The sequence below is a fragment of the Pocillopora damicornis genome, chromosome 2 (genome assembly GCF_964200805.1).
Source record: "Pocillopora damicornis chromosome 2, jaPocDami1.2, whole genome shotgun sequence".
In the NCBI taxonomy this organism is placed as follows: domain Eukaryota; kingdom Metazoa; phylum Cnidaria; class Anthozoa; order Scleractinia; family Pocilloporidae; genus Pocillopora; species Pocillopora damicornis.
In genome coordinates, this window is record NC_142671.1 from 27,040,614 (window position 1) to 27,183,370 (window position 142,757).

At 38.1% G+C, this 142,757-nt stretch overlaps 11 protein-coding genes, 4 long non-coding RNA genes and 1 other non-coding gene across 27 annotated transcripts; 11 read left to right on the forward strand and 5 right to left on the reverse strand.

Moving 5' to 3' along the window:
- Positions 1-471: 471 nt before the first annotated feature.
- LOC113673341 (polyadenylate-binding protein-interacting protein 2) lies at positions 472-6,962 on the forward strand. Its single transcript, XM_027189739.2, has 2 exons — positions 472-802; positions 6,700-6,962. Exons 1-2 carry the CDS (start codon positions 473-475, stop codon positions 6,766-6,768), a joined length of 399 nt encoding a protein of 132 aa, XP_027045540.2. The 5' UTR covers position 472; the 3' UTR covers positions 6,769-6,962.
- Positions 6,963-8,784: 1,822 nt separating this feature from the next.
- On the forward strand, positions 8,785-25,355 carry LOC113673336 (uncharacterized). Of its 9 annotated transcripts, XM_089198125.1 has the most exons (8): positions 9,010-9,170; positions 9,460-9,588; positions 12,507-12,551; positions 14,095-14,827; positions 15,759-15,940; positions 20,883-22,063; positions 22,891-23,252; positions 24,200-25,355. In XM_089198125.1, exons 6-8 carry the CDS (start codon positions 20,961-20,963, stop codon positions 24,712-24,714), a joined length of 1,980 nt encoding a protein of 659 aa, XP_089054251.1. In that variant the 5' UTR covers positions 9,010-9,170; positions 9,460-9,588; positions 12,507-12,551; positions 14,095-14,827; positions 15,759-15,940; positions 20,883-20,960; the 3' UTR covers positions 24,715-25,355. The 9 variants fall into 9 exon arrangements, with proteins under 9 accessions (XP_027045530.2, XP_027045531.2, XP_089054251.1 ...); XM_027189730.2 differs by lacking the exon at positions 14,095-14,827 and having other exon boundaries at positions 8,988-9,170; XM_089198128.1 differs by lacking the exon at positions 9,460-9,588 and having other exon boundaries at positions 14,095-14,197.
- A 2,919-nt stretch (positions 25,356-28,274) lies between these two features.
- LOC113673347 (G protein-coupled receptor 26) lies at positions 28,275-31,713 on the reverse strand. Its single transcript, XM_027189744.2, has 2 exons — positions 31,496-31,713; positions 28,275-30,911 (listed from the first exon to the last, which is right to left on the reverse strand). The coding sequence occupies exon 2, from the start codon at positions 30,500-30,502 to the stop codon at positions 29,435-29,437; it is 1,068 nt and encodes a 355-aa protein (XP_027045545.1). The 5' UTR covers positions 30,503-30,911; positions 31,496-31,713; the 3' UTR covers positions 28,275-29,434.
- A 2,121-nt stretch (positions 31,714-33,834) lies between these two features.
- Positions 33,835-36,881, reverse strand: LOC113673338 (uncharacterized). Of its 2 annotated transcripts, XM_027189736.2 has the most exons (3): positions 36,458-36,881; positions 34,616-34,792; positions 33,835-34,332 (listed from the first exon to the last, which is right to left on the reverse strand). In XM_027189736.2, exons 1-2 carry the CDS (start codon positions 36,879-36,881, stop codon positions 34,638-34,640), a joined length of 579 nt encoding a protein of 192 aa, XP_027045537.2. In that variant the 3' UTR covers positions 33,835-34,332; positions 34,616-34,637. The 2 variants fall into 2 exon arrangements, with proteins under 2 accessions (XP_027045537.2, XP_027045536.2); XM_027189735.2 differs by having other exon boundaries at positions 33,835-34,792.
- Positions 36,776-44,766, forward strand: LOC113673337 (ribose-5-phosphate isomerase). Its single transcript, XM_027189734.2, has 11 exons — positions 36,776-37,178; positions 37,942-38,002; positions 38,690-38,745; positions 39,415-39,474; positions 40,487-40,551; positions 40,979-41,047; positions 41,890-41,917; positions 42,135-42,245; positions 42,832-42,885; positions 43,536-43,581; positions 43,959-44,766. Exons 1-11 carry the CDS (start codon positions 37,050-37,052, stop codon positions 44,039-44,041), a joined length of 762 nt encoding a protein of 253 aa, XP_027045535.2. The 5' UTR covers positions 36,776-37,049; the 3' UTR covers positions 44,042-44,766.
- A 2,513-nt stretch (positions 44,767-47,279) lies between these two features.
- Positions 47,280-54,921, forward strand: LOC113673340 (trace amine-associated receptor 365). Its single transcript, XM_027189738.2, has 4 exons — positions 47,280-47,517; positions 51,856-52,110; positions 53,015-53,310; positions 54,050-54,921. Exons 1-4 carry the CDS (start codon positions 47,412-47,414, stop codon positions 54,410-54,412), a joined length of 1,020 nt encoding a protein of 339 aa, XP_027045539.2. The 5' UTR covers positions 47,280-47,411; the 3' UTR covers positions 54,413-54,921.
- A 3,119-nt stretch (positions 54,922-58,040) lies between these two features.
- On the forward strand, positions 58,041-58,978 carry LOC113673339 (beta-2 adrenergic receptor). The gene has a single exon (XM_027189737.2). It carries the CDS (start codon positions 58,041-58,043, stop codon positions 58,911-58,913), a length of 873 nt encoding a protein of 290 aa, XP_027045538.2. The 3' UTR covers positions 58,914-58,978.
- Positions 58,978-62,538, forward strand: LOC149050557 (uncharacterized). Its single transcript, XM_089198135.1, has one exon. The coding sequence runs from the start codon at positions 59,921-59,923 to the stop codon at positions 61,556-61,558; it is 1,638 nt and encodes a 545-aa protein (XP_089054261.1). The 5' UTR covers positions 58,978-59,920; the 3' UTR covers positions 61,559-62,538.
- Positions 62,539-62,608: 70 nt separating this feature from the next.
- On the reverse strand, positions 62,609-62,695 carry Trnam-cau (transfer RNA methionine (anticodon CAU)). The gene is given in 2 exon segments: positions 62,609-62,644; positions 62,659-62,695. It is a non-coding gene; the product is annotated as a tRNA-Met (tRNA).
- Positions 62,696-64,048: 1,353 nt separating this feature from the next.
- Positions 64,049-80,000, reverse strand: LOC113682426 (uncharacterized). The gene is made up of 14 exons (XM_089198133.1): positions 79,938-80,000; positions 79,306-79,377; positions 75,002-75,073; positions 73,443-73,514; positions 72,862-72,933; positions 72,176-72,241; positions 71,001-71,072; positions 70,282-70,353; positions 69,401-69,475; positions 68,139-68,210; positions 66,827-67,847; positions 66,366-66,447; positions 65,984-66,022; positions 64,049-65,247 (listed from the first exon to the last, which is right to left on the reverse strand). Exons 5-14 carry the CDS (start codon positions 72,897-72,899, stop codon positions 64,127-64,129), a joined length of 2,658 nt encoding a protein of 885 aa, XP_089054259.1. The 5' UTR covers positions 72,900-72,933; positions 73,443-73,514; positions 75,002-75,073; positions 79,306-79,377; positions 79,938-80,000; the 3' UTR covers positions 64,049-64,126.
- Positions 80,001-90,108: 10,108 nt separating this feature from the next.
- LOC149050559 (uncharacterized) lies at positions 90,109-91,947 on the forward strand. The gene is made up of 2 exons (XR_016184229.1): positions 90,109-90,528; positions 90,631-91,947. It is a non-coding gene; the product is annotated as an uncharacterized LOC149050559 (long non-coding RNA).
- Positions 91,948-92,666: 719 nt separating this feature from the next.
- LOC149050560 (uncharacterized) lies at positions 92,667-94,514 on the forward strand. Its single transcript, XR_016184243.1, has 2 exons — positions 92,667-92,803; positions 94,367-94,514. It is a non-coding gene; the product is annotated as an uncharacterized LOC149050560 (long non-coding RNA).
- Positions 94,515-116,923: 22,409 nt separating this feature from the next.
- LOC149050561 (uncharacterized) lies at positions 116,924-118,631 on the reverse strand. The gene has a single exon (XM_089198136.1). It carries the CDS (start codon positions 118,491-118,493, stop codon positions 117,396-117,398), a length of 1,098 nt encoding a protein of 365 aa, XP_089054262.1. The 5' UTR covers positions 118,494-118,631; the 3' UTR covers positions 116,924-117,395.
- Positions 118,632-126,757: 8,126 nt separating this feature from the next.
- On the forward strand, positions 126,758-129,907 carry LOC149050562 (uncharacterized). Of its 2 annotated transcripts, XR_016184217.1 has the most exons (4): positions 126,758-127,332; positions 128,289-128,560; positions 129,213-129,247; positions 129,642-129,907. It is a non-coding gene; the product is annotated as an uncharacterized LOC149050562 (long non-coding RNA). The 2 variants fall into 2 exon arrangements; XR_016184218.1 differs by lacking the exons at positions 128,289-128,560; positions 129,213-129,247; positions 129,642-129,907 and adding an exon at positions 127,439-127,576 and having other exon boundaries at positions 127,196-127,332.
- A 5,510-nt stretch (positions 129,908-135,417) lies between these two features.
- Positions 135,418-137,229, forward strand: LOC113665109 (uncharacterized protein KIAA1958). Its single transcript, XM_027180760.2, has one exon. The coding sequence runs from the start codon at positions 135,544-135,546 to the stop codon at positions 136,882-136,884; it is 1,341 nt and encodes a 446-aa protein (XP_027036561.2). The 5' UTR covers positions 135,418-135,543; the 3' UTR covers positions 136,885-137,229.
- A 720-nt stretch (positions 137,230-137,949) lies between these two features.
- Positions 137,950-142,640, forward strand: LOC113666924 (uncharacterized). Of its 2 annotated transcripts, XR_016184236.1 has the most exons (4): positions 137,950-138,390; positions 139,747-139,882; positions 142,162-142,241; positions 142,495-142,640. It is a non-coding gene; the product is annotated as an uncharacterized LOC113666924 (long non-coding RNA). The 2 variants fall into 2 exon arrangements; XR_016184235.1 differs by lacking the exons at positions 142,162-142,241; positions 142,495-142,640 and having other exon boundaries at positions 139,747-140,347.
- The last annotated feature ends 117 nt before the right edge of the window (positions 142,641-142,757 follow it).

Sequence of the window (142,757 nt, forward strand, 5' to 3'; positions counted from 1 at the left end):
TTTCAGCCAAACTAATTTTAGACCATTGATATTTTAAGTGATTCCGTAACCTGAAAGGTGTGGTCAGGCCAGCGGAAATCACATCATGAAAATGCAGATTATTAACTTCCGGTCGAAACAACACACAGCCCGTGCGCTTTCACCCACATACGCAAATTTTGAGAGACTGTTCGTGAATAACCCAAACATGTTCTTAACTTGTAAGCTGGAAGAATTTCCACAATTTTAATTTTTTTTTGGAAGATGTGGCAGGATTGATCTATTGTGTTGTCGTTTCTTCCTCTCTCTCTGAAGCTTGCATCATAACATAAGCCAAGCGCCATATTTACGTGTTATGTTATGCCGGCCTGTCAGCGAGGAGCCTTATGATTGGCTCTGACGCAGGTGACCGAACTTCGTTACGTCGGTGTATCTCGGACGTTGTATTTTTCGTGCTTGACAAAAAGTACCTGTGTTCCTCTCATTCCTGGATATGGAAAATAACCACCCGAGCAAGCAAGATCCGTTTGCTGAGTACTTGTGGATGGAGAATATGGACGATTTTGATCGCGAAGTGAACGATCAACTCAACGAAGAGGAGTTCATTCGTGCATGTATTGAACAACTGCTTGATGAAGAAGACGAACGCGAAACAATGACAGCGGCCGAAATAATAGCCCAACAGCAATTACAGAGCTTACAGAGCAAAGATTCAGTACAGCAAGGAACATCACAAAGTTCTTATAGAAGTAACTTCCAGGGACGTAACGTTTGCTCGAATGGATACACGAATGGCTACGGCAATCACGACTACAACGTCGTGGTAAGTTTGATTCTCGAATAGCTTCGTTGAGTGATTCATTGTCGTACAATTTAAATACAGAATGCATATCTGAGGTTTGTTGTGTGTGTTTACGGCGGATGAAATGGCAAAAATTCAAATTTTATGTTGTGTGGTGTCGAAATCAACGAAGGTCCAGAGAAAGCGATGGCGAGGGTGTAGAGAAAACCGCCATAGAGGCGCAGTCTCTGTTGAAAATCTATTGCGCGTTTCTTTTACGTTTTTCTTTTTCTTATTATGCAGCAAAGGCAAACCTATTAATGTTTTATGGTGATAAAATTTCATATTTCCTTATTTTTGGTCTGATTCTACTACGGTATTATCGAATTATAGCAAATGAATGTAGTGTTCGAGATACCCTGCCCTCTGAAGTATATTTGACTCAATGTACACGTTAAGCAGCGCAATCGTCATACTGAAATCGTTTAACGGTTAACGACGTTTCGGTTTTCAAACGATGGTTCCCTCTCCAAGTTGAGTGCTTTGCGATTAAATATGGTGGGAGATTCTCTTCCAAAAATACTCAAGAAGTTGTCTGAAAATGCTAAATTTGTGCAAGGGACTTTGGTGAATTAGTTACCTTCCGCTCTTCGTTATTAAACTCAGTGATTTCTCTATATGGAAACGCTTTTTTATTTAATCAAAAACTGGACTTCTGGAAAATTTTCGATTCTACAAATTCAGCTCACTTCTCAGTGGTGTTTTTCGTGCCACGAGAGATCCACACCGAAATTTGTATTGGGGCGTGAAAGGATTTGAACCAAGGGCAGTTACAGTAGCTCCTTTGTTTCTGTATTAAGTAGCTTTCGGTGAAGATGGTTCGGAGATTTCGTCCGCTCTCTCATTAAATCGTTTTTTTTTCGTTTTTCATTTTTATTTTTCCTCTCCTTGCTTCTCTAAATCTAATGGATTTTATCATTAACTTTTATTTGTCGGCTCTTCTTGCGATGTTACTTCAATGCTTGGTAAAACAGGTGAATTTCTTATCTGTGTACAAACATGAAATATTTTTGCCATAAGATGTGTATGAAACAATTTGAGGTTGCCTTGACTGCCTTTAAAATGTATAATTTCGAATAGTTCCAAATGCCAGTAGTTTTATTTGAAAGAACAAGGGAATAAAACAATTCCTCAAGTCTGTAAATGCTATATTCCTGGAAGACACCTTCAATAAAGATGTAGGGTCATTCAAAGTTGAAAATGGTAGTAGTGTTTTTAGAAGCTGATGCCTTGAGCACATTGTGAATTTATGTCCTGCTTTAACTGGGGCAAAACAACTCTTAAACAAAGTGCTAACAGGCTGTATAAAAGATACACCATTTCAAGAAGAGAATCATTCACACTTTCGAGCTTTCTTGATTAAAATGTGCAAGGATTTTAAATTTCTATTTCAAATTCTTGATTTGAAATCTTTGGAAATTCCTCAGAATGGGAACATTTTTCTACAAATGTAGTTAGGTGTGTATATTCTGTGAAGTGCAAAACAAATTTAGCACCAAAACAACCAAGATTAGTCACGCATTCAGAAATATCAGCAATTTTGTGAACCTTGACGTAGTGTGCACTGACCTGTGGTTATGCATCAGTTCACTGTGGGGAATGGATTTTTTCTCTTTTTAGGGCAAGAATTCCGGTATTCACATCTATTGTTTTTATGTGTTCTTCATGAGACAAATTTTAAACATTACATTGGTTGAGATCACGTTAAGCCTTTACTTAAAGTACCGCTTGTATAAAGTCAAACTTGTCTGAAGTGGCACCATATCAGGCAGTCACCTTGTAAAACTTGTCTGAAGTGGCACTGTATCAAGTGGTCACCCTGTAAAACTTGTTTGAAGTGGCACCATATCAAGCGGTCACCCTGTAAAACTTGTTTGAAGTGGCACCATATCAAGCGGTCACCCTGTAAAACTTGTTTGAAGTGGCACCATATCAAGCGGTCACCCTGTAAAACTTGTTTGAAGTGGCACCGTATCAAGCGGTCACCCTGTAAAACTTGTCTGAAGTGGCACCATATCAGGCAGTCACCTTGTAGAACTTGTCTGAAGTGGCACCGTATCAAGCAGTCACCCTGTAAAACTTGTCTGAAGTGGCACCGTATCAAGCAGTCACCCTGTAAAACTTGTCTGAAGTGGCACCGTATCAAGCTGTCACCCTGTAAAACTTGTTTGAAGTGGCACCGTATCAAGCAGTCACCCTGTAAAACTTGTCTGAAGTAGCACCGTATCAAGCGGTCACCCTGTAAAACTTGTCTGAAGTAGCACCGTATCAAGCTGTCACCCTGTAAAACTTGTCTGAAGTAGCACCGTATCAAGCAGTCACCTTGTAAAACTTGTCTGAAGTGGCACCGTATCAAGCTGTCACCCTGTAAAACTTGTCTGAAGTGGCACCATATCAAGCGGTCACCCTGTAAAACTTGTCTGAAGTAGCACCGTATCAAGCAGTCACCCTGAAAAACTTGTCTGAAGTGGCATTGTATCAAGCAGTCACCCTGAAAAACTTGTCTGAAGTGGCATTGTATCAAGCAGGCACCCTGTAAAACTTGTCTGAAGTGGCATTGTATCAAGCAGTCACCCTGAAAAACTTGTCTGAAGTGGCATTGTATCAAGCAGTCACCCTGTAAAACTTGTCTGAAGTGGCATTGTATCAAGCAGTCACCCTGAAAAACTTCTCTGAAGTGGCATTGTATCAAGCAGTCACCCTGAAAAACTTGTCTGAAGTGGCATTGTATCAAGCAGTCACCCTGTAAAACTTGTCTGAAGTGGCATTGTATCAAGCAGTCACCCTGTAAAACTTGTCTGAAGTGGCATTGTATCAAGCAGTCACCCTGAAAAACTTCTCTGAAGTGGCATTGTATCAAGCAGTCACCCTGTAAAACTTGTCTGAAGTGGCATTGTATCAAGCAGTCACCCTGAAAAACTTCTCTGAAGTGGCATTGTATCAAGCAGTCACCCTGAAAAACTTGTCTGAAGTGGCATTGTATCAAGCAGTCACCCTGAAAAACTTGTCTGAAGTGGCATTGTATCAAGCAGTCACCCTTGATTACCCCCTTTAACTCCCAGAAGTGATTAACATATAACTTCTCCTACGGTATCTAAACATTATCAAGCAAACATGTCATGAGAATATTTAAACTTATCAGGTGAAAGTTATCTTGATCTAACACCAAATTCTTGTTACTTATTTGCATAGAAATGTATAGCAGCTAGAGGACAATTAACAATCAGATCTTTGGAGTTACAGGGTTAAGTGGTCGGTTGTCAAAGTCCCAGATTTGTTTCATCTTAATTACTCTGATTTTCACCTTTACTACATGGTTACCTCTATTAAGCAATCACAGTGGCCTTTTGATTGAGTTCCAGTAGCCTATTTGTATTTGATAGCCCCTCCTTACTTTTATCATACTTAAAGCAGGTTTATTGTGTTGTGTTGGCAAAGGTTATACAATGAAAGTAAGGGTTATTTTCATGACTCTTGAAACTGTATGATGAATCAATATAGCAGTGTCTTGTTGTTTGAAATATGTTTCCAAGAAGGTTGTTTCAACTTGTCTTGGCTTGACCTTGAAGAAAATATGCACACATAATGAGTGCTCAAAGCTTGCCATGCTAAAACATGGCAATTGGTGACCACAAATCTTTTGATGCTTGAGAAGAAAGATACAATGTGGAATTGTACATGATAGTATGGCAGGCAATCATTTACAAAGATTCATGCAATGTCTAAAAACTGAATACTTCCTCAACTTAAGAGAAGAAGTTATATGCATGTCTAGTCTGCCACCCTAACCCGATCACCTTCACCTTGTGATGTGTGAATTGATTTTCGTGTACAGAATTTACGTGAGGGTTTGTGTAAACTTATGTCTAGTCTGTCATCCTGAGCCGATCACTTTCACCTCATGTGATGTGTGAATTGATTGTCATGTACAGAATTTATGTGAGGGTTTGTGTTAACTTATGTCTAGTCTGCCATCCTAAGCCGATCACTTTCACTTCATGTGATATGTGAATTGATTTCATTTATAGAATTTGGGTAAAGGTTTGTGTTAACTTTGTGGGACACTAGAGACATTTTTTCTGAACATTTCCCAGTCTTTTATGTAATCTGGCAAAAGAATATGTTGTCCATGATAGCCTGGCTACCTTTTATTTCTTACTTGTTTTCTACTCTTACACATTTTTTTGGTATTTCTTAATTATATTTCATATTTATGATGGATATAATAGCAGAACTGTTAAGCTTTTAAATTAATAAGACATACAGTGCTTATGTTTTCAATGTGCTTTATATTACGTCACAAATGTAAGTCATAATTATATCTAGCTTGTGGTATGACTGTGAGGTTTTGGTTTTCATGGTGTTGAAAAGATTTGAATTTCAATGTAAAATTCAAAAGGTGAAGGTTAGTACAGTTTGTACCATTTGGCATTTGACAGTTAGTGTCCTTTACATGCACACTCTAACATTACTATGCATATACTGTGGACAGTTCTCTCTACATTTTTTATGGCATTGGGGAGGATCAGTTGGTGATCATTTCCTTTATTCTCATTACCTTAATGTTTGATTCAGTAGTGATACAGTAATGTGAAATTCGATGCTCATCATTGTTAAGGGTTATTACTCCCTATCATATACACTGTACCTGAAAATGTAATTTCTGAAGTTTGAGTGACATGGGAATGAATTAGTTAGAAATTGATATTCTAATGGCATGTTGAAGATGTTTGCATGGCATCATGGAAGTTTCAGATTATTTAAGCATTTCGCTGGAAAATTAAGTCATTCTAGGTTGGTCAGTCTTATGTTTGGTCACTCTCTCTCCCTCTCTCTTTTTTTTCACAGTGATGTAATTTTTGTTTCCAAATCCCTGTGAAATATTATTACATTCATTGATTTTTCTTTGTAATTAGCAGTGTAACCAGGTTAGTTTACCCTTTTCTAAGGGTATTGTACTGCTGCATTAGATGAGGAATACGTTTCCACATATTTTTTGGCCACTTCTAAAGAGTGATTTTTTATTGGTTTTTCGTATCTGGCATAGCACAGGTTCTTTTTGTAGAACCCTTAGAAGATTATATTAGGACACATACACTACAAGACTGGCTGACTTGTCCTCTATAAACTTTTCACATTGAATAACTCATCTGAGTGTAGTCAGAATCAGTCAATGTGCAACATAATCCCTGCACCTTCAAAGGGACTTTATAGATTGCTTAAAATGTAAGGTTCTATTTGGCAAAACAAGAAGCAAATAGCACAGAGTAGAAGCAAGGTTTGACTTGACAATATCACGGCCCTTAAACATTGAAACATGATTGATAATAGTGAAGTTGTTGTTCATACTACTGACAAAGATGTGTAGACCTAAAGTTGTCTCATATGTGTGCACTTACTGAATTTTTCAAAAACATTTAAGCTAAAATGCATAATTGGGAATATATTTTACATTTCTTTTGATCATGTCACAGATTCTTTTTAAAATGTTAGGAGAAGCTGCATTGTATGTATTTCTGTTCTAATTGAGCACATCCATGCCCTCCTACTGGTGTTATGTTATATTTTTTTACCTATCTTGGATTTCCAAGCTCATATCCTTTCATACCACCCATCCTTTTTTTTTTTTTTTCTTTTTCCTCCAACCCTCCACATCCTAACACCAGTATGCATATTCTCCACACTTTTCTCGGCACATTCCCTGTGGTATTGAATTTGTTAAACAATGAAGGGCTTCTTTACAGAGTAGTTAGCAATCATTCCTATATTAAAATAACCTTGATGCTTGACTCAGAAGTAATATTGTCAAGAGAAATTAAATGGCAGTTACTCTAAGGGGTAAATTTTCTTTTTAATGTCTTACTCTTGATTTCTTTTAGGTGAAGAGCACGCTGAACCCAAATGCCAAAGTGTTTGTGCCACAGAATACGAGGACATCGTCATCATAGCTGGAAATAAGAGCTGCGCATGCCCGCCTGACGTGACCGGGTTTTGGATGAATAGAAGGATGCCATGTATGATACGATGTACATAAGTTTGCAATTTGAGAAAGAGTTTAAATGGAATCCAGGCGGCTTTGTCCTGTCTAAATTTCTTATGTATTTTAATGATTAAATTAATAAAGCTCTTATTTAATGCAGAAGCTGTTAATCTAGTGATCGTTCTTATCGTAGAACTGACTGATGAAAGTAGCGGTACAAAGCTTTTTTTTCCCGCTGGTTTGAAACGCTCTTGCAACGGCTAGTCAGATAAAGCGTACAAAAGATAAGGAACTATTAAGTGAATTAATGCGACTGACAAAAAGTGCGGGGAAAATATTAGTCACATTTTAGCTTTTGGTCTTAGTTTTGCATCTGATTGGTTGAGAGGATGATGTAAGTTTTTCATGCCAGCACGTGAGGTGGCAGGGCAAACCATTGCAATTCAACATTACTTTGTCACTCAAGTTGAAGTTGGTCTCAATAGTATTACAGATCAATTTCTATTTTTTTTAACCATCATGTAAATTATGCCTGAAATAATGCTAAATGAAAGCTGAAGCCTATAATAATAGTTATATTTAGAAAGCAGCACAAGCCCAGGAATTATCTACAAAATTAGCTTCTTTCATTCAGTTTTGTGTTCCTATTTCTCGTGTCGTAGCCTGCCAGCAAGCCCAGGCCCTCGTTATTTGCGCTACGGCAAAAGCGTTTCTACGCCCGCGGGAAATTAAGAGGTCTTGTCAGGGTTCAAACACGACCGAGGTTTGACGAAATAAGTTTTCATGAGGAGGTCTGCAGTTCCTAAGATGGCCCCACAACTGTCACGGGAATAACAAACACCTTACGGCAAAACCAAAAGACTCAAAGCAAAATAAAAAAGCTCACGGAAAAACTCACTTTCCCCCCTCACCTTGTTCTCGACGTAACCATGGCAGGGTGAATTTTGATAGTTGAGGCGTGTAAAATTTTCATGTATTAACAATCAATCACACTCCCCTCCCTACAGAGTTCCAACCCTCCCTCTCCCTCCACAATCATTGTACTTATGTTGTAAAAAAATTACAATAACATTGAAGAAAATTTGCATAATCTCTCCGAACATGAAATAATTATTCCGTGAGCCTTTTGGTTTTGCCGAGAGTTTTTTGGTTTTGCTGTGACAGTTGTGGGTCACGGTACTGTTCTTCTACAGCCGTAGATGTTGTTGGAAAAAGAACCCGTATAAAATTGTGCTTTAGGAATATTCATTAATATCTAAGTGGATTGGTCACACACAGCCAGGTGCTACAATACCCAATTATGGCTCCTCATAGGCTTAATTCCCTTGCCCCAGTTCAATTTAATTTAAGAATATTTTGACGTCTAAAATTGGTTGGCCTTATGGACGATTGATAGTAAAAATCGTGCAATTTTTTTTTACATTGCAAGAGTCATGATGATAGTTTTTCAGCCATTTGACGGATTAACATCCTATGCCGCAAAAATTTCCCCAGTCCGAGTCATTGGACGGATTCTATCAGACGGTGAAATAGGTGGTTCTTTTCGGTTCGGCTGTCATGAGTGAAATGTTTGTAAGGAGCCGATAGTTGTTATCTTTTGAGAGAGGTCTATTCTAAATGGAAACACCACTGAGCTATCTATAGTCAGTCGACGAGAGCAGTTTGTACTGGACTTTAAACATTATGTAGAGTCCAATAGTCAAAAGTGTAGTTTGTGAGTCGATGATGATCGTTGTGTCATTGTTAGCCATTAATTGTGTTTAAGGTTTACCCAGTTTCTCTGATGTAGACAAACGGCTTACGAGCTGAACGATAGGCAGTTGACCTCGTAATCCTCTCTCTTTCTCTTATTTGATGCGTCCATGTCTTTTAAGTTGATTACAATAGCAAATGTCGTAACAGCGGTGTGCGATTGCATTACATCGAGAGAGCGGATGTTACAGTGTTGTATGATCCGTGTAAAAGTGCATTTCGTACGTGCCTTGATCGATAGGTGCGCTACGTATTGTTCGCCTCCAATCATGGTGACAACCAGCTCTGCAACATTTTTGGCTTGTTTGAAACCTTGCCTCTGAGTTGACTGCTCGCTTCATTAATTTTTTTGGCACAACTTTCTCTACCGTTTTAAACACACCCAGGTTCAGGTCAACGCATCAATCCATTCGTGACCTGCAGTTGGCCTAAAACGTCTTAATTTCGTGTTCCACTCACTTCCAGGCTGACTGCGCACGTCACCACGAGTCAATCGCTCCAAAAGCAGCATAATTAGCATAAATAGTTTCTTGATCAAGGAGTTCGTTGTTAGAAGGATCTTTTGTTAGTTTTTATTGGCAAAGTGAGAAGGGAAGCACCAGCTGAATATCGTTTGAGGTAACAGAAGCTGTTGTGTTTCATAAATCATACACATACCTAGAGTTATATCATAAACAGCTTCATTATGTATTTGCGATACGCACCTTACATAGTGATAGTGAATAGGCTTTAACTCGAGCGCTTTCAATTTCGAAACGAATCATTCCGGCGTTTTCGAAGCTCGATCTTTCGTTCGAAGTCTAAACTTTTGCCTCTTCGAGATCGCCCGCCATGATACGTGATCCAATTAACAAAATATCGCGCACCAAGGAAGCGTATAAGTTAATTTGGTTTCGATATCTTACAGTTACGCTCCTGCCGTCAAAAGCATTCACTGATCATGCTTAGCTGGGCACCTGATGCAAAAATCGACGCAGGATATCGGTAATCAGTGCACGAGTTCTTGGATTTGTTACAAATGGAACGAATTGAAGGAGTAAGTAGTTCATAAACTGATCGAGAACCTTAAGTTTAAAAACAATGCTCGGAAAGGGTCCGTTCCGCATTCGAGCCAAACTGCGAAAGTTGCGGCAGATAAAGCGACGATATCTAGGAGAATGTCTTTCGATAGTATACTTTTTATATCGCGCTGTCAAAGATCAACGGAAAAACCTTAAATCGACATCACAAGTTTGGAAGCTGATCGTCTTCTGTAGTTACAATCATCTTATTTGTGCCCTGGATTCGTATTTCATTTGATTTTTTTTTTTGTTTTTTTTTTCATGTCTACGACATGTCACACAACGAACGTGGTAACGTATGGACCATTAGTTCATTGAGTGAAGCTTACGAGACAAAACAAAAAATCAAAACAGAACAACCAATCAATCAAACAGACGAAGCATGCTCAGCGAGAGCCCGCCAAAAATTTCTTCCTTGTCGAAAACGTGAAAAGCCTGTACCTGTACTTTCTTATTAAGTTACGGTTTATTTACTTGACGTAACGATTTTACTACAACGCTTTGGTTAACTCCCACTCAAAACTCTCGGCTTTTCCGAAAGGAGCGCAAGTTAAACGACCCGTTGTGAGCACGTGGAACAGTGTCATATATGGGGCGATAAAAAACGGGCTGCAGATATGTTTGTTTGGTTATGTATAGCTAAACGAAATCACCTATAAATGTCCATCAAATTAAGAAGAACTGAATGTATCGTGCAGTTTCCAACAGGGCTGTATCCTGCAAAAATACATATGAGATCTCGCCAAACAGTATTCCTAAGCGAATTCGACCAAACATTCTATGCGTCTTTCGGTTTTGTTTGAACAGTTTCGTTATTCAACAAAGAAAATCAATAGTAATATATATATAAACACTGTTACACTTGAGAAATGACAAAAATGAAAACAAACTCTACGTGTGGTTTTATACGAAATTTCCATGAAATGAGTGTGGCACCGGAGATTATGGTTGTTTTATTTTCACCGCTATGGTGAAAAATCATGCTGGTATGATGTAAAATCGCAAGGAGGGGGATGGTACTACTTCACTTTTGTCTGAGGGGAGGGGATAATACTACTTCACTGTTGTCTGAGGGGAGGGGATGGTACTTCTTCGCCGTTGTCTTGGGGAAAGGGATGGTATTACTCCATTGTTGTCTTGGGGCAGGGGTGAGGAGAGAGGAGGGAGACAAGCAGGGTGAAGAGCAACCCGGAAAGTTGCTCTAGCATCTCTAAATGATAGGCGGTTCAGTGAAATTTATTCGGTGTACAGGTCTGATTTTTTTTCATAGCATCTCTGCATTACATATGTATTTATCCTTGGTTTGCACTTTATGTCATAAAAATCCAAAATAACAAGGGCTATACAACAGTTTTACCTCCGGAAGACAAAAGACGCCGTAAACATTCACCTTTTGGTAAGGTTATACCCTCGTGAGGTTCTCCATTTTGGAAATAGATGCATCAGGTCTAATTTCGTATTTTTTTCTTCACTTTACATTGAAATAGCGACCTGGAAAGCTGATCTGAATGTAAAATGTAATTTCATCGTGTGACATTTTGTTCCCTGAGCATTAGAAACATTAAAAAGTCTGTTTAGATAAATTCTGAATAAATGTTCGCAAGTCCACAGTGGTAAGTTGTCTAGGCCTGTATAACAATGTCTCGCCACTCGTATCTAGATGGTTCTATTCGGATGTTGTAGGTATTCAGTTCTGAATTTACCACCTCTTGGTGACGTGATGTTGAGGCATGTCACGCATTGATTATGCTCAACAAGACTGAAAAGAAAAAAACATTAGTTTAGTGTGTCGAAAGTAAACTAAAATTAGGATATAGCAAATGGAGAATGAGGAATGGTGAATGGGAAATGGGGAATGGGATAATGAAATGGGAAATTGAAAATAGGAAATTGATTTTTTTTTAAATTTTTTCCCTTAGATTTATTGTTAATAGTGAGGAACAAATGTTTTTCATTTATATCCACGTTCTCTTTCTCAAACATTTACGGGCAAAATTCAAGGAACGAAATAAGTTAACTAAAGGGAAAAAAGTGAGCTTGGATGAACAGACAATGTTCAAGGACAAATATGCGAGAATATGTTCACGTAAAATAGAGGCTATTGTGTTTCATGTAGTTCAAATATTTTGCAATGCGTGTGAAAAAATGGTTACGAACAGCTTACTGTTTTCTGTGTGCGATGTGATAAACAAATACATACCTTAAGTGTCATGCATCACTTCTTCCGCTGCCGGTCATCAATTTATTTATTTCATTCCTCAGATTTTGCCTTTGAACCTTTTTAAAAGAAAGCGTGGATATCTGACGAATATCCATTCTGCATAATAAACATAAAGTCGAAAAAAAAATGATTTCCTATCTTCAATTTTTCATTTCATTTTCCTTTTCCCCAATCCTCATTTTTCGTTTTCCGTTCTCCAGTTCTCATTCCCCGTTCCCGATTATTTATTCCCGATTCTCCATTCCTGATTTTCCATTCTCGATTCTCCATTCCAATTCTTAGACTTCGCTAAAAGGGAGGGACAGCTTGTAGTATAATTTTTCATAAATTATCTCGTGTCTTTGAATTTTCCCTTTGTTTGTCCTAGTAGAAGTCCAAGATTAATTTACCTCCTGTCAGCCCCCGCTAATTAGCTCCGCATAATTTCATTCATGATCTCGATCTAAATAATTCAAACTTTGACGATAATTCTTGCGGTGCCAATCTCATTGTCCATGATAATCCAGCTTTTTGATATTCAAATATTCAACATGTTAAACAGCTTAAGATGTGTCGAGCGGGTACGCTGTTTTATAACATATTTAGAGGTATCGACGGCGCCATCAAGTTTCAAACGGTTATTTTAGTTAAATCAACAAATTTCAGCAGCTAATGTACGGTTGATTTTTACAGGAAAAGAAGATACAGATTTTCTCTCTCGCGTGTTGAAAACTGCAGGTAAGTTGAATGTCTAACTCATATGTTTTAATGCGGACCAAGGCTCCGTCTTTTGGTTTTAATTTACAACTAACAGCTTTTTTGGCTTTTTATTTCTTGACGTAACATATCCTCCTGTAAACTAAACCATTTTATCAGACATGGGTAATTCGTATTGGGTGAAAGGTAATTTTATGTCAATATTTTGGTGGTATGTTTACATTTGAGTGTTCGAAATTCACTGGCTTGTTACTAAGGTCTCGCTTATCCGTCCGTCTGAAATGTGCACCGTCGGACAACAACGTAGTCGGTCTAAAATATTCGCTGAGGTGTAACACAGGGATTCCGGCTGATTTCAAGTTTCGTTTTGCAGCCGCTTAAAAGAAGAAAATTATCTAATGTAACCGAAACCAGACCAAAGTACAATGACGATTACAAATGAGTTCCTCACGTTCGCTTCACCAACGAGTTTTATTCGTTTTTTACGTATCGACGCATCATAGGACTTGATAAAAGTTTTATTTTGACAGATGGAAGTTTATCGTCCACGTCTTTGTGCGAAGTTACTTATAAAATAGATACTGACTTCACCGCATTAAATCCAAAACAATTTTAAGTCACAAAATTGTTGTGTTAATGATGACAAATACAGTGGACACCATAACTTCAACTTAAAATATTTGTGTTATTCATATGATTTAGAATAATTTTTGAAATTAATCATATACAGAAACCGATAGATTTAGTAAATATGCGCAACCTAATTGTTTTGTACCTCAGAAGACGCGTGATTAACTAACACCAAACAAACTAGCATTTGCTTGAACTTTTCTGAAAATGTCTCACCTGAAATAGCCAAAAGTGTTGACACAATTCAGTAAGAATATATAGTTTTTGGTCGAAGGCGATATGACAATTGGTTTAACGTGATCTAACGATTTCCATGATGCACTGTTTTCCGAAGTCACCTTATAAACAATTGTTGGATTAGGTTTTTGTGATATCCAAAATAATTAAGGTTGAGGTAGGGCCAAAGGCTTCAGCTGACAACCCCTACCTTCATCGACCTTGATTATTCTGACTATCACAAAAACCGAATCTAATAATTGTTGTATTATACATTGAAAGAAAAAAAGAATGGTCACGACAATAAGTTGAACTGATCATTTATTACTAAACGAATAACAATATGCAAATCAACAGGCAACACAAAGCGCGCGAACTTGACATGATTACCCTTAAAAATCATGCACCGCAGTCATACATGACATGATTACCTGTGACATTGAGTGTCCTTGGCGCCTGCTCATCCTTTTATCGCTTTCCTTAGTAGTCAGTAAATAAAATCATCTTGCCACAAAGTTTTCGGTAATGATATATAGCATATGAATCTTGCATATTTGTCGATTCTAATGATTAAGAAATTGAGTTGAGACTTTACAACTTACAAATTCTGTAAATTAAGCCCATCTTTTCACCGACAAAAACTATAATCGGTCTTATAAGCAGGCGCTTTTATTTCGGTATGAGATTATTTTCGGCCTTTTTTTTATTTCGGTTTCAGACCATTTCCGACCTGGGTGACGCGCTGTCCCAATTTCGGTTTATTTAATCTTGTAAAAGTATGGCACATCTCGCTTCAGCTGCCTTCCTTATTCCCTAAATAAGTAAGTCAACTTTCGTTGTTTTAAGGTTCTAATTTTTCTAAATTTTCTGTGAAAAAACGCTAATAATATTGATCAAGCTGTACGATGAACTGTGAGATTTATTCGAGGTTCGAAAGACAATCACAGTTTCTATTAGTTCAAGTGTGTAATCTCAGGCTTCTCATCATGGTATGAAACGTTTGATTTTCTTTCAGATATTTTTCATAAGAATTTTGCGACCTGCAATGTGTCAATGTCAACAGTTTTGAGGATTGTTTCAAAAGTGATATATACTTATGAATGAAAAGCTTTCAAAATTAGGCTTGTTCACCACAGGGAATAAGCATAATGGCTCGCACTCTATCGATACTGTTTCTTCAGAAACTTACCCCTTTGGTAGTTTGCTGTTTAAGAAAGCTTTTGAGAGCTGTAAGGAAACTCTTCGGGTAGGTTTCTTGTGTTTTTTTTTTCGCTGTTTTTTATATTTACAGATTCTGAATCAAATCTGAAGCTGTTCTCTTGATTCCTGAGCACTACTTAGCAACTTGCCTTGTTCAGATGTTTATCCCTAGCGTTAGGACAAAACTTCTGTTTGCTGGAGAGATGATTTCCGAGGAACATTTGGTGTTGCGGCATAAACTTCTTAACTAAGTTGAGTAATCCAATGAGGGAAAAACACGTGCTTCCTTTGTGTTGAAAGTTTAGCTTTAGCCCTCTGGAGACTTGTCACGTTTGTCAGGCCTTGAAGTTTGACGATTGCGTGATATACCAATTGTACTTAGGATGATTTGCAAAAACGACTTGAAATTTTCGCACATCGAAGCATTTATCCGAAGAAACAACCTACAAGATTTTGCTTTTTAATTTTTTTATATTTAACTTTGCTTTTTCTTTTTTTTTTACTGAGTACGTGAACCAAAGATGAAACTTGATGACTCTCCACACAGTTATTTGTCTCTTTTGTTGTTTGTACTAAGAGCAAAAATTTTTTTTTTCTCATTTTTTTAAAAAAAGATAACCGTTTTTCACTGATTTCATAAGCTGCAGGTGCGAATCACACACATAACTATCTAAAGGTGTGAATAATGAAATATATCACGAAGTAAAAGGCCTCCTTTCAGGTCTGGCCTTAGAAAAATTGCTCGTTTTATGAAAGCTTTTATGCTTTTTAAATTCTGTAATATTTACCCCTTTTAAAGGTTTTTCGATTTGCATTTTCTAGTTGAAAATTAATCCTTGCGTAGTTCCTTGCCCCAACAGTCTCCAAGGGGTTAACGTAACTGTCAATCTTACGATTACGTATTGTATTTTTACTTTGTTATTTTTCCTGGCAAAAAAAGAAAAAACTTTGAAAACAAAAAACAAAAAGCAAGTTAATGACTTAACATTCGCATTCAGTCAGAAGACAAAATTCTACGACAGAGTAGAACTGAAATGAAACGAGATTGAAATCTTGGTTTAAATAACTAATTCAGTAGCCAATGTAACAGCTGTCATTAACACGTCGTTTGGATTTCAGTAGCAAACACAGATTTATTTGCACATTCAACCTCATTTTATCGTGGTTTTTTTCACTTTTCAGACGCTTAACACAGGAGATGGTGCTTTTGAGCTAACCCTTGATCCGAAAACGTTTAAGGAGAGTGACAGTGCTCTGTCTGACGGTTTGATAGCCATCAGCGAGGGTTTTTGAGTGAACAAGTTCATACCCGTTACTGGTCATCTCAAACTCAAGGGAATTGCTGCAGTCAAATCGAAAACAAGGTAAACTTAAGCACTACACAGCTCTTTGGTTTGCTCTACTTGTTGCAAAGACAGAAAAGTTCTGCCTGGTTTACAACTCTAATTGAGATGGCGATTTTTCGATTCGTTAACTCTCCTCTGTAATGTTCCTTAGACAACGGTAATATTTGAATCTTTTTTTAACACTCTCTGAGGTAAAAAACTGAGAAGTATGTGACACATTCGCATGCGAAAGTCCAAACCTCACCCCATTTTGCGATACGAACATGTTTAAGCTATCATTTGGCGGAAATCATGTGAAAATCGCCATATGTTTTTTTTATTTTTGATTGATCAGCGCGGTTCGTGATGTTTAACCGACGTAACTTCTGCTATATCAATTTCTTGCAACGTTACATTGCACATGCAGCTCCCTTGATCTGCCGTTTAGCTGCCACCCAAAGTCGATTCAATTTAAACTGAAGCCATGGAAACATTTAGTGGGAAGAGTTAACCACATCCTTATCTCACGGCGCTGTCTATGAATACTTTTCAAGCTGATTGATATCTCAATTCAATGTTGGTTCAACCCAAAATATTGATTAATTGTTATAAAACGTTTTGATCCAAGAATTACAAAGTTGTCATCACAAACTCTTTATTTATTCCTTTCAAACCAAACAACCCTCTAAACGTGAGATACCAACAAAGACTCAAATGATGTCAAATCGTAATGAGATAAACGCTCTTTATTGTCGAGACGTTAACTCAACTAGCTTGTACCGTGCGGCTTCTCCGAGAAGAAAATGAACAATACACAGTTCGCCTTTGTCGGTTGATGTGTTATTTGAGGGGCCGCCAGAAAGGACATTACGGGAAATATAAACATCTGTATATATTCTATGCGAGAAACAATCACCGAAAGATGTACGTCTAATGCCGATGGTCGCTCGTTGACGAGCGGAACTAGAGTTAAATGCAGTGATTTTTTTTACCCATTTTCGTTTAGTTTTTGTTCAGTAGATTGGGTGGTTATTGAGGTCAATTATGAGGGATTTGTGTGGGAGGTACTGCCTTTAAACTCGGTTTCCTCCTAAGCGGTTATTAATCCTTTTTTTTTTTCAACTCGAACCTATGTACTCTCTCCTATACACTAATCAAGCTGAAGAAAATCCTAAAAGAGCTTCTCTCAAATTGTTGATTTTTTGGCTTGACCTTGCTAAGAGAACTCTCAAGAGATAATAGAATACTTCTTTGATGAAAACTGCACTTGTCGAAAGAAAAAAAAAATTACCACAAATTGGCCGCGCTTCAGCAAGTCGAACTTAATATTTTTTAAACAAAAGAAGAACACCAAAGCAATTCCTCTTAGTGAAAAGAACCGCGAAATTATTGTTTAAACTAGTTGGTAGGAATCTTGCTGAGTACGTAGTCTAAATATATAACAAACTTCCGAGGGAAAGGACAAATTGTCTCACGGACCAATCGTTTGAAAGGCGTCGTTAGAAATGATCCAAACAGGTGTTCTGTTGAACTGAATTTTAATTGTTTCAACACAGCGGTATATCAGGCTCAAATTTTCTACGAATCTTCTGCTGTCTTCGGCACGAAACGAAGACCAGTTCGATAAACACCAGAAATTCTGAGGTTACTGAATATGCTGATCATGAGAATTTTCTTGGAAATACGTCAAACTGAAACCAGAATATGTGAAGCGCTCCTTTAGCGGTGGGTAAAAGCAAATGTTTGAGGTTGACTAAACAGAACTCGATCATGCGGTCACGTTTTTAGTCGTTTTTGTGCATGCAAGCAGGTGAAGTAACTATATTTTACATTTAAGACATTTGCTATATATACATTTCTAAACCAGGCTGACCGAGAATTGCCCACCTCACAGGAATTATCTCAATTTTTCGTTACATTTCTTGCAAAGGATTAAAATTTTCGCTTCAGGCATATTCTGTTAGTATCTATGAAAATTTTGTTCGGTATTCTTTAATTCTGTCACGGAGAAATTTAGCTCGCTGTTCATAAGTGAAAAAATTGTGTTTGAATGCATTATATTTAAATCAGAAAACAATATTTCTTTGAAATGGAAGAACAACCACCAAGGGCGGCCTATTGTGATCCTTGTAAAGAATTAAACCAAGATTTGGAGATCGGAAAGGATGGCTTTTGAATTCATCTCGCAACAAAAAATTTTCAGTTGTCTCTGGAAAAGAATTATTCAACAACCAAAAAAAATTCAGTGTAAAAAAAAGGAAAAGGAACCCAGTTGTGTTCCATTTGTGTAACGAAGCAAGCCGTAATTATTACATGACACGGGTAAGACAAAATTGTAAAATTCTGCCTACTAATTCGTATTAATTATGGATCAAGGTCCGAGTGGATTAATTCTAGTAGAGTTTATCGGTTTCGTAACGCTTGTAACCACAAGAAAAAGATTTCGCTACAATTCGCTTTCAACATTTATTGTTTCAAAGAAGATTACATCGAATGTGGCGCTTTTGAATTTATTAAATATTTAAGTCAGACGGTGTTATATAGCGACTGAATCTCCAAACAGGTAGAATGTTATTGTGAATCCGATGGCCAGAATTAATTACTCTTTACTTGTTTGGAACGAGGTTAATCATTTGAGAGATGGATTTTGAATTCTTTTTTTTTATTTCGAGAGTAATGTAGATCCTTCCAAATTTTGTGAACACAAAATGACACAGAATATTACGGTTTAAAATAAATTAGAACTTTTACTCACACTTCATTGCGATTACTGTCAAGCGGATCACTGACATTGTCAGTTTTGTTTTTCGTTGTTTGTTTTTCTCAGTTTGCTTGCCGTTTTCTGGATTTTTCAGAAATAATTTATTAGTGCAAATGAGAAAAGACAAGCGTAGGGCTAGAAAAATTCTATTCGTTTAAATATTTTTTTCTATAATATCAAGTTTACCAGGGTTTATTTGACAAAAGAGAAGTAAATTGGCCGCAGTATCAGCGCGTCGTTATGTGTAAGTAGTGTTCAAGCCACACTGTGCTTTGGAAGGAACACTTTCATGCTATTTTCCCTAATCTCGTGGTACAACCAATTAAAATAAAACCGATAATTCACATGAAGGGGCCCGATATATCGCCATGAAAAGATTTTCTTCTGGAAGAGTGGCACCTCGAAAGAGGTTTTGTATATTTTACTTAACTTTGATCCAAAACTCTGCGTAAGAGTGCGAGTGAATAAGTTTGATACAAGAGACGAATAATATATAAAAGTGTTAACAGCCAAATTAAATTTGATTTTGTCGAAAGGAAAAGGAACAGGAATGTTTTACTAAAAGGATTCATCATTGGTGTTAATCACGACACGACTCAAGTGCTTCTTCTCGTTTTAACACTTAAATCCCACACACCAAAATAATATCGTTATCTCTCGTACGCAGTCGGAATTTCAAAATGTACGTTTTGCAGACCTTTTCTTTTTCAACACTCGCTTTGTTAAGTCTTTTGTAATATATTTAGAAGCCTTTAATTTGCATTAGCTCGGTTATAATGTTAAGGGGAATGTTTTTTGTAAAGGATAAATTTTGTCTGATAAATTAACGTTTTTATATATCGGTGGCCCCGACTTCAACAAAGTCTCAAGTCTTTAACTTAAATTTAGTTCTTAAGGAGCGGAATGATACTCCAAGAAACAGAAATTTATTTTTTAAACTCCAGTTGTCGTTGCTTGATTTAAATGATATTCAGGCTAAGATGGATCCAAGTGCCCAATTTTTGACAATACTAGTAAATTATTAGAGAGGGTGAAAGAGGATTTTGTGTGATGCAGGATTTAGGGGTTTTGATTTTTGTTATGTGTTATTTGTACTTTTTGATATGGGTGAAACTTGTGCCACACACTGCCCTCCCTACCACCCTCTAAGTAGGAGAACAATTGAGACTTATCTCGTCTCGAATTTTCATATCACCTTCTTGTTCTTGAACATATAATGTGAGTGAATATTATGGCAACGCAAGAGATATGCGTTGAACCATTTAACGACTTTTTCATAAAGTACAGCCAAAATAAACAGTGTGAGAGCATGCGATTTTAACAAAGCCATCGGTGGTTCTTAAGTGCTGTATACGTAATACTTGCTCTGTAGGAAAGAATTTTAATAAGCATCCTTTTGCTTTCATTTCATTTCAAAAGGAAGAACTGCACATTTGATGAAAGCCAATGTTGACAAGCTTCTGAAGTTTTCCACTCATTAAACAAAGTTTTCATTTGGTACTTAATTGTGATAGATTAAAAAAGAAGAATGGTGCGCCATCTTATTTTTAGCTTTAAATGAATTTCTGGTTTCGTTTCAATGGCAGTGGTTATCCATTGATGAATGGGATTAACAGATTAAATCAGCTTTCCAATGTTTTCTTTAATTAGCGCTCTTATTCTTGTTTTTCATGTTTTGTCTTTCTGCCGATCGTTTCGAATTGGCTTTCAACGTGCTAACCGCTGTGGTGATAAGTGATAGTAACAACGGTGCAATTCAAAAAGCTCTGTTTCCAACCCTTGCGGTTTTGTTATCAAAGAGCGGCTTTTTCAGAAAGCCTGGCTGTCTAATTGAAGCATTGCTGCTTTGCTTTCGAAGACTTGTTACAGTCCATCGCAAAGTATCGAATGCAGCAAGGGTTTTGACCGGATAATTTGTTAGCTTACACTGAAAATAGCTGATTCCAGTGATGGGTTGAAATTACAGTCATTCGACTTGGGAAACTAAAAAAATTTACTCGTCTATTTGTCGGCCATTCAATTAACTAAGGAGATAAATAATGATGAACAACTGCTTGAATTTTTAATCTCATAGGATTGCTTGAATCTGTTATGGGATTGCCTAAGATTCAGGCGATTTTTCAAGTAATTTTTAGTTCAGCGTGTAGAAATATGAAATGAAATTTAATTTTCTGCACGTTATGGCTTAATGCGTGACGTTTAGTGTATTTCGTTTTGCAGACGTTCGAGTTCGAGGCAGACTGTTGAAACTTTCGCTCCTTGTCTGGATGTGTTGTACAGCGAGTACTTTCCGCCGTTATGAGTCGTTTAAAGTTGCGTTGGGCCCTCGTTCGTGTTGCACTTATCATGTGCATTATATTAGCTGTGCAGTTTTTCAGCCAGCTAGGATTGCTGAATGCGCGTCCCCCGAACTGCGAGCAAATGAAAGTTTTCAAAGAAAGGCTAAGTGTACAAGCAAATCCTGGCAATGAGCAGGTTATAGCCATACAGAAGGACGATCCAATCATTGAAAAACCTGTCACTAAACAAGATTTTAAAAACGATATTAAGAATGAACAAAGTAACATGGATAGAGCGAAACTTATTAGTGATTTAAAGCGTATAGCGGTGGAACTTTTAGAAACACATCGCGGATTAGCGAATTCTGCGGTGCATTATCATCGAGTCGGGAAGAGCCTTCAATCTTTAAACAGCGTCATTCAATCTTTGGGTGGACAAGCCGTGGACGATAAAGAACATTCTCTTGGAGATAAAAAGGCTGACGCACCAAAGAAGGAAGTTTGCCCCGAGAAGTTCCTAGGTAGAAATCTAGCTTATGGATACCCTTATTTTCGAAAAGGTTTCGGTAGAATAAACTGTACAGAATTTGTTCCTATGAATAGACTTGTGACAATTCTTGTTACGTTACCAGAGGAGCTACCGGCTAAAGATAAATATAAAGTTTTTGAAGGCATCGCAAAACACTATTCAGACGTACAGGTTGTCTATGCATCACAAGGTCAACTCTCCAAGGACACCATGACAAAGCTGAAATTGAATTTAAAGCATCACGTCTCTACCAATTTGAACCATGGGGAGACATGGTCTAAGTTACTAGACGAGGTGAGCACGCCCTATGTCCTTTTTGCCCCGGAGATAACACACTTTACGGATGACATCGATCTTGAGCGGCTTATCAGAGTACTTAGTGATAACAAGGAGGCGATTATCGCCGGGGGGAGCCATCGTAACCTTAAGGGACAATGGGACATCGGCTGTCTTCAACTGACGTTCAGAAATTGGACAGCTTACTTTAGGGGTGGATATTACCACTCGTTCACGGAGTGCGTGGTGTGTGATGTACTCTCTGGTCCGTTCGTAGCAAAAACCGAGCAACTCAAGCAAGTTTCATTCGATGGCAAGTGAGTAAGAGCTGATTACTCTTTTTTTTTTCCTAAATATATCAAAGGAAAAATTTGGTTAAGTTAGGTGGTGGAACTTAGAAAATATCGGTATTTTTTGACAAAGGCCTGATTAATCTGTTATTCGCGCGTGAGAAATTATATTATACTTCTCCGTATTTTTTAACAATAACGCATGAATGACGACGAGGAAAGAAAATTATCAGTGCAAAATCAAGAACTTCCCTTAAGTTTGGGAACAAAAGAAAAAAAAGAAATGAAATTCGAGACAGTTTGCCCAAGGAAGTAAAGACAGACATTAGTGATTTAAGTGGGAAAAAAACTTTAAACTTTGAAATTATTTGGACAAAAGTAGTTTTTGTAACTTGTGGTGTGAAAAGAGCTAAAGCAGGTGGTGTACTTTATAATAAAATTTAAACGACGGGTATTTTTTACTAGCGGTAAAAGGTTTACGCTTTGGTTATTAGCGCTCTCCCACCCCTCATAAGCCCTCTTATCGCTGTCTCAGGCTCTTGTGTTTGGTCTTACGGCGCTTTTTTAGGGTCAGCCGCACATTACACGTTTGGCAGCCGTTCATAGAAAAAGTGATTGAAACCTCTGCTGAAAAGCTTGCGCGGAGAAGTTGAAAGAAGACTTTTTTTCCAGTGTGGGGTCTCATTTCGGGACACTCTTAACATTTCTTACCGTGCTCAATTTTAATTGTCTCTTTATTTCCAATGCATTCTTTTTGATATAGTTGAAAATTCATAGATACGCCACCCATGAGAATTTAGACGACTTTTTTAGGATCGCTAACTTTTGACACTCATCTGTGCTTTATCTTCTAGGCTACCTTTCGGCGTCTTCCAGGATTTATTCTGGCGTTTGAAGATGAAACACCCTGGTAAAATCGTGATTAGTTGCCCCGATGTCATGTTTAACATCTACGATCGGGACATCACAGACGATAAATACGCCGCCCTGGCTAGGAAGTGGGAAGTAAAAAAATGGGTGGATTCAAGTGGTAAAGTCCGCTGGTATGGTTGCAGGCGCGGGCATTCTTATACGGGCACATCCTCGTGTAGTTTTCACAGGGGGCTTGGCGTTCCACCATGTGATCTGGAAAACCTTGCTGATGCTATCAAGTTTGTAATGAAAGAGTGTGAAGACGCTGGCTTGTTTTGCGAACTTCAAGAAGGAACGCTACTAGGTAAACGACTTTTTACACAAGACAGTTTTTTTTCCATAAACGCAGTATAGCTGGTGCTGTTATTTTTTTAAGTCCTTTTTGGCTTAACAAAGGTTTAATTCTTAGTAGAATTGGCTCAGCTGAGCTGAGTTATGTCTAAATTAGACTTATTGCAGACACAGTGTAGTTAATCAAAGAAGTTGCAGATTGTCTCTCGTTTCATAACAATTTAGGTCCTTGTTGATTCTAACTAGAAGACAGAAGAATTCTCCAATTAATTATTTTCATGATTGGAATGATCACACCCCATGCTATTCTGCGGCTCGGGTTTATCATGATATCCGACCAGGATGCATAGCGCTTCAACCCAATTCAAATTCCTTCTATACCACTGCATATGTTGATTCCGTCCTCGCTTGCTACTTCATCATGTTGTTTCCTGGCCTGACAATTGTACTTTAGATTCCTTGTTCGCGTTCCAAAACACAAACTATCATCAAACAGAAACTATGAGGACATACGTGAGGTAAACTAGTCTCTCGAAGCTTTGAAACATACTGGCCCAAACAATCCTCTGAAACCTGCAAACCGAAGAATAGTTACTAATAGAGCAATTTTCAATTGGTCTCGAAAAAAATCCGAGATCGCTTTGGTTTTGCTCTTCTTTGCTCTGTGATTGGCTAAAAAACTCGCACCTCTCTCTCAAACAATCAGATCCAAAACTAAATTCAACAACTACGTGGTACTTTGAGATCTCATTGGCTTTTGAAAATATTTTCCATTCTTTTAATTGGCTGTTGTGATTACTTTGGTTTCGGTTCTAGGACTCTCGATTGAAAAGCACCTTAACTAAAGTATGGCATGAATATCATCACGACTGAACCAAAGTTATAATAGAGTAAAAGGGATATGATTTGCAAGAATATAATCACCTTGAGTAACTCTCATTTTTCTTATCTCCTGTATAGGTGCAGTCAAATTCAACAAAGTTTTACCATGGGAACGCGACGCTGATATAACTTTCCTTACTGGGAACTACTCGGCGTTTAAGAAGCTCCGTTCAAAGTTTCAAGCAGCTGGCTACAGTCTTAGTGACGATGACGGCTCCTTGTGGTGCTGCGCAGACGGTCGGCAAGCTGGGGGCAAGTTTAGAATAGGCACAACCCGCTGGACTCTAGAACTGTATGGTCAACACATTATGGAATCTGAGACTCTTGTAGCAAACGGTCAGCGGCCGACAAAAGTACAATTTTCTGGACAATGGGTGACTGTAATGCGCAATCCAGGACTTTTTGCCCGTAATCGTTACGGACCCGGTATATACCGTCACCAGGAACACTGGATGGATATTGGACACGGAACTGGATGGGCTTTTTACAATCCCGGCTCCTTTTCAACGTGTGCGCAACCGGGTCATTCCGGTTGTCTAGACAAGTTTTCTTCCGATGGTAACCTACAGTTTAGTGATTACCCGTTCGTTTGATTTTAGGACACGAGTGGCAAATTTACCATCTTTATAATGAATGCTTCTTTTAAAAATGTGTCGTGGAGGAGAAGAAACTCGATAAAATCATTCATAACCCCGGAGGATACAGATTCGTGAGCTGATAATGCGCCGACCAATTCGAAACTCCAAAATCCCTCCCCTCACCCGGGCATTTGACCGTCGTCCGTGCCCGGAGGGTGGGGAATCAGAACCTTGCCCTCCCCGTAAAGGCTATGCCTAATTTTATGACTAGTTTCTTTTTATGAATATGATTAATCTTTATGATCTGAAACTATTTAGGTAGCTTTTGTCTAAATTGGATCTTACTTAAACTAACATTTTATCTGCCTAGTGTGGTGTGCGATTTGCACAGGTTTATTTTTCATTACACTTGCCAAACTCTAGTGAAAAGGAAGAAAAAAGTAGACTCTGTGAAGATCTATAAATCTAAATGAAGAAGTATTTTGAAAGAGATTACCAAAATTTAGTGGTCTGTTCAAGAAACATTTATCTCGAAGTGAAGTATATTTTTTAGAGAACAATTAACTGTGTTCCTAATGTTACAAAACACTTTGTTCCTAATGTTACAAAACACTCAGAAACACTTGTTGTTATTAATAAAGGGAAAAATAACCGTGCTGGCTTTTGTTTTTTTCTTACGAGGATAAGTGTTATTACACTTTAGTAAAGACTGGGGCACGATTAATGAATTTCTAGCCGTCTGACTGGCTGAACGAAGCCATTTTATGAACTGTAGCCCAGCTCCGAGCCTATAACCAAGCCGGAGATTATAAACCTAGCTCCAACAATATGGTGAATGAATTTGTCAGCGAAGAGGGGAAAAAATTGCTTTGAGCATGTTATAATGACATTTGACACCAACGAAAGGTCATTGTTTCACTGACCTTTCAAACCATAAAAGTTCATCAGTAGAATTATTTTAGGGCACCTTTTTTATTAAAAATAATTATTCTAACTCGGCACTAGGCACCTTGTTGACCTTGTTAGCTATTTGTCATCTCGTATTAGGCGCGTCCTGTAGAATAAATGTGACAACCGACATCTTTAGGGAGCTAATATACAGTGCGATTGTCCACTAGCTTTCGCCTGATATACGCTCTCCGTCCGTCGATCGTTACGTAAGTATCTTAGTCATTTTAGGGTTCTCCTTTATTTGATTGTTGCGTAAGTATCTGGTGCTCTTTTGGGGTTCTCTTTCATGCAATTGTTAGACTAGTATCTCGCGCACTCGTTTAGAATTCTCTTTCATTCGATTATTATGTATGCAATTCCTGCACTGTTAGGATTCTCTTTCATCGGATTGTTTTTTTAGCATCTCACACATATTCAGGACTCTCTTTGTTGGATTGTAACGATAATGTATGGCGCACTTTTAGGATTCACATTCAGGACTCTTTCTTTGGTTGCTACGTTATTATCTCACGTACTTTTAAGATTCTCTTTCATTCGAGTGTCAATTAAGTATCTCGAGCATTTTTAGGATTCTCTTCCATCGGATTGTGACGTTGGTATCTAGCGCACCTTATAGGACCAGATACTTCATTCACGCGCATTTTTGAGATTGTCTTACATTCGATTGTCACGTCTGTATCTCGTGCAATTTTAGGAATTAGGATTCTCTATCATCGGATTGTTACTTTAGTTTCTGGTGCACTTTTAGGAATTTTGTTCCTTGGAGTGTTTCGTTAGTTTCTCACGCGCATCCAGGCCTCAAGACTCCCTTTTGTTGGATTGTTACGATAATGTCTGGCGCACTTTAGGATTCTCTTTCATCGGATTGTTTCGTTAGTATCTCACGCACATTCAGGACTCTCTTTTGTTGGGTTGTTATGATAATATCTGGCGCACTTTTAGGATTCTCTTTCATCGGATTGTTTCGTTAGTATCTCACGCTCATTTAGGACTCTCTTTTGTTAGATTGTTACGATAATGTCTGGTGCACTTTTAGGATTCTCTTCCATCGGATAGTTTGGTTAGTATCTCACGCACATTCAGGACTCTCTTTTGTTGGGTTGTTACGATAGTATCTGACGCACTTTTAGGATTCTCTTTCATCGGATTGTTTCGTTAGTATCTCACGCTCATTTAGGACTCTCTTTTTTTAGATTGTTACGATAGTGTCTGGACTCTCTTTTGTTGGATTGTTACGATAGGGTCTGGCGCACTTTTAGGATTCTCGTTCATTGGATTGTTTCGTTAGTTTATTGCGCACATTCAGGACTCTCTTTCATTTTATTGGTACGTGAGTATTTCGCGCACTTTTAAAATTCCCTTTAATTCGATCAGTTACGTATGGATTTCATACACTTTTAGGATTCTCTTTTATTGGATTTTAGTTTAGGTAATAGCATGATTTCGAGTGCAATTTGGTGTTTAAAAGTACGGGTAACTTTTTCAAAGAAATCGAAATTGCACAGCGCGTACAAATTTTGTAGTCTTTATTTGTATTGCTTTGTATTGCGGGAGACTTTGGTCAGTGTCACGATAAAATACGCCTGATCCTTCCAGAAGGCCTTTTAATATTCTCATGATTATCTCTCATTGGCAGTCAGTTTTTAATAATTATCCTTTATACTCTGTTGGCGACGACTGACCCACCCCCCCCCCCCCCCCCACCGAAAGCCATGTGATTCGTTCCTCTCTAGTTATGCACTTATCAGGAAACACAATAATTTTTGTGGAGTCTTGTCGAAGACATGCCGCACGTTATCAAAAGAATATTCATATGAATAAATGATAAGATCATCCGTAAATTAAAATTTTCATTTATAATTTTGGACATCGGACAGTTAAGGAAATTGAACTTTGAGGACAAAGCATACAAATTTAGAAGTTTTAACGATCAATCCTAAGTCTCACCAAAAAGCAGCTGCAATTTTGTACAACATCTATTGACATGATTGATTTTATACTCAGGCAAATGAATTCCAAATTTTTTTTTTCAAAGGCACTTTTGTTATTTTTCTCTGGCTTTCTTTTTTGTAAAACATTTGCAAAGTATTCGAATAAATTCGTAAATTGGTTAATCATTATTTAGTCTGGTGCATTGATCAGTGAGAGCACAGCCCAATTTGTAAGTGAAAACATTGTTTGTCTTTCTAGAACAGCGAGAGACATTTATCTTCGCCGTCAAGTCGCCAGAACATGACGTTGAAGTAAAAGACCTCGTCTCTTTGGCGAATCACAACGTTAGGAATCAAATTCTTTCGAACTCAGTTAAGGCAACAAGCACAGGCCACATGACCTGAAGCTATGATTGAATCACTCTCACTGGAAATCCAGAAATTAGTTCAAAGAAGCCAAAATTTTGAAAAATCATGAAACACCTGACCAAGATTTGAAATCCCTGATGAGAAATCATTTCGTTTCTTAAATTGACGTCTTATGATGAATGCGAGGAGGCTTTCAAGTGCCAGCTGACGAAAGCATATATACACGTGTGTATGCATGTGGCACACAGGCAATCGATTAACTTTTGTTAGAAAACTCCTTTTCTTTGCAGAGGGAGAGTGACAAGGAGAAAAATGAAACTTGCATTGCATCAAAACATCTCTTTACTAAATTTACATTTACATATCACTTTTCCAGGGGACTAGGTCAGCTCGGTCGCTCGCGCAAAATAAAGTCCAAAAATTTCCTTTTCATTGAGGTTCGTCATTCAAGTTTTCATCAAAGTCATCAAAGAATGAAAAAGTCCCCATCAGTGAAAACGATTATATATAAAAATACGTGGTTATCCTATTTATTCTGCATTTCAATCAATGTTCTTGATTTATATCTTCGTGGCGATCATGGTACAAAAACGTGGCAATTCTTTAGTATATTCTATATTTCACAAATATTAATCCTCTTGCAGCGACAGAAATGCATATGAATATAAATGTTAAGGCTGATCTACTCACTTTCTTTCCAAAAGAATACCTCTAAAAACATTTTTGAACAAAGATGTAACACTTAGCACGAATAATATCATACCTTTTAATCAAAACCCTTCCAATTTATTCACGGGGATGGTTTCTCTGTTAAGTAAAATAATTACCAGCCAGGTCTCTGACTCAGAATTGTGTTACGTTCACGTCTTAAAAAGAATTATTCCCATTTTCGAGTTTGTTTTGATTACGCCGTCCTCACTCTTGCAGAGAGCTTTTCAGTAATCGCGAAATAAGAGCATAGTAATTAAAACTTTCAGCAGGAATGGTTTTTGTTTGTCATAGATTGTTTACTTTAAATTTTCCTTTCCGGAGAAGATTTAAAAGGGTCACTTGCTTTCCAATGGCTTGTTCATATGTCTCCCTAATTTGACAAAAAAATAAAAAAGGGCAACGAAGCTATGGCTTTGCGACATTAGCGAAAAAAAATTTTCAGTTTTTGGATGAATGGCAAAAAATTTTCACAACGCAACGATAAAACATATGCTTTCATTCCCAGAGATGTAAATTTTAATGGAGATAAACAAACTGCTAGCAATGTGTGATTATGAAAAGATGACTATTTGGCTCCCTTGTAAAAATTAGATATCGTTTTCATGCACAAAATTAACAAGTAAAATGCGCTTTTTTATTACCTGTGCTCACTATTTTCGAGCAGTTTTTCCTCTTATAGTAAAGCGAACCACAATTGAGCCAACAAATTTGCACTCATGTCAAAAATAAGGGATCGCAGTAATGTATACCATCTTGATAACATTTACATCTTTTCACTCGATGGAACTTCGTTTCGTTGCAACGGTTACAAATGTCCCCGTTTCGCTTTGCGATGACTGCCTCTTAGCCCTCACATTCATTCTAACATGACCACAAGGTAAAGAACCTCTCGCTAAACGAGCCCTTTGTGTCCCAAGAAATAATTCCAACAATGCTCGCCGAAATCGCCTCTGAAGAAGACCATATATAAAAGGATCTATAGCACTCTTTAGAAAGGCAATCCACCTTAAAGAGATTGTTACAGTATGGCTTAGCGACAAGCCGTTTTCTCTCAGCTCAAGGATGCGGAGCGTTGTATACGGTGCCAAACAACACAAAAACGCACCAATCACGAAGAGAATTTTCCTCGCTGCCTTGAATTCTCGCTGACGACTTGATTCAGTGGATAAGGGTCCACGAACAGGTGCGAGATGTATTGCGGTAATAACAGCATGTCCGATTCTGCGAGAGTGCAGCTTTGCCACGTTGAAAATTTTATAGTAAGTCACCAACATAACAAAGAGCGAAACGCCAGCATTGGCTGCATAAGTAGCCGCTGTGAACACCAGGAAGTTTATGTCCTGAAGATCAGACGGAAATGTACAGAAGAAATATCGCGTATTGAATTCGTACCAACCAAACCCTATTGGTATGAGAGAGAATATTATGGATTGCAACCATACGAAAGATATCATCGCTAACGCACATTGAACTGTCATTTTGGCTCTGTACTGTAGAGGCTTGCAAACTGCAATATAGCGGTCCGCAGATATGGTAGCGAGCGTTAATACGGCTGCGAGCCCTAATACCATATTCCAAAACGCACTGGTTTGACACCAAAAGTTACCAAATGGCCATTTGTCGGCCACAATTGCTCCAAAAGAATACGGCATGGCGAAAACAGCCATAAAAAAATCGCAGATTGCGAGATTCACGATAAACACACTGGAGATGTGTCGCCTGAGTTCCTTGCTCCTATAAACCACCAAACAAACCAGGAAATTCATAACCAAGGCTGCAAGAGTCATCAGGAATAAAGACATCGCGAAAGCGAAAACTTCCACGTTTGTTAAGAAACCCATTCGTTGCGTAAATTAGTGCACTCCGTTTCTATGCTAATCCTTGTCGTCGGTTTTTATTCTAAGTTGATCGAGGCGGCGCAGTTGCAGATAAACTCGGAGAGTTCAATGTTTCTGCAGCTGCTTGATCAAACGAAAGGAAGCGACAGAATCGTATGGTTTAATTTGGACGCCGATGCCACCAGAATCCTTTAAGTTATCTCCTTGGCACGCACTCCCTCGTAAGTGCGTACTTGCAGAAAACGACGGTTAAAAACGGACGACTTATAGCCCTATTACAAAACCACGCGCTCGATGAATAACCTTCATCGTTTCACTAAATAATGAGTGTTACATCGCATGGAAAAAAAAAATTCATCCAGATTTTTGTGTTATGTGACATATTTCTTCTGTACACAGAACCGAAGACATCCTATTGGACGAAAGGAAAAAAAAGTGACGGTCAATTTGGTTACTGAGCTATAGGGTTTGAAGTTTTTCTATATTGTCTTTTTTAATTAGCAAAGACTTTAAACCATAGGTTAAAACTGGGCTGAAGAAAATTTGCATAACAATGCATAAGACGGGACAATATGTATGTATTACGATCTGACGTTTGTTAAGAATAAAAAATCCCCGTAAGACGAAAAAGTGCCAATTCATCACATGCTCGTATGGATCCATCCCTGAAATATAACATAACTATTATTTCGTCTCCGGGATTTCCCCTTTTTGTAGCTCTGATTAGGGCATTTCAAGGAAAAATTTATGGCAGTTGATCAAAATTAAAACTAAATGTGTAAAACATATCGGACGGGTGAATAATTCAACCATTATCTTACACCACCTTCCTCGCGCGAAACCTTCTGATACACGTAGAGGATAAAGTGGTATGGAACCTTAAGAAACATGAATTCAACCGAGTTTTATCGTCGTATTTGTGATGGCAAAAACGTCCAAAATTTCATGTTTTATGAAAAGAAAAAAATACACTTTATCGCTAAATGATTTCCTTACCTTTGTGAATAACGTGCTATTTGGTGTCAATGAACGACGGAAAATATACGTTTCGCCAAAACTACAAATTACAAAGCCGTTGGTTTTTCAATTAAGTATGTTACGTCCGCATCAGCGAGCATGAATATATTCCTGTCTCCCCAAGCGCTTTCAACGAGAGATGTTTTCAGCTTGAAATTCAATGTATGTTTTTATTGTTTTCAAAGTTAAAATCACCAGGTGCAAGTTTTTCACATGCAAATTGTTCAAGGAAAATCCTCAGACGAGTATGCCAATGTTTACAAAGAAAAAAAATACTAATAAAAGGAATTTCTGTTTTATGTATCGAAGATTTACCGCGCAGATTGGCTTTGTGATGAGATTATACCTTCAGTAACTGAGCTTTTTGGGATCAAACTTTCTATGAAATTATTTTAAAATTAGTACGGAATCATTTTCATCCCTACGTGCTCTGATGTAATCCAAAGTTATTACCATTTTTATCTCGGGTGGCAAATATTGGTATAAGGTAAATGAAGCTTTTAGGCTCGCTCATATAGATGCTTTACTCATGATATCTGCCTTTAAGATCATTCAGAACTTACGGCGCTCTTTCACTTATGCGTAATCCTCAATCAATTATCGAGAGATGAGCAACCGAACAAATTAAGTGAAAAAATCGCAAAGAGGAAAATAAGTTGTTCTCATGCGAAAGTAAATTGTTAATGGTAATTCTAAGTTCGAAAAATTGGTTAATATGCTGCGCAAGTTTTCGTGAAGAAATCGACAAGTTCCTCACGTTTTAAAGTGGTAACGAAGTCGATTTTCATTTCTACTTTAAGACACAGACCGCTTGATATAACAATTTCCTTTGCAGCATGCCTACATTTTTATGAATAATGCAAAAGCAGGTTCTCGTGAATCAAGCACTTATGGGTGGTTGATAATCATATCCGAACATAATGAAAACCTGATGATTTTTTCCAAGGAAACTACTTAATGAACGCGTATATCTTTTGTTCACCTTGTAATAAAAGAACTGGCTAACTGACCTCTACAACGATTAACAACTATTTTTAAACATCTTTCAGTGATTCAGTAAAGGTACGTTTATGGTTGCGTTTCCGGTTCAGTCATTTCAACACTTATTAGTGGACATTTTTTTGTCAATAATCATCATTTCTTTTTTTATATATTTTATACCGTAACGTAAGTGATCATTCACTTTGTCATCAAAGTCTTTAAATAACAGACCAGTCATTATTTGTCGCGGAAGGGGGGGGGGGGAAAGGGGGGGGGGGGGTGAGGCGGCAGATTTTAGGGGGATCACATGGTTTTCGGCAGGAATGAAGGCGGGATTTGTTGTCGCTGAGGGGGGACTATGGAAACTGAGTTTCTTTTATCTTATTAAATCTCTGATTTCACTTGATAATGAGATTGGAAGATTTTCTTTTGATCTTCTCTTCAGAATACAGTGAAACCTATAAAGTGTGCCTTCAGTTAAGCGGACATCCTCTATCAAGCGGACACTAGGCAGGATTCAGTAATTAACGTCTTATATTTCCCTTATAATGAACTCCAAATCAGCGAGCACTTCTATTAAGCGGACGCGCACACTAAAATCAGTTGTATTTAGCTGATTTCTATTGTTAAAAACCTTTGTTAAGCGGACACCGGACTGAATTGACAAGTGTATGGGATCGCGTCCTTGAAATAGTCGATTACATGTATTTAATCCAAAAGAAAGAGTCAATCGTTGCTGTTATCTTTTTGCATTATTACCAACAAAGTAGGTAATGAAAGATATTGGACTTGATCACAGGATAGCTTCGTTAACAGCATGGAACTTATTACAGTACAGAGTAACCGTCGAACGCTAATCGTTAACAAACATTGCATAATTTTTACAAACCTCTATTTAAGCGGACACTTGGAAAGGTCTCGAGGGTGTCCACGTAATAGAGGTTTCACTGTATCGTCATAATTTATATCCATTACTCCGACAAAAGATGAAACAACTCCCATGCTAACAGGGATATCGTTTGCTCAAGGTGAAAGAATCAACGATCTGATATTGCTAATTTTTTTGGTCCTGGGGTGGGGATTGTCCTTCAAGCAGTTAAATGCTGCAAATATGCCAACTTCCTCCCCCGCCCCCCCTCCACCTTGGATTTGACCGAACTAAGCACACAAGAGTACTTTTAAGGGATGCATCAGTTTCTAGCTATCTGAAAGGATGGTAGTGCAAGCCCTATAACCCTCTGGTGTTGGTAAATCAATTTGGTTGGGCTCCATGTAAGTAAATGTCTGTACAAAAGCCAGCCATGTTTTTACTGCGCAGTTAAAAGAAAAACAAATTCCAAAAAATTTTTGTTTACAAAGAGTAGCCTCATGTAAGCAGTGTCTGATATATTCTAGGAACATTTCCATATCCCAGGTATTCGTAAAATTTTTTTCTTTACTATGAAAGGCCACAATTTGAGAACACATGAAAAAGATTGGGAAGATAACTTTGTTGTTAGCCAAATGAAGCCTACTATTAGTAAGTAATTTTTTTCATACTTTGACCTCTGACTTTCCCTTGAAATCCTGTACAATTTCACTTTGTATTACTTCAATAATTAGGCAATTTTATGAACTGTCCAATTTTTGGAGAATCTGGGAAACTTTATGATTTCTTCAAGATGTCTGAACTCTCAACATGGCTCAGAATTACCTCCACCTGCTTGGTGAACCTCAAAAGGGAGTTTTTTCAATTGATGAAACTTTCTTTACTTGCCAGTTTTATGGGGAAAGAACCCTTTAACAGGTTAAGTCAGTAGGTATCTGGACTGGACTGGTGGAAAAGGGTAAGTGTCCTGAGGAAGGAAAAATAATTGAGAGCTATTTACTTGGAGAGCAAGCTGGAATGCAGTTTCTTTGTTTTTCTTACTCTGACTGTTACAAAAAATTTATTACAGCATATGAAAATGTTTAATTTAAATTTAGATGTTCCCTTTACCAATAGACTTGAAAAAATGTTTGCTATTGCATCGACAGAGATGAATGATGGTGAAATTGACAACAATAGAATCCACTTGTTGTAGGCCTCCTTCATAGATGCACACGCTTACTGTGGTGTCTCAACAATAAAAAACATACTTGGCCTGTTAAACATTTTTCCCTATTGCACCCCTTGGAGAGTCACCACAATCTTTCTTGACCCTGCATGATTCCGATGTTCACAAAGCCAAATTCCCTGCCATGTTCCAAGATTCAATTTTCCATTTGTTATTGGAATTGTTACACTTGGTCCTACAAGAGCTGTTTTGACATGTCCTGTTGATAAAAGAAATATCACACTAAGTCAGAGGTGACAAAGGGAAATTTGTCTGGACTTCCATCTGTCTAAGAGTATCTAACCTTTTAAGATGCACCAAGGAAATTATTTTTTATCATGCCTGGAAAACCTATTAACTGTGAAAACTTGTGCATGGATTTGGTTGAAGCTGATCAATGATTTTACACAGAATGTAGCAATTATGATGGCCAGCTCCATTTTTCCCAGTTCTGACCAATTCTTCCCCTTTCTGTTGAACAATTTTCACACATGCGTTGACCACAGGAGTAAAGTCTGAAATGGTGGGTGCAGCACAGCAGTCATCATTAATCTTGGAAAATCCTCAATAGATCTTTCCTTAACCTCTGGATTTTCAACTTTTTGGCGGATCAACTTTTCCAGTCAACCTAACTTTGGCTCTAAATTACAACTTTTCCCCATCCACTATGAGAGCAGTAGATGAGGATCGAGTTCCAATACAAACACAAACAAACAAATAAACAAACAAATGAACAAACAATAACAGTCGGACTTAAGGTATCAGTAGCATAGTTTTTAGAAAAATCACACTACCTCCTTTTTCATTCTTTTTCAACTGGATCAATAAAATATTCCTGCTGACTAAAAACCTGTTTGTTTACATTCAAATGGTGTATATAAAAATGCATACAATAAACATGCTGTAAAAATTTTATGTGGTGCAATTTTGGCCTTGATCAGAGTGTTTTTGGATTGCAAATCAACCATTTTTTCCCAGTTCAAATTCCACTTCAATCAGTTCCATCACTGAGTGTGTTCACAGAGATAAGAGGAAAGAAGAAAAATGTTGTAAGCTAAATAATTAGTATTGGAATGATGACTTTTGCCCAGGTAAATATTATGCAAATCTCAGTTATCAGGAACATTGAGAACTGCTGTTTATTAGCATGGTGCATATGTCTTACGTTGTACTTGTGACATGGAACTAAAAAAAATAAAAAAAATTAACAGAGAAATATAAGATTTGCTCTGTGTACACTCACAAGAGAAATAATTTATCTCTGATGCCAACTGATAGCCAGGGATGAAGTTCACAACTACTTTTGTTTGATTATTGATTGATTATCAATTTCTCGATACCAAATTCAATACCAATCAACAAACCATAATCAATTGCCACTGATGAATTCATTCATTTTCGGATTTTTGATTATTCACACCTTGTTGATGGAAATAATCACAGAAAATTGCTGAAAAGGAAACAACTTATTAAGTTGCTTTAATGTGACATGCATTAGATACTTCAATAATGTACTCATTACATTAGTTGACTGAATAAACATTGCTCAACTCAGAAAATTGCAATTCATGCCCATCAACAAGGCAGATCTCTTACACTATCCTCGGTGTAACTATTTAGCCATCAACCCAATCCCCCAGTCCCACTCGTTCTTTCCTAGAGTGTGCCTTGTGTCAAGAAACTATGGTGCTGCGTCGCTGGGAGAATATAACAGGTAATTTAGTGTTAAAAACTGGGTTGAAAACGTAAATTGGCCCGGCTAGCCTTTTGACTCTTTATGGTGGCCGGTTTACGTTTTCGACTCAGTAATGTTAACACTAACTTACCTGCTTAGCTTTCAGTAGTTGTGAAGAAAGGAATGTTGTTCAAGTTGCAGAATTCTAACCTGGCATATCATCCGGTCCCTCAATAGTGTGTTTATATGGTGGACCACTTTCTGGAACTAGACGATTAAGCATCATCTCCATATCCTTACGGACAGAGGAATCCCAACATTCATTCACGCATATGCTTGCAGATGTATGTTGCAACAATAAATGAGCCAGTCCGATCTTGTACTTCTTTAGTTCCGGTATACTTTCTATTTCGTCCGTTATGATATGAACTCCGCGGGATTTAGGCTTTATATTAACTAATGTTTGGAACCAAGCAGTTGGTCCGCTGGCGGCCATGTTTTCCGTGTTGAGACAAAATGCGCGGTTACATAGCACGATCTCGCCAAAGAAACTGATCCGCGAAATTGCAACAAATTTATCACGAACAAACAACAGGAAAACTGGCAATCTACTCATTTTGATTTTTTGTATCATAAATATACATATTTTGGTAAAATTTTCCCAGAGCACGGATAATTTCCTTCATCAAGACCAGCTCCAAGATCAAGATCTGTTTCTGTTTACGGAAACCGCTGGACGGAAAACACTCTTGGCGGTAAATTCATTATTCCACGCGCGAATGATCGTAGGCATTCCGAGCGAATGGTTTTGAGCTATTTTCGTCTTCGGGGATCAATTTTACATCTCTGCCGCCGTGTTTCAACCGGTGAAGTGGTAATGGAAGCTGGAAAAAGAGCTGCAGCGAGATATGCTGTGGACACATATGTAAAGGTAAAGAGAGCTCAAAGTTTGAGGCAAATTTGCATGTCATGTGATAAACAAGTAGTTAAGAGGCTACACACAACCATCTTTTTACCTCTTAGTTATCGAGTGTATATTTTTAGAGATGACGCATAGGTTTATCCCAAATACACTCCCCTGAAGGATGTTTTCGCCTTCTTGTAAAATACTATTGTGAAAGCATTGTAGTCGTGCAGATGGGGAGGTTCAAAAGAGGTGCACTAGTAATGAAGCCTACGTAAACTTTGTTTATCATTCATGTTATTCGCTGGAAGGAAAGAGTTTCATGGCTTTAAGTGCTTAGTAAGTGAGAAAAACCGTAAAAGCGCTAGAACCTAAAGCAGTCTTCCCACACCTTGTCAAATGAGAACACTTCCAAGTTAACCACAAGTTAGTCAAGAGTATCACTTTACAAGGTGTGGATCATCTGATTTCTTGATTTAGTGCTAGATTACATAGGGAACATGGGGCGGGGGTGGGGGGGGGGGGGGGGTTGCAAGAAAGGTGGGGTTGCGTAGATAGGGCATGAGCGTCACTTGTTAGTGACGTGGCTCTCTCATCTGTGGTAGCCTTGACTTCCATTTTCAGCCCTTTGGCCACTCAAATTATTATTATAATTTTTAATAATTAATAATTATTAACAAATTATTATTAAAAGGTAATAATAATTAGGGTATGACACAAGTCCACAATCTAAATGAAATAACTTTGTTTTCAATTAGGTTTTATTTGTGGAAAATGAAATATTTTACAGGGTAATCAAGCACTAGGAATAGGCTCTGGATCAACAATAGTATATGCAGTCGAACGTATTGGTAAGTTAGAAAATCATCTGCAATGATGATTATATGATTTTTGGGTGAATTTTTAGGTTTTTTTGTGTGTCCAATTGATTACACTGTTACATGAGAGTAAAATGTTTTGAATTGATGATTCTGCCTGTATTTGACCTACATGTGGAAGTGCTTTTAATAAAAAAATGCAAGAGAATTCTAATTGTAAAATTGACCTACATGATAAGTTACACAAAAATGTTGCACTACTGCATTACTGCATCTTAGGAAACCACCAGCTGTGAGTAAATAAGCCACTTTGCAGAGGTGTGTAGTATTAGGCCTTTGCTTGTATAGTTCCAGTCAAATACTGTATAAGGTAATTTGGAAAGAGAATATTTAATCTGTTACAAAATAGTTGATTCTTTTTCTCCCTTGAGTGTCTAAGGCAAAATTTCTCCTTCCATCATTGATGCATTATCAAGCAGACAAGACTGATGAGAACAACATATTATATCAACAAGGGTTTTATTAATTGATCCAATAACAAATTATCTGCACTAACATCATAACAATTGTATAGCAGACAGTAAGGAGAATTATGTGCACAAATGAGATCTTTGCAGTGAAAGAGTTAACCTATTACCATTGAGATCGCAATATTTTGGGAGAGCTACCAATTTGATTCCTAAAAGTCTTCTGTTTTCATAATTTTTTTTTTATTTTTAGCTGAAAGAGTGAAAGATGAAAAGCTGCATTTACTTTGTGTTCCATCATCATTCCAAGTAGGTGAATGCTTAATTTAATTCATAAGTAGCCAATTATTGTACAAAATTGTGTTTTCTTCCTTGTGGAGTATGAAATATTTTATACCTATTGTAGAATTATTTTGTGGTGGCCTCAATGGATCCTTAGAATGACTACCATCTAATTTCTCTTCACCATATCTCCCTTGAATCAAACATTACAGTACAAGAATAAAGGAAATGATCATCAAATAAAGAAGCTCTTGATTTTTAAACAAATTCCCTCAGTCAACACCTTTGGAAATGTATGGAGAACAGTATGGAGAATATACATTTTGATGTTAGGGTGTAAAGGGTGATACAGTATTTTGATCAGAGATGGTGACTCCCGGCCATCTGATTGGCTGTTCTAGAGGACCTTTCTGATGTCTTATGGAGTTATTATTTTGTTATGATTCTTTTATGAGTGGGTTGTTAGTTCCATAAAATATCTCTTACCATCTTGTCCTCAATTACTCCTGGTCAACAATGCTTAAAGAACCTCTGAATATATTGTAGATGATCTGTGTCATATATCCAACTTAAATCATGTAACCATAACATTTTGAGGTAGATTAATAAGGATTGTGACTGATTTTAAGTTTATGTTTCTGAATTGTGTTCATGTAATGACTTTAAATTGATTTATTTTAAATTTGATGGCTGTAGGCCCAGCAGCTGATCACACAACACAACCTGATGCTTAGTGATCTTGACAGAACGCCTGAGGTAACTGGAAGAAAGAATTTGTGTAGAAATGTTCTGAAGTAACGTATATTATTTTGTACCTTACTAAAAGCTCTTTAAGCTTATGGTTTGTCACATTTTACATTTATTTACCAACAAATAAAATAATTCTTAACCATCAAATATCAGAAAAAAAAATAATGAGAGAGTGTAAATAACAGTGAAAGATGATGTTGTTCAGTGAGTGACACATGCATACTCAGAAAAAAAAAAAAAAGTTCTATTGCTCCCAATGACCTTGGGATTGGAACTTCAGACTCTCCACCGCTGAGCTACAGGAGACTTGTGGCAGCAATGCCAGTTAGCTAGGTCCATGGGGATAAACTTCCTGCATACTACTAGGATAGGAATGGGGATATGGGATGCCTTTTTGTAACAGTGATTTACATGAAGAATTGGTAAATCTGGAGCCTGGTTAGTTCAGTGAAAGATGGTGTTATTTAGTAAATGACACAGGTTTCTCCTATCCTGTATCCTCCTTTACTCCACTCCCCACCCTCATCATTCCAATCCCTTATCCTTCTCAACCCACCCCCATCCCCCCCTCCCCCACTTTTGTGTCCTCCTTACTCCATTCCCCCACACTCATCATCCCACTCCCTTAACCTCCTTCACCCACCCCCATACCCTTCTCACCCCCTCTTGCACTTCCTTTCCCCAATCCCCCTCCACCCTCATCATTCCATTCCCATATCCTTCTCTACCCACTCTCACTTCTGCTCCCCCTTTCCCCACCCCTCTACCCTTGTCAACCCCACTCCCCTATTCCCTCCTAGCCCACTCTTCAACCCTCTTACCCCTCATTTGCATACTTTCCTCCTCCATTCCACCATACTCCTCTCCTCACTGCTTCCTATCTTTTCCCAAGACTTAAACATACTTGGCAATGTCTTCTTTACATGCACTCAAAGGATCAAGAATCATATATGCAATTCTGAAAGAGGTCTGTGATAAACAGGAATAATAGTAACACTGTGGCTTTCTGTGATGATAGTTAGATGTTGCTATTGATGGAGCTGATGATGTGGATTGCAACTTAAGTGCCATTAAAGGAGGAGGGTATGTTAAAAGCTGTAGCTATACGTGAGATTTCAAGTAGATCTAATAAATTCTTTCAACATTCAAAACAATTTGTGTAGAGTCTTGAATTAATAAACACTGCAATGCATTATGTAGATGATAAAAATAAGCAGTGCATTTGTACTTTTTCTTGGGAATTTTTCATTTAGGGAAAAACAATTTATAGTGGTTTTACCCATTTGAGAAATGTATGCTTTTGTTGTGTTTCATTTATATTCTAATGACTCTGTCATGTACAACAGAAATCGGGATGTCAACACTAGATACTTAGGAAACTGAATTTACAAATTTGTTTCTTGCATTTTCTCTTTGAGGAAAAGTTATTGCAGATCTACAGATCTTTGGCTTGGAGGTTCCAAAAGCTGTAGCATTGATTTGATTCTGTTTTTGTTTTTGTTTTTTTTAGAGGCTGTTTAACCCAAGAGAAGATAGTAGCATCTTGTGCTAAACAATTTATTATCATTGCGGATGACAGGTCAGAAACAAAGTTCCATGGCTTTCTCACAAGCATTCCTGCTTTATTTCTTACAGTACACTTTCACTTGATTAATTTGAAATCTGAAGCAGGAATGTTTTAAGAATTAATTTACAAGGATTGCAAAACCCTTGTCAAATATTCTTGAAATGCCCTGCTCTACTCTCAATCTTGAATCATCTGCAGGTGCTTCAATTTTCTCCAAACCCCTTAACTCCCAAGATCTCCTTTAGTTAGTAATTCTCCTAACTGTCTGTAATACAAATGAATAAAGGAGTAAGTTTCTAAAGAAACTGTGGTGCTGCGTCGGTGGGAGAGTATAGCAGGTAATTTAGTGTTAACAACTGGGTTGAAAACGTAAATTAGCCACTGTAAAGGGTAAAAAAGCTGATGTTTCGAGCGTTAGCCCTTCGTCAGAGTGATGATGAAGGGCTAACACTCGAAACATCAGCTTTTTACCCTTTACGGTGGCTAATTTACATTTTCAACCCAGTTGTTAACACTAAATTACTTGTCTGTAATACAGTTCTTGTGATGTTAGTTTTGGAGAATTTGGTATTGGATCAACTTATAATCCCCAAATTCTTATCACTTGTCTGATTGATGTTGTATTGATATTGTAAGGAGAAACTCTGTCTTGGTCACTCATGGGAGTTAAAGGGTTAACTAAAGTAATGTTTAAAAGGAGGAATGGAAGGGACTTCTAGAGCTGGAGGGGTTTTTGAAGAATTATGACTTGGATCGTACATTTTAGATTGACAGACCAGGAAGGCATGGTTGAGAAAAAGATCTTATATAATGAGTTCTAAGATGTTAGTAATGTTTTTTTCTTTTCCTCTCAGAAAAGATTCTAAGCAGCTTGGTGAAGCAGTAAGTACATTATTTTTATCAATATGTTTTTAATTAAGGGTTAGCTCAATCTTTTAATTTGGTATATACATGGAATCAAAAATTGTTCAAAGAATGAATTAATAAACAGGTGCCATATTGGCAATGAAAGTGATTGTAGACAGTCTGATAAGTAAATGTGCAGTATTGTATTCAAAGGACATTAAGAATGGAGTGTCAATGTCTTTTAACATTTCAGTTCAAGAAGGGAATTCCAGTTGAAGTGATCCCTATGGCATATGTACCTGTGATGAAAAAAATAGAGAAACTTGGGCTTAAACCAATCCTTAGAATGGCACAAGCTAAAGCAGTAAGTACATACAGACAAATAAATGATTTCTTTGTATCAATGTTGTTAAATGACCCTCAGAATGGGAGCTCATTGATACTGTGCCTGCTTGTTTCTATTTGGCAGCAGTCCTTTGAGGTGACATACCCACCCCCACCCAGAAGAGAGGGGGTGGGAGCATTGTGTGCCATTCCAAAGAAAAGTTACAAAGTGCCTCAGTGTTTGGTGTTACAATTTAAGATCATATCTGCTGATGTCTTGTTCTGCAGCCACATGAATAGTCCTTTGAGATGTCACACAGCACTCCCTCACCTACCCCTTCTTGAATGAAAAAAATGGAGGCAGAAGTTTTGTGTGACATCCAATAAAGCAGCTGCCAAATCCCTTTGTATAAGTGACCTTTTAAGAGCAGATCTGCAGATGTCTTGTTCAACGGCTACAAAGTATTTCGGGTCGTTCGCAGAGCCCCTAGTAAAATCGATACGTACCAACTATTGCAGCAAGCTCCCATAAGTTATTTGAAAGATATGCTTTGTATTTGCACACTAAGGCATAGGGCGTCCACTTACTTTTCTAATCAATTTTGGCCGCTGTTTTGTCTCCCCAGGGTCCTGTGGTGACTGATAATAGCAATTTCATCATTGATTGCCAGTTTGACAAGGTAAACACTTATTAACTCGGTAAACTATATTTTTGTTTGCTAGAATGATTGTGTCAGTTATTTATTGTGTCAAACCATAGGCACAAATGTAATACTATAAGTGCTAAGAAACGAATTATGGAGGTTGGCAGTGTTACTGCCTCGTGATCAAATTGGTGCCAGACAGATGTTGATATCTGCTAGCCTGCCTATAAGAGTTTGTCCATCTTGTTATTATCCGTTTTTGTATTCGCGGAACTGCATTCTCCAACAACCAGTTTGGAAAGTCTTTCTTCAATGAAAAAAAGCAATTCTTCATTAGCTTGCCAGCTGGCCCTCATTACGAGCGCTTCGTGCTCGAGCGTTTCTCCGCCCTCGTCGTGCAACGCGAACTGGAGAGAAGCCTGCAAGGAGTCTGGCACTTCATTAGAGCCAGACCCCCGGCAAACCTCTCCCCGACTCGCACGCGGAGAAACGCGCTCTGCAGCGTTAATAATGAGGTCGTAGTCGTAGGCTAAGTTTTCATATTCCCTCCCCTCCTATCACGGTCTTTGATTGACAGATCGATAGCAAGTAAATATGTCATTGACAGAAGGTTGAGACGTGAGCTATCGGTATCGTTTTATTTACATGGAATTTTTGTGGAAGAGTTTTTCCTGTGTTGCTTTAAGGTTTATGACTGGAAAGAACTAAACACGCAATTGAATTTAATACCAGGTTAGTATACGTTTTTTGTACCTCGAAACTTTGGTTGAGTAAAGGAAAGTATGTATAACTTGACGAAAATATCCGAAGCAGACTAAAGTGTCTATAAATCTTTGCCGCTCTTTTGCTGTTTTCATGTGGGTATACTTTTGATTTTAGTGTGCTAAGATTACTTTCCTACTAAAATTTACAAATCTCCACCTTGACAGTGGGGTTTGGGGTGATTTGGGTGTGCCGACCAACACATGCATAACGCTTTTTGATGTCGCGCAAGGGTGCTAGGGGTAGTACCTTCGAGTTCCGTCAAAGGCAGTGAAAAGGAGGCCACGCACGATGGCGTGTGGGTCTGTTTCCTGTTTTTCTAACTTTTCCAACTTTTCATATTCTAGGGGTGGTAGAGACGGGGCTGTTTGTTGGTATGGCGGAATGTGCCATATTTGGAAAACCGGATGGCACGATCACTAAAAGATAGCTTGACATTTTCTGATTCAAACACACTTACTGGACAACGCCACGCAAGTGCATATGGACAAACGTTTTTTTTCGTCGATGTAAGGCACTTTTGTTTTTTATAAGGCAAAGTCTGTGAATTTTTCATAATACTGCTACTTGTAGAGCAATTTATTGTGCCGAATAATACTTTTTAGCTTGCAATGCCGGTAGGTTTTTGGACGCTCGATGAAAGCAGAGGCAGCAGGTCCTAGGAAACCAACTTCGGAACTTTGATAGGAACCTCCTGGAGGTTCCGCCGCATGGTTTTTGCGGTTCTGCCACCTGGCGCATCAAAGGGCAAACAAAAGTTGCAGTTCGGCATGCTATGAACTTTTATTGAGGGGAGGTGGTGAAAAAGCATGCGCTATTTAAGTTGAGAGTCACTCATTTTTGAATGCATTTTTGATGTCAACCCCTCCAGCCGGAAAAGGCCCAGTTAAAGGCAATGTAGAGGCGGTTATTTAGCGGTGAATGTTATATTTAAAGGGAAGCCTCGACGCGATTACACACTCAATGGTAGCCATTAAAACAACAAAAAAACAAGTGAAAACAGATAAAAAGATACTAAAAGTGCTTCATGTAGTCAATGTATTGGACTCCGAATCAGAATGCAGAATGTCTAAGGCTCACTTCGGGAATTACTCCGTCATTTTTCTCTAGCTGCGTTCATAGAAAGTGAATAAACATCTTTTTTCTTTCGACGAACAAGCTCGATGTTTAGCATCTTTCTTCACCCAGGTAAAACTATAGCCTTGCTTGCTGTGTGCTTGTCCTTTGTGTTTTAAAATGGTGATTGAAATGAGTGGAGTGCAATCTGGTCCGAAATAATCACATGCGTGATTTGAAATCGTAACATGATTTCAGATTAAACTGCATTACTCGAAGTTCGATTGCTATACTATTCAATCCATTTTGTGTAGTACAAAGGGTAAATATCTCTCGTTGTTTAACCAAAAGTAAAGATGAATCAGACGAAACAGGAAACACGTATTATTTCGAGGAAAACAGTTGTCAACCAAGCGATGGCTTTTAATTTTCGCATGAACCTAACCCGCCTGCCCCGCCGGGGTAGAAAACGAAGAAAATGAATTACTATTGTTGAAACTTTACGAAAAACCCGAGAAAAGATGCGACGCGTTTAAATTTAATTGCCTGTATACATGATTTTAGTCGGTACAAATATCTCGTCGTCATTCAGAAACTGTAAGGAATTGAATGTATCGATTCATTTGAATAAAAAAAGATGATAATGAAACGATGGAGAGCAAAAGTTACATAATTCACCACACAATAGCCCCTTTGTCTTCATTTAACAAAAATCTGATTTATAGTAACATTAAATAAGCCATGAAATCTAATGAATTGTTCTAGAATTGCTTCTCACCGGCTGGGAAAAATGCGCGATTTAGAGCAAAAAATAGTGCGATTCGTGAATTGCACGCACTGCTGAGATCCAATCAGAGTGCAAGGATGATAAATAATTTGAGAGTGGATGTAATAAATGTTACAACTATGACCAAATTTACCAACAAGTTCTTTTGCAGCTCAGTTGGTTTCATGGGTTAAACCAGAGTGTTTATCAAGGCGTGCAACAAGGGCTCTATTATTAGCGCTTCGGCTCGAGTGTTTCTTCCTCTTCGAAAGAAACTACGAGGCTTTAATGAGCAATGCGAGCCGTCGAGAGGTCTATTTATGAAGTATTTATTACTAATATTAGTGCCCGACCAACAGCAAACCTCTCCCCGACTCGTTTCAAATCTTCCCGCCGGCGGAGGAACCGGCACGCGTCTTGTAGCGCTAATAATAACGGGACGAGCTTGAAGGCTGATTTATCACGGCTTCAGAATATAATATTAAATGCTTATCGGCTCTCAATCGGTGATACCTGAATCAGAACAGATGTCACTTTGCGATGAAAATCACCTTGAGCTTATTTTTGTTCAATATTATTATGTACTTGTTGGTGCAACGTCAGTAACTTGTATATATGTTAACACACTGTTATCGTCAAAGGCGAGAAACGGATTAATCCTATACATCCTAACATCAGTATGCGTATTCTTTATACTGTTCTCTAGACATTTCCTAAGGTGCTGACAAGGAGACTTTGTCTAACAGTCAAGAGTTTCTGTAGTTGGCGATCATTTTCCTTACGCTCGTGACCTTCATGTTTGGTTCAGGGGTAATATTGCAAAGCCAAATTAGATGCTGGTCACCCCAAGGAGTTAAAAATTGATTTTAAAATGTGATTGCACACTGAGCCCAACGTTTCTGAAGTATCACAGGTTCACTGCTTGACAGGCTTCATCCATGTGCATTACATGTCGACTTGTCTCAAAGCTTAACTTCGTTTTTTAATATGCTGTTACTTCTCATTTTGAACAACTTTAACGAGTGAGAAGTTTTTTTTCGCATACTTAAGACATGCTAGCTTTCTCATGCGACTACAAGCAAGACTTGATGATTCCGCTAATTGCAAATCTTAATTCTGAAGAAAGCGGATGTTGAGCGTCTAAATCAAATAGAAAACCCTTAATAATTTCTTTCATAGCTCTGCTTTATTTTGCTACTTCAGTGTCTCGTATTACACGTAACAAAGCGCGCTTTACCAGAAAGGGATGATAACCTTAGCAGCGTAAGACATACAGTATCTCAATTTCACGGATAGATTTATTAACTGAAAAAAAAAAAAAACAATGGTGTATTGCAAACACCTGTAAAAACTAATAAAATCTCCGATTAGGGTGTTAATTTTAATATTTACCTTTTACAACGTTGCATGTGGTTGTCTGCCTCAGTGGGACGGACCATTGTCACCTTGCAAGTTTTCATTTAGGATGAGTTAGCGTGCTGTTTTGAAGCTATTATTGATTTGGAAATTGATACGAATTGAATGAGGTCGTTACAATTTGGAACGCAAAATTGAAATCGATCAACGGTTTTTTTCTAATTAGAAGTAATTTGGGCACGTCAATGCATGTAAAGAGATCAGGAGTGTTTTAGTGATTCTTGAGCTGCAGACTTCGATCACGATTCTAAAAACAATCGCAAGATATCACGTTTCTATTTCTTATTTGAAAGTTGTGTCCAGCATAACTTGCATTTCCTTTAAAATTGTCAAGCAGAAGTCTTAATCACTCATTCAACGAGACAGCCGAACAAAGCGCTGTGTGACATCACATTTCCTATTGATATAACAAAGGTTGTTTACTTTTAAAGGACTTCTCCGATATTAAAAGTCGGTAGGGCCAATTTGTAGTACCCTGATCCTCTTTGATGTCATATACTCTGCCCGCCTGGAGACTTACATTGTGAAACGCCATCTGATCACCCAACCAAGTGAAAACCTGATGGCCAATTCAACTATGGAGAGGACCTACGAATCTCACCACCCGCTCGAACTAAAAATTCTCTTCTACGCTGCTTTCATCATTTCTCTCCCTCTGACTGTATCCGGTAAGTTCTTCATTTAACTGCTTCAGAAAGTTTTAAATTTACGACATGTGCGAACAGGGCGAAGGAAAAATTGCCGAAATATGAAGTGAATAACTTGATTATCGCTTAGTAAAGATTTAAAAGTTTTAGAATGACTTTCAGCGAAAAGAGGAATTAATTTTCCAACGAAGTCGTCACACAGTGGACGATCATTTGTTTAACTCTCGATTAAATATTGAGAGAATATGTTCTAAAAATATAAGTTTATGGTTTTTTGAAAGGAAATAATCCATCCCCTGTGATCACACTTCACAATGTATGACGAGTTGACTTTCTAACTCAGCTGAATAAACGGGTCGAACAACTTCGCCAGCAACACTCGGAGTACTTTGTTTTGATCTTTAATTTTCCACAATTGTGTAATTTTCAACACTGAAATGACTCTTTGAGTGAAGATACCCGGGAGAAAAAATATGGCCTGGTATATTTAGAGACTATATTTCTGGGGAGCCCCTTCTAAACCCCTTTTCACCTTTTCGGGACGGAAGAAATGGGTTTGACGATCTACATAAGAGTGTTCATTTTATTTGCTTTAAAATGTTTGTCCAAAGAGGCAAATTATCCACGACATCTTTTACCCTTTTTCAGTAGTAATCAAAATTATTTTTTGGTTGATTCATTCAAAAAGTCGCGTAAAATATTTGGTAATAATTTCTCCAAGACTTCAATTTGATTGAAAACGGCCCTCCATTCGTTTCAGATTTAATTTCTCGATATCTTCGCGCGGATGTGTAATTGTCAGGATACAATAAAAGGCCAAGACAGTTGTTGGGCTTTTCAATCGATGACTAAAAACACTTCTCTCTGGGGTAGTTTGCATTTCAATAAATCCACTTATTATTTTAACGTAAGTATTCGAGCGTGACCTAATAATTCTTGTCTGAGCTCAAACGAATTCAAGTTGTTTAGTTCGCAGTTATTTATTCCAGCGCAGGCTTCGTTGGTAGCGTGTAAATAAAAAAATAACAAGGCAATATAACTAAGAAACCGCGATTTTTTCGTGACAAATCCATGGCAAAATATGTGAAACCCTTTAGAATAACATCTAACAGCTATAAAACGGCTAAAAGAGCACTTATTTATTTAATTTTTTGGCTTCCTTTTTCTTATTCCAAAAGATAATCAGAGATGATCAAGACCTCATGAAATTTGGCACCAGAGCTTTTAAATTTCAGCAAAGCCCACATATCTAAAGATTTAATTTAAGTCATTGCTAATTTGATGTGTAAACCGTTTGTGGCCTTTCCTAATTTCCTTGATGCGAGAAAAATAGTGATGGATTATTAATATCGCAATACAGAAGCCATTATTTTCATTAGTTTTGTTAACCACGGCAACCAAAACTCAACAAAAACAGCTTTTCTTGTAGCAAAGATCTGAGTGTGAATTAAACTGCAGAATCATGAATCGCTGGAATTTTTCTTGAAATTTACTCGGTAAAATATATTTTATTTCATGAGCTGTGTAAGGAAGAGAATTTCAAGTCCAAAAGTTTAAGTTGGAAAGGTTTACAACGCAAGTTTCAAAAGGTTCGTTCTATTGATCTGCGATGGCAAGTTAGAGGAACGATTATCAGAAAATAAGTTCATGGTAAAACTCTAACTTTTATCATTCAAACGAAACATTGTAGTGCTATCTTTTTTCGCCAGTTCTGAAACAATGATATTAGATACTTTTTTATTACTTCAAACAAGTAACTGAAAGTGCGAGAAAAGTGAAAACACCTTGATAGATGCATAAAGAATTGAGCTACGCTTTGGAAAAGACAGCCAGGACTGGACTGGTTTTTCGTTTCTCTTCAAGGCCAGTAGAACTCGCCATTACTTCTGAAAAATGGGAAAATTTCTTTGTTTTAACGGTTGAAATATCCAACAGCCAACATTGGTAACTGAGCCTTGTTTTCTTTTTATGCAAATGTTTAATTTGCTGCGGCTTTCAGCTGTCTAAATGGATTTGTATTAATTTTGAGTAACGAGTTTTTACTTCATCTCACTTATTGCTGTCAACGCGAAAAGACAGCGCGCTTCCCAGAGGAGGGGTAGGGACGGTAAGTGAAACTTGGGAGGGGGTGTTGGGCTGGTTTGTCCTTAAAAACGAGAGCCATATATGTAAACCCCGCAGTGCTTAGCTGAAGTCTTGTTTTAAGATGCCGGTCCAAAACGTCACCCTTTCTCGTAAGCTAAAGAGCAAACCTGTTTGAGACTCAAGGCCCCCATAACAAGACCTAATTTTGCAGCGCATACATTTTTAGGAAAATTAACCGAAGAATGTTCATCTTCCCCCCTGGAGCGTGCTTATAGCGGAGGAGTAATTTGGGTGAGCATTATTTCATCAACTGTACGCCGACATAATTGAGACGAATATGACAATCGGAGGTATTAAAATATCTGCCGATGTCTGACTTGTGATACGATTGTCGCGCGGGTTATTTACAGAATATATTGAAAAGGGGGCCTGGCTGTCAGAGAACATCACAAGAGCCGTCTAAACGAACATTTACTTTTTTTTTTTATTACTTATATAGTTTATGGTCGAGGAATTCCCTCTAAAACCACATGACCATTTTATTGACGGAGAATCGATTTCCAAAAATATTTCAATTCTTTTTCTTGCCCCTTACGCTTTAAAAGATTAGATAACGTAAAAAATTGTAATAATCTGAAAATTTTAGTTTAATAGTAATGTCAAACATCAATTTCGATTTACATGGATATATGAATCTTATTTTTGTCTTTTTTCATTGCCGGCGCTGTCGATTCTTTGATAGCGGCGTCTTTGGCACAATTATATCGGGAAACTGTTGGAACATTTGATGCACTGTTTCCGTTTATATTTGTCAGCTGTATTGAAATTTGCGCGGCCATCAACTGCTCTCCAGTATCGGAGATCTTCATGTCGCATATCCCTTGGAAGAATTCTGAATGTTTACAATATAAAATTTGGACAATACTTAAAAGCCTTCTTCACATTTGATAGAAAGACAAAAAAGATTCCAGCCAGAACTGTGTTTTAAATATGAATTGTATTCCATGATTACTCATTTCTGGTAAAAGTTTTCCTCTCTGAAATAGAATCAGAGATAGATTCAACGAGTTTTCTTTTGTTGTTGTTAAGATAGATACATGAAAAATGAGCACAGATCGAGATCAATAAAATTGGCATTGTTTTACCTTTCTTTTCTGTTTTGTTGGAGATTCTAGTTGATTTGAGAGTTTCAGAAGACGACGACTAGAATCTTTTTGGTGAACAGGAGCGATTTAAAACGTTCTTTTCAAAGCTGTTTCATCAATCGATTTGAACATCGATCTCGGCAAATTTGATCTGCAACGAAAGTCGATTAAGGATTCCACCATTGTGGTATAATCCATCAATTGTTTCTTAATAAAGCCAAGCGTGGCGATTTGGCGCTTGAACCTTTATATAAATGACACGCAAAAACGTAGCGCCAGCCAGAATGTGAATCGCGTTCTTCAGCTGTTGGAAACGTTGACATCTATGCATGCAAATGCAGCTTCCTTTCTTCTGGTAGAGGGGGGCTTGGGTTGGATTAGAGTATCACCCATCTTAAAGCCCATCTGGGGAGGCCTCTTTGACAAAAACGTCTATTTCTAATATCTACTAATGACCGAAACCGCGGAAGTACAAAACGTTGTGAAACACTTTTAGGCCTAACGTATAGACTCGAATAAACGTTTTGACACTTACGTGATATTTTTTTCTCCTCAAGTGCGGCGCTTATCTGAGGGTGGCGCTTATTCAAAAATTGGATTCAACGAAGAAAAAAATGTTGTATGTTAATTAAACGGTATATTTTACAGCCTTACAGAGGTGTCTTTTAATTGTCACCATCCGTCTCTTCCCTCATTTTTCAATTTCATTACCAGAGGTGTCTTCACTCCATTTCGATCTCACTGGCTCGTTCTTGATCTAAGGTACGCACTCTTCCAAGTCTGAATCTGTGCATTGAAAAGGATTTGCTTATTGTTCTCTCGACATAACCAACTGCGTATGTAACATTAAAGCTTGTAAAAAAAAGTCTTCGAATAGGCACCGAATCGAGACCAGAGACAGCTCTTATTAACTTTTCTATGGCAAACGCGGCGCTTACTCGAGGGAAACGCTTAGTCGGAGGCGACGTTTTTTTTCGAGTAAATACGGTCTTCTGTGAGCACGGTTGAAAAGTATTGCGACATTCTTCTCAACAACATCGTCCTGGGTTAACAACGTTCATAATTAGCAAATATCTCTCCGATTCTGCATGTTTTGCAACAGTTTCATACATTTTTTTTCTTCTTTTAGGAAATGGTCTCGTCATATTAGCAGTTGTTATTAATAAGAAACTCCGTTCCGCCACCAATGCTCTGATAGTGAGCCTGGCCTTTGCTGATTTGCCTGTTGGTCTGGTGATCTTCCCTCTTATTTCCTTGACACAGATATACGGGCCAAATCTACACTATGGCAAGCAGTTGTGCAACACAACGATCTTCTTTACTGAGGTGTTCCTGAGCGCCTCGTGTCTTCATTTGTTATTCATTAGCTTGGATAGATATCTAGGTGAGAAGGCTAAAAACACTAAATTAACTTGTTGGACTTTATATTAATTATGTAGTACTAAGGAAGGCGTTGTTACCAAAAACACAGTGTAGTATTCCCTTTGGCTTCAAGGTTTAAATTCCCCACACAAAATATGAACATCCATTTATTATGTATAAATTCTCTTTTGTGCTCTCTTCTCTTCCCTTGTAAACAAGTTGTCCGCAATCATATTTGAATGTGACCAAAAAAATTGATCCTTGGCCATTTTTTTGCATTCAAATAAGGACCTAAATACCTTAATTACAAAGAGGGAGGAAAGGTTTTGCGCCTTTTATGACGTAAAAAACACGGTTGGGTACAGCGATGAGTGTTTTCTTGTTAGAAGTTCTCAGTCAGTCTTCGGAATAAAATTATCGTCTAGAGTTGAGCGTGACTGCTTTAGAAATCTGTTTTAATTGGACGCTCATGGGACGCATGAGTCGGTTTTTTTAAAAAATTTTCTTTAAAATAGCAAGATCAAATTTTTTAGCCACTCGTCTTCTCTTTTCTCTAAACGTTTCTTTCGTTTAATCTTTATAGCCTTCATAGCCCAACATCAGTATGCATATTCTCCATACTGCGATCTGCACATTTCCCATGTTACTGACATGAAGATTTGTATATCAACTAATAGCTTTTTTTCAGTTGGTGCTTATTTGCTATATTCTTATAACCTTCATGTGTTGTTTAGTAGTTATACTGTAAGGAGAAGCTCGATGCTGATCACTCTTGGGGTTAAAGGGTCAAGGCGGTTAATGAAGAATTTTTGCCTATCATACGAACCATAAGATCCCATCTCTAAAGACGTCAAAGATATGCTTTCACTCCACCCCAATCCCCTCTCTCAAGGTTCCAATACTCACCGTGCCTGCTCCCTTTGCAGCAATCAATAACGCTCTTCGTTACCACGCTATCGTCACCGCAAGACGTATCGCTTACGTCATAGCCTTCATTTGGACTTTGTCCGTGCTCGTGGCTGTGTTTCCTTTCCTTGGTTGGCGGGACGTCCGGCCTCGTTCCCAGGGAGGCTTTTGTCAGTATCACCTGAACCTCGCTCCCAGTTTTATTCTTTTTCTGCATATAACCGTGTGCCTGACACCACTGACCATCACATGTCTGGCGTACTGCAAGATATTCCAAGTAGCTCGACAGCAGGCTCAGAAAATCGCCGTTATGACGGTAAGATGTGTTGCTTCTTTGTTTGCAAGGATGCAGTGCGGAAAATAAACTTCGTAACCAAAACAAACAGTAAAAAACATACAAATACATTAGGCAAAAGAAAATTAACCTGAGGAGGAAAAAAATGTGCAGAAATTTAAGTGGTAACGATTTTACAAGTGATTGGGAAGCAAAAAATAATCAAGAAAACAACAGCAACAAAAAAACATCTTAAAACACTGTACATATTTGAGAGATGATTCTGACGACAAAAACTCAGGTGTTAACCACTAAATCATGGTGATTCAGCAGTCCATTTCCAAATTTATCCAGACCTCCACATTAGGACACAAAAGAGGAACGTATAATACATAAATTGAAAACTATATTTTAGCCCCGTCTAACCCTATGTGGGGGGCGGAAATGCCATGAAAAATGTTTTTACTCCGCATTTCCTTTCTTCATAATTTGAAGGTTTGCATAAATTATATGGAAACATAACTGTTAAGAACATCAAATGCGTTATACGTTACGATCAGGTAATAATCGTGAGGAGACTGTAACGAGGAGGGCGTGGTCGTTTGGTGACAGCTTTTTCAGAGAGCCATAATCTTACCATCGTCTACTGCACACAGCATCTTTTTATTCAAAGTGTGTAGGAATTACATCAGATCTAATAGAATCAGTCTGGATGAGGTATTGGGATAATAATCCTATAAATTGGTGATTTTTCGGGCAAAACGTTCATTGTTTCTTGCAGGTTAGTGGAAGTGAACAAGAAAAACGCCGTAAGAAGCTGGAAAAAGAGCGTAAAATTACTCTATCGGTTGCGGTTGTTGTTGGAGTGTTCATCCTCTGTTGGGGGCCGCTTAACGTCATGCTCATCGTTTACTGTGTATGTCATAGCTGTGTTTCTTCTCTTGCTATCGAGGCAGCGGAAGTGTTCTCCATGTTAAACTCTGGCTGTAATCCACTCATCTATGGAACTTTTAACAAGGACTTCCGCAGGACCTTTAAGGCTATGTTACAATGCCGCTGGCGTCAAATCAACCGTGAAGGAATCGAGGGCTCAACCCAAGTGGCTATGCGCGCGTCGAAGGACTCAGTGGAAAGTGCGAAGTGAAAATTATCAGATACAACAAACAGAAGTCGGTTCACGACGATTTTCATTTCGATTACCGGAGATGATTTTTAAATCTCAAGTTGAAACGCACAAACGAAAAAAAAAAAAAAGATTTAATGAAATCCGTTAAGAAGGAATTCCAAGGATCAGTGATGCGGTTATGAGCTGCTTTTGAAATTTAAAAGGGACGCTGCAGAATTAAATATATCTACATAACAATGTTTTATCGCTTAGGGAACGTTTTATCCTTTGCAATATTAGACATGTACCTTAACTTGGACGATTTGAAATTGAATGTTCCAATCAGTCAGTCAGTATGTCGACCAACGCCCCGCTCACTGTTTGCTAGTAAATTAAAAAAAAAAATCATTTTCATTCAGGAATTTCGGCAAAAGTTTAACTCCTCTGTTTAAGAAACGGACAAAAATTTCCTTGTCCACACGGTAGTGGTCACCGCTGGCAGAAAACTTGCCTGCATCTTGGCACATGCGCATAATAAAGGTTAGTTCCTAAAAGGGTTGGAATCGTAAGAAAGCTTGTAGCAAGACTGTGAACTTCAATTGCTCTCTAAGTCCGTAATCTGATACCCCCCTCTATCTACAAAAAAATATATCGCAGTTTAACAAAGGCTAAGGCGGATTACGAGCTCTCGCCTGGCCTCTCTCTTTTGAAAAAAAAAATGAGTTCGTTCGTAAAAAAAGGCGAGCCAACCTGGTTAAAAAAGGGAAAAGGAAAGTGGTCTGAACTTCGACCAAGTGGCCCATTAAGCCGGAATTTTATTTATCCCGGTTTCTGTAGCATGAAGGGACCAGGGAAGGGGGTGGGATGCTAATCCATCACAGTTAACCCCGGTATTTCGTCACGTCTTTTTGACAATTCGTAGGTACCCATCTATACTCCTACAAAGAGAGAGGCCCTGCGAGAGTCACGTGTCTTGCCTAAGACCATAACACGATGAACTGAGCAGGTCTCGTACCTAGGCCTCTCGACCCGGAGTCCAGTGCACTAACCGTCAGGCCTTTGAGTCTGATCAGCAAGATTGTAACCGTGGTTGAAATGATCTCCTATGAATACCCCAGCCCGGTTATCGAGCTAAGACTTGAAAGTTTGCACTTACACCGTCTTCATAAACAAGCTGATATTATGCTCGGGAACTGTGCTCAGGTTTAATTCTCAACTGAATAACGGGATTAATAAGTAACCGATACCACTTAAAAGAGCATGCACTACGCTCACTACTCACGTGTGTATCAAACGGAAGGCAGTGTTCGTAGGTTCCGTCCAAACTTTGCCGAAGTAATTTGAAACCAGTACTTTTTCTGTTAAATTAGGCCTACCGCAAACACTTATCTGGATACAGATCGTCAGCCCAAAATAGAGGTTTACGAAAAAGCTCTTAGAAATGGTTGATATCAAAATGGCTTTCCGTTGTAGTAAGGAGGTCGTCGTTTCACTTATTAGCGGCGTTCATCTGAAAGACAAAATTTAAAGCAAAGCCGCATGGTAATCAAGCCTTTTCATGCCACCGTGAAATTGGCAAATTTAAGTTGGAGTTTTTATCAGGAGAGAAAAAGATGTCGGCTTCTAATAGAAATAAGACACAGCTGCTGTCGAAACAAAGACCGTGGGATGACCAAAGAGACAGCTTACCCGATTGGTGCTTTGAGTCGCAGCTAATTGAAAAGTAAACATCGCTGACGTGTCATTTCTTTAAAGTGAATAATCTGGAAAGCTCACCTTGGGAGGCCTAAACAGAATTGACTTTAAATATACAGCCGGTTTTAATAAGCTATAGTTAACATGGAAATGATGTATTTCGAAACGAGCACCATAGTAAAGAAACACAAAAAAATTGTATCATTATCATGTGGTGAATTGATATCATTGTTGACTATATGGTTTCCTCACTGAACTGATAATGAACAAAGTTCGTGATTTTGTTGGTTTCAATGCTTTTCTTTCTTAACGAGGAGAACAAATTTTTATTATGACAATAGGATTGGTATTTCAGTTGAATACTGATTATCATTATGATAACTACTTAAAAGTTAAAGATAAAAGGTATCTGAAACTTGTGGATGCTGAAACGCAGACCTCAGTATGCATTAGGTAATAGCTCAAATTTTACATAAACTATAACTGAACTTTTTTCAGTGATAAACAAAACGAAATAAGTTGAAGGTTATTTGTGATGATTGAAATTAAACCTTGAAAATTCAGAAAACTGTTTACGTTGATCGAAAAGAAGCCACAGAGTTGGCAGATTGCTTTAAAATTACGGTCAATTCTAAACTGAACTGGTTGCGGCGACTTTCAGTCACTGATGCAATAGATTTTCATTTGCTACTCACACATTTAAAGTTGAAACCGACATTGGTTGATATTCTGATCAATTTTTCTTTTCAAGTGGACCCTCCAAAACTGAAAAACCGCATTTTCTTTATTCAGTTGAAGATATCGACTAGCTAGGTGTACCATAATGGTGTCAATTACAGATCTGCAGCGTCTTAGGAACACATCCCTCTGTGTAAGAATGATAAAGATAATTAAGTTCAAAGAGGAAAGGTGATGGATATATATTCTATGGGAATGGTTTCATCTTGAACCTTCGATCGAAAAGACGCAAAATTTTATTAAAACCGTTTTACATGACGGCCAATTTGCTGCGTGTTTCGATTGCTTTCAAAGAAATACGCGACAGATTTTAATTTACCATCAATTAACAGTTTATTAAAAACTGCAGTTACTCAGTTCAATAACTAAGCCTTGTTAAATGGAACACCGCGCGCAATTGCGTTTCAAAGAAAACTTTAATCACCTTCGGTAGTCGTTTGCATTTTTATGATTTTCCATTGGTTTTCACTAAGACACGACTTAAGTGACGAAATTTCCATGATAGCGAGAGAAGAAATCACATTAAGCCGGCTTCTGTGAAGCTCGCTCGATAATGCCCCCAAAAAGTGCGAAATTAGCCGCCGCAAGTTAGTCGCAGAGCGAAATTTTGCAGTTAACAGCAGAAATCATCCAGCTTTTTAATCAAAAGCACTATCAGGTAGGTTTTCCTCAAGGAAAAATTGACAAGAAAGGCTTCCTTTCTGATATGTAAACAACTGAAGGCGTTCCAGGGTTGCGTTAAAAGTTCGTGTTAAACTGAAACGAATTAGCCTAATCTGCCAGATTCGAACGCCTTCCATACACTCAAACCTTTTTGCATGATTCTCAAATTTGCTCGGGACTGATTTTAGTAACCATGGACAAATTTTGATGCGGGTGAAAATACCTCGTTGATAATGCTGGCTGTAACATTGTGCAAAACCTTAAATGAAACACGCTTGGAATGACTTATTCTAGAAGAATATTCCACTTATTTCTAAAAAAAATGTTTTTTTGGGCAAATTATACGGTACAGCTTTGAGCTTTTGCGATCAACGGGTAGTTAGCAGTTCTTACGCAAAATTTAGTTCGCTCCACTTATCTTGATAATCAGTATGTACAGCTGAAGTGTGAACCATGACAAAAATGTTGAAATATTTATTTTCATATGATTCTCCGCAACGAAATGATCAAACAAAAGGCAAGATCTTGAGATTCAATATCATTTTTGTTTGCTCTTTTTCGGTCAGTTGACATGCCTGATATGTGGTTTTGGGTGAGTGGATGGGTTCTAATTTTAGTCACTGTGATCGGCAATGGTCTTGTGATTTACCTCGTCACGACAAAACCTCGTCTCCATACCCCCGCCAATTGGTTTATCTTATCGCTGGCTGTGGCCGATCTGTGTGCAGGGTTAGCATTCTTTCCACCCCTGTTCGGCGCCAAATTCTTCTGCACCGTCGACCTCACCCATGCTGGTCTCGTTTTCAAGGTCAGCTTCGCCTTCTTGTATTGCTCCAACACCAATCTCTTCGCCATGACGGTCGACCGCTTCCTTGCCATCACAAAGCCTTTGCGGTACATGTCTTACATGACGAAAGAAACTGTTTGGGCAATGATTATTACGGCTTGGACTGGCCCATTTCTACTCTTCTTTTTGCCTTCCATCTTCACCTACAATCACAATCCGACATTTACCATGTTCGTGGAAATATCCCGAGTGCTCATTTTCCAGATTCTGCCCCTCGTTATCTTTGTCGCTGCGACTTCTCATCTCCTTCGCATTGCCTGGAAAGTCAACCGCCAGACACGGGAAATGATTTCTCAAGTCCGCCACAACCATGCTATGAACATGAGTGGACAGAACATCCAGCCACCTACAGTATTCAGAGTGCAACACAGGGGTTCCACCGTTTTGATCATATTGGTGATGACCGCCTTCAATATCACGTACCTCGGAGGGAATTACCGCTGTCTCTGCTTTCTCACTAATTTATGTCCCTTCGCTGGGACGCTCAGATATATGGTTTATCTGGTGCTGATTGCCAACACTGCTGTCAATCCAGTTCTCTATTCCTTCTTTAAGAGTGATATTCAAAAAGAACTATTTAAGTTGTTCTCAAGGTAGATAAGTCATAAGTTATGGCACAGCACGACTCAAAAAGAAAAATAAAGCAGCCATCTTGAATTGCGTTTGGATTCCAGTTTCATCTGTTTGGCTCTTTCGTCTGACATGCTTATAATTACTTCTTTTGAGTTTTCTATCATTTGGTTAGAGGTTTTTAGCCCCTGAATGCTGAAAATTTGTTGTCTGTCTGTCAGATCTTTAGTCGTCAACGAGCCTCCCGCATTGTCAAGATAGACAGATGGGCGCAATATACTTCATTTTGGAATGCACACAAAGATTTTAACGCAGAATATAGTCACGGTAGTGGTAACAATGTTTTGGTGGTCAGCGGGTGAATTCTACTATCGTTTCACAGGAACGCTTCAGTTCTCAGTTGACAAGCTGGTTTTTACGTGTCTTCTTGAGGCCCCGTTCAGTGATTAACTATAAAGATTAAAAAAAGAAACAGGTCGAAATCGGGTTACGGAGGGTTTCGCTCCAGCTCAATTTTATGATTCATTAACTCAATTTACATTTACGTAGTTCATTGCGTTCATCCTGTCATGAAGATAATTTTCTATTACGAGACCCTAAATTGTTTTTCAGTCAGTTCTTTTTACTCAATAAGGTAGAAGATGTCAATAGGGACAAAAGTTATCTCAAATATTAAATTAAACATCATATGATTGTTATTAATGACCCGATGTTTTATGATGAGCTGTTGTTTTAGCTTACAAAAGTTCAATTAGGCTACCCAGCAGTTAACTCATCCAAAATTCATTATAAAACTGAAAACGTCTTTTGTTTGACGAGGTTTATCGTTGCGTATCGGAATGCCTCTTGTGCGGTCTATTATTTCCTTGGCAACTGTCGGATGAAAAAAACAAAGGTTAGCTAACCACGACAAGTTAGGCAACAAAACCTTTCTGCTTCGTTTGACGCTACTCAGTGTAGCAACTGTATCGAAGAAGAGCGCTATATTGGACCGACAAGAGATCAAAACTCGCGAAAAGTTTCTTTTAGACACCATGAAAGCAGCGTCTTACAATCCAACTACGACCAGACTTAAAGAAGCGATTTGCGACGGGAGAATGTATCAAACTCGGCACCTTATTGAGAGCGGAGTGGACCTGAATTTTGTGGACGAACAGGGTTTGACTCCTCTTATGCATGCCGCGCAGTTACCTGACGAGAAATGTCGCACACGTAACAGCTTACTCAAACTCTTGCTGCAGCACGGTGCGAATGTAAACATCGTTGATAAAAAGGGCCGACATGTGCTGTCTAGGGCTTGCATCGACGACAAAGAAGATATTGTTAGACTACTGGTTAATGTCGCTAAACAGGACGTTGATTTGAACCAACGAGATTTCGACGGAAACACTCCAGTCATGCACTCCGTTCGCACAGGTAACGCCACTTTAGTGAAATTTATAGTTAGCGAACTGAATAAGTTTCAAGTTGACATAGATGTTCGAAATCTCGAAGACAGAACACCTTATTTGGAGGCCAAACGACTGGGGAATGAAGAGTGTGCGACTATCCTGTTGACTGAAGGGAATTCGTCAACAAATATTCAGGTGAATCCTTTTTTGGATTTTATGAGCGTAAAAGAAGAGAAATCTTGGAACGGCAGGGTGCGAGGTGTCGAGGAAAGTAAATATGCTGCGATTAACAACTCTGCTGAGAGGAAACAATCTAATCCCCGGAATATTCAAAAGAAACACACTCCTACAAAGAAGACCCCTACTTCGAACGGCGAGAAATCGTCTTCAAACCACGAAAGGGTCTTGAAAAGGAAGACAAGTTCACCCAGAAAAATTTCAAGTGCAAATTTAGAGACTGTAGACACCAAACACAAGGAAAAGTCTCAGTATGCCCGCCGGCGTAAATATGCGTGGCATGAGAGAATTATGAAACACCCGATATCACGCAAGGAGGAAGTTGAGAAAGTATTAGAATTGGCCACAACAGAATTAGAGAGGGGGGCGGATGACGCTAACCCAGACGGCATCAGTGAACTCAGTTGCTCATTTGACACTAAAAAATATTTTATTGAAAGACAAGTAATCGCAAATTCTAAAGGACAAACGCGTCGGGTGATAAATACAATGGCAAATGCTACTTCCGTTCGAGCGGACACAATTCGGCGAAGTCAAAATATCAACACAAAGTTGCATCCAAATTCTGTTGTTGGCCGGAAATCGAAAGAAATTTTCATAACACGCAATCATAATCGTTTGTACCCTTCGCCAAAAACTTCGGAAAATGCTGCTGTGGACGACGAGTACAGCTGGTATTCGCACTTCAGTGTCTATAATTCCCCATCGGTGTCTTTTCTCACTAAAATAATGGCCATTTATGCGGAGCAAATGTCCCCCGACTCTTCTTTTCGTTTCGGTGCCGGCCCGGAGAGGACTACGAAGAAACCCGACGAGCCGATGGTGCCAAAGATCTCTGTCGTAGCTATGGGGGCTAATGAAGACCTGCAATCCGAAGGAGGTCGTTATTCTCCATCAAGGTCAGCGCTGTCTAGTCGGTGCAACAGTGCTTCAAGCACCACCTCGAATCGTAGATTCCAGTCGGCTGTATCAAGAACAGTTGCATCATATTTATCAGGGAAAAGATCTCTTTCAACGCTCAAAGTACAGGATGTAGATTTCTGATTAGTACGTGGCCTGTCCAGCAAAAGCTTGACAGGACAGGACAAAGACAGGTTTTGAGTCTTAAGTGGTTGCTTAATTCAAGCAGCTATTTTCATTCATTTTTAAACCAACCAAAGCCTATTCAGCTCACTAAACAATACACTCATTTTCATATGGAGTTTTTGTTTGTCACAAATTTGTTGCACCGATTAGCTTTCCAATTAGGATTCATGGTAGTTTATAAGAAAGAAGATTTGCATCATTTTATTTCACTGTATCATAAGTTGGGCTTATGAATTGTTCGAGACAAGAAAGGAACAACTCTAGCCAAAAGAAAATCAGTGACGCAGAACATAACACTCACGCCACACTGTTAACCTACGGTCTAAGATAAAACGAACTCTCTTTTTCCTTATGCCGCGTTATTATCGTTCATTACTTTGGTTTTGAGTCGCGCTATGAAGTACAGTCAAACCTGCATTATGAGGTCAGCCACGGTGAATAGCAAGGTGAAAGCTTGATACAGATCCCAAAGCTTGGATATTAAAAAAACGATAAAAAAGGCACTTCATGCCGCAATTGACCACCAACACTCGCTCAAAAATAGTGCTAACATCGACTTTGAATAGTTACGCTTTAAGTGATCGCTTTAAGTGATCGCTCAATACAGGTGAGAGACAAAACAAATTTTGTTCAAATTTGCGGGGGAATGGAAACCCACTTGTGTTCGATTTTGTGGGGGAGTGGAAACCAGACAGTGAAGTCCAGGGAGTAAGAGATAATTACACGCAAACTTTTGAAGTGATACCTTTCAATTTGTCCTGCTTAATTACCTCAATTATCATCCTGGTAATATAAATTCTATAAAGCCTGCATGAGGTTTGGCAGTTAGCCACGTGACCTGAAAATCGTTCATGGGATCGATCTTGAGGCCAGAATTCGTTTGCAGGACTTCCCAATTATTTTGCTGCAAGGCAAATAAAAAAATTTCCTGTGTGTCTTATCATGGTTTGTGGCAAGCAGGTCTGTTTAAAAAATAAGAAAAAAAAAAAAAAGAAATGAAAAATAACGTGCCCCGTGTGAGGATCGAACTCACGATCTTCAGATTTCTAACGTAAGATTATGAGACTAACGCGCTGCCTACTGCGCTAACGAGGCATTGACAAACGTAACGGGAAATAAATATATATTTAACCATTTTTTATTTTTTTCCACGATTCCACCAAACCCAAAAACTATATCAGTTTATTAATCCGGGTTCCTCGTTGCTTCTACCCAAAAGAAAATACGAGACAAACTCTGCGACATATATTAGCGCTTGCAATATACGTATACACGTGAGGAAGAGCGGGATCCTGGTGGCAGAAGTAACATTAAGCCAGGGATTGTCACTGACTCTAGGAGACCACAGTGCATGATCTTCATTCAAAATTTATGAAGATTCAAGCTTGTTGACGGAATCTTTACGTTCAACTTCTCCTACAATTTCTGTGTTTGAACTACAACCTTTCTCTGGTTCTCACGTCCCGTATTATTGGTTGATCAGTCAACTGACAATCTGATTCAACTTATTTTGAACAATCCTGCAGCAACTGAATTGATTTCCAGCATCAAAGGTGATTTTCCAGTTATAAGATACTGTTTACGCTATTGAACTCCAGGATGGTTCAATTATTAGAAGACAAAAAAAGTGAGAGCTAAAATTTTATGACTTTTTTTTAATTAGATACTAAATGGCTTGACAATAAATTATGAAACATTTCACACTTTTTATAACATTCTCACTTGGGTTTCACTCCTGTGATACTTTTTTCTTCTATTTTTGTGCAAGCTTCTACCAAATTTTAACTGAAATCGTAGGTTAACAACATAGGTGAATAAATAAAGGAGCCAGATGAAAATACATTATCTGACCTGTGCACTGACCTGTGCAGTGGAGTAAATACGATTAGTGGCGTAGCATTGTAAAAACAATTAAGCCACCTACTAAATAACATGCTAAGACTGAAGTCAATAAATAATGAGTAATAGATGCAACTGAATGCTGAGTAGATAATTAAATCATGTTTATAAGTACTAATAAACCTAATCATATTGAAACAAAATCAGTTGCGGAAACTTCTGACGACACAGGAAACGTAACACGGCCGTAAATATGCTTTCACGATTATCTATTTAGCATACCATACTAACTTCCTTTCTCCTGTAGCTGTTTGTACTTGTCTATGACAACTCAGATTATCAGAAAATGAAAACAAACATCGCGGGCTCGCACTAGTCACTGTAATACCTTATATGAGTTATCCTCTAATGCTCTTGGTTAAATAAATGCATCGTTTTCATGATATAACGGTATGCAACCTTTCTATTACTAAAACGATAACTAGAACAAAAAGGACTTGATGAGTCAATGCTAGCAATTACAGACGTGTATCCAGTACTGCATCATCGTCTTCATAATCTCCTGTTGAATAACAAAGCAACTCATTATCATGATACTTTAGTTTAAATTTGTCGCCTAAAACAAATAACCTAGAGTTTTGGAGTAATGAAGAAATATTTCCTCTACCCAGACTGATGAGCGAGAAATTAATGCTCCAAAACTTTGAATTTTGGCGAAAATGGAGGGTGGCAAAACATACCTTCGTCTGCAATCAGCTGCTGCTGTCGTGAAGATTTATCTTCCACGGACTCATCAGCCTGCTGTGGGGAGTCCCCACATGCTCCTTTTGACTTCTCGTCTTCCAGTTGTTTTTGGTTGGGTTTTTCGTACTCTCCTTTTGGCTTTTCAGTTTCCAGTTGCTCTTGTTTAGGTTCCTGATTCTCTCCTTTTCGTTTTCCTTGCTGCAGTTGGTCTTTCATAGGTCCTTCATGGTCTTCTTTTGGTTGTTCATAATCCAGTTGCTCTTTCTTAGAATCTTCACCGTCTCCTTTTGGTTTTTCTTGTCCAATTTGCTCGAGTTTAGGATCCTTATGGTCTTGTTCTCGTTCTTCTTGATCAAAATTAATTTGCTGCTTTTCGGTTTCTTCAGGGTGTTCTTCTTTCTCCTGCTCATCTTGTTCATTTTCCTCTTGTTGCTGTTCACTTTCGTTTTCATTTCTTTTCGACTTGTTCTTCTCTTTACTTGCATCCTTTAGCTCATCAGGCCCTGCATGGTCGACGTTCGGTTCTTTTTCTTCTTGTTGTTGAGTGCCCTGTTGTTTGGATTCCTGGTCGTCTCCTTTCAGCTTTCGCTCAGGTTTTTCATCGGCTTCATTTAGCTCCTGTTTTTCTCGTTGCGTCTCACTTACTTCTTTGTTTCCCTTTGAATCTGCTTGATGATCTTGTTCAACTTCCTGCTCTGTAGTTGGTTCTTCATGGTCATCTTTTGGTGCTTCGTTTCTTTTAGATTCAACCTGCTGCTGTTCAGTCGCTTCTTCTTGGCCTTGTTTTCGTTCTTCGTCTTGTTCACGTTCAACTTCCTGCTGTTCAGTCGCTTCTTCTTGGCCTTGTTTTCGTTCTTCGTCTTGTTCACGTTCAACTTGCTGCTGTTCAGTCGCTTCTTCTTTTCCTTGTTTTGGTTCTTCGTCTTGTTCATGTTCAACTTGCTGGGATTCAAAAGGTTGTTCATTGTCTTCGCCTGATCCTGCATGGTGCTCACCATCTCCTTGTTCTTCTTGCGATTCATCCTCACTATCGTCAGTGCTCCCCACTTCCTCTTGGTTTTGTACTGTGTTCAATAAAATAAACACAAAAAGGGAATAAGGTTAAAAAGTGTTTCCTCTGGTGGTTGTAGTTGGCCAAATCGCCAAATTTGTTATACGAACTACACCGTGCTTTTTGTATTTGGTAACCGCATCGTGTAACTTCTCCGTCCTTAATCATTTACGCTCCGCTTTTACTCTTTCCGAATATCTCTTTGTGGCTTTGATACCTTATTAAAACCATTATTTGAAAACTTTTCACGGTCGACCAAAACAAGTAGCCTATGTTCAGTGCCGTGCGTCTGTTCATTCATAGATAACATATGACGACAAAATGTGGTAACATCAAAAATGTGGTGCACTGGACTCAGCCGATTAAGTCTCCGATGTTCTTAGCCCATTTCGATTTTTTATGTGAGTGTTTTATGACAAAAAGCGAAATATTGTTAGTGGTGAAAAAATCTATAAGTCTTCCCTCCACTAAATAATAATCGAGAATCAGTCAAAGTAGGATTAAGCATATTACGTAAACAAAAATTACAGTCATATAAATTGACTCAAAATGTGGTTGTCTGTAAACTTCAAACTGGAGGCTAAATTACTTTTTATGCGTTTCTTATAATGGCAAAAAGGTCGAACCGAATTGCTTCAAAGTTACAACAATGCTTTTCTCTGGCTTTTCTGTTTTGCTCTTGGTTTTTGAATGCTAGGTATTGCGTTCTGAAATTTGTTTTAGTCTGTGGAGAAGTGAATGGTGCGTACCTTCTTCGATGACTCTCATCTCTATTCCCTGATCTTGAACTGACGGAAAAATACAAGCAAGCGGACAAAACATCAGCAATAACAAATTATTCATTCAGGAGGCAACGTCTTTTTTTATCATTTGAGGTTGAGTCAAACTATGTGTTTAAATGAAATACTCAAGCTCACGCGCCACTAAATTCATACATCTGTTTGTTTCTTATTCATACAGGTAACCAAAAAGTATCTCTTGGCTTACGAGCCGATCTGATTGATTAACCCACGGTATATCTGTTCTTAAACCTGTTTAAAACGTAACTTTATGGCATGAAACCAAAAAATTAAACAACGAGAAAAATACTCCCCAGAATGATGAAAGATTATTTAAAGTGTCAAAAATTACCTTCAACATCATGATTTCGGCCGAGTTTTGCTACCAGATAATCCCACAATGGTTGGAGTTTGGCTCTGATGACTCCTCGAACCTTAATACATCGAAACAAAACACGAGGTTATAATCAGTAAATAGTGCTTCCTCACCAGTTTTTAAACCCTTCAAGTCTTTGATTTCCCCTGCCACTCTCAAACCGAGTGCGATACAATGAAAACGTGCACGTTTTACATACAGAAGAGAGTTCTGAGGCAAAGGGATCTCAGAAATGGCGGAAATCAAGTTTACGAGCTAATATTAAATACGGTAAAATTATACATAGTAAGACACTTCTTGGCGGTTCGTGTTCCACTTATTTATTCTTGTCGAATTTAGATGTGATCTGTGATCTGTGAGTGATGATATAAATGCAAGATTTAACTTATTGGCTGAATATATACTTTTGCAACCGTTCAAGTTATGAGTACATGTACCTGTGGGGTAGACAAGGTGTAGAGAATGGGATTGATGGCAGAGTTAACCGGCAGAACAAAGACTGCGATCCAAACTGCGAGGTCACCTGGTGTACGGAAGGATTTTTCCAAGAGAGACCTCATTCCAATCGCCACAATAGGCATCCAGCAGACACAGTCGGTAAGAACAATGAAGAACACCCTTTTGGCGAGCGAGGCCTCCCTCCTCAGATCGGCTGCCCTTGACTTGGCTTTCATTCTCCTCTCTCTTTCAGTCCCTTGCTTAGCCATGCGCCTGTTTGATGCGCAGGACTTATAGATTATCATCGTATATGCCACAACGACAAAGAGCACAAGGGTAAAGTTTAAACCCACAAACATGGCAACAGAGTACTCCCAGCCCGACGGCTTATCAGTGGAAAGCTGCAATGGCAGACATACAACTGATCTGCCATAAAAGTGATGACCTTTCTGGCGACTACCGAAGTAGTCAAAGCCCACCGTGGGAATAAATGCAATAATGCCACCAACAATCCAGATAAGGAAGCACAAAAGGTGCGTAACCTTAAGTGAAAGAGACTTTCCACGATAGGGGAACAGAACATTCTTCATGCGGTCGGCGGAGAGCAAACAAATCGTCATTACAGACACCTCACTTGACAACACGGCAATGGCACCTGTTATCTGACATGTCAAACTTGAACGCCAGTAATAGTCATGCAAATAATACTCCCCTGCCCAAATGGCATCCACCACACCTATAGTTAGGAGGTAGACACCCATAAGTCCATCGGACCCAGCCAAATGTATCAACATGATGGACTGTATCTTGTTTTTCTTCTTCGTCTCCCTAAACACCAACCGCCACACAATGACAAACACAGCACCAACCAACGACATAATTCCAATCACCCAGAGGCACTCCCTAGGAGCTCGATTTCTGAATAAAGTTTCACAACTGGCGAAGCTGTCGACATAAGCAAAGTCGCAATCTGCGTCCTGCTTCGTCACATGGCAACACATCAGGTTGGTGTCCACAGTCCTAGGGTTCATAAAAAGAGTTCAAATGAACAACAAAAGGAGAAAAAAAGACAAATTTGATCCGTAGCAGGATCTAAATTTGCAAGAAAATGAAAGCGTAATAGTAATACTCTAAGTGCAGTATAACTGAGCATCGACAAATGAAATTTTTCAATTTTCAACCCTCGCATGGAGAATATTCCACTTGACTTATATTAGGCACCCGACTTAACTTATATTAGCACCCAAGTGCTACACTGTAAATTCGAGGGTAATAAAGTTTATTGATTGATTCATTGATTGATTGACTTACGCAGTTATTAGATTGTTCATGTTTGAAAAGAAACCCTCTGGTAGTTCTCGCATTTCGTTGTAATGGAAGTACCTGCAAATTTAACGAAAGCAATTCAGGCAAACTTGCTCACTAATTCTTGATAATATCGACATCTTTAGCCTATTAATCACAACCATTACAAATTTCTTAAATGTTATTGGTGCATCCGCCGCTTCATTTTTCACTTATCATTCCATTCAGTTGTAATAGGACAGTGTAATCGGACAGTTGACTGTAATCGGACACCTGTAATCGGACAGTTAAAGCAGCCAATCGCACTTAGTCCACTCAGCTAATCCACCAATCACAGGAATGATCGAAATAATCATAGCAACAACCACTTATCCAAAGAAAAACTGGGGAATTTCCAAAATGGAGGAATTTTTAACTGAGGAAATTGTCCCCACTGGAGATGTTTGTTTTAGGTGCATTTGTTTTTACGAAATTTCAAATGGTTATGATAAACTGGTAACAGGACTTCTCGTCGTCCAATTCTGTCCTTAATCATATGCGTGATTAACAAATCGGACTCCCGCCTCGCGGTCGTCCGATTTTGCTGGTCACTTGTATGATTACAGATCGAACTGGACTCCACTCGGTCCTATTACCGTTATTTATTATTCAGTTTTCCGGCTCTCTCTTGTTCCTTTTCCTGCTCAATTCTCAACAACTATTTGAAAGATAACTAACACCGAAGACGGATAACTCGTCACTAAGTTTGTAAAACATACTTACACATGCTATGCCGAAGTGTCTTTATTTGTTATATTCATATGTTGTTAATCTTCCAATGAGCACCTGGTGCACTCATTTCAAATTCAGGTAGAAAAGATGGGTCGCTCATTACAGGGAGGGTACTTTATGGGGAGGGGCCCTCCCTTAAGTTTTTCCCAAACGTTTTCTTGTGACCAGATATGATCGTCCCAAGGAGTATAACATTTGGGCGTAAATAAAAGTATAAACTGTGCATTAATGTACAAAGCCGATCCTCACTTCTAATAGCGGCACAGTTGGTACTCTTAGTATATCAGTGGTGATATGTATGTGAAAATCGTTTACTCCATTTTCCCTTCTTAAACAATTCGGCCAGTAGTATGATCACCTGTGCATTCATTAAAATGGGGGAGGGGTGTTTATCCGTGAGTTTACAGCACGTGAAGGTCGCACCAACAATATCTGTCTCCCTTGAACTCAAAGTAGTTCGAACACTTCTGGAATATTATCAGTTTACTCATACTCACAGGAATCGAATACTTGGGGCGACATCTTTGAATTGTTCTTTGGTAACGTTACGGATATTGTTGAAATAAAAGCTCCTATAGAACGATGAAACAGTGAATAGTGTAGAGCGCCAGTGAGTGACAAGCATTAAAGCATAAATTAAAACAACACTGGAAAGAAAATTAGCCAAGGATGGAAGGCAATATCTTCCATTTGTTCAAAATGTTCTGCAACGATAAAAGAACCTCACCGTACATTAGACAGTGCGTCATAAAATAATGTCACATACGTATTTTCACGAATTTTCATATTACGGAGAACTTCTTCAAAGTGACAATTCGGTTATCAAGAACAAAACATTCCTTACATAAGTCGCAATTGATAGTACGGCTCCAGATCCCTTTATATCCTCGTGGCCGATGCCGATTTAATCAACCTCACAAGTATTGTCATGCTTACCCTCGAGAGGTTTTCATGGTAGAAGTCTTTGTAAACTCAGTGTTTGAATCTGGAAGGGGATACCTCAGCAGGATCTGGTTTATGGTGATTGAAGAGACTTAGTGTCTCCCAAGCTTTTTATCTGATTTGCCTTTTGGTGGTTCTCTCTACTTCTAGTTAGTATGATCTCTTATTCAGGATGTTTTCACTTCCGCTATCGCAAATATCTTGTCGTCCAATCATGCATGGTTTTATCCATAAGGTAAGATCTGTCGTCGGAGGTAGATAATTTTTCGTGCTTTTGGTGTGGAGCTTTGTGGCTCTCTTGATCTCCCTGAGCTGAATTCGACTCAGATAACGGACATTTATAAGATTCCTACAATTGCATCTCGACTAGATCTTTACTAATTTTGCAGTACCTCGCTACCTTTATTCAGAGGAAAGTTTAGAATTAGATACTTACATAGACATCATGTTTTTCATGCCTTTAAAAACTTCACGCGGCAGGTATTCGATATTGTTTTCATAAACAGCCCTTGAACAACAAAGAGGACACATCATTATTATCAGAAATATAGTGCCCTCTCTCTATGATATCTTCAAAAGTTATCAGATTTTGAAAACATAGTAAAAGGTACGAAGAAAACTCACAGCCAGAAATGTGTAAAAGTTACACTGATATGCAGTTTGCGGTTACCTCGCTGAAAATGTCAAAAATTTGCGCATGCTTATATTTGGACTACTATAAAAAGCATTGTTCCATTGATCTGTTGAATTTTTGGGAGAATCCCTTCATCTCTAATTCTCTTCTTTTTCTGCCTTTTTCGAGAGAAATCCGAGGTGACAGTTGCTATCTTGGATGATAAAGCATCTTTCCCACAATTCTGCTAAGGTTTCTGAGCTTTATCCAATCAAAGTACATTGGCTTAAAAATTTAGCGAAACTTTGGGCAAAAGTGGTGAGAAGAAGAATGAAAGGTCTATTTTCCCTACTGACCCTCTGCGGTAAAACTACAAAAATATTGAATACTTTGTATTTTCGAGAGTTACTTCTTCCTTGTTTTTGCAGTTGTATGTCCTCCAACCAAGAGTAAAAATGAATATCAAAGTTGGTTAAATATATATTTGGTTAAGAATAGTTACTTGTGCAGTCAGGTATGATTTCTATGGAATGTTCACTTACAGTTCTTCCAGTTTGGACAGGCCTTGGAACTGATCAGGTGACAGGTGTACGAGGCTGTTGTTATACATGTATCTACATAATAAAATGCACGAGGCGCTCGGTATAATGACAGAGTCTTCGATGGGGGGAAGCATTTACTAACTTTAATCGTATTTGGCAGCATTCAGCTGACTACGAAACTTAGAGATTTTTAAGTAACCTTGACCCAGCATAATCTTTTAAGGACCTCGAGACTAATTTAGTCCCGAACCCTGTCTCATATCATAGAAACTGTTTCATCCTTTATTAAAGTCAGTTGTGTTAAACATGCTTATAATCGAAACCTCTTTCGAAAGTGTATTAGAGCCTGTGTATTAGGCAAACCGTTCTACTGCTCATCAGTGTGCACCAACACTTCCTGAAAAAACGTCCCATAAATGTATTTGGACCAAAACGTTGCCGCGTGCACTGTGACAGGAACAGTTAAGTTCCATCATATTACGCCTTCACCGAAAGGACTATGCTGCCCACCAGGTAAACAATGGTTAAACCTTGGTAACGCTATTGTGAAATGTAACTGAATGATCGGACGTGCACCCGTTTTCTTTTGCAATCGAGTTAAATCTCGTATTTCTGATCGCACCACCCGGAATTTTATGCTTTTAGTTTAAACAACGCTTTTCTGGAACATCTGGAAAAGCTGCCAGAAAAATGGTGGTTAAGAACTGGAATCTATAGATCCTGTGTTTTTATTTAAATCCCAAATTAACTCAATATCGAAAAAACGTTTTCATAGCCGATAAACAATTTTTTCAGAAAAATAACAATTTATCACTAAAGTTTGAATTGGGTTAATCATCAATCAGCTATCGTTTCTAACGTAAGGTCCTTGTCAAGCCCCAAGGGAAGGGTGTTATTAAAGTATTGTAGGGGATGTGTTGTATTATATTTTGTTCTATCACCTTAAACATTTGAACCCTGGTAATTCTTTGTTGATGGCATCTCTTTCCAAAATGGATGCGTATTTTTAACTTTTAACTTACTCAATTAACATCCTTAAATAAACTTTTATGTCATAAAAAGATGCGATAGAGAGAGTCCGTACCGAAGCTGATTTTGGCCAATGCTTCCTTTAATTAATGCTGATTATCAAGACACATACTGAACAAGTTACATTACAAACGTAAATCACTTACAATATTTCTAACTTGGATAGATTTTTGAAACTTGGCAAGCGCTGAAGTTTGTTACTGGAGAGAAAGCTAAAGTAATATATAGAATGAAAAAGAAGTCAGTGGAAATAGAATTTGAGATTATTGGAAAGGTTCTTGTTCTCTCCGAATAGGGAGGACTTTAACTTTATTGAAATAAAACCCAATTGGTTCTGGCAAAGCTATTTTGGGGAATCATAAAATTTTACACATTTTTGCTGAATACATAAACTGTTTACTCCTGATCCCGAGAATTTAGGCAAAAGATACCATTGCCCGTTCATTGTTAACATGGGCGTTTTCATATCATGACGTCACTTTTCAGTACTAATGCGCCAAACTATAATAAGTCACTTACATCACAAATCAATCTTAACAGAGTTCCCTGGTTACTCAGCGAAAAAATTATAGTCACAAGTCACGTGAAGCAAAAGGCTGTGTGAGACAGTTGAATTTAATATTGACCTCTTTTTTTCAATTGTTCTCGATGACCAACTCCACCAAAGTTAGCATTATATAAAGGCAGTGCGCATCTTGAAATAATCACAAAATCTAAATTCGCAAAACTCTGTTTTTAGAATGGTCATAATGCATATGTTTACTTCAAGCGCTATGAAAAACTGGATATCATAATTCCCTTTGCTGTGGAGTTTGTACTGAATGCCACTTACAGCTTTTTCATCTGAGTGAGGTTGCCAAAAACATCCATGGGCAGACGCTGAATTTCGTTGTTTGATAAATCCCTTAGAGTATTTATTGAGATAACAGTAAGCTACATAAGAATTCAAGAACTTAAATCCTACTTTAAGAATTGGCTGATAGCCCGCTACTTAAGTCTTCTGGTATGAGCCAAACAAGAGCCAAACGAGCCAACCAGTTTTATACCGCAACTTGTTTTTAGATATAAATTTTGCGAATAGAGACATTTTGAATACCCCTTACCCCATACATAATGGCCAGGAATCACTGATATGTATGCAGCAGATTCACTCAGTGAAAAAATAACTCCATGCAGTAAACTGAGAGATCTTTCTTTTGAGACAATAATTAATAGTAGGCCCACAGAACGCATTCGGAGATCTAACATTAAATCACGCCACTTAGTGAATCAATTCATCCGCCGATAGCGGATCACGTCGAAGCAGAAATAAGCAAACTCTTCAAGTAGTTAAAGACCACAATCATTAATTATCTATATTGGACCTGTAACTTTGCTTTTCTTTTTTTTTTTTTTACAATCAGTTTTACTTACAGTTCTGTCAGCTTGATATTATTGCCAAGTATCCCTCGGGGCAAAAACTGCAACTGATTGTAGGACAAGTCCCTAGCAATGAAATAATCGGGGAGCGAAGTGAATAGAACTTGTCAAAAGTGCAGTTAACAAACACTTTTAACTAATGGGACAAATGTCTTTAACTAAATAAGTTTTCGAGTGCCATAAATAGATGTTATGCCCACTATTATATGCATCGACTTTGTTTGAACCGTATAAGGAAAATGATTTTGATACGTGCCGACTTTGACCTTTCCATCGAAGATTACTGTATTTCTTGTCCAACAAAATTTATTCAACAACACCTAACTAAAAATTTTCAATCATTATACCAAAAAACAGTTGTATGCAGGCTAGTTTATCGACAAACTTAAATGTGAATGCAAGCTGTTTGATTCACCATGTGACAAGGCACCCATATTCGATGAATCAATTTGAAAAAATTTGTTAATAAGCTGGATTATATATGCATTTTTATTGGTCCTAACTGATGATTTTTGGTCGAGGCACCCCCTAGATAACATCACCGTTAAAAACTTTCTGTTTCTTCATTATCATACAAATAGATTCTTTGTCTGATTGTGCCTTCATTTAAAGATAACAGAAAATGTGTTTGATGTTTGATGTTTAAGACAACGTTTAAAATTAGAGAATCACGAATTTTTGTTAAAATTTGAGAAGATTGACTCTCTCTGCCCCCTCCCCTACATCAGCAAGCTCGTCATTCAACTGGCTGTGTATTCCCTGATAGGCCTGTCCCGATTGCGCTCGGCAACTTTTGAGCACCTTTTGAGGTTCGGAGCAAGTTTTTGTGGTTCTAACAACCTTGAGCAATTCGTGCCTTTTCTGAGCAATTTTTCTGAACAAGGTAGGTTTAGAGCACATATAAAGCACGAAAAAGCCAACGATTTCATTGAAAACTTTAAGAGTTTTATGGTTTAAACTCTGAGAATGCAATTAGTAGAGCTAGTTTCATTCAATCTCCTTCATATCGTTCGGCAAAGCGTCTAATGAACCATGTGTTTCGTTCCTTTAAACTCAAGAGTATATATAAATTTGGCCCATATTTGCGAGCAACTCTTTAAAGCTAAGTTTCAAGCTACTTTTCTTGACCTATGTTAGCATTTATTGAGAGGAATCAAAAATAAAGCTTTTAATTTATATTTATAGAAAAGTATCAAGAAATTTAGGTGGCAACTTTCAAAATTCAGGCGGCAACCTTTTTGGACTTTTAGCCATTTTTTCAGAATTTCTCTAGCGGTTCGGTGAGAACGTTTCCAACATAATACGGGCACAATCGCGACAGGTCCACTCCCTGATAATTGACAGAATCAACTTTAATCGCTGAAAACTGACGAATAATTATCATTAGATGTTCAGTAATATTAATCTTTTACTTCAAATTTGCGAAGATTACTTGCTTTATTCTTAATAATTCAGTGCTGTGTTTTAAACTAGTTGATAACAGTGGATCTCATACAAACGCAATGTACAGAATAGTGATATCTCTAAAACTTTTGCAAAAACTTGTTACTTACAATTCTTCCAAGGCAGACAAATCAAGAAATATTTCACGTGATAGCTCTTTCAACTGATTGCCGCCCAACCGCCTGCATCAGGAGAACAACAATATAGTTTTAAATTGAGCAAAATGTATTGAATTACGGTTTGCATGGGTAATCACATGATTTATCATTGAAAATTATTTAAATAAGTGTTTAAATTAGCACGAACACATTTTTCAGACGAACAAAAGCCTCTTAGATTAGTTCAATTTTTAGTCTGAAAAATTAACAAGTAATATAATATAAAAGAAAAAAGGAAGAAAGAAGATCAAAATAAGGGAAATTTTGACACCGCACGCTGCTATTTTATTTGAGATGCATCCAAATGATTGGCCGAAACAGATTACAGTGTTTGTTTAATTCAAACTTTATCAAGATTTTCATTCAAAAGTTATTCAGCTGTAAGCTTGGAAACTTGTGCAGATTGATTTTAAACCATTCAAAAACGTTCTGAAGAAAATGCATTGTGCAGTGATCAGCAAAAGTGCCCGGCTTGTACTGGTCTATCAGATTCAAACTCGACTATTAAAGCTTAGCGTCCATTAGAACTCTACCGTTGCTTTCAAATCCTAGGTGCGCGCTTTGAGCGGCCAAGCATGAGAGAAACTTGTCAGTTTTTAAGTGTCTTCATTACGGTCTGTTCCTCTTGATACCTCGTTATAGATGTGGCTGCATTCGCAGAGACTTCAAACTCGAATGTGAAAGTAGAAATTGGTTTTCCTTCGATGCTGCTCATGATGGGCCGACTCCTGCATAGTGATTCGTGACCTTTTCCATCCTTTCTTTAAGGCTACTACCTACCACAATTGTTTCCATCACGTTGCATCGTTGTTGTATTTACGCTCAACGGTTGGCTTTTAAAGCAGACATTGTCATTCAAATTTCGGTTCCGTTAGACACTGAGGTAGAAAGTTGTTGAAGTCCTAAATGTAATAACTGTCCTAAATGTAATAAAGTCCTAAATGTAATAACATTTGGTCCTTAATGTAATAAAGCCCTAAATGTAATAACGTTCGGTCCTAAATGTAATAAGCCTCCTATGCAATCGTTGCAACTGCGCTAACATTGAGATGTCAAAGTGACAGCTGTTGCACCAAAGAATCCTCTGACCAAGATTCATGGAATATTGCGGGCTCACTGATATTAATCAGTGTCTTTTTATTTGCTAAAGACGTAGGTTAAGAAACATTGGCTACAAAACCTTATACTGATACTGATGTGCTTTTGGCATCAAATTGACGGACGCAAAAGCAATGAGAACGTTGACCAATAGCTATCTTTATATCATTGGCTCAGACTCTTAAGAGTAACAGATTTTGACGAAATACTTCTGTCCTCAGTGCTGAAGTTAACACTTGATGAACCAAATTACAAGGAAAAAGAAGTCCACCGACTTATACGTTAGACAAATTCTGGGCTCAGAAGGGCATTTTTTGTACTGTCTTCCCTTGCCAGATTTGTACGGGTTTGCATAAGATATATTCATATGCGTTATTGACCGAACGTGAGGTCAAAATGGCTATATATTGGCCAAGTTCTTTTTTTTTTTTGCGTTTTTATGGACTGAGACGAAGTCACGGTCCATAAAAAAGTAGAAAAAGAACGAGGCTAATATCCAGTAATCTTGACCATACAAGAGAGTTTATATTCTCTTGGCTTAATCATTAAAGGATTCATTGTATAGCAAAAGATTTCGCTTTGATAAGAATCAAGAATGGCCTGTTCATTTCGAGAGCCGATAGTGAAAGCCAACTGTGTTTGCAGCACAATAAACCCAGGAGGGTCGTTTATTTTTTTTTTTTGTGTATATGCAAACATTGTCCAAAAGTTACGAAATTTGTAACTTTTCTTGCGTGGGATCAATATGGGGAATCCGAGCGGGCGAGGGTGGGCCCATCATGCCCGCTCAGGTAGCCAATCAGAACACAGGATTCACTTCATCTTGCCTGCGTGCGCTGGTAGCTATATGATAAAGTGACTTACAGAGCAAGATATCTACTTACCAATCATATGTTATCCCAGTAAAGCCATAGAGGGCTAGAAATGCAATACCCAAGTTCAAAATTGAATAAATCAGGATAGTCATTCTTAAAAATGAACTCAAATGCTTCATTAAAATCAACTGAAACTGAATAACATTGATGTGCAAAGTTTCAGTAACGCTACTGATAATAATAATTTTCTTTTGGATTAACATGTGACACAGCGAAATCATTCAAACTGCTCTAAAATGTTGCATCACTACTAAAGACTTTAACACGAACGATAACATCAACAACAGCATGCTAGTTCATCATCAATTGTAGTCAATTTCTTTTCCAAAAAGTCTTAATGATTACGTGCCGATTCCATCCTATTGAGCTTCCAGCCAAGCACTTGCCCACTTTGGGCTGGAAAGGATTTTCTTCAACTCGATCAATTAACCGCCTTATGGACCATACTTCGACTGCTGATATTTCTTATGTCTAACAAGTAAAAAGACGCTGATTGATATCAGCGAGCCAGTAATATGACATGTTTACTGATCAGCGGTGTTTGGTGCAACAGCTGTCTCTAACATCTCAATGTGGATGTCCGCCATAACAACAATGCACTGAAGGAGTTCAACGATTGCATTGGAGGCTTATTACATTTAGGACTAAATGTTATTATTTTAAGGACTTTATTACATTTAGGACCAAATGTTATTACATTTAGGACTTTATTACATTTAGGACAGTTATTACATTTAGGACTTCAACAAAAGTACCCAACCATTGCATATTTAGAGGTCTTCGCTGGACAAACCGCTTGAATAGAGCTACCGGAAACCTTTTTCAATCAGGCTGGAAATCTATGTTCTTACTCTAAAGCTCGCCCTGTCTCGTCTTTTTTGGACCTTCTGTAAACGGCACGAACTCCACGCCCTCGTCAGTTTTTCATAGTTGAGTCATCTTACTTCATTCCACGATGCTCTTGGCGGCCACGGGAACCAAAAGATAGCATTTAAAGCCGCCACATGGAAGAAATAAGATCGTGTGGAGTTTTAGAACCAAAAGTTTCTGCCTTCCATGGCACCTTCTCTTCCTCTTCAGTAAAACTTGGCGCTTTCTACGAATGTCTGCTTCTGTTATGGACCTCTCATAGTCTGACTTGTACATCTCATTACCTGTCGAGTGTAGCTATCATCCCTTTTAGGCTATTTAACTCGTATTTTCAATCATTTTTGGTTTTAGAAACTTTCAAGTAATTTGTTTCGTTCGCTGACTCTTTTTTCCACGATTCCTTTGTTATTTCTTTTCGCGGCTTCAAACCACGTTTCCACACATTCAGCCAAGAAGAAGCTCTCTTAACTGTGACTAGGTACGTGCAAACCCAACTCAATGTGTGCAAACGCATCGGCCGTTATTTTCTCAGATCTTGTTTCTGACCTCTGTGAAAGAAACTCTTCTTTTATTTCTTTCTGTTGATTTCTCTTGTTTTTAAGCCAATCAAAACCCATTTGTAGTTTTAACCTTGTGTTACAAATTTACCGACGTGTTACATGAGAAATACAACCTTTTGTAGCTGATCAAAACCGTATAATAATTTACTGTACAATTATCAGTGTAACAAATTAGAAATTAACTATGAATTGATAACGGAAGAAAATATTTCCAGAAAGTAGAGCCAAAGAAATAGAATTCTGTGATAAAACAGGACAATGTTGTCTTCATCGAGGGCTTGGCAAGAGGTTTAGTTTGTCACTTACCGAAGCTCATATTTTCTTCATGACTATCCAGTTTAAATGGACAAGGCTATTTTATTTCATTTGACTCTGATCAAAATCACACTCATCTTGTCGAGAAGTCAATGTTAACTCATACATCATTTCCACCACTATTTCATGACTACTTCCATAGGGACGATCTTAGAGTATAACCCACGCTCGGGTTGTTTGGAATTTTAGTCGGGTGAAATCAATTCTTTCTTTTAAGTTATTTTCTTCGCCTTTCAACCGTTCCTGCGATCCAGGACGACTCAAACAAAACTAAGGTCAGCAATGACGATTAAGTGATAGATGCATCGTGTCTTACTCCTTTGTCGACTCCTGATCAGAAATTGCAATCGACACTGAAGCCCGCTGGTTACAGATGACTGTGCCACCAGAATATTTGGGTGGTGTAAGTGGACTAACTGAAACGAGCTTTCTATGCTGAAATGTTGGTTATTTCTTAAGTTCAGGTTTTATTCGAATCTCCTATATGTATAAATGAAAAAATTTTCGCCGCATAGTTAAGCAATCTAGTACCACTCACAGATATCTTAGCTCATCCTGCCTTGCAAACAAGTTTTTAGGTAACTTTTTGATGTTGTTGTTTCCCAGCCACCTGTAAGATGCACAATTCGTTTCTTAGCTTCAGTCTGTCAAGCCATATAATAAGTTATGTCTCTTAGGGTAAGCTTTAAAAATCTACGTACGGTATACTTTCAACAAAGACAATTCTAAATATACATTAATTAATATACGGTAATCGTGAAATTGATGATTCCTGTTTTTGGAGATATCTATTCTGTGGTTTCAGTGGAATCCCGTCCGATTCCGGTAAATCATGATGGGACATGGAGATGAAACCTTAAGTGATCTTTAAATTTCTTCTAAAATAGCAGCCTCTTTAAGGGCGATAAACTATCGATTAGTCTTCCAACTGGTGGGAAAGTCAGTGTTTTCGGGGGGAAGGGGGGGGGGGGAGAGTGAGTGTCAAGCCCCCGTCCTTAAACATTTGTTATAGAAGATTTATGCTAGCATTTTTAAATTTTCAAATTCAGTTTGTTAGTTGGAGTTCAATTTCATTTTGAAACAAAACGCTACAAAATTGTTTGGGAAAATGGGAAATCAATCCAAGTCAGCGGCAGTCAACTGTCTAGAGCTTCAAGATTAATTACTTACAGATCGTATAAATTGAAACGCTGGAATATATCAGGAGGAAGAGTCTCCAGCTTGTTGAAGTCCAGGGTTCTGCGTAAAAAGATACTAACATCAGGAGAGCAGCGGATACGTTTGAATCTTATGACGACTCAACATTTTGGACTTTGAAAGACATGCTTCAACAGTTTGTCTTTCATCTTAAGTTTAATTTTTTTTTATTTTTGAATCGTTTTACTTTTGCACTTTTTCACATTTATACTCTGAAATGATTGAACTGAGAAGTCTGAAAAAACTGTCGAAACATGTATTTCAGAATGATAATTATTGTTTCTTTTCTTAAAATGCAATGTGCCTTCTGACAGCGTGGATGACCTCTAACAATTTTTGAAATCATTTTTGAAGCTACAGAGGACGCGACAACATGCATAATTGCGTCAATAACAAAATGCTCGAATATATGTGGCTGTTAACGGCCTCTCTAAGTGGCTTAATTAACTGTTTTAAGTCCGAACTACAAGAGTTCACGTCTCATGTGAATTTGCTTTCATGACGGTTGCAAGTACAAACCTTTTGAAGGTTTACGGATTTTTTTTTTGGCCATTGGAGTTTTGACCGTTAACTATAACTCGAGCTTCTGAGACCTCAGGCTCATCTGAGTGACTTTTGAGAATAACAGCGCAAAAATGACTCAATGTATATATGTTTTACTAACGTGAAGAAGCGAAAAGAAACCTCTGGAATCTCATCATTTTGCTCTATAATAATGGTCGAAATTTGAGTTTATAATATTATGAGAACATTGAAATTTGAACTTTACATCAATCACAGTTACATCGACAAGAATCAGATTTCTGAAAATAAGAACGAACTAAATTGATTTAAAATTAGCAGTTTTGGGTGCAACAATGTTGCCCGATGACTTATCCAACATTGGGAAGAAAAACATGGCTCGAGGAGCAAACATACTGAAAAACAATTCGAAGGGAAATGTTGGCAAGGAATTATTCGCTTTCTTAGACTCAGGTCGCAATTTTCATCTTTTTTTTAAAAAAAATTCAATTTTCACTTGCTTGACCTTGAACATGCCTCGCGAAATAAAAAAAATTAATACTACCAAATAAAGGATGGTTCTTATAGTACTAAGTGTAGATTTTTTCTACAATTTAATACTCGGTGGTTTTAATTTTCACCCCCGTATTGGAAAAGGTTGTGTTGCAAAATGCACAAAGGACCTTCAGTGTAAGCATTTTACTCGTCTAAAGTAGAATGAAAATCCAAAACTGCTTAACTTACACAGTAATTTGGTATTATCAACTGAGTTAAAAGCGTAAATTGGCCACCGTAAGGAGGTTCAACGCTGACGTTTCAAGCGTTAGCCCTTCGTCAGAGCGAATGGAATTCCATTTATCAGCTCATTTGATAACACCAAATTACCCTGTTATACTCTTCCACCGACGCAGTACCTCAGTTTCTTTAGAAACTTACCCCGTTTACTTAACTTACAGGTTTTCAAATCTGGAATAAACCGACCGTCTGGGTAGTTGATCGGAGGACAAATTCTTTAAGTTGTTGCTATTCAGGAATCTGCATCGTCAACAAGGAAAAAATACCAGTAAAACTTTTATTAATGGCTTCATTTGATTTCTTCTGGTGCTGTTGATACAGACTTAAAACAGAGTGAAAACAAGTGCAGACACCTCGTTGACTGTTTCATAAACATGCCATTACGATGAGAGATTTTCGGTATCTACTTGTAACTGAGTCGAGCACAGACTGGTTGGCTTCTTGCATTCTCTGGCGGACGGAGTTTACATGAGATATATGAAAATCACAAAGGAAATAAGAGAGAAGACTAAATTCTGAAGAGAAAAACTACACGTCTTTCAGTGCTCCTCTTTTTTCAACAGATTAAAACCTACTGCGAGACATTACTGCGAAAATCACTCTCATCTTCAGAGTAAATACTGCATATAATTCTTACGAAAGCCTCCTCAAGAAGAAAGTTTTGATATTTAAAGCAATATCTGGCACAGGCAATGCCTACTGCGGGTCTAAATTAAAATTTCCTTTTCTCCGTGTGCTTTTTTATCTCATGGTAAGACGTCAGTGATGCTATGAGGTTTTGGTACGGATGGAAGATTTACTGACTCGGTTCTGATCTGTTTGACAATTAACTTATGCATTAACACTTAGACTAAACGTGTTATCTCCGGCCTGCCCCACTAGGTTTGCTTCTGTCCCCTCAGTCGAGCTATTCTCTTTTGTTCAAATGTCTGTGGGGTGGAACAATGGCCGAAATTTTTGCCATAGTACGTGGAGTAATCAATATGATTCAAAATAGCGTCTGTCGTCGGGCCATACTAAATGGATCTAGATCTAACTGGTTTTTCCTTCATTTTGCCCATCTTCTCCATTCGAAGAACAAACATGCAGAAAACTATTAAACCAGAAAGAAAAGAGCTTTTAGGTTTTAAAATCGACGATGGCAATAGTCCCAGCGATGGTTATGGAGATGTTTAGTGGCGCCGCGTACGCGATCTCAGTTCTTTCCTTGATTTAAAGGTCACTGTTTGGCTGCCATTTGGCTGTATTTTATTCATATTTAGCAGCTGAGATTTTAAAGATTTCATCGGATTTGACCTTTCATGCATTTTTGCTACGCAGTTACCTTGTGCGCTATTTCGCTCTTGGTTCGGCCGCGTGAATTTTATTACAAAATGTCTTGCAAAATGAGCCATCAACATGTTTTAGAGCTGCTTTGTTAAACACGATCGAAAATTGTTTTCTTTGTAGAAGCTGCTTAAACCGATGTTTGTCTACTTCACGTGTAGCACATTGTAGTACAATTTAGTGATTACTTGAATCCTATGGAAAATTTAGTATTAATTTCAGTTCTCTGTTTGTGATTTTGATTCAGTAAAACCCAGTTTAACTAAACATATTTTGGTGGCGTGAATGGGGTATTAGTCTAAAACAAGAGATTATGAAGTGCAAAAATAATTTCTCTCAGTTTAAAAATAATCGACTGGTTGAACCACCTTAGTTTTTTAAAATATTGCAAAACAAATTTTTGCCGAGAAAAATCGCGTCAGCGTTCAAAGGCCCGCGCACAAAACTCAGGCTCGAGGAATTTATTTTGCTCCGCTTATTTAGATCAATCCTTTATGAGAGTAAAGCACATGAGTTCTGCCCAAAGTATTTGAACTGCTTCCTTGGCTTGCAAACTTTATAAACTTTCTTTACAGATTATCAGATCACAATCGCAGTGGTAGACCAAGTCTGGTCACAAAGTTCGCGTTTTCTCCTTCCAAATTGAAAATTCTTCACTGGCACTTTATAGTTTAAATTAGAATTTAAATTTCAAATAGCTATTTCTCGTCAGTTTTCTTGACAATTTCTGTTCAAGTTTTTGGTGCCATTGCGTTTATTCGTTGACGACGTTGAGAAATTAAATACACTCTTTGCTCCTCTCGCCGGCAGTTCATCAGTTCAGTTTCCGGCTCTATGATTAGTTTCTCGCGCTTTTTTATGGTTTTCATGAGAATCAGCAACTTGATCACAAAATGAGAATAAAATTGCCACTCTCCCTGACAAACTTTACACACGAAAAGTTATGCAAACCACTCGGAGTCGCCTCGTGGTTTAAAATCTTTATCGTGTTCCCCCAGCATCCCGCGTAGTTTACTATACCAGTAAACTGTTAGGAAGTGTGGCTGTACTTACTTTCAATTGTTAATATAACAGCTGATTGTTTTGATAAGCTCGACCTTCTTTAAAATTCATCTGACATGAAACAGAAGTTACCGCCATTAATTTGCAAAGAAACTTCGTTTAAATTCTGATATATCTCACATTTGTTTAAAAAGTTTCTGGTAGCCGCGCTATCATAATTTACGCGCAGACCCATAACAATCAGAGCTTGTAATTGTTTAGCGAAGTCGAATTTCTTCACGACTTGCGAAGTACCAGTTTGGGACCCAGTTTGTTGCACACAGTCGATGAGCCTTAAAAGTTTTGATCACTCACTTTTTACCAATCTCAGCTCTCGACTTCTATTTCGCGGAATGTCACACGGGTACGAACTCATTCTATCAAGAATAATTTCTCGAGCCATACTAAGACGTACACGTCGCACGTATGATGATTACTTACTCAATACATCACACTTAGTCGATTGTACATACTTATTGTCAGCAAATCCATTTGCGAAAAAATCGAATTTGAAGAAAGGCTGAAAAGCTACGGCCTCAGGTTCACATTTGTTTCATTCCAAGTTTTGATACCTCCCGCCCCTATTAGGGGTAGGAAGGAACGAGAGGGGTTGGGAAAGGGAAAAAAAGAGTAACATTAGGAAGGAGGTTACACGAGAATGGCGGGCAAAAAACTGTCAGACAGCTTTAAGTGATTTTAAAGAAAGCCCTAAACAGTATTTGTCCAGTTCCAATAATTTGCACTACTTTTCGGAAAAGTCATAAAATTGCTATGGAGCAGGTGCCTCGACCGAACTGTGGTTGCGCGACATATAATTGATTTAGGTAAACAAAGATGCGAGCTCAGGGCGATAGACGTAAGAAAACATAAAGTTTCTACATAGTCCTTTCCACTTTATTCATTTCTGGTGAACTCGTGAGAACTTGAGGTTTATAAATGCACCGGACCGCTTTTAGAGAGACTGCGTCTTTCAAGTTGTCATGCTTCAATGAAATGGGGAGTAAGGTATTCAAATTCAACAATTACTGCGCGATTTTTTGGTGAAAAGGCCCACGATCACGGAAAATATTCACTGAAACTATGGAAGTAGGAGTGGAGCAATTTTAAAAGGGGTGTTTTTGTGCATCCTTCGACTTTTAGTACGTAATTACGCGCAAAATTTAAAGGGAAGTTGAATAGTTGTTTGACTCTGAAGAGACCAGCTCCTTATCCCCTCTCCCGATTTTAAAATACTATGCCGCTTGAATATGATGCATAAATACAGCAAATGAAAGGTGTAATTGTAATTGGCAATCATATTTTCTAAAAGCCCATTTTAGGTTGGTAATGCAAGTTAGTGAGGGCTACAATTATTTGGTCCTTAACTGTCCTAAGTAAAGTTTATTGGTCTAAAGTAGGCTACATAAATATTTTTGGTGAGTGAAAGTCTCCATATTTGTGTTGGTGATTGATGTGAGAAAGATTCCCGCTCCATCTGCGAGCACTAACTTGGTTCTCAGTTTGGAATAAGCTAATGTAGGTCGCCTACAGAGACATTCTAAATGGTTTCTTGGATTTTCAAATCATTCTGTCAATTCTGATCGCTTAGTTTGGCATATCTAGAAAATCTCTGGACTAAAAGAACCGTTGGTAATGTTTTTTCGTTGTTTTTCTTATGTTACTTTTTGAGGACAAATATTACAAAACATCGATCTAAATGTCGGTATAAATTGGAAAATCTTGACCATGAGCGATATCGACTTTAACCAATCAAGTACTTCAATTTGTTTGTATATAGTCCTTTTGAGACATGGCCATATAATTAACAGTTATATATTTTCACAACATCGTAGCACAATATTTGGTAAAGGAAAACAACTTAAACAAAAGTCGGCCAGGGGGGGTAGTGGAATACCAATATACCCGAAAAAAAATCGACAAAATACCCCAAAATACCCCAAATTCCTCCAAATATACCCAAAAATAATCGAAGCTTTGAATACTTTATACCTGAAATTCAAAGAAAGTGATATACTGAATACCTATATTTAAGCTGCAATATACCGTATACCCGATTTAAAACGCCCCAGAATACCGAATACCAAAAAACCCTGGCCGACCCTGACCTATAAGAAATGTTCTACTCACAGTTCTCGAAGGAAAACATTTTCATATAAAGCTCTTTGAGGCAGTTGTTCCAGTTGGTTATAGGACAAGTCACTATAAAATAGTAAACAAGATGAGCCCTTTATCATGAAATTTCAGGCATACGTGACTCATAGACTGAAATCATCATAAGTAAATGAATTTCTAGGGCTAACGAAGCTTTGAGGTTAAGTTACAGTAAGTTTGAGTTAAATTTTTTTTTCTGTGCGGCTTGTCAATTCCCTGAGGATGCAATCTGCACTGAATCTCAAACACAGCCTTTCCTTTCCACGTAGATTATCATCTCCAACCCTATGAATCTTGTGAACTGATAGATAACAAAACCAGTAGAAGCTTCATCTGCTGTCTTGATAGGAATCACTTAGCTCTCCCTTTAATGTGAAATTACTTCGAAGTTAATCATCGGGGAGTGGTGCATCTTCAACACCAATAGACGAGCTTATCACTTGAGTTAAACTATAGATGATCATAAACAGAAACAGCTAACAGGGCTAAATAACATCACGATGCACATGTTTTCATTTCTTTGACTTTCATACCATTACTCCCAAAGCAGCCGGAAAACGATCCTTTATCGAACGTAAGGAAAGACTGCGGCTGGGTGTGGTAGAAGGTCACAATAGAGGAATTCATCAAGCTCGCGCTCTGTCATTTCAACCCCTGTTGAAAAGCCTTTTAGACTAAAAAGAAAGTGCTATGTACCAACATCCCGTGAACGAGTCAAACGGTGCGATAAAAATTGATAGGAACAGAAGTTAGAGCCGAAACTCTGCATCTTTGACGTATTTTGTGTGTGACATTGTGAAATCAGGAAAATCTTGATTCAAAAGATATTTGGATTTTTGCGAGTATTTTCAGTCAACCAAATGAAATAGATATTATGGCGATAGAAGAATTTGACTGATGTAAGCATATAGTCGGCCATAATACCGACACCTGTTTGCTTAATTTTGAGAAGAAATTGAATCGTGGAATTATGTTTAAGACTGAATGTAAAAACCGTGCTTCCAGTGCATCTTAAAACGCAAGAAAATGATGCTCCAAAAGTGAGGAACAGAAAGTTGTCAAATAATTAAATTTGCTCGGAGAGGATGAATTTCAATCATGTTAATAAGGACAACAAGTGCAGTGCGGGAAAAGAGCCGGCAGACTATGAACGGTTACAATGGACTATGAACGGTTACAATGGACTATGAACGGTTACAATGGACTATGAACGGTTACAATGGACTATGAACGGTTACAATGGACTATGAACGGTTACAATGGACTATGAACGGTTACAATGGACTATGAACGGTTACAATGGACTATGAACGGTTACAATGGACTATGAACGGTTACAATGGACTATGAACGGTTACAATGGACTATGAACGGTTACAATGGACTGTGAACGGTTACAATGGACTGTGAACGGTTACAATGGACTGTGAACGGTTACAATGGACCGTGAACGGTTACAATGGACCATGAACGGTTACAATGGACCATGAACGGTTACAATGGACTGTGAACGGTTACAATGGACTGTGAACGGTTACAATGGACTATGAACGGTTACAATGGACTATGAACGGTTACAATGGACCATGAACGGTTACAATGGACTGTGAACGGTTACAATGGACTGTTAACGGTTACAATGGACTATGAACGGTTACAATGGACTGTGAACGGTTACAATAGACTATGAACGGTTACAATGGACTGTGAACGGTTACAATGGACTATGAACGGTTACAATGGACTGTGAACGGTTACAATGGACTGTGAACGGTTACAATGGACTATGAACGGTTACAATGGACTATGAACGGTTACAATGGACTGTGAACGGTTACAATGGACTATGAACGGTTACAATGGACCATGAACGGTTACAATGGACTATGAACGGTTACAATGGACCATGAACGGTTACAATGGACTATGAACGGTTACAATGGACTATGAACGGTTACAATGGACTGTGAACGGTTACAATGGACTGTGAACGGTTACAATGGACTGTGAACGGTTACAATGGACTGTGAACGGTTACAATGGACTGTGAACGGTTACAATGGACTGTGAACGGTTACAATGGACCGTGAACGGTTACAATGGACCGTGAACGGTTACAATGGACCGTGAACGGTTACAATGGACCGTGAACGGTTACAATGGACCGTGAACGGTTACAATGGACCATGAACGGTTACAATGGACCATGAACGGTTACAATGGACTGTGAACGGTTACAATGGACTGTGAACGGTTACAATGGACTGTGAACGGTTACAATGGACTGTGAACGGTTACAATGGACTGTGAACGGTTACAATGGACTGTGAACGGTTACAATGGACTGTGAACGGTTACAATGGACTATGAACGGTTACAATGGACTGTGAACGGTTACAATGGACTGTGAACGGTTACAATGGACTGTGAACGGTTACAATGGACTGTGAACGGTTACAATGGACCATGAACGGTTACAATGGACCATGAACGGTTACAATGGACTGTGAACGGTTACAATGGACTATGAACGGTTACAATGGACTATGAACGGTTACAATGGACCATGAACGGTTACAATGGACTGTGAACGGTTACAATGGACTGTGAACGGTTACAATGGACTGTGAACGGTTACAATGGACTGTGAACGGTTACAATGGACTGTGAACGGTTACAATGGACTATGAACGGTTACAATGGACTGTGAACGGTTACAATGGACTATGAACGGTTACAATGGACTATGAACGGTTACAATGGACTATGAACGGTTACAATGGACTGTGAACGGTTGCAATGGACTATGAACGGTTACAATGGACTGTGAACGGTTACAATGGACTATGAACGGTTACAATGGACTATGAACGGTTACAATGGACTATGAACTGAAGCGTTATTTATCGAAGTTCACCGCGCTAGCTGCAGAATTGCGAAAAAAAATGAGAACGACAGCAAAATAATAAAAAGAAAAATCAAGTTGCGATTAAAAAAGCAAAGAAACAAAAAAAAAAAAAAGGGACAGGCCAGTTTCAAAACTTAAAGTGATTCCTTTGTCTTCCATTTCTCCCCTGTTTTCCAAGGGTTTCTTTACATCAATCTTCAACAAATATACTGCCACAAATGATATATCAAATGTTTGCAAAAGCGGAGGTAAGCACAGGAAGTTACATGCTATCCATGACTCTTTGTGGAAATTACTCTCAACTTAACATAAATATAGAACAATCCCTTTATCAAAAGGTTGAAGAAATCATTGTACCACTATTTTGAAAAGCCCAACATTGGATCCATTTTCTTTACTGACGATTGAACTAAACACAAATTATTTTTTTAAGATACAAGCTCTCTGGCCTCTCTCAGCTTGTAAAGTCAGTCAACACACGTGGTATGGTGCGCTTCACCACCCGTTTATTCCTTTACCATGTAAGTTAGTTGTATAGAGTAAGAAGCATGTTAAAGTTCTGTTAAATTTGGTCCAAATACTGCCGCTTGAATTACAAATCAAATTCAACAGCAACCTACACACTGCAGCTTAGCGAAGGTTTTCCTTCAACATATTTTCAACAAACTTAACCTCTGATAGCTGCACCACACATATATCACGTTGGATGTAATGGTATATGCACAAGATATTTCGTTGTCAGACTGTTTTGTGGGAATTACCCAGTAAGAGAATATGATGTAATGAAATATCCTTCTGCCGACACTGGGCTATTTTTAACGCCGTAATCCACTAATCTCAGTTTAGACGCTGCACACTACGTAGAGAAAGAGTCGCTCTGTAATTCGACTTCTGAAGCTCACACCTCAAAGCTTCGTGGTCTCCCGATGGTTCCTTGACCGGCCTGCCCTTCCTAATTATCTTCCTGGACGTTTTGTTCGTGACACTCATCCTTACTGAAACATTGTACAGATTTCCAGTTTATTGTACGCCTCGAAATTTGAAATGTCTTTACACCAGTGTGTCGAGATGACCTGAAGATGAACTGCTGGTAATTAAGATAAAAAATCTCATTGGTTACGCCTAAATGAGATTAAAATTTGACGCCTGAAAACCAGTCAGCCGCTTAAGGTTAAACTCTTGGGCTTAGTCCGTAGCCCTTACTTTTCGAAATCCTCACTCGTGGAGCTCTCGCGGCGCATCGACGTTATCTAAGAGCTCCCCGCGACGCTCTAAGATCAATCTTTTTTTTTTTCCAGCGAATTTTTTAACTCGCGTGACGGACTTCGCCAAAAGGGAGGGAGCTCTGTATTCCAATGTAACTAAAGCTTCAAAATCCTAAAGTTCATTCCAGATTCCTGAATGTTGTCTCTTGAGGCCAGGATGCTAATGCTCCGAGGCTTTTGTTGACAGTGAGAGTACAGTGTGTCGATTAAAGTTAGATAGTTTCTGCTGCAAGTAGGGTAACAAGTCAAATTTTAAGAAAGGCATATCATGGGAAAAAAAGAAAGGCTCAAGACTGATAACTAGAGGACAAACAAACAAAAAGGGCGGGCAACATCACAGAGAACTAACCGTAAACACACCACGTAGGTCGGTTTTGGTCTAAGATGATGTTAGGGACGAACTGATTCCATAACCAACAGTGTTGGCTTTCCACAAAAAGTTTACACTTGTGTAGTTCATGCCACTTCTTTGTATGGAATTATATTGGATGACTTGGGTAAAGCGAAAATACATTGCCTGGTATCAATGGAAAGTTTCTGAGAAGTTACATGCATGCCCGTGCAACATGTGCCTCAGGTAAGCACGTTGAAATTTTCACACAACATTATTATAAGAAAGCTAACCCCTGAAAATTTAAATGAGAAAATGACAGGTCATTTCCTTTAATTTACTGTGCAGGTGAATTGGAAGTATCGAAGAGCACAGTGATTGGAATCAAATCGTGCCAACTGTAAATTACAAGGATAGAATGTAGCAGACAAAATACAAGTAATCACATGCTTAGAAGAGTGTGTAGTGTAAATTACAAGAACAGAATGTAGCAGACAAAATCCAAGTAATCACATGCGTAGAATAGTGCGTAGTGTTAAACGAACTCGACAAGAATTTCTGACTACGATGTAAACAGCGACCAATGTTCCATACAAAATCAGTTAAAATGAATCGCGTGCTGTCAGCTTAGTAGTGAATCGTATGATGTCAACCGTATGCCGGTTCGAACTGAAATACAAGACGAAAATAGAAGCTAAACATAATTAACGTATCGAAGTTAAAATAATACAAATGAAGGAAATATCGCTAACATTGCAATAACGACCGTAACATGGAAGTGTGAAATAAAATCGGCACTCATAATGATCGTAAGGAAGGCTGGAAGACGATTAATAAGCTACGCGGTGTTTAACTCAGACGATACCCCTATATTACAGTAAATAACCTTATATTGAAGATATGGACCTAATCAAGCACGAGTCCGAGCATAAAAAACCAACCGATTTAGTAACGATACAGGCCATTCGATAGGTGATAAAGGGAGACTTAACCGAAACGAATAACAATAGAAAAAGCCCGAGAACTTAAAGCCTGAAAACAAGGAATCGGTTACTTAATTGGTTTGCACACGCACTGAATTTGACTCGATCGAATAGATGAGTACCAGTGTAGAGAGAAACTATGAGTAGAAGGTGATGCAGTAGAATCTACACTTGAACTGAACAAAGCGGGTAAAACCTCGTAAATATATCTATTCAAAGAACATGCAAGTTATACCTAGTGGTAATGACTATTTCCTAACAGAAATAGCAGCTGACTGGGCTGGTCAACCATGGCAGATTAAATAAGTAAGGCCTTGTTTGAAAGTGGCAATTACTTGATAATATGTACGGTATAGTAAGTTCCTGGGATATGAACTGAATGAACATCATGTTACAAAACTAACACCAACCAATGTCTTATGGGACTGATCATCTAAGCTTGGAATGCCAACAAACCTACCGGAATACTATTTACAAAATCTGTGGCTTGTTCACTTTGAATAATGAGAGTTAGACCATGGAGCAGTGTGAAAAAAGGTTTGAGATTTTTTTATGAATCGTAAATGTACAGGAAAATAAACACTCGTATCTTGACTACTGTTTAAAGTTTAATCTCATAAATGATCCCTTATAATACAAATAAATTGATAAAAGTCACATGAAAATAAAATGTCTATCTAAACATTTCTGGTTGTCAATAAATTAAACGAAATACTTGTGACAATATTCATATGTGTGAGGGGTATTACAAAGGTTCCTTCCCAAATATGGAGATTTAATGTGCCAAATGGCTGTGATGAGGAAAAATGAGTGATTGTCATTTCATCAGGCACACAAGGATGACTTCTGTTGGGAACCATAAGGCTCATAATGCAGTTTAGAGCATTTAGGATGCCTGTTACTCTTGCCACCATAATGAAAATTTACAAAAACACCAACCAAGAATGTCACCTAAAAAGATTCTCTGCGAGGGTGATAAATCTAAAGCTGGCCAGGAGCTTTTAATAGATAGAGGACCAAGAGTAAGAAAAAGGCAAAGTAGACCAAGAAAATAATTTGAATATATACATATGTACTGGAGGAATTAGAGGAAGAAGTGCACTTGATGAGTAGTCACTGTGGTTCCTCCTCCTTAGGTTTCTTCTATAAACCTGTTCAATCTTTGAAGCCAAACTGTTTTAGGTACCTGTACCATGTTGATGATGGCTGCATTGAATAAGGTTTTTCAAATATCCTCTTTTCTGTTAAAATGCATCAAATATGGCTGGTGATCTCCATTCTGATTCACAGATGTTTATTCAATGTCAACACCTTATGACTATTATTGATGTCACCTTCTTTAAGTAAAAGATGAGGAGCAAAATGTTTTGTACCATGATGCCTTGAGTGTTTTATCAGTTCCTTCAGTTGACTAAAACAAGAAAGCAGGCTTGGGAGTTACCATTTTGGATCAGTGTAGGAAGCTGAGCTAAAAGCTTCTACATGAAATACCTATATCAGTCTTATGGTCAGCTGGCAGTTCATATGTTCTCTCTCAGGTGAGAAGTACAGATCACTGTCTTTGTAAAGCGGATACAATACACTTTTTCCAATCAATTGGTAACAACCAGGGGGAAAATTTGTGAATTTATGATTTTGCGCATGCATTCTTCCTGTGATGATCTTGCTGCCTGGTAATAAAAGTTTGGTTTCTTCCCCAACAACAAGTATTGTTAAGACCACAAAAATGACTGCCACTTACATGCATCTTTAGAAGCATTCAATTTCAAAGTTTTCTCTGACTCAGTGTTGTGAACTTGGTATTGTTTGATGGGAGCTAAATTTAGCCAATGAAAATAAACTAGCTGATTTAATGACTAAGACTTATGTTGCATTTTGTTGAATTGTGTATTGCTGAGTGGTTAATTTGCATCTTGCCTCTAAGTCAGCTTGTGTGTCAATTCCCTTTTATCCAAACAGTAAACCAAACAACACTACCTATTGTTATATTAACAGTTTTTTGGCAGCATTGCCCTGGTAGTTATGGGGAAAAAAAATCAAGGAAAAAATCATGCAAACCACTGTTTTTACCTTAAAATCTAAAATAAATCAAGTCATACATGATTCAGAGGGTATGTTTCATATTTACTACATGTAACAATTTGATATAACAAAAAGCTGCTTGTTTCATTAAAACAATAATTGTATTCCATTATTTTTTTTTTTGGACAGTGAATGTTTAAGTTATTCCTGTCATGAAGGATTTGATGAAATGGAGTAAAATGACTGACAGTTTATGATTTACCAATAAGCAATCCAAGATGGGGGTAAAAATATTGCTCACAACTGATATTCAACTTTCACACTTACTAACTTAAGTTAATGGCTTCATTGTAATTCAATTCAAAATAAGGTGTCCAATGCAATGAGTTGTTGGAATAACAAACACAATGGCTGTCTTTAGTCAGTGAAAATGATGGTGGAGGCTTATATTTTGTATCTAAATATCAGTATAAATAAAATTAATTGTATTAAAGATGTTTTCACCCTAAGGAAATCCAAATAGAAACTTATTCAAATTTTGCATCAAACTAAATTGAGTTACTTTTTTTTTTTAATTTGGTTCAAATACATAATTATATCGTTTTTTTTCTCTTTGTTAAAAGATCAGTAAAAATTTGAGTCTATTAGTTTGAGAACGAGTGCTAAGTTTGAACTTGTTATTATTTTTGTATGCTGTATGTATGTGTGTTGAGCAGGAAGTTACAATCCAACCAATATATGTTTCTCTTGATCATTTAATAGGGGTTTTTTCTTAATGAATAACATAATGATATTAATGTTAATGAGGGTGCATGGTGATTTTGTCCAACAGGTAGTTCAATGAGTGATACCAGTAAACTAAAATATGCCCAGGGTATCTCAGTTCACTTCCTTTTGAGCTTCAGTCTCATATCAACAATTTGCATCTACTTTGTTACTTCAAATGCTACTGGTGCATGTATGCATAACTTTACCTTTCCAAAGACAATAAGGATTTGAAGAAACAGAATTCTATTCCCCTTATGCATCTGGTGTTATTTAATAATCTTTTATAAATCATTGTGGCCTTTTTGTTCTAGGAACTGAGGCATCTTCATGAACATCACTGCGAATTCAACAAGAGTTTGATTTATTTGAAACCTTTATCTTGACACCAGCTCAATTGTATGCCGTTATTTGCTATGGAAAATGAATGATTAATAAAGAGTTAATCAATTTCATTGACCAGCAACAGTCTTGGTAGCCATTGATTCCTTTTATCATTTGTAACTGTTGACTTTCTTTCATTTGTAAGGGCTTCATGATGGAATTGTTTGTGCTGTTCTCAACAGGTATTTCATAAATTAGGCTTTCCTCAAAGTGCCAGGGTGTAGCAGTCAAATCATGGAACAAAATTCTTAATCTAATCAGCAAAAATCATTAACATGAGCACATTGTTAGAATGCACAATGCTTTCTTTCCTTTTGTTGACTCATTTACTCCCTGAGTGATTGATATGTGACTTCTCCATACAATTTCAAACTGTTCACAGAAGCTCACAAGAAATGAAAATGCTACAGATGATAGTTCCCAGCAGGAATACTGATATACCACCAAAATCAATGAATTAAAGATGTGGTGAGGAGGTTATATAAAAGTGTACATCATTGGTAGTTTGTGAATGGGTTAACAAGGGGGTTCAGTTGTGATGAGGCATAGACAGGAAAGAAAATACAGTATCACAATAATTTGCTTTGATGATCACTGCTGGGGTGTGTGTTAATCCATTCAAAGTGTACATGTATGTAACCTGTCAAGAAAGGCTCTCTTGACTCTGTACATATGTGTGGCTCCCAGCAGCCTCCACAGCTGTTCGTGGGTGATGTATATGGAATCCGTGAACAGATTGAAAAGATTGGTGTTGAGGTAGACACCATTTTAAAAGAAAAACTTTTGAACCTTCTCTTCATCGTCTGTTAAAGGATTACAACATTGTGACAGGTGGGCTGTCACAATGCCTCTCATTGAAACCGTTGGAAATTAGGGTAATTTAGTATTATCAACTGAGCTGATAACATAAATTATCCACTAGAAAGAGTTTCAAAGCTGACGTTTCGTGAAAATTTAAAGGCATTGTAAATGAATAGCTAACAAGTGCGTAAAATTTTTTGAATTTCAGTAAGTATTAAATATATGTAATAACCTCTTGTTTTGAGATGAATTGATTTAATAGAAATATCCAGAAATTACCTTTCTTGGTATATGGATTTGTGAGTTTTATTAGCAAATATTTTGGTCACGACATTTAGCTGATGAATAATTAATAAATTATCTTCTCTCTCTATTCTCTCTCTCTCCTTCTCTTTCTCCCAGTTTTAAATAAATGGAAAACGCGATTCCACTAAGCCTCTACAACATTATTCTTTAATATTGACGGAAACAATGAAAAAGCAATTTACCCCAGAGATTACTCTATTTTTTTTGCTACGTTAGTCGCACAGCGTAGCAAGTATCAACTTGAAGGTACACGGCCCAAAAGTTGTAAATCTTGCGATTGAAGCAGACTGCAAAGGTCCTTTTACTTTGGACAATTGCCTGACAACCCTGCGGCAATCTGAAATATTTTTGGTTCTTCCGCATGGCGAGTTTTGAATTAAATCCTGTTTTAAGGCATGAAGTACTCTGAACTTCGAGATCCTTTTTGGGAGGTGCGAATCTGAATTTGCCCCTAAATTTCTTCCTTAATGGTTTCGGCCATTTTTTCCTTGGGAAAACTTTGCGCTTTGTAATAGGGACTTCTTCCAACTGGTTTGGCTACATATTATGTTTCAACGTAGTTATTTTCAAAAATGTCATTCGTAGCAAATACCGAACTTTCGTCTCAAATACTCATTTCGGTTTTCACTCAAGAAACGTAATTTTCCCTAAATACCTTTAACTGATGCGGAGTTTTAACAGAGCGCCCCAACAATTGTTATTTTCCTCTTTCGCAATGGTACATTTTGTCTATATCACGGCAAATGCAAAGAAAAAATTCCGCTGTTTCCTAGGTTTCTGTTTTTTTTTTGCCTCACAGCATCAGCAATGTGTTAACCATTCTGCTGACATTTCTGTCATACATAGGACTTTCGTATTTCAAGAAAAGAGGTCGCTTGGTAGCAAATACCCACCTCCACAGGAAATACCCATTTCAGCTGATCACTCAAGTCGTATGAAGCACATTTTCTAAATCAAGTTCAACGCCTAACTGCTATTAGCAGTTTTCAAGTGTGTCACGCTTTGTCTCTATGGTAACCAAAGTTGCCACATTCTCTCCCAATTAATGATATACTCGACTCCCGGCCTGCTACTGCATTTCCCGTCGTGATATGATTGGTTCGTTACTTAAGGTACGAAGCCCTAATAAAAAGGCGCAATTCATTTTCAATTTCCAGAGGGCAAATTAATATTGCAGCTGCAACGTGTACGTGGAGGTCAAAGCGAATAGGAAAACGTGTGAAGTTTCAATACAATTCAAAGGAATTACTCCTTTTAAATTTCCCCAAAAGCGGTCATAGAAGTGAGGTTGGACTGTGTCTTACAATCATAGTAAATAAGGAAACGGCATTACTGGCGTAATGGCATTACGACGTATTGGTTTAGATATTTTAATTCCTAAAGTTCGTGCAGAATCTGCCAATAACGGCACATCTTGTATTGGAGCCCAGGCTTTCAATAACTTGCCACCTCGTCTAAAGGAAGTTGACTCTACTGTGATTCAGTTTTAAAACACAGCTTAATGATATTATTTTTTTAGGAGTTCTGGTAAATCTTTCGGATTTTTTACTTTTAGATTCTTAATTTACTTGGTTATGTAATTATTAGCTTTTATTCATCGACATTGTACATAGTTTTTACATTTTTCTGATGGTTCATCTGTTGTGGTAATTTTTCCCTTAATGGCTACTTTTTTAGTTGCCCAGGGCACCCACTTATAACAGCTTCAGCTGACTGGTTTACCCTGGTTAAACATGTTATTATTACTATTATTACTTTGAAACCATTACACTAAAAAATGTATATTACATCTACGAGCATTCAGTGTATTAGTTCACAAAAGTCTTCCTATCGCTTTTAATTGCACTGATGCATTGCAGTACGAAAGCGATTTCTGCGCAACAGAGAAACTAGCTTCTTTACTGCCCTGCGACCCAAATTGGTCTCAGATTCTTTGTCATGGACGCGGTAGTAGTCCGCTTGCGTTCGTGTCTTGTATTGTGCCAGGGCAGCTAAATGTTCCTGCTTATCAAACATGCGTGCGTGCATTTCAGTAGCGAGGGATTTCCTGACTATTGTTGTGCATATCCTTCCTTTTGTCGCTGTAAATTCTCGCTGGCAAGTTTTGTGAACAGAAGTAGACGACGACGTCAAGGGTATGCCATTACTAGACACGAATACCTGCTCGACCTTTGGATCCAATGAGTGATTTGGCTTCGCACAGTTCTTAGGTACATTTACACCTCTATTAGCTTGTACAAGTCATCGATCATCATAGAGCCAGACGACTGCTGTGCCATACACTCCAGCCGTTTCATGATCATTTACCAGTATCCTATATCGTGCTGGGTCTTCAACTGTTCCAGGAAACTCGCTTACCTTCATATCTTCAAGTTTCTTACGATGTATATAAAATTATTCGGTTTCCGATTTCTAAACAGAATCTAAAATCGAGACCATTACCACCATGTGGATCGATAACAGGCTGGGCCTCCGAAAACTAGTCTAATTGCTGTGTTGAAAAAGGCTTAATTGAGAATTATTGCTGCACGAGAGTACATTTTGCGCGAATTCCATAGAAAAACGCGATAAAATATACATCTGGGTAGTAGCGTAACTGCAACCGTATCAAATACTCACTATACTTCTTCTATTCACCAGCTTAGGTTGGTCCGTATTATATATATTAAATCAATTAACTACTATATTTAAAAAATATATATTGAGACGAGTTTTCCAAGTAAACTAGACGAATTACCGAGTCACGTAATGACGTAATGATAAATGGGCCCCAAACCAAAGTTATTACCCACAGCTTATAGAAGGCAACCACTGCACAAATTAAATTGAAAACATTTAAATAACCAAATTTCATACTCGTTATATAGTCGTATGCTGAAGAAGTGAGAATACTTTGAAAGGTTTTCGAGCCATCTTTTTTCACGCACTGTGTTTTTCATCAACACCATTAGTTTTTTTGAAGCGTAATATCGGGTGAGCAGTTTTGACAAGATTCTCAAATCGTATCTGAGCTCAGATAACGACTCCTCCAAGAGGCTAAAAAACTACCGAAATCATGAGATAATGTGGAAAAAAGTCCTGGTTCACTTTTACTCGCCTGGTTGCCAAGTCGTTGCCTTCCCAACACTAGGTTGAGTTTCAGCTTCTAGTCCTCGTTCGGCGGGTCATGGGGTTTGTGAAGAAAGAAGGGGGTGTACAATTGGAAGGTGTTTTCTTGCTCGTCATGAACTCTTTTTTTTCTCCACCGGTTATATATTTTTCATTTGCAAGTCATGGAATTCCGCGGGAGATTGTTTTAGTCCCTCCCCTTAATCGCATGAATGTTACAGCAGTAAATAAAGATTTATGTTGTTTGGTGCTTACAGTCTTTGGAGGCGTATAGTCCTGTTGAAAACTCCCGGGGGTAAGTTCTTTAACTGGTTATTGGACAAGTCCCTGTCAAGGAGACATCAGTACATCAGATGGTTAGATTTGCACTGTTAGATGATGCTCAGAACTATGTGAGACTGTTACCGGAAGAAAGTCTTGTTTTATTGCGTTTTGAGCGCCCCCCTTGAATAAACCCCACCCCCTTCCCTTCCTGCCGCCCTAACTCCTTAATCCTTATTTTCTTACATACGGAGCAAACCTGTTTCTTAATAAGCGTTAATAGTTTCTTAATAATCGTCCCCATTGATCAAGCGCCCTTCTTGTAATAAGCACCACTCCTATCAGCTGAAATTTTAAATAGGCGCCCGGGCAATTGTTGGAGAAAATGTGTTGGATAAAGTTTGTTGACAAAGTTTGACGAAAGCTTTTTTATTAAAAATCAAGTGGGACTCGCAATGCAAATGGTTACGATAAAACTCTCTGATACAAATATTACATTCAAAAATCCTCAGAATTTGTGTAGCTGCGCAGACGACAAAAATAAGGCCATTAACCATATCTTAAGCTTACCAAAGACTGAATAGTGAATATTTGGATAAACTGAAACTTTTCAGACATTGACATGTGAACTCCCTTGTATCTTCATCTATATAAAATTATACCCAACGTGAAAAACTGATTCTGATCGATCCTAGTGAGTTTATTGCATCACCATAAATTACTCAAACAAGTTCACCATTATGGTGAAACATGTTGGTATGAAGGCGAGAGCGACCCGGCATCAGTTCAACAAAATAATTTGTCAAATTTTCATCAATAAAATACGATGGGACACAAATGTACATATCATATAATACCAAATATATAGAGAAACTCTGATAATTTCCAGCTTCCTTCACTTCATCTAAAAAAATCATTGCCAAAAACAAGATAGTTTCAGAAATTAACGCCCAGTGCGTTAAGCGTGAAAAATGTGTCTCAGTAACGGGAAATAACATGAGATGATTGTGAAGAAAGCTGTCCTCTTCGGTGAATATGATGAGAGAAATATATCACAAAGAAAATGTTTTCGCAATTCTTGGAAAAAAATTGTGGTAGGGCTCGCGGAGGTAATTTGAACTGTACGTGCTTGCCTGGAACTAAGTGTTTAGATTATCACATATACCACATCATGCTATGGACACCTGAATAGGTTATATGAGTGAAATGTTCGTATTTTTCTGGAAGGTTTATAGCCAGCTAAGAAATTGCACGACAATGTTTACCATCGGCTCATGCTAGTGGTGAAATAGTAAGTAGAAGATAGTTCCCCAAAGGCATATAATCAAGATTTTGTTCTTTACTTTTGGCCGCATCAAGTCTAGGTTTTTCAAAAGTATAAACGATTATCCTGGCAGCTTTTCACCGAACAACTTTTATTCATCTATTCATTTTCTTTCCTTTTGCGATGTGCCAGGGGAGAAGGCAAAGGGCAAGTTCCTCGCGTGTGCTACTCGCGCTCGCCTGGAAAGTAGACACTAATCACTCTTTTGAATTACAGTCCACAAGTCTATGTCTCAATCCTTCCTGCTTCTTTTCCTTTTTCTTTTTCTCTCCTTTTAATGTATTATCTTCATAGCTTCAAGTTTTTTACGATATATATGAGATTATTCGGTTTCCGTTTTATAAACAGAATCTAAAATCGATACCATTACCACTTTGTGGATCGGTAACAGGCTGGACCTTCGAAAACTAGTCTAATTGATGTGATGAAATAGGCTTAAATGAGATTTATTGTTGCATGAGAGTGCATTTTGCGCGAATTCCATAGAAAAACGCGATTAAATATATATCTGAGTAGTAAGGTAGTTGCAACCGTAACAAATACTCACTATGCTTATTTGCTGCGGTGGCAAATACCTACCTTTGCGGACAAATACCCTCTCTCCGTATTTACTACTGTAGCAAATACCCACCCATAGGAGCAAATATCCACCCTCCGAATTCGCTACCGTAGCAAATACTAACATACGTATTTGCTACTGTAGCAAGTACTAAACTAAGTAGCAAATACTTACCAGTGGGTATTTGCAACGGTAGCAAATACTCACTTATCATAGCAAATACCCACATCGATTGAACTCCCTCAGTCTCTCCCTCCCTCCCTCCCTCTCTCCCTCTGCTCTCCTATAAAAATTATGCGTTATTAGGCTGGTTGACATCCGGCCTGAAAACCATTTTTGATCTAATGAACCTTCTCAAAAAGCAACTGAGAAAGTAAAATTGTGAGGTACTTGTTCACGATTAGAATCGATCAAATTTACTATCTGAGTTATCCAAAACAATTTGCTCGTTGTAAAACGCGACTTTTATTTTAATATTCTATTTGGTGTTGAGGTAGACACTATTTAAAAAGTTACAGGGAAAGCTTTTCACCCCTCCCTTTATTGTCTGCATTGTGACAGGTGGGTTGTCAGAGATAGACATAACAGTAGAGTGCACATTAAGCTGACGCGTAAGATCAAATATTAGATTTCTCAGTGCGTGAGCGGGCGGTGTTCTACAAATACTGTGATCTGATTGGTACCGTGAGTGGACTGTATTCTCCCGTCCGGCCCGCTCACAGCGCGCGGTATCCAATGCGTTGCGTGTTGAGTCGTCTAGTGAGCATTGCAGCTTTTATAAGCAAATGTTTCGATCACAACATGTAGCCGATATATCGTTTATCAATTCTCTCTTCTCTCCCTCTCTTTCCCTCTCTCTCACTCTATCTCAAACCACTTTGGATTCTTTTGTGGTAGCAAATTATGAGTTATTAAATGGATTGTCACGGGGCCTAACAATCGTTTGTAATTTAATGATCCTTCTCAAGAAACAACTAAGAAAACGTAAAAACGTGAGGTACTTCTTCACAATTATAATCAATTAAATTTACTTTCTGAAATCGGCCAAACATTTGGTTCGTTTTAAAACGCCAAGCAATGATATGAGGTCCACGATCTGCTATAAATACACTTTCGTTGAGTCTTTGCAAGTCCGTTAGATTTTGGACATTTCTATTATAAATTTCACAACAGAAACCGAAGAAGTTCAATGACATGAGTAAACGTAGCATTAAATCCCCTTAAGTGTTTCATGTTACTTCAGTTTTTCGGTGGAATAAAGACAAGATTTGCACACGCCATTGCGGTAAACAAACGAACTCTTTATAACTTTAGAGGATACATTTGAATTTACTTAGACTTACTTTCTTTGTCACTTAAAACTGAACAGAAGTAAATCCACGTGAACTAATCGCCGATGGAAGTGACCATTACTTTCCTTATGATCACTGATTGTTTTTGTAGAAGACATCGTCATGATAGTCATGTTTCAAAGATTGCTTGGAAGCCCTTTGAATTTAACCTTTATCTCTTAACGCAAATAAAACTGTTTCGCTGAAACCTCACCCTTTGATTTGTATCACCTCTTCTTTCTTTATTGTTTACTACTAGGTTTTCAGTTAATATCCGGGAGGATCTTGCCGTAATTGCAACCCTAAATTATTCGGGTGTTTGAAAAAAAATAAAAAAAATATTCCCATATTCGAAGAAACCTGTTTATTGCCACATTATTATCTAGGACTTTGTAAGCTTCAACTACAGTTGAATCGCTACAGGTTATTAGTTTCTTAATAAGTGCCCCCTCGATTGAGGGCCCTCCTTCCAATAAGCGCCCTTCCGTTCATCCGAAATTTTGAATAAGCGCCTGGCCGATTATTCGAGGAAATGCGTTAAATAAAATTGGTTAATTAGGTTTGACGGAGGGGATTTTTATTGAAAATCAAGAGGGACTCGCAATGCATCAAATCATGATAAAATTCTTTGATAGAAGTATTACATTTCCAAGTAATTCAAGACTTTTCTGAATTTGTGAATTAACACAGATCTTGATGTCATCGTGCAAGATGTGGACCAGCCGGCTTTCGTTTATCTCCCTTCCCCCTCCCCCTTCACCCACGACTGTGTTATATGGCTGCGCAAATAAGCATTTCGACCATCCAAAGCTTACTAAAGATTAAATTATAAATCTTTAGTTAAACTGAAACTTTTCGGACATTGTTTTATTTAGCTGTGTTCATTCTCTGGTACGTGGGTTATTTTGTTAATATATAGCTAATTATATACCCAACATGCAAACCTAATTCTGATTGGTCCTAGTGAGTTCAGTGTATCACCATAGCGCGACATATCCGCGCAGTCTGCATCGCAAAGTGACTTAAAAAACGGCACACAACATGAGGTGTTGGTACAAAAACTGCCCCGTTGTGACTTTGATGAGAGAAATAGAACAAAGAGCCTTAAAAGAAAACTGCGGTAGTACCCAGGTAATTTGGAGTACTTGCTAGCCCGGAACCGAGTATTAAGATCGTCACAAATGCGACATCATGTGGCCACGAACACTCGAGCAGGCTATATGAGGCAAATTCTTGTCATTTTTCTGAGACTTTTCATGGCATCTCAGAAATGCACCAATATTTGGCATCAGCAGTTTTTGCTAGTGGGGAAATAGTACGCAGAAGAGTCGCCAAACCACTTTTAACCTTTCAACCGGATTCATTCCACAAAAAAAGTCACAACCATTCACTAAGGCTCCTTGATTACATGAACTGAAACACTCGGCGTTTTCCGTCGCCATACATTGAAAAATCGCAATGAGGTTTACATCGACGGTCAAACGGCGGAAACTAAACCCTTCTGTGAAAACAGCCGGTGCATTATTAACTGTCAAACGAGTTCAAGGTCTTTCATATCTCATTATTTTTACCGCTCGTCGTAAACAGTTCAGGATATTAAGTAAATCTTTGGATCTGCGGACTGGAAAAGCCAGTCTTCATGTGTCCAAACATAATTACTGTGAAGTAATTCTTAACGCATACTCTGAAAATGTTAAATGGCTTCCTTCATGGTAAATTGTTGGAAAATATTCCTTCCTTTCTCTCTTTAGAATGTTTTCGGTGCCTAGCATATGGTAGAGTCAGTCACAGTGGGTTTAAATCAACTCGGACCCTCATTGAATCAAGTGACACACGTCTTTGAGAAAGAGATTATAGACTCTTGCTTTGTAAAATTAAATTAAACCCTATACTTTCCAATTTTTAAAACCTTCCTTAGCCCTTAGCTAGTTTCCAACACCCAAGCAGTTATGACGGACAAATTCTAAGAATCAGCTAGTCTTTTCGCCGGATTGCTGACTTTAGCAAACAAGGGACTGCAACTAATATTTCGGTAAGAACGAGTCTCAACCAGCCACAATTTAAAAACAAATGTATTATGAATGACGATGGAGTTGCCGGCTTTTTGAATTCGCTAATGTATAATCTCAAATCGCTTCCATTCAAATGCGTAGCTAGATAAATGACAGTCAGTAAAAATGTAAGAAACACTTGCACGAATATAAATGGCCTCCAAAACTTTGTTGGATGTTAAGAAGTCAAACTTTTAAAAGTTGGTCCAATCTTACAATGGACGTCACTGTCAGTTTATATTCGTACTGCACCCGAACTTATCTCTGAGATAGTGTTAAAGATGGGAAAGGAATTTAATTATACTTAATTTACTAGAGGTTATTCAAATCTAACTGAATTCATCATTTCGAATTCCTTCCTATTTGTGATTGTTTCTGATATACTCAATAAACGCTCGCTGTCGCACCTATTTACTTCATTTTCTCATTTTCCGTATAAAGCAAAAGGTCAACTGAAAATAGATCACAAAACGCTAACTGATTCGATGTACTTAGAAATGTAAGAGGATATTGAAAAGCGAAACAATATAAAAGGAATTCACGCACCGGCATTAGCGGCTTTAGTTCTCAGGAGAATATCCAAACACGGCGTTTACTAACTCAACTAATCGTTTACTAATCAAGTTTGATATACTGTTATACGATAAACATAAAGACGTCACGGTAACACTATTAATGATCGGGCTGCCATCATATATTCGAGTAAGTTATAACATTCTGGTCGTCGGTTCAAATTTACCCTGAAAAATTCTTCGGATTCGTTTCAATTGATACCTAAATATAGTCAATAAGACCAAGAAATAGTCGAGGCCCCGTGTAGCAGTGCATGTGTTTCCTCAGGTTCTTTACCGGGTTCAAGTGATATTTGGTTTGAGCAACATATAAATCGCGATAACGTACTGTGCGCTGTTTGTCATATCGCTGAAACGATATTTTCGGAAAGATATCTCGGCGATTTATCGAAAGAAAGTTACTTTTGCGCCGCACTATAAATCACCTGAGTTGAGCATCTCTCGTCGTTTACTGTCCTGAAGTAATTTTTTGCCCTTTGGGCTTTTATCTTAGTTATTTTAGGATGCCTTTTAATTTGCCCCCATCAAGGAGACTTCTTATTTAACTGCGGCACAAACCATGTTCAAATTTTCCATGTAGTGCAACTTTTGTCTTTTCAATTGAAGTTCATTGAGCTAAGAGGCCTTTTCCACTATTTTATATAAAATCTTTTAGTTCCCAAGTTGTCGGACAGAGAATTATCTTCAGTTTTCAAGGCTGACGTCGTTCAAGAGAGATTCTTTAGGGACAATTTTAAAAGTGAAAGTGAAATGTGATCTTCGCAGTAAATTTTCCAATTTAAGCAACTGGAAAGAAGAAGCCTGAAAAAAATCAGGGCTTCAACGGGATTCGAACCCGTGACCTCCGCGATACCGGTGCGATACTCTACCAACTGAGCTATGAAGCCACACATTGGGAGCGAGGTCAATTTATTGAGTTCATATCTTCCCGTGCAGTGAAATGATGTGAAGTTTTATATGAAATAATTCATATTTGTACTGCGGTTGTAGATGAAAGTGAAATGTGATCTTCGCAGTAAATTTTCCAATTTAAGCAACTGGAAAGAAGAAGCCTGAAAAAAATCAGGGCTTCAACGGGATTCGAACCCGTGACCTCCGCGATACCGGTGCGATACTCTACCAACTGAGCTATGAAGCCACACATTGGGAGCGAGGTCAATTTATTGAGTTCATATCTTCCCGTGCAGTGAAATGATGTGAAGTTTTATATGAAATAATTCATATTTGTACTGCGGTTGTAGATGAAAGTGAAATGTGATCTTCGCAGTAAATTTTCCAATTTAAGCAACTGGAAAGAAGAAGCCTGAAAAAAATCAGGGCTTCAACGGGATTCGAACCCGTGACCTCCGCGATACCGGTGCGATACTCTACCAACTGAGCTATGAAGCCACACATTGGGAGCGAGGTCAATTTATTGAGTTCATATCTTCCCGTGCAGTGAAATGATGTGAAGTTTTATATGAAATAATTCATATTTGTACTGCGGTTGTAGATGAAAGTGAAATGTGATCTTCGCAGTAAATCTTCTTCTTTCCAGTTGCTTAAATTGGAAAATTTACTGCGAAGATCACATTTCACTTTCATCTACAACCGCAGTACAAATATGAATTATTTCATATAAAACTTCACATCATTTCACTGCACGGGAAGATATGAACTCAATAAATTGACCTCGCTCCCAATGTGTGGCTTCATAGCTCAGTTGGTAGAGTATCGCACCGGTATCGCGGAGGTCACGGGTTCGAATCCCGTTGAAGCCCTGATTTTTTTCAGGCTTCTTCTTTCCAGTTGCTTAAATTGGAAAATTTACTGCGAAGATCACATTTCACTTTCATCTACAACCGCAGTACAAATATGAATTATTTCATATAAAACTTCACATCATTTCACTGCACGGGAAGATATGAACTCAATAAATTGACCTCGCTCCCAATGTGTGGCTTCATAGCTCAGTTGGTAGAGTATCGCACCGGTATCGCGGAGGTCACGGGTTCGAATCCCGTTGAAGCCCTGATTTTTTTCAGGCTTCTTCTTTCCAGTTGCTTAAATTGGAAAATTTACTGCGAAGATCACATTTCACTTTCATCTACAACCGCAGTACAAATATGAATTATTTCATATAAAACTTCACATCATTTCACTGCACGGGAAGATATGAACTCAATAAATTGACCTCGCTCCCAATGTGTGGCTTCATAGCTCAGTTGGTAGAGTATCGCACCGGTATCGCGGAGGTCACGGGTTCGAATCCCGTTGAAGCCCTGATTTTTTTCAGGCTTCTTCTTTCCAGTTGCTTAAATTGGAAAATTTACTGCGAAGATCACATTTCACTTTCATCTACAACCGCAGTACAAATATGAATTATTTCATATAAAACTTCACATCATTTCACTGCACGGGAAGATATGAACTCAATAAATTGACCTCGCTCCCAATGTGTGGCTTCATAGCTCAGTTGGTAGAGTATCGCACCGGTATCGCGGAGGTCACGGGTTCGAATCCCGTTGAAGCCCTGATTTTTTTCAGGCTTCTTCTTTCCAGTTGCTTAAATTGGAAAATTTACTGCGAAGATCACATTTCACTTTCATCTACAACCGCAGTACAAATATGAATTATTTCATATAAAACTTCACAATTTTAAAAGTGTAGCGTAACAGTCTCCAAATGTTTCCAAATATACTCACTCACAAGTCATTATCAGTATTACAATTTTCGCCCAAAACACAATACTCTTGCAATGTTAAATGGCTTATTCATTGAAAATGGTTGGGAAACACACCATCCTCTCGCTCTTTAGAATGTTCCCTGCGCTTAACATATGAGAGAATCGCCCGGAGTGAGTGTATATCATCCCCATTGCGAATAGCGTCTCTGGGATATTAAAATGAAATGTTATGCAATCCTGATTTATTGAATTTTCCTAGCCCTTGGCTAGTCTCCAAAGCCGAAACAGTCATGACAGACAAATTCCAAGAATGAGCAAACAAGAAACTCCAACTAATATTTCGCTGAGGACGGCTATCAACCAGCCACAATTTAAAAACCAAGCATCATTTTATTATGAAGGACAATGGAGTTGCCGTTTTGGATTCTCTATTCCACAACTTCAAATTGCTTCCGTCCGAATGTGTTGCAAGATAAATGGCAATCGATAAAATTGTGAGAAAGACTTGCTTAAATGTAATTAAATGGCGCATACTCTGACCTTTAAAACCCGGTCTGACATTTCAATGGATGTCACTGTCAGTTTATATTCGTACTGCACACAAACTTAATTATTTCTGAGATAGCGATCAGGATGGGAAAGGAAACTAGACCTAAATGACCAGAAATTATTTAAATAAATCAGAATTCACCTTTGCTTCTTTTTCTTTTAATAATCGGATTGCCATCCTGTTATGGAGGGAGTTATGAAATTCATAAGGTCGTCAATTTGAGTTTCCATTTACTCATTTGGAATTCGTTCCAATCTAAATATTGTCAGTAAAATCAAGAAATAGTCGAAGCTCCGTGTCGCAGTGCATGTGTTTCCATCAGGGTCTTTATCGGGTTTCGGTGATATCTCGCTTAAGTCGAGATAACGTGCTGAGCTCTCTTTGTCATATCGCTGTAGAGATATTTTGGGGAGATAAATCAGCTATATATCGGACGAAAATTACTTTTCCGCTGTACTGTAAATCACCTCAGTTGAGTGTCTCCCACCGTTAAGTGTGCTAAAGTAATTTGTTGCCCCGCTTTGGGTTATTTTCCTTATGATTACTGATAAGATCGACCTTAATTTGACCCCCTCGCTAGGACATTTTTTATTTCACTGCGGCACCAACGATGTTCACATTAACCATGAAGCGCACCTTTTCGTGTGGTCAGTTGAAGTTATTTAAGTTAAGAAGCCTTTTCCACTGGTTAATACAAAATGATCGAGTTCTGAAGTTGTCGGATACACCGTTCGGTGGATCTTGAACCATTTTTAAGGCTAACATCGTTCTAGACAGATTTTAAATGTAAATTTTTAACAGTATTGCGCAACCGTCTCAGATCCGAAGATAGTGGACACATAACAAACGGACGGTATGATTACCATATCTAGTAAAGTCATATCCAGTGAATGGCAACAATCAGTGATCGATTCCGGCAGTTCTACGTTCAATAAAGCTTGACTCTCCAACTGCTTAATTCCATAAAAGTTGTCTTTTCATATGCCTCATACACGACAAAAGGGAAATACGATACCTTGTTTATCGATTTCTCTCGCCTTTATGAAACCTGGAATGAGAGCCAACTCTTTTTCACAAAAAATGGAGCGTTATTTTTTATTCAAATCTAACCATCGGAACTCAGCAATCCAGAACAACGATCAGACTCTAACCTTTTTCCCACAGTTCGTACTGCGAGCCTATATAGCGCACACTTTCTCTCCAGAGGGCATGCAGAAAAGAGACATCTCACGATTATAAATCTCTCAACATTCAGACCTGCTGCATAAGCTTAACTTTTTAGATTTTAAATTTACTTGAAGTTCGACCTCCAGAAAGTTGTTTTTCCTTTGCAGCCGCTAACCTTTGGTCTCATTGTCTATCCGATAGCAATCCGCAGGAAAGTCTTATATAAACATAAATCTACTTGTGAGAACACCGTTTCACAGATGCGTTTTGGAAGTTGCTTACTCCGATCGAGTAATGGGCTCACGTCTTTTTATAAAAGTTCCATTACAGTAACTGATTGGAGAGGTCTACTGGGCTGGCATACTGAGCAAGGAAGTTGGAAGTTGCTTACTCCGATCGAGTAATGGGCTCCCGTCTGTTTATAAAAGTTCCATTACAGTAACTGATTGGAGAGGTCTACTGGGCTGGCATACTGAGCAAGAAGAGGGAGAGTGTAGTTGGGGACTATGTAGTAATCATAAAACTCGGTTCGTGGCAAGCGCTTGAAACAGAGAGAAATGAAAGACCTTTAAACCGTTTGACGGTTAACTTTAGGGTTCGTCACACCCATTCAGGGAGGCTGGCGTTATTTAGCCCTGCCCGACCCCATCGCGTGACGAGAATTTTCGACTCTATGCCACGGTAGACAAGTGAACTTGTGGATCCCGTATTAAATCTGTTCAATCAAAGAAAGTTTTGTGATGTTTCGTCGCATTTGCAAACGGGGCCTTGTGTTTTGAAATTGGAAAAATGAAACATTTTTGGCCAAAAAATAAATTTTTTAAGAATAAAGCTCCCGTTATCTATCTTCATTTGAAAAACATAGTCTATTTTTACATAAATTCTCTAATGGAATCAAAAAACGCATTTGTTTGTTCCAATGTACCGTGGTCCCGCGCATCCCAGAGTTCAGTCCAGATTCTAGACCCTTGTCTTTTGAGGCCAGGATGCTAATGTTACCATGCGTGTGTATTAATTTTCTTTCAAAGCGGAATGGTCTCTGCTGAAGTTACAAGGGAAGCAGAAAGGTATTTCATGGAAGAGAAATAGGCTTGAGATTTTTAACAAGATAGAAGCTAAAAGGGCGAGCAACGCCACCAGAGAACACAACACGTTGGTCGGTGTAGGACTAAGATGATGTGATGATGGGGACGAAGTGATTCCATCGCTAACAGTGTCGGCTTTTTCGCGAGAACTGAAAACTTGTGTAGTTCATGCAATTTCTTTGGATAGAATTATGCTGGATGTCCTGGGAAGAGCTGAAAAATATCGCCTTGGTGTCATTTCATTAGGAACACAATTTCTGCAGTTTCTGAGGAGACGTCATGTTTGATTAACATATGCCTCAAGTAAACTCTGAAATTTTCGCACAATATTTTATTAGGTAACTAACCAACTGAGATTTAATCGCTAAAATGATAGATAACTCCCTTAAATTTACCGTGCAGTGAATTTGAAGTATCGAAGAGCACAGTTATTAGAATCAAATCGCGACAATCGATGCCTAATTGGACTTGTTATCTCGACTGGGAATGGCAACGAACTTCACCTGAAAGCTATTTGCAAAACCTGTGGCTTGTTTACCATGAATAAAGAGAGTTAGAGCAAGAAGCAGTGTGTAAAAAGGTTCGAGATTCATCAATATTTTTGGGGTATTACGAAGTTAAAGGCTCCTGCTCAAGTATGGAGATTTAATGTGCCAAATGGCTGTGGTGCTGGGTGGTTGTCATTTCATTAGGTACATATACACAAAGATGAATTCTGATTAAATTCAAAGGCTCTTTTAAGTTCAGTTTAGAGCATTTAGGATGCTTGTGACACTTGATACCATTATGGAAATCTACGAAACGTTGACCAAGAATGTCACCAAAAAAGATCCTCATGAAGGTGTCAATGATATTTCTCACTCAACATATTGTGCAGCTAGGGAGTGGAGTTTTGACTTGTTGAACTTTTGTTTTCTGAAATACTTTTGTTACCATGGTAACATCAAAAGTCAAAACCCAATTTTGGTCCAACCAGGGGGAAATTTTTTAAATTTCATCTAGGATGTGGTGTTTAATGCATTCTTCCAATCTTATTGCCTGGTAAGAAAATGTTGGTTTCTTCCCCAACAAGAAAATCAATTGTTGTTAATATCATCAAAATGACAGCAACCTATCTGTTAAAACCTTTCACTTTCAAAGTTTTCATTGACTTTTGGCCTTGGTGTGTCTGAGAGCTACATATAACTTTAGCCAAGGTACATGTAAATAAACTGGCTTATTTCATGACTGACTAAGACTCATGCTCCATTTTATTGAATTGTGTGTATATAGCTGAGTGCCTAGGATGCATCTTGTCTCTAAGCTAGCTTTTGTGTCAATTCCCTTTCATCCAAACAGTAAACCAAACAATTAACACCACTTATTGTTATGATTTGCAGTTTTTTGCCTGAATTTTCTTTACAGTTTTTGGAGAATTTCAACTCAAAATGCCGGTAACCAGTCAACTCGCCGACGGACCAACTCGCCGACGCCAACTCGCCGACGTATAAAATCGAGTAGAGACGTCGGCGAGTTGGTCGTCAATCCAATACAACTTATTAGAAGTTAAACATACAGAGAAGTAAACGATATTTAGTAAAAAAAACACTGGCGAACATTGGTGAACATCAAACAGAAGCTTAAACATCGGTGAACATTGGTGAACATCACCAATGACTATAACGAACGAGTTATATTGTGCGACAACAACACCGTAAAGACTCATCTTGTCAATCGCTCAGATTTTTTAACGAAAACTTGGCTTTCTAGACGAGATCTTTAGTAAAATGCAATTATTTTTATTTGCAACAAAGCTTATAAGGATCTTAAGGCGAATAAAGCGAAGTAAACCTCACCAACGACTCTAACAGCTTCAGACGCGAACGAGTTATTGAGTGACAACAACACCGTTAAGACTCAGCATGTCAATCGCTCAGTTTTTTTAACGAAAACTTGGCTTTCTAGACAAGATCTTTAGTAAAAAGCATTTCTTTTTATTAGGCAATTACAGAGTAATGTGTTTGGATTATGGGAGAAATATGAAAATGGTGAAAGAACAGCGGCCCAATTATTGAAATCGATGTCGAGATTAAACGGACCTACAAGAGCAGAGTAATTGCATGATATATCTTTCACATGTTCATCTGATCTTTATAATAAATGAAATTTTATCGTTTTTATCGTAAATCAAACGTTCTCGATCATGAATAAATCTTTCTTTAAAGTTAAAAAAAACATGTGGTTCCGCGTGGTTGCTATGGTTGTCACACAATAACTCGTTCGCGTCTGAAGCTGTTAGAGTCATTGGTGAGGTTTACTTAGCTTTATTCGCCTTAAGATCCTTATAAACTTTGTTGCAAATAAAAAGAAATACTTTTTACCAAAGATCTTGTCTAGAAAGCCAAGTTTTCGTTAAAAAACAGTGTTGTTGTCATACAATAACTCATTCGTGTTTGAAGCTGTTAGAGTCATTGGTGGTGTTTACTTTACTTTATTCGCCTTGAGATCCTTATAAACTTCGTTGCAAATAAAAAGAATTGCTTTTTACTAAAGATCTTGAGTAGAAAGCCAAGTTTCCTTTAAAATCTGACCGATTGTCATGATGAGTCTTTACGGTGTTGTTGTCACACAATAACTCGTTCGCGTCTTAAGCTGTTAGAGTCGTTTGGTGAGGTTTACTTCGCTTTATTCGCCTTAAGATCCTTATAAACTTTGTTGCAAATAAAAAGAAATGCTTTTTACTAAAGATCTCGTCTAGAAAAGCCACGTTTTCGTTAAAAAATCTGAGCGATTGACATGATGAGTCTTTACGGTGTTGTTGTCGCACAATAACTCGTTCGCGTCTTAAGCTGTTATAGTCATTGGTGATGTTCACCAATGTTCACCGATGTTTAAGCTTCTGTTTGATGTTCACCAATGTCCAATGTTTTTTTTACTAAATATCGTTTAATTTTCTGTATGTTTAGCTTCTAATAAGTTGTATTGGATTGACGACCAACTCGCCGACGTCTCTACTCGATTTTATACGTCGGCGAGTTGGTGTCGGCGAGTTGGTCCGTCGGCGAGTTGACCGTAAACCAAAATGCCAACCAACTCTAAAATAAATTCAATCATTCATGATTCAGAGGACATTTTTGTAATTACATAATAATATTACTAAATGGCAGAAAGTTCTTTGTTTTGTGAAAACGACTGTATTCCTTTAATTTCTTTTCTGACAGGGAATGTTCTTAAATATTCCTGTCTTGAAGCAGTTTTATAAAATGGAGTACAGTTTATAGTTTGTGATTTATTGATAAGCAATCCAAGACGGGGGTAAAAATATTGCTCACAACTGATATTCAACTTTCATGGCATACTAGCTTAAAGGCTTCTTTGTAATTCAACTTGAAATAAGAAGGTGGCAAATGCAATTACTTGTTGAAATACAAAAAACACAGTTACTGTCTTTAGTCATTGGAAATGATGGTGAAGGCTTATATTTTGTATCTTGATATTATTATAAATAAAAAGTAATTGTGTGAAAGACATTTCCTCCCCAGGCAAATTGAAATAGAAACTTATTCAAATTTTGCACCAATCTATGAGTTGTTTTTGTTTTTTTGTGTCATTCGAATGACATAAATCGTTTCATTCTCTTTGTTAAAAAACCAGAAATATTTTGAGTCTATTAGTTTGAGAACTTAAAGGGCTATGTTTTAACTTCCCCTTATCATTTTGTATGCTGTATGTATTTGTGTTGAACAGGAGATTACAATCAAACCTGTGTATGTTTCTCTTGATCATCCAATAGGGTTTTTTTTCTCAAAGAATAATATGATGATACTGATGTTATTAACAGTGCAAGGTGATATTGTCAATGGTTGATTTAGACTAAAAAATATAAAATACTTTATACCCAGGGTATCTATATATGTTCACTTCCTATTTAGCATCAGTCTCAAATCATCAACTTGCATGCCTCAAAAGCTACTGGTGCATGTATGCATACCTTAATCTTTCCAAACACATAAAGGATTTCACAAAACAGAATTCTATTTCCTTATATATGTATGTTGTGATCCTTACCAATCCTTTATAAATCATTGTGGCTTTTTGCTTCTAGAAACTGAAGCATCCTCGTGACCATCATTATTATCATCATCAGCCAAATCAATTGGAAAAATTCTTAATCTTATTAACAGAAAGCATTGATCATGCCTTTTTTTCCTTTTGTTAACTCATTTACTCCCTGAGTGATTGACATGTGACTTCTCCATACAATTTCAAACTGTTCACAAAAGCTCACAAGAAATGAAAATGCAACATATGGGAATTTCCAGCAGGAATACTGATGTACCACTAAAATTAATAAATGAAAAGGGTGGCAAGGAGGTTATTTAACAGTGGACATCATTAGTAGTTTGTGAATGGATTAACAAGGGGGTTCAGTTATGATGAACATTAACAGAAAAGAAAGTACAGTATCACAATTATTATTTGCTTTGATAAGCATTTCTGAATTGTGTGTGCTAATCTATTCAAAATGTACATGTATGTACCCTGTCAAGTGAGGTTCTCTTGACTCTGTACATATGTGTGGCTCCCAACAGTTTCCACAGCTATCCTTTGTGATGTAGAAGGAATCAGTGAGCTGATTGAAAAGATTGGTGTTGAGGTAGATGCCATTTTAAAAGCTACAGGAAAAGCTTTTGACCCCTCTCTTTATTGTCTACGTTTGTGAGAGGTGGGCTTTCTTATACCTCTCCAGCAAACCAGTGAAAATTAGGTTTGGAAACAAATTGCTTTTTCCAGAAAGCTGAGTGATAAAGCATTGCAAATGAATGGTGGGTAAATTTAGTAGAATTCCATAAGTGTCATATTTGTGACAAACCTTGTTTTGAGATGGATTAATCGAATAAAGATGTTGAAAAAAATTTATCTTTCTTTGTATGTGGGTCGGAGTGAGTTTAATAACGACGACCTGAACGGTGGTCGAATTTGCAGTGCTTTACGTTTGGAGCCAAAATTGTACTAATTAATTGCGTTCTCAGATGTAACATGTAGCTAAGTTAATTAAATGCTGATAAGCTTTAGGTGGGCTAGCAAAAACGGTGCAAAAGTGCCCTTAGTGGTGGTAAGCACTTTGTTGAAAGCTCTTCAGCCCATTTTATCAGTTATCTCATGGTAGCTATTGGGTTACCATTACGACGCCATCTCTCGACCACCACTGTACTATAATTTTGAGATACTGCAGCTCAGAAAAATCTGACGTGTTTCCGTATGACTTTTCATGTCAGTGAATAGAATCAGGATTCGCAAAATCCCCGTTTTTTACAACCCGACTTTCAACTCACAATTGTGCCTTCTTGATTACCTCTAGCGTCTCAAAACTTTAACACAAGTTAAAGTAGATATCAAGAAATTTAACAAAGAAAAAATAGTTGATATTGTTCTCATTTTTTTGGTGTTAATTTGAAGTTAACTAGATCTCAAAAAGGTCAACGTTACAAAAGTTCCTGGTTTACCATATATTCCAGCAAGGGTTTTTTACACAATTTCTTGAGAGATTACAATCATTAATACCATCAAATTAAACATTAGCATGACAGCAATGACTGAATTAAATTCCATGTTTGTTCTTTAAAACAAAAAGAAGTGAGACCTGTGAAAAGCTATTTTTACGCTCTTCGCTTTTGCGGCACCGCACAAATTACAGTGTTCCATAAATTCCCTTTGAGACTCACAATATAAGAAAGTTGTCTTCGAAAGACAATATCAAACATTGTTTTACACAAATGGTTTCTTGCTTGGTATTGTCTTTGTTGCTTACGTTTTAGATATTAGAAGTGGCTTTGAAAAGCGTAGCGAAGCGAAAAAGTTGAGTCGGAATACGAAACTACGCTCTTTTGCAGTAGTACTCTACACCACTAAAACACATTTATCCCTTGAGGTCTTTTTTTCGGGGTTGAAAAGAATTCAATTATCCTTTTCTACTGTAAGGTATTCAATGATTTTATAAATGAGTGTTTAAATTACAGAGGCAACCAACCTATGTTCAATCGACGAGGGAGGGAAGGGATAGGTCAGTCGCGCGCTGGCATCGCCGGTCTTTCAAGTCAACAAAGCTACGATAATCCATTTTTCCACGCTTCATGAAAACAACCACTCCTATATATTGTATGTGTACTTTTTTCTTTTTTAATACAAAACCTATAGCTTGTAATAACGATGATAAAAGAATATATAAAGAAGCCTACGTGAAACGCGGGAACGGGAAACGAAAGCTGGGATTGAAACCAATCTGCCGTCGTTGGCCAGTGATAAAACCCGAATAACGACCGAATACTGCGAATAGTCGCGACTAGTGACGAGCAATGACAAATAGTCGCGAATAGTGACGAATAGCGACGAATAGCGATGACTAGTGAAAATAAATGAATTAATAATGAGATGAAAATTGAACCAGCCGTTTCTAACAGAGAGTGAAATGCTGTGAGCCTAGAACAACGAAAGCCCCATATGAGCTGATAAGGCAACCGTACCGGCGCACGACGCTTTCTAGCTGATGAATTCATACTTGCGCGCAGATCATAATACTTGGATCATGCAGTATCAACGTATTTAAAAAACGTTCAAGGTGTGATTGCTACGAAGACGTCGATAAGCTTCTCCTGTCAAAAACATCAAAATTCATTTGGGGCACAGGCATCCCAAGCTATCGATCTGTGGTATTAAGTTACAATTAAAAAAATGATAATCCTTCACAATGATCTCTAAAAATATTTGCAAAAATTATAAAATCCTTAAAAAAAATCGAAAAATACATTAAAATGTCTAATAAAAATTTAAGAAAAACTAACGGATACACGCTTCGTTTAGGTTTACTTCTTGAACTTAAAAAAGGAGAAGATAATAAAACAATCATAACAATAATAATGGCAAAGTAAAGAATTTTCAAAGTCCTGCTTGACCCTTCTCTATTTCAAGATCCCTGTCCTTAACATCTAAGTTTCTCCTTCTCGGGGTTCTCGATCCCCTTAAGCATAGGAGCGCGCTCCGCAAAATTGCAAAAGACACTTTCGCCCTGACCCATGAAATTGTTGTGGCGTAGCTCTCTTGCTTTTTTGCGGATAATAGCTCGGCTAATCTTGAGTGGTATCTCAGGCATTCGTCAGCCATCCCTCCTGTCGTTGTAAATACCAATGGGGTGAATGTGCCTTACTCTATTTCTGTAACGCGAGAGTTGTATTTTCGCTTCTTTTCATTTTCATGAATCCTGCAAATTTGCTTGGGGCTAAGATCTTTATACGAGTCCGCATTGGGATGACACACCCTTATATCAAAAAAAGCGGCCCTCTGTCGCTCCCAGAAACCCCTACAGTGGACATGAAGGCGTGCATCAGGGGCTTGGTTAGCCCCTTTGTCAAGCTCTTCGCCTATGATAGGTTGCAATGCCGGTTCAACTTGCACATCATAACAGACCATGTCGAGCAGCTCGGCCTGTAGATCGCGAATTTCATTGTGGCGCTGAATAACTAGGCCTCCACGCTTGCAGATCATCGCATGATCTACTGTAAACATGCTACCACAAACGTACACTGACGGCTGATCGGGTATCGGCCAATCATATCGGAGCCTCACGGCATCACGAAATTTCCGCTTGTTGAGATCAAAATCCATGTCTTTGAGAGGAATAACTGTAAGCCAGTTGGATGCGCCTTTTTCACAGGCCAGGTCCTCGGCTCTCTGTGTCTTGTCTGGCAACCTGGCCTTAACCTCCTCAAGCTCTTCTTTTAGCCCATCATCCTTTTCTTTCCGGGTGGCGTATACCAGTCGTTGTACCTCGGCTTCATCTGGGGTCTCATGGGATTGCGCCTCTATCTCGCTTACAAATGGAGCACTTACTCTAATAGAGGCTGAGTACTCCGCATCCGCACTATCAGATGGATTTATGAGCCCAAGACCACCCATACGCACCGGCAATGCTACTAGATCGCGCTCTGCCTCAGAACAGTTACGTCCTATGAGCGATGGTATAAGCACATCCGAGATTGCACGCTCTAAGGACTGCAGTAGGGTCTCGATATCCGGCAATGTTCTCATAAAATACGTCCACCGATGTCTAAGCCCAAATGTGAATGCTGCATAACTGGCTTGTGGCTGAGATCTTGCAAACTCCGCCAACCTCGTCACTTCTCCCACCCAATCTTCTACCTTGCCACCCACATAATGCTCAAGATAGGACCGTGAGCCCAGCGCAGCGCCCAGGTGTTTACGCCCCTCGGTGATGATGTTAATACCAGTCCCTGCGAACATTTCCTTTGCGCGACCTTCCTTTTCCGGCTTAACAACAAGCCAACACTTCTTGGGATTGGGATAATATCCAAGGGGCGAACCAGCCTGCCTCAACTTAAGTTACAATAAACGACTCAATTTTAAGACACACACAACGAACATTTTCTTTAGTAGGAGAACCAATATTAGGCTAACTCTGCAAAACACGACTCCATTTTTCTTCAAACTCCGTCAGATATCTTATTATCTTGGGCTGAATTAATTCGGCCTGTAGACGAGCTTCGATTCCAACTCCGTCAGATATCAAAATACACAACAACTTATCGAGGACAGTAACTTTTGTTCATAAAGATACCAATTTACATACAACAAAAAATTACCGTCTGATGTGTATTCAAATTCCCCCGCGGCGGATAAAGTATACTTGATAAATATAAGACACTTTACATTGTAATGTGTTACAGAGATTCTGACACTGCTGTTGAACTACATCTGTCAGTATGTGCCTCAGCCATTTACTTGAACTAATTTCAATTCATCAGAAAATTTATCGATATCATACTTATCATCTTGGCCTGAGTTAATTCGGCCCGTAGACGATTTGAACAGTAACATGCAAATTAACTCGTAAAAGAACATTGCCTTTTCCGAAAACTTTCACTCACATTTCGTGACCTTCATTTATACTTCGAGAAATTTAATCCCCTTGATGACAGCCGTTAATAACAATGAATTGCATAGGAATCCCAATGAAGGTCAACGATGCAAAATATAAGACTTGATTGATATGTTCTTGAACGCCTTGACCTCGGACACCTATAAAATGTCACGCTATTGTCACACAAGCTACTAGAGAAGAAAGCCATGCAAAGCGCACAGTATATGTATAACAAAGCTCATTCGCAGTAGGTTAGGCACAAGTGTGCACTCTATAGAGTGTCTTGTTTTATACAATAAACGGCCTAATCAGGTAACTAGAAGACTGTAGTTGGTAACGCGACATGACATATAGGGGCGCTTGACAAATAGGGGAACTTGATTTAGTCGCTTACCGACTATTCGCGACTATTCACGACTATTCGCAGTATTCGGTGATTATTCAGGTTTTGTCACCAGCCGCCGTCGTTAGTTAAGCAAGGCTACCTTATTGTATTGATTTCCTTATCGAACACGGTGCTAAAAGATTTTTCGGAATTCTGGATTTAACGAAGGGGTGCCTAATTAGATTATGTCATGACGTAAATGACGATGTTGCAATTTTCACAAAGTTAAGCCTGGCCTTTCCGTGCGGAAATAAAAGCTCCCAAGCTAATTTTAATTCTCGAAAACAACACTGTTTTGTTATAAGGAGTTTTATCGCCAGCCACAAACTTTTTTTTTCTTCACCGATTATGTATTTTTCAGTAGCAAGTAGTTTATATCTGCGTGAGACTTTTTTGGTCCTGTGGATGTTACAGCTGTAAATAAAGATTTATGTTGGTTGGTACTTACAGTCTCATGAGTGCCCGAACCTGTGTGAAGACTTCTGAGGGTAAATCCTTTAACTGATTATGGGATAAGTCCCTGTGAACAAGAAATCATCACATCAAATATTAGAACTGCGCTGTTAGATAAAGCTTATAACTTCATATGACTCCTACCGAAAGAAGGTCTCGTTACGTTTTAAGCGCCCCTCGAATAAATTACCGCCGCCCTTTCCCCTCCTTCCTCACTGTCTCAGATACCAAGAAAACCTGTTTCTATTGCCACTTTATCTATAACTCTTTAACCTTCAACTACAGCTGAATCAGTACAGGTTAATAGCTTCTTAATAAGCGCCCTCCTTCCATTAAGCGCCCCTTCTCTCAGCCGAAAATTTGAAATAAGCGCTCGGGCGATTATTCGAGGAAGTACTTTGTATAAAATTGGCTAATTTGATTTGACGGAAGGAATTTATTATTGAAAATCAATACGAACTCGCGATGAAACTGGTCAAGATAAAGTTCTTTGATACAAAATTACGTTTTCAGGAGCCCATTAAAATGGGCTCCTGACATTTTCAAATAATTCAAGACTTCTCTGAATTTATGGATTAACATACTCCCCTCACCCACGACTGTTCTACATAGCTGCGCAAATAAGTAATTTGACACTGTATTAGGGGTCATTTTCAAATTCACAAGCCACCTCCTCCTTCGTTTGAAATTTTTTCCTCCATTTTCGATATTGCGATTACAAACCCATCAACATAGCTTTTGTTTTGTACAAAGAAAATAAGGCAACATCATCTAATGCTTACCAAAGATTAATGATTAATTTTTAGAAAAACTGAAACTTTTCAGAGTTAGGTCTGTTGATCTGTGTTTATTCTCTGGTACGTGGGTTGTTATGTTTATGTATAGATAAATATACCCAACGTGCAAAACTGGTTCAGATTGGTCCTAGCGAGTTCAGTATATCACCGTAGTGCGACGTATCCGTGAAGTCTGCGTCGTAAAGAATTTTGTCATCTGGGATGAAAAAATTCTGTTTTTGTGCTATTGTGCTTACGGAAATAACCAAGGAGTTTATTGTGGCAGTTTTCGACAAAAACAGTTGATTCCAGAGGCATAAGGCTGATCGTTTTAAAACCTAATCCAAACTGTAATGTTTAATTTCAATTTCCTTGGTGCGACAAAGTGACTTAAAAACGGCAAACAACACGTCGAGAAGTTGGTACAAAAACTGTCCGGTTGTGAATTTAATGAGAGAAATAGGACAGGGAGAAACATCACCAAACTCTTGAGAGAACAGTGCGGTAGTACTTTGGTAATTTGACCTATCTGCTAAACCAGAACCGAGTGTTTGGATAGTTACAAATACCACATCGTGTGGCCACGGACAATCGAGCAGGTTATATGAGGCAGATCGTTGTCATTTTTCCGGCATCTCAGAAATGCATCAATATTTGGCATCAGCGGTTTTTTGCCAGTGATGAAATAGTTAGCAGACGAGTCCCCAGAACACTTTTAACCTGTCAATATGATTCAATCCATAGATATAAAAGTCACAGCCATACACCAAAGTTCCTTGATCACATGAAACAAAACACTCGGCGTATTCCGTAGCCTTGCAGTAAGAAGTTGCGAAGGCATTTCCATCGACGGTCAAACGGCGGAAACTAAACCCTTCAATGAAAACAGCGCTTCATCAACTGTCAAACGATTTGAAGGTCTTTCAGATCTCATTATTTTTACTGCTCGTCGTAAGCAGTCCGGGAACTCGAGTAAATTTTTGGATCTACGGACTGGAAAGCCAGTCTCCCTGTGTCCAACTATGCTTACTATAAGGTAAATCCCAGTTTTATAACTTTCGCCAAAACGCATTCTCTGAAAATGTTAAATGGCTTCATTTCATGATAAATGGTTGAAAAAAATTCCTTCCTTTCTCTCCTTAGAATGTTTTCGGCGCCTAGTATATGGTAGAGTCAGTCACAGTGGGCTTATATCAACCCCTCATTGAATCAAGTGACACATGTCTTGGGCAACAACTGAAATCACCATTTCCGTCCTTTTAGAAATCGGACAGCCATCATATTTTAGAAAAACTTTTTAAATCAGGTCGTCAACTCAAATTTCCATTAACTCTGAAAAGCTTTCCGGCCATCTAAATATTGTCAATATACAAAGAAATACTCGACGCTCCATGTAGCAGTGAATGTGTTTCTTCAGATTCTTTACCTGGTTTGAGTGATATTTTGTTTGGCAATATATAAATCGCAATAACGTAATGTTCGCTCTTTGTCATATCGCTGTAACAATATTTTTGGGGAGATATATCAGCGATTTATCGAAAGGAAGTTAACTTTACGCTGTGCTATAAATCGCCTGAGTTGAGCATCTGTCACCGCTTACTGTGCTGAAGTGGGTTTTTGCCCTTTGGGCTATTATCTCCATTGTTTTGAAATGGATTTTAATTTTCCCCAAACAAGGAGACTTTTAATTTAACTGCGGCAAAAACCATGTTCAAATTTTTTGTATAGTGCACCTTCTTGTGTTTTCAATTGAAATTCATTAAACTAAGTGGCCTTTTCCACTATTTTATATAAAATGTTTTAGTTCCCAAGTTGTCGGACAGTAATTGCTTTTTCAGTTACTAAAAACTATTCTCTATGGGATTTTCCTTTTATTCTCAAGAAAGTTAAATGATTCAGTTCCCCGTAGAATAAGAAAGAAGTCTTCTTCTTTTTCTTCTTTTTAGCCACTTCTAATTCGAACATGATAAAACTACTCATGCTCGTTGGTGCGTACGATAACTTGACTTTTTGTTGCCTGCTCTCTCGTTGGTCAGTATTGAGGAAGGGGATTCCTTCACATGTGGACGTGGCGTCTCAGTGAAACAACAGTGACGTTTCAAACTCCATGTGGGTTGTATAAATATGAGATTACCACAGATGATTGCTCGGAAGTTCAATATCGCAGAACAGAGCACATATCATATCGTAGGTCGAAAATACTTTATAACAATTAAATTTTTAGCTATTCAATTTTATCCTAGATTGTTCAAGAATAACTCAGAAATGGAAACTCGGAGAAATTACGACAAGTGACAACCTTCAACCCACTGGATCTTGTGATGCTGATTAATAACAAAGCCTCAGTAGAAGCTTTATTTGCTCTCTTGATAGAAATCATGTAGCTTTCCATCAATGCAAAATTATTTCGAATATATTCATAGAAGAGTGGTGAATCTTCAAGACCAATGAGCGAGCTTGTTACTTAAGTTTAACGAAGCGTGGTCCTAAATCAGTATAAAGAGCTAACATAACTAAATCATACCCAATATAACACATGTTTCCGCAGACAAATTTCTTTAATTGACTTATTATTGCCCCCAAAGCAACAAAAACACCAGCTGTTGCATTCGTTTGTGATAAAAGCAATGTTTATCTAATTCGAGGAGAAGAATGACTAAGCATGGCGGCATGTCGAAATGGAAGAACTGATGAAGCCTGCGCCCTGTCATTTCAGTGCCTGATGCGAGGCCTTTTATCCTTGGAGAAAAGGTGGTATGTGCTAACTTCCTGTGACTGAAACAAAGGGTGCAGCAACTACTCCAAAATTTACAGGCATTTGTTACTGGATTTTGCATGTATTTTTAGACAGTGGAATTAGTGATAAGAAGAAGTTGACTGATGTAGACATACACTCAGCATATAGTTCAACTTTCAAAGGAGCTTAGATCATGGAACTTTACTCACAACAGCGGGAACCAAACTGCCCACGAAAAGTGAAACGTAAGAAAGTAATACTCAAAAACTGAGGAACAAAATATTGTCAATTAATCGAATTTGACGGGGGCAGATGCGTTACAACCATGTTCACTGAAGACACCAAGTGTACAGCAAAAAGAGGACGCCCTGGCTATGAGATAAGTTAAGATTGGGCCATATCACAGATGTGTTATCTAATCACAGAAGTCTATTCAAAATTAAAAAAAAACAAAACAAAACAAAAAACAGAGGAAGAATAAAAAGAACAAAGGTGCGATTTGAAAAGACAAGCAAACACCAGGCCTTGCTGAATGACTTATGGTGATTGCACTTTCTTCAATCATCCCATTTTCTCCATCGTTTTCCAAGGTTTTCTTTTCATCAATCTTCAACACATTATCGCCACACATGATGTATCACATGTTTGAAAGGGAGTAGGTAGGCACAGGTAGCCACACTTTATTGTGAATCGTTGCAAAAGTAAGTCTCTCCTTCACAAAAATATGAATGAGTCTCGTATCAAGAAATGTTCCATTGTTGTGGGTTAAATTCGACAAGTTCAAACAAAAGTCTTTTGTCGTTTGTTGCGCTGAGGAAATTGTGCCGAGGCTCGGCGAAGATGAATTTCAGATCATCGCAAATTGTCGGCGTGTCAAATTAGCGGCACTAGGGGAGAGGGGTTGGGAAAGTCGCTCATGAGGGTGCTTTTCACACAGGGGTACCCAAGGGAGAAAATGCCCTTCACTATGCTTGGTCTCTCAGTATATATTTTTTTTTATCAGCGAACCAGTTGATTATAAATTTATCAACACGATAAGGATGCTTTGTTGTTAAAAACATTCACGAACTATTTTACTCGGCAAGAGGACGAGAGGAAAAAAAGAAAATTAAACAAGAAGCTTCTGTGTGCGTTCCATTGACGGACGTAAAGAGTATCGGGTGAGATGGAAGGGTTTCGGAAGCAAGGACTATACTTGGGAGCAGGAAGAAGATTGCAACAGCGCAATGAAGAACTATGCGCGATCTTCACTTAAAAGTGAGTAGATTATAACAGGAACGAATTTACTTTGCTTGAAGGCTAGTTTGTTCGAGACTAAACGTTTCTCTTAGTCTTTTTTCAGGAAAAGAAAAAAATGATCGATTATCTCGTCGGTGAGATTGGACAGAAGTTCTCCGTTCGAACCGCTCCAGAAAAGGGATACATTCGACGCACCACCATCAGAGCTCCGATGGATCCAGAGGACTTTAACGACCTGTTAAGTGGCCTGAGTTGTGGTGGGAGAAGGTTTGATGTGACAGCCGAGGACCTCGACAACCTTCTGCCAGATGGTTGGTCCGAACGAGCGTTCCGCACCACTAACAGATGTGTTGTTAGTCGAAAGCAGCCCATAATCATCCGGTTCGCCGACCAGAGAAAGTTACACTACGATCATTCCAAGTGTCCACGCTGCGGCCTTCATCAAAAAGGTTGCAGAAATCCTTCTACTGTTATTATAGCCCAATAGTCCATTTTCTTTACTAAAGTTTGAACTATACACGAGTCAACTTTTTATGGCATAAGTTTTCCAGCCTCCCCCAGCTTGAAAGGTCATTCAGCACACGTGGTACTGCGCGCTTTACCATCCGTTCAATCCTGCACCAAAGAGTTGACCCTGGATCGCCCACAAGTCCCATTAACTTAGCTGTATAAAGTCAGAACAATGTTATACGCTTTGGGAATGTTATATTTGGTCCGACTATTACCGCTTAAATTACAAATAAAAGTCAATGGCAACCTGCACTCTAACTTAGTAAAGGTTCTCCTTGAATATGTCATCAACGAACTAAACCTCTGATAGCTGCACCACATGTCACATTGGATGTAACGATGTATTCGGAAGACATTTCGTTGTCAAACTGGTCTGTGGATATTACCCAGAAATCAAATACAGTATGATGTAATAAAGTATCTTTCAGCCGGCATTGGGCTATTTTAAACGCCTTAACCCACGAATCTCAGCTGAGGCGCTGTTACACTTTACTTACAGAGAGTCGCTCACTAATACGAAGTCTAAAGCACACTCTTCGAAACCTCGTAATCTCTGGTACAAAATGCATGTAAGAAACACCGTTCAGTCCTTCACTAACAATGATTTAGGTTGCGTTTCTAATAGCCAATCTAAATCCTGATTTTCCGATCCACATACAGTTTTCTGCTTCATCAAGGAGAAAACAAGTTTAAGACTACAATCGGAACGATCTCCCTCCGAACTTGGATCGGACGGGTCGGTATATCACTTTGGATCCCGATTACGTGGTGGACACTAGCGATTAACATGGCGGTTCAAAAGGTGAAAAATAAGCAATTGTCATTTTCAAGTCAGCCCAGGTTCTTGAACACTGCTGTACTCCTCTAAAAGTCTTTAAGATTATGGAAGTTGAACTTGAATGTTAAAAATAAAACGACGAAGTATGAAATTCGCCCAGTTAAGACCGTAAACAGCATTTAGTTTTTTTGCACGGCGTAAGCATCCGTCCAAACTGCAACATTTCTGTGAGTTTTCTTAAGCTTCTCAAGCGTCGTAAAAATGAGCAAGTCATCCATTTTCATGATGTTTTCCCTTGTTTCTGTTTTCTCTAACAAGTTCTTCCAGCATAGAGTAAAAGGCTGAAGGTAATCTAAAAAAAACCCTCCATTTTGCTTCATTCTTGGTCTTCGAAAGATCGTGTCCAGGCTGTTTGCCGTTCGGATCGATCTCTTTTCAGATTTTTGAAAAATCTGAAAATCAAACAAGCCAAACAATCCAAATAAAAAAAAGGTCGAAACAAAAAAAATTCAAACAAAAAAAATCCAAACAAGAAAATCCGAGACGATTCAGATAGTCTAAATCCAAAAAAGTACTGACGGTCATGACGTGACGGCCTAGGTGATGTGTCAAGTTATTCCGAATGTGTGTTGGGGGCGGATTCCGGTAACTTCCTTTGAAAATAAGGATTTGCTTCTAATTTAGAGTTGCTACTGTTTGATGTTCCTTCCAAAGACCTGAAGTAATTTTGATATTTGTAATTTTTTTAGAAAACCTTCAAATATCTGTCTAGATTTGGAACCCGTGGTTAGTCTTTACGCAAATTCTTTTGCGGAATCAAAAAACGCAGTTGTGGTGGTAACCAGCCATTAACGATCATCGTTTCCCTCTGTGCAGCTCTGTGTTCCACTGTACCAAAGTCCTCTAAATCCCCAAGTTTATTCCAGATTCCAGACTGTTGTCTCTTGAGGCCAGGATGCTAAAGGCTTGTTTGGTTTGATTTGTGTGTCGTTCAAAGAGAGTAAGAAAGGTATATCATGAAAAACAAAAAGGCTTGTTAAAAAAACAAACAAACAAACAAAAGAGCCAAAAGGGCGAGCAACGCCAATAGAGAACTAACCGTAAACACGCCACGTCGGTTGGTGTTGGGCTAAGACGATGTTGGGGACGAACGGTGTTGTCCTTTTAATGAAAAGTTTACACTTGTGTAGTTCATGCCACTTCTTTGGATGGAAGTTTATTGGATGACTTGGACAAAGCGTAATTATGTCGTCTGATATCAATGGAAAGTCTCAAAAGTTTCTGAGGAAAAGTTACATGCATGTCCGTGCAACATGTGCATCAGGTAAGCACGTTGAAATTTTCGCACAACATTACAATAAGGAAGCTAATTAACCCCTTGAGATTTAAATGAGAAAATGATAGGTCATTTCCTTCGATTTATCGTGCAGGTGAATTTGAAGTATCGAAGAGCAAAGTGATTGAAATAAAATCGTTCCAATCAATGCACTATAGGACTTGTTATCTCAACTGGGAATGCTGACGAACCTACATTTACCTGAAAATTGTTTGCAAAATCTGTGGCTTGTTCACCGTGAACAAAGAGAGTTTGACTGAGGAGCAGTGTGAAAAATGGTTTGAGATTCATTGGTGTTAAGGGTATTACAAAGGCTCCTGCCCAAGTTTGGCATGGAGATTTAATGTGCCAAATGGCAGTGATGATAAAAAATGAGTGATTGTCATTTCATCAAGCACACAAGGATGAATTCTGTGGAATTGCCACCATTATGAAAATTAACAAAACACTGACCAAGAATGTCACCAAAAGAGATACCTTGAGAGGGTGTTACACCTGAAGCTGGAGCTTTTAATGAACAGAAGACCAAGAGTAAGAAAAAGGCAAATTAGACCAAAAAAATACTTTGTGTATATCCATACATAGATAGACAATGTTTATTTGTTAATCCTTCGCCTTGCAACCAGGGGCTAGGTGAGCCAAACTTGCATATTCTGCAAGTGTCTCTATAGTAATTTGATATCATCTTTTCAATCCTTAATTATCTTTTAAGAATGCTTTGCTGGAGGAATTCAAGGAAGGAGTGCACTCAATGAGTAGTCACTGTGGTTCCTCCTCCTTTGGTTTCTTCTATAAACCTGTTTGGCCTCTGAAGCATAACTGTTTTAGGTACATGTACCATGTTAATGATGGTAACATGGAAGGTGCGTGGAAGGTTTCCCTAATATCCTTTCTTCTGTTGATGTGCATCAAATATTGCTGGTGATCTCCATTCTGATTCACAGAATTTTATTCAATGTCAATACCCTATGACTATCATTAAAATCACTGTCTTGAAGTAAAAGGAGAAGAGAAAAAAAAATGTCTTGGATCATACCATGATGACCTGAGTGTTTTATCAGTCCCTTCTGTTGACTGAAGCAAGAAAGCAGGTGTGGGAGAAAAAGTTGCCATTCTTGATCAGTGTAAGAAGCTGAGCTAAAAGCATGATAATTAAGCTGCTACATGAAATACCTATATATTTTGGTCAGCTGGCAGTTCATATATTTTCTCTCAGGTGAGAATTTAACAGTTTACTGTCTTTGTAAAGCAGAGAGAATACACTTTACAACTAAGGAGAAAAATTGGGAATTTAAGATGTTGTGCATGCATTCTTCCTATGATGATCGTACTGCCTGGCAATAAAAGTTTGGTTTCTTCCCTAACAACATCAAGTTTTGTTAACCTTTTCCACCCTTACATCAGTATGCATCTTCTCCATACTGTTCCCTATACATTCCCTGAGGTGCTGATGAGGAGAATTTGTTTCATGATCCAGAGCTTCTCTAAATGGTGACCATTTCCTTTATTCTCATTACCTTAATATGTGATTTGGGGCTGATATTGTGATGAGAAATTAAATGCCAGTCACTCTTAGAGGTTAAAGGGTTAAGACTATCAAAATGACTGCCACCTACATGTATCTTAAGAGGTATTCAATTTCAAAGTTTTCTTTGACTTGTAGACTTGATATTCTTTACTAGGAGTGAAATTTAGCCAATTTAAATAAACTAGCTGATTTAATGACTGCCTAAGACTTATGTTGCCTTTTGTTGAATTGTGTATAGCTGGGTGGTAAAGTTGCATCTTGCCTCTAAGCCAGCTTGTGTATCAATTCCCTGTTACCTAAACAGTAACACAAACAACGCTACTTTTTGTTATATTTGCAGTTTTTTGTCCTGGCAGTTATGGAACAAAAATCAAGGTAAAAATTATGTTAACCACTGTTTTTACCAGGAAATCTGAAATGAATCTAATTAAACATGATTCAGAGGGCATGTTTTATATTACAAACATAATATAACAAAAAGGCAGAAAGCTTCTTGTTTTGTAAAAATGAGTGTAATCCATTCATTTTTTTTCTGACAGTGAATGTTCTTTATTCCTGTCATGTCATGCAGATTTAATTGTCGGGATTCAACAATTCAGAACAACGACCAGGTTCTAAATTTTTGCACACAGTTCGTACGCATGCAGGAGAGAGACGTCTCACGATCATAAATTTCTCAAAATCTATTACAGAACAGAGCTCATATCATATGGTAAGTCGAAAATATTTTAAAACAATTCTCTTTATAGCCATTCAATATTTATCCTAGATTGCTCAAGAATACCCCAGAAATGGAAACTTGGGGAAATTATAACCAGTGACCACCTTCCATCCACTGGATCTTGTGATGCTGATAAATAATAAAGCCTGAGTAGAGGCTTCATTTGCTCTCTTGATAGAAATCATGCAGTTTTCCCATCAATGAAAAAATTGTTTCGAATATGTTAATAGAAGGGTGGTGAGCAATGAGCAAGCTTGTTATTAAGTTCAACAAATCTTGGTACTAAATTAAATTAAAACAAAGAGCGAACATAACTAAATCATACCCAACACAACGCATGTTTTCCGCAGACTAATTTCTTTGACTGACTTGTTATTGCCCCCAAAGCAGCAAAAACGACCAGTTATTGCATTCGTTCGCTATAACAACAATGTTTATCGAAAGGAGAAGAATAACTAAGTATGGTGGCATGTCGAAATGAAAGAAATGATGAAGCTCGCGCCCTGTCATTTCAGTGCCTGATGCGAGGCCTTTTATCCTCAAATAAAAAAGGCGGCATGCGCCAGCTTCCTTTGTTTGAAGGGAACACATGGGTTAGAGCTGAAACTCCACACCCTTGGTGAATTTTTTGCGTGGGCACGACTTACCGAATTCAGGACCAAGGGCGGATCCGGATGACAAAAAGCGATAGACATAACAGTAGAAGGCACATTAAGCTAAATATCAAATATTGATTTTTTTTTTCTCAGAGCGTGAGCGGGCGGTGTTCTACAAATCCTGCTATCTGATAGTTAGATATGCGCTGTTAGATGAAGCTTAGAACTCCAAATGACTACTGACGGGAGAAAGTCTCGTTTTATAGCATTTTGAGCGGCCTCTCGATAAAGCCCGCACCCCCCTCCCCCCTCATCATCATAATTTCCATTTATTAGCCACTTAGTATATAGCATTTATACAGGTTTAAAAGTATGGTAGGGTGAGGTGACCTCCAAGAAACCATCAGGCTTATAGGGGAGGCCACCTCGGTTGTCAATATGTTTGTAATTAAGTTGTGGATGTGGATGTGCGGCTCGGCCAATCCTAACTCATTTCATTAAAAAATGAATCATCTTTCTTTTTACAGTAAAAAAGTTAGTCAAACCAGTGATTGATATTGGGAGAGAATTCCAAATTTTAGGACCTTGGTAAAATATTGTAAATTGTTTAAGATTAGTGCGACAGTTATGTATTCGATAGCAATTGGCTATTCTTGTATCATAACTGAATACTTGCCTATTTCCTCCCTTAATTTCTTAGATACGAAGAAAACCTGTTTCTGTTGCCTTTAAAGTTTCAACAACAGCTGAATCAGTACAGATTAATAGTTCGTTAATAAGCTCTCTTCTTGATTGAGCGCCTTCCTTCCGATAAACGCCCCTCCTTTCAGCCGAAATTTTACAATAGCGCTCCGGTGCTTACTCGAGGAAATACGTTTAATGAAGTGGCTTGATTAGGTTTGACGGAAGGTTTTTTATTAAAAATCAAGTGGGACTCGCGATAGAAATGGTCAAGATAAAATTCTCTGATAGAAATATTACATTTGCAAATAATCCAAGACTTTGCTGATCCTAGCAGTATGCAGGAAGCGTGTCATATGAACTTCGTAATAGACCTCGTTCACCGTAGAGTTTCTGTGGCTCAGTGGTAGAGCATTGGAGCACGGAATCCGAAGGTCTGAGGTTCGATTCCTCATGGTGACTCAGAATTTTTCTTTGTCCCACGCTCATGACAAGACGAAATTCTCTTCGAATTTCTCCAACCCAAGACTTCTCGGAATTTTTGGATCCACACAGATTTTTATATCATCGTGCAGCCTGTTTTCGCTTAAACCTTTCCCCTCCCCCCTTCACCCACGACTGTTTTACGTAATGTAGCTGCGAAATTAAGTATTTCGACATTGTATCAGAGGTCATCTTCAGTTTCACAAGCCAACCCCTCCTTCGTGAGAAATTTTCTTGCCGCCACTTTTGATAATGTGGTTATAATCATATACAAATAGTTTCCAATTCGGAAAATGAAAATAAGGCAATTAACGTTATCTAAAGCTTACAAAAGGCTATGTAATGAATTTTTAGATAAACTGAAACTTTTCAGACATTATCCTACTGATCTCTTTGCACTCGCTTGTATTGTTATCTATAAATAGTTACACCCATCGTGGAAAACTGATTCTGATTGGTACGAGCGATTTTGTTACATCACCATAAATTACTCAAACAAGTTTACCATTATAGTGAAACATACACATGCAATCTGCATCGGAAAGACTATGTTTTCCGCGAGGACAAAAATTCTGTTTTTCTGCCGTTTTGCTTTGGAAAATTTCTCATCGTAAACTGAACTTCGACTTTGCATGTCATTTAAAAATAAAAACAGCGATATCAGCAATAAAAAGTCTCAGAAAAGTAAGGGAAAAAAAGTTTTCTCGGCCACACTGAAGAACAAAGAAACCAACTTTTGGTTACTATGAAGGCGAGAGCAACCCCGGCATCAGTTCAACAAAAGAAATTGTGAAAATTTTATCATTAAAATACCATGGGACACAAATGTACATATCATAGACTACCAAGCATATAGAGGAACTCTTTTAATTTCAAACTGCCTTTATTTCATCGAAAAAGCCTTGCCATAAACAATTACAAGATAGTTTCTGTGATTAACGCCTAGTGAATGCTCTCCCAAAATGTGGAACGTCGACGTGTCAACAGCACATTGTAGTGGTTAAAACCAACGAGTTAAAAACAGATGATTCCAGAGTTCTGAAGCTAGTCGTTGTCAAAAAAAACCAAGCTTAAATGTTTAATTTCAGTTTCCTTAGCGCGAAAAAGTGTCTTACAAACGGGAAATAACATGAGATGATATCAAAAAAAGCTGTCCTCCTGTGAACATGATAAGAGAAATATGACAAGGAGAAAGTTTCCGCGACTCTTAAAAAAACTTTGATAGGGCAGAATAAATTTGAGCTATACGTTCTTCCCTGAAACTTAGTGTTTAGTTCACCATAAATAACACATCATGCTACGGACACCTGAACAGGTCATATGGGTGAAATGTTCGTTATTTTCTGGAAGGTTTATAGCCAGCTCCTAAGAAATTGCAATAATGTTTATCATCGGCTTATTCCAGTATTAGTGGTGAAATAGCAAGTAGATGAGTCTCCCAAACAACTTAGCAACCAGACTCGTTCCACAGAAATAAGAGTCGTGCAGCAAGGCTCCTTGATAATACGTAACGAAACACTCAGCACACTCAGCAATCTCGAAATAGAAAGTCGCAATAGGGTTTACGTCGGTGGTCAAACGGCAGAAAACTAACAGTGATTAGGGCCAGATATATTGTAATCGAAAATTTATTATATTATACTCTTGAACGTGACCCATGAAAACGAAATATCATGCCCAAAACTATGCTCCCGTCCTCTAAACTCCCCTACTCCCCAGGCCTCCCCCCTCTCCCTGCCATTGAGGGATAAAATTAGATTACAAAATGTAAAGGGTGGCTTACTGCAACTTCACACAAAAGAGATCATGTTATTGGACCAAGTTCCTTGCCTACACTTATTTATCACTTATTGAGTGCGTGAGGTAGTAGCCAGGCCTTCAATAACGTAACCTAGCTACAGAGAAGTGGTAGAAACGGTATTTGAGAAGTTTATGCTAAAAACGACCCTGAAAACGTTATTGTAAAAGTACTACAAACGCAGTTTCACCAATTTACTCTCAAGAATTTTCGTAATTATGCTGGAATTATGCTTCATCCTGTCTGACTAAAGCAGTACACCCATGATTATGACGGCATAATTTATCTGAGCCTATCTGTCGAACGGTTTCAATTAAGGTCTTTTTCATTATTTTTACCGCTTATCACAAACAGTTCTAGATCTCGAGAACTCCTTGGATCTGAAGACTGAAAAGCCAGTCTCCAAATGTTTCCAAATATACTCACTTACAAGTCATTATCAGTATTATAATTTTCGCCCAAAACATAATACTATTAAAATGTTAAATGGCTTATTTCATTGAAAATGTTTGGGAAACACACCATCCTTTCACTCTTTAGAATGTTTTCTGAGCCTAGCATATGAGAGAATCGTCGGAGTGGGTTTTTATCATCCCCATGGCGGATAACGGGACACTTGTCTCTGGGATTAAAATGAAACATTATGCAATCAATTTTTGTCATTTTCTTAGCCTTTGGCTAGTCTCCAAAGCCGAAACAGCCATGACCGACAAATTCCAAGAATCAGCAAGATTTTGCAAGGTTTTTGCAAGATTGCTGATTTAAGGAAACAAGACACTCCAACTAATATTTCGCTGAGGACAGCTGTCAACCAGCCACAATTTAAAAACCATTAAGTGATATTTCTCTTAAGTCGACATAACGTGCTGAGCGCTCTTTTTCATATAGCTGTAGAGATATTTTGGAGATATAAATCAGCTACATATCGGACGAAAGTTACTTTTCCAGTGTACTGTAAATCACCTCAGTTGAGTGTCTCTCACCGTTAAGTGTGCTTAAGTAATTTGTTTCCTCGCTTTGGGTAATTTCTTTATGATTATAAGATCGATCTTAATTTGACCCCCTCGCTAAGACATTTTTTACAGAACTGCGGCACAAACGATGTTCACATTAACCATGAAGCGCACCTTTTCGTGTGGTCAATTGAAGTTATTTTAGTTAAGAAGCCTTTTCCACTGGTTTATACAAAATGATCGAGTTCTGAAGTTGTCGGATACACCGTTCTGAAGAGCTAATCATTTTTAAGGCTGACACCGTTGTAGACAGATTTTAAATGAAAATTTTCAACAGAATTACCCAACTGTCTCAGATCCCAAGATGGCGGACATAACAAACGGACGGTGTGATTATCATATCTAGTAAAGTGATATCCAGTGAATGGCAACAATCAGTGATCAATTCCGGCAGTTCTACTTTCAATAAAACTTGAATCTACAAACTGCTTAATTCCGTAAAAGTTGTCTTTTTGATATGCTTTATATACGACAAAAGAGAAATACGATACCTTGTTTATCGCTTTCTCTCGCCTTGATGAAACCTGGAATAAGTGCCAACTTTCTTTTCACATGAAATGGAGCGTTATTTTTCATTCAAATCTAACCATCGGGATTCAGCAATCCAGAACAACGACCAGACTCTAACCCTTTTCCCACACTTCCGACTGCAAGCGTATATAGTGCACACTTTCTCTCCAGAGGGCATGCAGAAAAGAGACATCTCACGATCATTAATTTCTCAACACCCGGGCCTGCTGCATAAGCTTAACTTTTTGGATTTGGTCTCATTGTCTATCCAATACCAATCCGCAGGAAAGTCTTATTTAAATATTTATTACATCCATTTTGAAATCACTGGTGGTCCCTGCAATCTGATTGGCTCTAATTGGTGCGATTTATTCACGAATCGCACCATTTTTTGCTCTAAATCGCATCTTTTTTCCAGCCAATGAGGAAGTTACACTTAAAACAAAACAACCAATCAGATTTCAAGGCTTGTTTAAAGTAACCAATCAAATTGCAGGAAAATGAAAGACAAAGAGTATCATTTCGCAAATTTTGCAACTTTTGTTTCCATAACTCTTATTTTTCCCCCCCAAAAATGGATGAATTTAATTTTTACCAGTTTTTGAATAATGACAATGAGATCCTTCAGGCTGAAGACCAACATTCCCACTTTTCGTGTACATTTTGGTGAATATTTTGACGATTTTCTACCCTCTCAAGCTCAAAATCCGCGCAATCCCGAGTCCACCGAGTCAGCAACAAACGAAGAAAATCAAAAGCCACCACCAGAGTTAGATGTTTCAAGATTTCCTGTCATTTCAAGCGATGAAATACAGGAGCTTAAGTCTGTCGCTTCGAATAAAAATACGTCCCGCTCCACAAAACAATGGATGAATGTTTTCAGAAGCTGGTGTCAGTGCTGCCATCTTGAATATGTCTCCATCGAAACAATGGCGCCTGAAAAACTTGACAAGGTCTTGAGTAAGTTTTACGCCGAGGTGAAAAAAAAGGACGGAGATGACTACGAGCCAGAATCCCTTAAAATCATGCAGAGTGCCATTGAACGGTATCTAAAGGAGAAGAACTATCCATTGAGCATCGTGCGATCGAGAGAGTTTCACTCCTCACAAGAAATCCTCAATGCGAAAGCAATTTCCCTACGTCAACAAGGAAAGGGAAAGAGACCCAACAAAGCTCAGCCAATCACACCTGAAGAAGAGTCAGCCCTGTGGGAAAAAGGTCAGTTGGGTGATTTTAATGGAAAGGTCTTGACCAATGTCAACTTCAAAAATTTGACGGAACAACTGGGATTTCGTGGTCGCCAAGAACACTACGATGCATACGTGGAAGACGTAATTATAAGACAGCGAGAAGATGGAACTGAAGTTGTTGAGTTCAGGGAAGGTCCCACTAAAACGCGGAGCGGTGGTCTCACCATCAGGCGAAGAACAACACCACAGGCAATGTTCAGCACCGATGGCGGAAAAAGCGATCCAGTGCGGCTATTCAAGCTTTGGTTGTCCAAGCGACCCGAAGGAATGAAGAACACAGGGCCACTCTATCTTAGCATCATAAATCGTCCTAAATCAGCAGATGTTTGGTACACCAAAGTTCGAATGGGACAAAACACCATCGGCAATTTAATGAAATCCATGGCCTCCTGTCTCAGGACGAATAAGAAGCTGACGAACCACAGCATGAGGAAAACATTGGTATCAAAACTGAAGAAGTCTGGTCAACCGCGCAATGTTATCTGTGAAATAACAGGCCATGCACGTGAATCTTCGTTAGACGACTACGATGAAATAGACGAGAATCACAGGAAAGAACTGTCTCACATTATCAGTGGATATAAAGAAGTGTCAAACGAAAATCAAGCAAACGAAGTCTCCCGCCAAAACACTTCAAATGCAGCCTCAAATCAAGAGATTGCAGTCCAACATAAACGAACACCTCTGGTTCCTATTTATCACGTCCAACAACAAGGCCAAATGCATCAGGCCATGGGCTCCAATCCTGGTTTTCAGCCGGCTGAATTTTCAGGATTTCCACCACCTTTTCCGTTGCAGTCTCAGTACCGCATGGAAGCCTTCAGTTGTGCTGCTCCCGTTCCATCGCAGAATTACTCAGGCTGCACCTTCAATTTCTTCTCTAGAGACAGCCAGAATTCTCCACCCCAACCACAGAAGAAACGAAGAGCTTACATCATTGAGTCAGATGACGAGGACTGAACTTTAACGCTTCACTATTTTTCTGAGTTATTGAGGACTTCTCGAATTTCTTGAATGAAATTTGTCTTTCTTTTGATACGCTTGACTGAGTTTTTGACACATGACGTCAAAGTCTTTCTGTTTTGCATTTCCGGTTCCGCTTTTTATTTAAAAACCGGCTCAGTACTGCATCAATAAAATATTCGAATTGACCAAGTCCTGTATTTGGGTGATTTCAAAATGGATGTAATAAAGTGGTAATTGAACCTCGTGTCGTGCAATTTTGGTCTGAAATCATACTTGTGATGTCAAATCGAACTCGCGCTGCGCGCTCGTTCGATTTTGAAATCACGCGTATGATTTCAGCCCAAATTGCACTCCACTCAGTTCAATTACCATTATAAATCTACTTGTGAAAACACCGTTTTACACATGCGGTTTGGAACATGGTTGCTCACTCCGAGTAATGGGCTCCTGTCTGTCTATAAAAGTTCCATTAAAGTAACTGATTAGAGAGGCATCCTGGGCTGGGATATTGGGCAAAAAGAGGGAGATTAAGTGTAGTTGAGGGCTATTTAGTGATCATAAAATTCGGTTCGCGGCAAGCGCTTGAAACAGAGAGATCTGAAAGACCCCTAAACCGTTTGACGGTTAATTTAAGGGTTCGTCACACCCATTTAAGAAGCTGGCGCGATTTAACCCTACCCAACCACAGCAGATTATTTTAAATCACTCGACTTGAATCTTCGACCCGAGAGCCACGGCAGACAAGTGAACTTGTGAATCCCGTATTGAATCTGTGTTTAATCAAAGGAAGTCTGGGGTATTTCGTCGCATTTGCAAACGGGGGCTCTCTGGTTGGAAATTGGAAAATTTGAACATTTTTGTCGAAAAAAATTTTTGAAGAATAAATCTCCCGCTATCTTCCTACATTTGAAATACGTGGTTTGTTTTTTACATAAATCCTCTTATGGAATCAAAAATACCAGTTGTTTGTTCCAATGTCCCCTCATCCCAGAATTCAGTCCAAATTCTTGAATGTTGTCTTTGGAGGCCAGGATGTTAATGTTAGCATTTCACAGCCCTGCGGTGTGAATTTCGCTCAAAGCGAAATGGATTTTGCTGCAGTGGCAAGTGAAACAGTCAAATTTACAGAAATGTATATCATGGAAGCGAAAAAGGCTTGAGATAATTAACAAAATAGACGCTAAAAGGGCGAGCAGCGCCACCAGAGAACTAAACGTAAACACACTACGTTGGTCGGTATAGGGCCAGGATGATGTTGGGGACGAAGTGATTCCATCGCCAACAGTGTCGGCTTTTTAACGAAAACTGAAAACTTGAGTAGTTCGTGTCACTTCTCTGAATAGAAGTGTCGTGGAGGCTAAACTTCAGAATACCCCGCAACTCATTTACATGTGGATATCCTGGGAAAAGCTTAAAGATATCGCTTTGGTGTCAATCCGTCAGGAACACAATTTCTGCAGCTCCTGAGGAGACGTTATGTTCGATTAACATGTGCTCCAGGTAAACTCTTTGAAATTTTCGCACAATATTTTTAATAGGCAGCTAACCCAATGAGGTTTAAACGAGAAAATGATATGTCATTCTTTTAAATTTAACGTGCAGGTCAATTTGAAGTATCGAAGAGAATCAAATCGTGCCAATCGATGCCTTTTGGACTTGTCATCTTAGCTGGGAATAGCAATGAACTATATTGAAAGCTATTTGCAAAAACTGTGGCTTGTTCACTATGAATGTAGAGAGTTTGATTGAGGAGCAGTGTGTAAAATGGTTCAAGAGTCATGAATGTTTTTGAGGTATTACAAAGGCTCTTTCCCAAGTATTGAGATAAAAAATGTGCCAAATTGCTGCGGTGCATGATGGAATTGAGTGTTCGTCATTTCGTCATGTACACAAGGATGAATTCTGATTAAAACTCAAAGGTTCTTTTAAATTCAGTGTAGAGCATTAAGGATGCCTGTTACACTTGAAACCACTGTGAAAATCAACAAAATGCTGACCAAGAATGTCACTGAAAAACTGATTCTAGTGAGGGAGTCAAAAATATTTCTCATTCGACAAATTGTACAGGTGCACAACAAAATTCTATTTTGTCAAAAATAAGAGGAGTTTTGACGTGTTTAACTTTTCTTGAAATGCTTTTGTTACCAGGGTGACATCAAAAGTAAAAATCCAATTTTAGTCCATAATTGCCTCCTATAATCTTACATACTATGTGTAGATAATTAGATTGGATCTATTTTGTGCTCAATTACTTGAATTGAATTGAAATGCCAAAATGATTTTTACAGTTGACATCAGTTTTAACCCTTTAACTGCTAAGATCTCATTAGTAATTTTTCTTACTGTCTGCCATATAGTTCCTCTGATGTTAATTTTGAGAATTTGGTATTGGATCAACTAATAATCCCCTAATTAATATTTTCCTTTATTTTCATCACTTGTCTGCTTAATATTGTATTGATATTGTAAGGAGAAATTCTGTCTTGGTCACACATGGGAGTTAAAGGTTTATTATGAAACTGTTCTCTCAGTTGGAATTCAACATGCATGGCATCACTTAAAACAAGTGTGGAATACAAATTTATATCAGGCGCCTCTTGATATGTACATACTTGTATCACCAAGGTCTGAACTCCAATCGGTTTGAACAAATCAGTTAAATATTGACTGTGGGTCTTTTAAGTTGTGTATCAGTAATTTAAGTTGTTAAAACCATCTATATTAATAGTATCTTTAAAATCCATTGACTTGATTAGAAAGTGACAGGGAGGTGTTGCCTGTAATTTTTGGTGGCTTCAATTGTGAACAAACAGGTTTAACCATTTTGTCAACTAATTTTCTGATCTTTAAATATAGGTTGGTTCAACTCTCCTAACAAATGTCTGTATGATATTATCACTACCACTGATGGCAGCACATAATTATGTGACATTGTACTGGGTACACTTCATGGTTGGATCATGGCTGTAATTTATGGTACAGGTGTCTAAAGGTTTGTAATTGACACATCTATGCTATGTCACACTGTGTATATTTAGAAAGACAACATTTATTTGTTAATCCTTAGCCTTGCAATTAGGAGTAAGGTGAGCCAGGCTTACATATTCTGCAATTGTCTTAATAGTATGATATTGTCTTCTCAAGTCCCTGAGTGGCTTTTAAGAATACTTGTGTAGGAGGAATTAGAAGAAGGAGTACTGCACTCAATGAGTAGTGTGGTTCCTCCTCCCAAGGTTTTTTCTATAAACATGTTTGGCTTCCGAGGCTAAACTATTTTAGGTGTTAAAGTACATGTACCTTTCTCATGGGAGCTGTGCGAAATGTTTTGAAATGTATTAAATTTTGCTGGTGATTGCTCCTATAAACAGACATTTAATTATTTAATGCCAATACCTTAATTATCATTGACGTCACTTTCTTTAAGTAGAAGGAGAAGAGTAAAATGCTTTGGATCATACCATAATGACTTGTGTATTTTGTCAATAACAACAACAACTAACTTTATCATCAAATTGAGAAGTTAAACTTAATTTGCACACATAATATATTAATATAAAAAAGGTAACATTTACTCAGAATAACTGAAAAGCTAATCCAGCTGAGTAAAAGTATATAATGTTTAAATATAGGACGTAGGTTGGCACTAAAGCTCGAGCAAAGCAAATTATTGGTCAAAAAAAAAAGAGGACAAAAAATAAATTTCAAAAAATCAGATAAAGAAATAAGAAAAAGAAGAAGAAGAGACCAGTTGAAAAATCATGAACAGTAAGACTGTAAGATGTTTAATTTGACTTTGTTTTTAAATGTTTTAAGGGGGAGGTGTTTAATGCTTTCATTAAGGTGATTCCAAACTTTTACAGCTGCGAAGCGAATGTTGAATTTACCATAGTTCAATTCCATTAATTTGTTGACTAAAGCAAGAAAGCTGGCTTGGGATAAAATGTTACCATTAAAGGGTAAACAATATACTGTACATATTGTGTCAAAAGAGGTGAGCAGTCTGGATCAGTGTAGGAAGTTGAGTGATAAAGCTGCTACATGAAATACATGTACCTATATCAGTCTCTTGGTCAGCTGGAAGTTCATATACTTTCTCCCATGTGAGCAATACAGATCGCTGTCTTAGTAAAGAAGAGAGAATACACCTTTTTTTCTAATCATAGTAACAACCAAGGGGAAAATTTGTGAATTTCATTTAGGATGTTGTGCATGCATTCTTCCAATCTTATTGCCTGGTAAGAAAATGTTGGGTTTTTTTCCCAACTAGAAAATTAATTGTTGTTAACATCATCAAAATGACAGCAACCTATCTTTTAAACCATTCAATTTCAAAGTTTTCATTGACTTGTGTTGCTGAGAGCTACTTGTAACTTTAGCCAAGGTAAATGAACTAGCTTATTTCATGACTGAATATTAGAATCATGTTCAATTTTGTTGAATTGTGCGTATAGCTGAGTGCTTAGGATGTGTCTTGCCTCTAAGCCAACCAAACCACACCACTTATTGTTACATTATTTTTGCAGTTTTTTTGCTTGAATTTTCCTTCCAGCAACAGGAGAAATTACTAGTAACTCTAAAGTAAATCCAATCATACATGATTCAGAGGACAATTTTGATATTACATAATAATATTACTAAAAGACAGAAAGCTTTTTGTTTCGTGAAAATGACTGCATTCCATTCATTTTTTTTCTGACAGTGAATGTTCTTTATTCCTGTCCTAAAGTCATTTTATAAAATGGAGTACGGTTTACAGCTTGTGATTTAATGATAAGCTGTCCAAGACTGGGGTAAAAAATAAATGTTGCTCACAAGTGATATTCAACTTTCATTCATACCACCTTAATGGCTTCTTTGTAATTCCACTTGAAATAAGAAGGTGGCAAATGCAATTAATATTATTGTTGAAATACGAAACACAGTGGCTGTCTTTAGTCAATGGAAATGATGGCGGAGGCTTGTAGCTTGTATCTTGATATTGGTCTTAATAAAAAATAATGGTGTAAAAGACATTTTCTTCTTGGGCAAATGAAAATAAAAACTTATCCAAATTTTGCACCAATCTGTGGGTTGTTGTTTTTTATTTCAGTTGAATATCGTAAAGCATTTTCTTCTCTTTGTTAAAAGATCAGTAACATTTTGAGTCTATTAGTTTGAGAAATAGTTCTGTGTTTTAATTTGCCATTATCATTTTGTATGCTGTATGTAAAAATTGTGTTCAACAGAAAATTACAATTAAACCAATATATGTTTCTCTTGATCATCCAATAGGGTTTTTTCCTTAATGAATGATATGATACTGATGTTATTAACAGTACATGCTGATATTGTCCAACAGGTAGCTACTACATGTAAGTTCAAGGAGTGATTTTGACTAAAAATAATAAAATGCAGTATACCTTCATATATCTCTGTTCACTTCCTATTTAGCACTAGTCTCAAATCATCAACTTGCATACCTCAAAAGCTACTGGTGCATGTATGCATACCTTTACCTTTCCAAACATAATAAGGATTTGAATTAAGAAACATAATTCCAGTCTCTTTATGTATCTGGTGTTATTTGACAATCCTTTAAAAATCATTGTGACCCTTTACTTCTAGGAACTGAAGCATCCTCATGAATATCATCGTGTATACAACAAGAGTTTAACTGATGTGTGGCTGAAACTGTTATATCATTGCATTATTTTCTTAGTATTTTTTGTTGTATGGAAAATGAATGATTAATAAAGAGTTAATAAATGACATTGGCCTGCAGCAGTCGTGGTAGCCATAATTTCTTTTATCATTCACAACAGTACTGTTAACAAGCTTTCATTTGTAAGGCTGGCTTCTTGATGGAATTTTTTTGTACTGTTCTTAAG

Coding starts and splice junctions, on each gene's coding strand:
- LOC113673341 (XM_027189739.2), top strand. CDS start 473: ATGGAAAATAACCACCCGAGCAAGCAAGATCCGTTTGCTGAGTACTTG. Junction 803..6,699: donor ATCACGACTACAACGTCGTG/GTAAGTTTGATT, acceptor GATTTCTTTTAG/GTGAAGAGCACGCTGAACCC.
- LOC113673337 (XM_027189734.2), top strand. CDS start 37,050: ATGGTTTTGAGCTATTTTCGTCTTCGGGGATCAATTTTACATCTCTGC. Junction 38,746..39,414: donor GTGTTCCATCATCATTCCAA/GTAGGTGAATGC, acceptor TGATGGCTGTAG/GCCCAGCAGCTGATCACACA. Junction 41,918..42,134: donor CTAAGCAGCTTGGTGAAGCA/GTAAGTACATTA, acceptor TTAACATTTCAG/TTCAAGAAGGGAATTCCAGT.
- LOC113682426 (XM_089198133.1), bottom strand. CDS start 72,899: ATGGATGTTTTTGGCAACCTCACTCAGATGAAAAAGCT. Junction 68,211..69,400: donor GCCCCAAGTATTCGATTCCT/GTGAGTATGAGT, acceptor TTAAATTTGCAG/GTACTTCCATTACAACGAAA. Junction 66,448..66,826: donor ACACCTTGTCTACCCCACAG/GTACATGTACTC, acceptor CGATGTATTAAG/GTTCGAGGAGTCATCAGAGC.
- LOC113673338 (XM_027189736.2), bottom strand. CDS start 36,881: ATGATACAAAAAATCAAAATGAGTAGATTGCCAGTTTTCCTGTTGTTT. Junction 34,793..36,457: donor GGGACCGGATGATATGCCAG/GTTAGAATTCTG, acceptor TTTTATCAACAG/GACATGTCAAAACAGCTCTT.
- LOC149050557 (XM_089198135.1), top strand. CDS start 59,921: ATGAAAGCAGCGTCTTACAATCCAACTACGACCAGACTTAAAGAAGCG.
- LOC113665109 (XM_027180760.2), top strand. CDS start 135,544: ATGAATGTTTTCAGAAGCTGGTGTCAGTGCTGCCATCTTGAATATGTC.
- LOC113673339 (XM_027189737.2), top strand. CDS start 58,041: ATGCCTGATATGTGGTTTTGGGTGAGTGGATGGGTTCTAATTTTAGTC.
- LOC113673340 (XM_027189738.2), top strand. CDS start 47,412: ATGGCCAATTCAACTATGGAGAGGACCTACGAATCTCACCACCCGCTC. Junction 47,518..51,855: donor TCTCCCTCTGACTGTATCCG/GTAAGTTCTTCA, acceptor TTCTTCTTTTAG/GAAATGGTCTCGTCATATTA. Junction 53,311..54,049: donor AGAAAATCGCCGTTATGACG/GTAAGATGTGTT, acceptor TGTTTCTTGCAG/GTTAGTGGAAGTGAACAAGA.
- LOC113673336 (XM_027189729.2), top strand. CDS start 20,961: ATGAGTCGTTTAAAGTTGCGTTGGGCCCTCGTTCGTGTTGCACTTATC. Junction 22,064..22,890: donor CAAGTTTCATTCGATGGCAA/GTGAGTAAGAGC, acceptor TTTATCTTCTAG/GCTACCTTTCGGCGTCTTCC. Junction 23,253..24,199: donor TCAAGAAGGAACGCTACTAG/GTAAACGACTTT, acceptor TCTCCTGTATAG/GTGCAGTCAAATTCAACAAA.
- LOC149050561 (XM_089198136.1), bottom strand. CDS start 118,493: ATGTTCGCAGGGACTGGTATTAACATCATCACCGAGGGGCGTAAACAC.
- LOC113673347 (XM_027189744.2), bottom strand. CDS start 30,502: ATGGGTTTCTTAACAAACGTGGAAGTTTTCGCTTTCGCGATGTCTTTA.